Genomic DNA, 144,179 nt, shown 5'->3' with positions numbered 1-144,179 from the left:
TCACAGGTGTGAATGGTGCCTAACTCTCAGGGACTAAGCAGGTCATTAAAAAGGGATTGGTTGAGGCTAACCATATATCAGTGAAGAACCCATGAAGACGATGGCAAATCCAATCACTGGGACTTTGACGTGTAGCAACCAACAACCATAGATTGCTCTACCACTCTGCAGGAAGCTGAGCAGTAGTTCCTGATCTGGAGAATAAAGAACTGGGAGGTGGGAGCTAAGGGTGTGTGGGCTGCATGAAGCATTCGGGACTCACCTGGGAGTCTGATGAAGGAGGTCACATGGACAGAGACACGGAGCTTGAATAATGGGGTTCACTACAGCTTGGCTGGGCTCTGAGCTAACCAGAATGGACTATGCTTTAACTTTTGGTCTTCTGTGCTAACCTAAAGACTTGCTATGCTGTGTTCCAGATGACTAATAAACCCTGCCATTTTGACAACACTTTGAGAGTGTCACTGCAAAGGCTTGGAGAGGTGCACTGATCAGTAAAAAGTGTACGAGTCTCCACTGGGGCCTGTCTCAGTTGGACTCACTGAACAGAGCTAATGGTGTGAAGCAGGAGCACTGCAAGGCCAGAGGTCCAGTCTAAGGAGGTGGTGAAGCCAGCTGGCTTATCCTGGAGGGAGAGCAAGACCCCCAGAGAGTCTGGCACACTGAAGGGGTCCCTCCTAGAGACCATTCCAAAGCTGGGGCCATAGCACTGATCCTGTGAATCTGGGACAAGCTCTTTCAAAGACACAAAAAGGAACATGCAAAATTTCCGAATGAACCTTGAATAAGTGGCCTAATGACTCCCTAGAGTACACTGAAGAAATTACTCATTAATTATTACTTGCTCATAATATATTAAGTAAAATAGATTTGTGGTAGGCGGAGAAAGGTAGCGTTCTACATTGTTCAACAGAATCACATCAGGATTATCCTAAAATTCATAAATGACCAAAACAAAAAGCATCCATTTACAAACTGGATAAGGCTTTAGCAACAAGGCTTACCTGTAGCAGTCAAGGTTGCATGTAGTTATAGTTATAATGCCAATAATTCTACCTTCATATCCCTGGAAGGGTAGCAGATAAGAGTGACTTGATTGCAGGTCTATAAGTACCTACCCAGGGAATAAATATTTAATAATGCACTCTTCAATCTAGCAGAGGAAGGTATAACATGATCCAATGGCTGGCAGTTGAAGCTAGGCAAATTCAGACTGGAAATAAGTTGTAGATTTTTTAACAGTGAGGGTAATTAAAAGTTGAAACCATTTACTAAGGGTCATAGTAGATTCTCCATTACTGACAATTTTTAAAATCAAGATTGGATATTTTTCTAAAAAATATGCTCTAGGAATTATTTTGGGGGAGTTCAATGGCCCTTGTTATACAGGAGGTGAGACTAAATGTTCACAATGGTCCCTTCTGGCCACTGAATCTATGAATGTATCCATTTTTATTACATGTATTATGGTAGTACCTACAACCCAGGGTCCATTGTACTAGACACTGTACAATCACATAACAAAGAGACAGTCCCTGCTCTAAAGAGCTTACAAAACAGAGTGTACAACTGAAATTCAACTGTTGCATCTAAATACTGAATTAATTGTGTATGTTAAATATCTTCTAGGTATTAACGTACCTCATAGATGGGGTAACAGTTTTGAAAGTGCAAATACCATTCAATACAAAACAATGTTTAGTCAGCTTTTAAAAACATGCATAACTCTCTCTTCTCTCCAGTCCATCCAATACAGATGCCAACTCCTTTCCTTTCCCAACACTGGCCATTGCAATCCTTTATCAACAAACTTCTCTATACCTGGAAGGCACCACTCAGCATCTCCTACCTACACTTCAACACTCATCTTTTTCCTCTACCCAACCTCAGTATTTACCACACTGTCTCCTCTGTTTATTCCTGGCTGTGGCTTCTTCCATGCTACTGCATACACCTGAAGCAATCCCCTAACTAATATGTGAAAAATTACTTAAAATGACCAGCTGCTTGTGGGTTTTTGTACTTTACTGAACTGACTGCTTCTGTCCCAGATCATGCCCATTAATGGTTAGTCCTCCAGGGAACCTACTACAAGACTGGCATGGTTTCCCTACTGAATAGTGCTTGTAGCACTTCATGAATAAGAAACAAAAAGAGTACATGATAAATACCAATGATGCCACTCTCAGTGCCATGTTCATATTCTCCTATTACCATCTTCATACTTTTTTATTTTTCCCAGCCCCAACCCTGAACCTTTCAAGAATACAATCAACATCTTGATTTGCCAAGTCACAGCCTACTCAACATTCAAATCCATCCCTACGACTAATTAGCTCCACAAGAAGTAAACATTCACACACGCAAACATATCAATCAGAGTTAATCCTTCCATCTTCTCCTGCCATCATTTTTAGATCTTCAGTTCTCTGGAATAGGGACTGTCTGCAATTTGTATCTTGTACAGAATTGAGCACGTTGTTATCACCTAAATAAGAAATGATAATGCCAAGAATAGCATGTGCCATCGAAGTATCTGCTAAATTCTGTACTGGGACATTACGTTTAAAATGTTCATTTCTGCAAAGCAGATTGTTATTGTTTCCCCTCAATGACCCACCAATATAATTTTATGATTTAACATTCTGCAGGGATTACGTAGGGCTAAGAGAGTAGCTCATTGTTTATACTCACGCAAGCCTCTCCTCTCTGTGGAGATTACTAATGATCGTTAACTACAGTATTCCAATTTTAGTAATACTTTGGTGTTACCAGCAAGGCAAGAAAGTTGCAACTTTAGGAATCTGTTACATTTGGAACTTATGGAGCAAAAAGTTGTGTAGGAATCTTTCTGAAACATCACGGTTTCATAGATGCACTGAGCCACATTGGTCAGGAAAAGTTTCTCTTCCACTAACCAACCACCCGACACACTTCCAAACTGAAAACCTAAGCCCTGACCCTGCAATGAACTCCACGTAGGAAATCCTCTGCATCCACATGGAACCACACTGGAACCAGTGGGTTCATCCACGTGTTCTTAGTATATTATGACTTTGAAATAGAGTGTAAATATCTGGCTAAAGCCGATCAGTAATGTCTTTAGTGGGTATTTAATTGCTGAAGAATATTCAAATTAAAAGCTATTGATCATGTATAAAGTAATTTAGCACATTTATTTGAAACTCAATGAGCTTTGATACACCAAGATTAAGTGTACAGAATACTTTCCCCTAAACGATGTGTAATATTGGATACCATTCAGAAATGATACCCTCTGTTTGACAGCTTGTGCTGTTGTAGATCATTTCTATAAAACACATTAAAGATGGGGAAAAAAGTCTAATCTGGTTGTTGCAATCATGTCTAGGTTTTCATCTTTGCACTATACATCAAAACAGCTGTGTGAGCTATCTTAGCATGCAGAAACTAAGGGCTTGAAGTTATTTAAGTATTCTAAATAGACGACTACTTAAGCAAAATTAACTTTAGCCAGGTAGTATCTCTAAGGTGCTCTTAGTACACCTGAAACAAAGACACACAACAATACATACCACAATGATTGCCAGTTTTTAATGGCAGAAGATAGTCACCTGTTTGACAAAGATCACCTGAACTTTTCTAGAAGCAAAAGAAGCCGGTCACCTTTGTTGAGGTGTCAGATTAATAAAGAGGACTAAGAAGAATTTAGGCAAGGAAAGGTCATCTCAGTTTCACTGAAGAATGCCAATTTTTGCCTCATCAGCCTGTTGGCATTTAATTTCCATTACTGTAGACAGGACTAAAAATAACTAGTTTGTTTTAAGTGTATTGTCAGACATTGAAATAATCTGGTTGCATTTACTATTTTATTAGGAACGAGTATTTCTCAAATTATGTTATAAAAACCAATAGAATTCAGTTCTTATGATTGTCTATCCTGAAATAGTATTAGAGCAAGTCACCATTCAGGGGTTATTTAACATAAAACTGTATTTCAATATGTCAGAGACTGTTGTAAAGTTTCTTGCAAACTTCTGTATAAAGAATAAATAAAATAATTGTGTTGGAATTTATACATACATACATATATACACACACACGCGCGCGCGCTTACAGTGCATTTTGGGTCACATTCATCCCTGCTGTAGGGTTCCAACAGGAGTGAATTTTGTCCACAATGTGGCGAGAGAAAATACAACTAGTAATTAGGCTGTAAGAGATGGAGTTACATAAGTGTCAAACTGGAATGAGGATGGTGAACTGGGTCCAATAAAAGCAGGTCACTAGGGAAAAATAGCTACAGGATTTTTAATAGCTTTGTTCAACAATCATTGGAAGATACAACTCAGCACAATACAGCATCCCGATGCTCAGTCATGGTACAAACAAAGAGTTTGCAGAACACAGAAAAACAAGGATTTAAAGAGGGATTTGGGGATTATGGTCTTTAGGGTCAAGTATCTACATTTTAATCATATATATATATATATATATATATATTATATATATATATATATATATATAAACAAATCTCTCTTTAAAGCATACCCCTTCCAAGATGATCACAAGAAATAGCTCAATAAGAATTAATAAACCAATTACTTTTGACTCAGCCATCAAGTTGTGCACATATCCAAAGTGAAGAACACCGTGAAGTTGCTGCTACTGCACTTCTCCCCTTTATCTAGGTACTTCTATGAGTCCACTCCATTACCACAGTAATGGCCTAGAGCTTCAAAGAGATTTAGGTGCCACACTCCCATTGATTTAGATGGAAGTTAAGCACCTAAATATTTTTGAGACTCTGGACATTAGTACCTCCCAAGTATTTATGAATTTCTCCTCACCACACATCTGTGAGGTACGGCAATGTTATCCCCATTTTAAAGATGGGCCATGGAAACACAGAAAGATTGGGGCTCAACTGAATTGCATTGATGGTGAATCAAGGATTTTATAGATAAATATTTAAATGAGTTTTTGGAGCATTTAGTTTTTGTGATAAACACAATCCTTGAAGAGAGAGTCAATTTATCTTCATTTCCTGTATCTTATCTAAACTATAAGACCACAGTAGGTTAACTAATAAATATAGCCCCAATCCTGGAAACACTTAAGCACATGCTAAACTTTACTACCAGAAGTAGTACCACTGAAATCAATGGAACTACTCACATTAAATTCATGCGTAAGCATTTGCAGAATTGAAGGTTGTGCAATTAGCAGGTAACTATCCAATTCTTACAACACTTGTGTTGTCTGGCCTTTCTGGCACCCAGCAGACTGAGATTTTAGTTCAGTTATGTTAAAGTTGAAAATAGATGCTCACTGTAAGACCAGATTTACATCTGCTTAGTACATTGCAGTCTGCTGGCCTGTCTCTCTACCCAAGGAAAGCTATACACCACCCCCAGAGTCTTGGTCAGGCCCTTTTTCCTCAGGGCTTCAACTTCATTTTCTCCAAATAACATAAATTCAGCACATGAGTCATCTTTTCCCCCACAAACCCACAGTCTTCTGCAGGGGTCTATCTAGCCCCTACATTCCCACTCAGCCACTTGAATCACCTGCTTTCTGTTGCTCAATTTCCCTGCAGTTCTCTACCCATAACTGAGCCACTGGCTGTCTTTTATAATCCCCTAATCTCCATCTGATCAGTCCCAGATGTGATGGATCAACTACGTCCCAGGTCAGACTGGAACCGACTCCCCTTAAAGAGCCAGCCGCCCTGTGACATGCACAAAAATAAAGATGATGCTCACGCTGAAGTAGATCGGGTATCACAGTCCAGTTTAACTGCTCTAATTCTAAAACATAGGTCTCCAGGCCCTCCTGCTCCTGCAGGGAATGTAACTAAGAGGTATAATTCATTAATAGCGGTCATACTTGTCAATACTGACTTCTTCCATTGGTGGAGCTACTGACTCCTGTCACTGACCCTTGTTATCAGCAGTGGTTGTAAGGTGGCTTCTTCTCACATTGAAGTCAAAAGCAAACTCAGATTGATTTAACTGAGGAAGGAGCTGGCTCCCAGGGCCAGATCAACAAAAGTATTTAGGGATTTCAGCACCTAAGCCCTAGGTGCCCTGCCACCTGATTGAATCCTCAGACCCAAGGTAGGCATCCAGGTTCCCCAGGCATTGTCAGGAAGAGGTAAGTGCCTAAGAAAGGGTTACTCAGAAGCCAGACACCTAAGCAGGGAGCTGCAAGTAGTCTGCCAGCAGGACACTATTCTGTGGATGACCTGGGTTCAAGTCTTCGTTCCAAATCAGATAGAACAGCGATCTGAACTTGGGTTCCCACATCCCAGCTGACTGCCCGAACAGCTAGGTCAGGTCACACTCACTCTCAGATTGTTCATCCCTGGTTGGCCGTTGTGACAAATATCAGGTCTTAGGATGCTCACAACACACCGGGAGCATCGGACCCCGCTGGTGAGATGGGCAGGAGAATGCCTAGTTTCCTGCTTCAGCGAGGGCTCTGAGCAGATTCTTAGTTGTGGGGTGATGTCAGCACTTAGGCATTTGCAAAGCTACCTATCGGCAGAAACGTAGATGCCTACCAGGTTAGGTGGCAGCAGAGTGGTCGTTTTGAGAATGTCAGGGGCAGCTCAACGGTCGACTTAGGTGCCGGAATACCGGTGCGGATCTGGCCCTTACTGACTGCATGTTACACTCTCTCCTTGCTCTTGACCTCACAACTCCTGCTCTTGTACAATCTATTTCCCTAGAACCTGTAACTGCTAAAATTAAACTCCCAAGATGAAGGGTTGAAAATTAACTTGGGATTCCATGACTCAGTCCATCACCATAGAGGCTCATTTGGAGCCATTATAGTCTACAGCAGTGGTTCTCAACCAGCGGTCCGGGGCCTCCTAGAGGGCTGCGGTCTCCTGGAGGGCCGCAAGCTGGTTTCTGGGGGTCCGCCAAGCATGGCTGGCATTAGACTCACTAGGGCCCAGGGCAGAAAGCTGAAGCCCCACCATGCAGGACTGCAGCCCTGAGCTTCAGCACTGGGGCTGAAGCCTGAGCAATTTAGTTTCATGGTGCCCCTTGTGGTGTGAGCCCCAGGGGCAATTGCCCTGCTTCCTACCCCTTAATGCCAGCCATAGCTTTTATAAGGAGAAAAACAATTGTTGTGGTACAGGTGGGCCGTGGAGTTTTTATAGCACGTTGGGAGGGCCTCAGAAAGAAAAAGGTAGAGAACCCCTAGTCTACAGAATAATCTGTATCTCATAAAAACTACTATTGTAGTATAAATTTAACTGGGAAAGGATATGAAACCGTGTGCTTCAGGGCTTGAGCCAATCTCTGTTAAAGACCAGAATGAGAACTATTTGGGGAACAGATTACCCTACACTGGCCTACTGAAAGGTTCTTATAGCCTCCTCTGGAGTATCTGGTTGTGGCCACTGATACCAGATTAGATGAACCCAGTAGGGCAATTCCAAAGTTTCATATTCAGCTATCAGCCAAGGAATTTATATGCGCTATTTAAAGATGTTTCACTTAAACTACACGGGGTCTATTCTTGTTCCTTTTTATAATCTTAATAGATAAATACTGAATCAGTCAATAAATCTGACTTAGGTAGCTAACATGATGCCGTTGGGTATAACGGTCTGTGCCACAGTCTTCAATGCTGAGACAACTTGGATTGTCACACCTGTAGGAACCAATATGACAGCAATCTGGCATGCTTCTGGTTAAACCTTTCCATTTCGATAGAAACTAGAAGAAACTTATAGAAAACAAACTTTTCAGCATAATTATTACATTTCCAAAAAAGATCAGTTGATTCCTGTAAAATATCGTGTGCAATGTAATTGTTGCATCCCCTCTTTATCCTAGATAATAAATTCAGCCTTTCCTTAAGAAGTACCTCAACTGAAGCTTTTAATTGTTATAACAGTACAATTGATTTAATCATACATCTGGTTAGTATTCCTTTTCTTTGGCAATTTTAATCAGTGTAATTATCTCTTTGACAGTTAGTTAGACGGGGAAAGACCTTGACAAGATGTAACTTCCATGCCAATTAATCTTTCCCACAACTTTGTACAATCTAGCAGATTGATCAAACTCAATGCGAGCATTCGACCAAAGGCTATAAACCAACCATGACATGTTTTATTTTAGGCAGTAGCCTGAGAAGTTAATATTGTTTCACAAAGTCAGGCAAAGGAATTACAAATCCTATGATTGTAATAGTACCTGTTTCTTATAAACTTACCTACTGTATCAGGAGTGTTAACGGTACACAGTTCTTATCCATGACAAAGAAAAGATGGCACCACAGGGTGCTGCTTCTTCAGCTAGCCAGGGGGCAGCGCAGTCTAGCCTGTTTTCATGGTCTCTCAGTGACGCACACACCCAGGCTGTTTCTCTTTCACCATCTGTACATTAATTCTTTAGTTCCCAAGCAAAACAGAACATGACACGACACATGTATACAGCAGAAGAAGACTTAGGGTATGTCCACACTTAAAGCGCTGCAGCACTTCAGCATAGCTACTCACAGTAGTGACAGGGGTTCTCCCATCGCTGTAGTTAATCTACATCCCCAGGAAGCAGTAGCTAGGCTGACAGAAGAATTCTTCCAGGGAACTAGCGCTGTCAACACCAGGGGTTAGGCTGGCCCAGCAACATCTCTCCGGGGTGTGGATTTTTCACACACGCGTGAGAGACCTGGCTATGCCAATGTAAGTTTTCAGTGTACACCAGCCCTTACACACAGCCTTCTCTCCTCCCTCCTCTCACCACTCTGAGCTCCCCTGTTTCCTGTTCCTCCCAGGTACTGAGCCAGTTGTCTCATTAGCCCAGCAATTACCAACCAACCATCAGCAATCACCCCCCAACAGAAACTGCTTAATTGCTTCCAGTTCAACCCACAAACCGCTCTGTGCCACAGCAACCTCAGTGATCAGGGTGCTACAGCCCGCACTCTGTCACAGGTTAAAACATTAACTCTATTCAATCATTTTATTTTATTCACGTGGAGAACAATTTTGCTGCTATATTACACCTTTATGCTCATTAATGTTAATGCAGATATGTGTGGAGTCTCCGAAAAGGCAGACACAGCAGATAACATACAACATCACTGCATTGTTTTTTTAACTGATTTCCTGATGATATAATTTCCATTACCACTGAACTCTCAAGAGATTCAGAGTCATAACAAGAACTACTGTGTAGACACACTATTACTTGGGCTGTCAAGAGATTAAAAAAATTAATCACGATTAATCGTGCTGTTAAACAATAATAGAATTCCATTTATTTAAATATTTTTGGATGCTGTCTACATATTCAAATATATTGATTTCAGTTACAACACAGGATACAAAGTGTACAGTGCTCACTTTATATTTATTTTTATTACAAATATTTGCACTGTAAAAAACAAAAGAAATAGTATTCTTCAATTCACCTAAAACAAGTATTGTACTCCAATCTCTTTAACATGAAAGTTGAACTTACAAATATAGAATTATATAAAAAAACCTGCATTCAGGAATAAAACAATGCAAAACTTTAGAGGCTAAAAGTCCACTCAGTCTTACTTCAGTCAATCGCTCAGACAAACAAGTGTGGTTACAATTTGCAGAAGACAATGCTGCCCACTTCTTGATTACAATGTCACCTAAAAGTGAGATCAGGCGTTCGTATGGCACTGTTGTAGACGGCGTTGCAAGATATTTATGTGCCAGATGCACTAAAGATTCATTTGTCCCTTGATGCTTCAACCACCATTCGAGAGGACATGCGTCCATGCTGATGATGGGTTCTGCTCGATAACGATCCAAAGCAGAGTGGACCGACGCATGTTCATTTTCATCATCTGAGTCAGACGCCACAAGCAGAAGGTTGATTTTCTTTTTTCTTTGGGTTCTGTAGTTTCTGCATCGGAGTGCTGCTCTGAAAGCATGTTCCCTCCTGATCAGATTTTGGATAGCATTTCGGATTCTCAAACCTTGGGTCAAGCGCTGTACCTATTTTTAGAAATCTCACATTGATACCCTCTTTGTGTTTTCTCAAATCTGCTGTGAAAGTTCTTAAAACCAATATGTGCTGGGTCATCATCCAAGACTGCTATCACATGAAATATATGGCAGGATGAAGGTAAAACACAAAGCAGGAGACATACAATTCTACCCCCAAGGAGTAGAGTCACAAATTTAATTAATGCAATATTTTTTTAATGAGCATCATAAGTATGGAAGCATGTCCTCTGGAATGGTGGCCAAAGCATGAAGGGGCATACAAATGTTTAGCATATCTGGCAAGTAAATACCTTGCAAAACTGTACATGCGAATGCCTGGCTACAAAAGTGCTATGTGAACGCCTGTTCTCACTTTCAGGTGACATCGTAAACAAGAAGCAGGCAGCATTATCTCCCGTAAATTTGAGCAAAGTTGTTTTCTTAGCGATTGGCTGAACAAGAAGTAGAATGTCATCGACTTGTAGGCTCTACTGTTTTACATTGTTTTGTTTTTGAATGCATTTATGTAACAAAAAAAATCTACATTTGTAAGTTGCACTTTCACGATAAAAAGAGATTGCACTACCATACTTGTATGAAGTGAATTTAAAAATATTATTTCTTTTGTTATTTTTACAGTGCAAATATTTGTAATCAAAAATAACCATATCAAGCAAGCTATTCTGTGTTGTAATAGAAATCAATATATTTGAAACTGTAGAAAAACATCCAAAAATATTTAATAAATTTTAATTGGTATTCTATTTTTAACAGTGCGATTAATCGCGATTAATTTTTTTGAGTTAATTGCGTGAGTTAACTGCAATTAATCGACTGTCCTTACTATTACTGTAGTTGATATAGCACAAAAAGGTGCTTTGTGCTTTGTTGACAAAAGGACATGGTTCCTCGTCTAAAGAGCTCTTGGTTTAGATCCAAATGGACACAGATCTGAAAGCCTTCAGAAGAAAATGTAAACCCACTTCTTCAGCTCAACCTCTCCTCAGTAACCAAAATATATGCCAAAAAAATCTCTACAGAATAAGAAAAAGATAGAGATACAAGGATCTTGCGCTCAGAGCTCACATTAGTAAACAGGTACGGATTTCATAAAAGCTCAGATGCCAGTGATGGGTGTGGTATAAGTAGTCAGATAGACAAAATATCAGTGGAGGGTAGATGAACGGGTGAGAGAAGCAAAGGAAAGGCTATGTAGGTGGAGCAGAAGTACATAGCACGTTTTGTAAATTCCAGTTTAAAAAATAAATCTCTTTGTAAACCCACCCCTTTGCCCTGTGTCGTCAAGTTAATTTTCTAGTGTTGTTCTAAGTGACAAGATGTGAAATCCATTGTATTAATTTAATCTAGGCCCAGTTGAGAGCTACCAGGTCTCCCCAGCTGGAAATTCTCCTGATGTGGGGGAGACCCAAGTGGGCATATGGCCCCAGTAGCCAGCTCCTGTGCCTGCAGACACCAGCACAGGGGCATGTCAGCATAGGTAGCGGGTGTAGCTGGAGTGTTACAGAAGTCAGGTGGCCCTTTGGAGACCATAGCCTGTCGGTATATTTTACAGCAGCCTTCAGGCTGTTCTAATCGGTGCTGGGGCTGGAGCAGTGGAGACCCAGCCTCCAAATCAGGGAGCTGCAACAGTTGCACTATGGTCTCTGGGTCCAGGATGGATTTGGCACCTAGTATTTTATTAGGTAGAAGGTTAAAATATCTCATTGCAGAATTAATACAACAAAATTTTAAGTGCCTAATTGTTCTCAGAAAATTGCATTTTGATTATCTTTTAAACAAGCAGGAATTAATGCGGGGAAGTCCTAGGGCCTGGGTTATACTGAAGGTCAGACTAAATGATCACAGTCATCCCTTCCGGCATTAGAATCTACGCAAATAAATTTCTCTGCTGATTTTTAGCTTTCGACTGTGCTAATGTAGCAATATGGTTTTAATTTCAGATGAGCTATATCTGAGTGACAGCAGCTCATACTCCTCCCTAAACCACCATCAGCAAAAGAGACCAGTTGGGAAGCAAGCCCTACAGGAAAATTTAGTCACTGGATGTGAGATCTTGTTTCTTTCTGGGCATGGTTCTGTTCCCATACAAGTCGATAGGAGTTTTGCCTTTGGCTTCAGTGAGAGCAGGCTCGCTGCAATGCAATCCAGTCTGCTCAGTGTGGAACTGGGGGGAGCAATTCATTTCATTATTTCCCCTTGTTAATTTGTACGTTTCCATCTCTCTCTGAGTAAGCATCCCCCTTAAAGCTGACATGAGGCTCAGGAGGGAATAGAGCTGCTCCAAAGCATATTAAGACTTCAGTAGGTTATTGAAGCCAATATTTAAAGACATTTAAACTTAGCTGTGATTTTAAAAAAAGAAAAAAATACTTTATTCCCTTCTGAGCCGTATGCCTGCTTCAAAGGGGCTGCCAGTGTAGAAAGGAGAACTTGCACTACAAGGTCATAAAGCCAATGGTGTACCAAAGATTATTTAAAATAAAATAAAAATTAGATTAATACCAGGTGGAAAGGGGCAACGAGGCCTGGGAGAGATGATGGAGCATTAGGGATTTTTTCTGCAGTTATTTTTGGCTTTTCATTATGGTATTCTAATTTTTTTCCCTTTAATGATGCTGCTATGACTAACAAATTCTAAGCTTAAATATTGCTGACTATGGGCAGCTTCACATGCTTGTCAGATAATCAGAGTGGTTAATTTTTCCAGTCCTTTTATTTAATAGTGCTGGGCAACTATAGCAAAATGTATTTGCAAAGATTCTCTTGCCAATTATTTCTTCTGCCGATTCATTTCACTGGTATTCACCACCATTTGTTTCTTTAGGCCTTGATCCTGCAGGCACATACACATGAGCTTACCATTGCTCATATGAAGTCCATGGGACTATCCACAGGTTTAAAGTAAACATATGTGTAAGTGTTTGCAGGGTCAAGGCATTATTGCCCCACCATTTGTGTTAGCAAAATTTTATTTGCAAGGTTTGTGGAGAGCAATGCGAAATACATTTGTAAGAATACTCAAAGCCAAAGTGTTCTACATGTCCCTAGTAAAGAACTCCTACGATGGCACAGAGTAGATTTGAACTGTTCCACACGTTCTCAGACAATCTGCAAGCAGAGAATGGGACTGCCTATGTTTAAAGTTTAAATCTTCCAACTAGGGAACAAAAAGAACAACCTGCAACTCAGGTGACCAATCAGTTAGCCTGCCTAACAAATAGATATTTGCGGCAACTGATTTGTGGCAGGCAATAGGCTAAAATGAGTATGCACAAATTACTGGTTGAACAGTTAGGGAAGATGGACACATCCAGAAAAAAAACTGTTCATGAACACTGCATAATGAGCCCATCAGATATGTCTTAACAGGAAAAAGATACGTTTGAGTTGTGTTAATTCAATCAAGGTAGCTCAGCATGATTGAAAAGCCATGTTAAGAGGCAGCCTAATGTGTCTGAAGCCATGTTAGTGGGCCATATCATAGCTGAGGCTCTCTTCTAGACTGTAGCATATAAAAACACCATTAGAAAATAAATTATTAATTTCCTTGTGAGTTTTTCTATGGTACTCATCACTATAGTATCTGCGTGCATGATAAACGCTAATTAATATATTTTCACAACACCCTATAAGAGTATTTGCACCCTCTTAGCTCCTGGTCTAGCTGAATTACCAGACTATTGCCAGTCCCAGTTCACCCCCTCCCAACACTCTGGCTGATCTCAGTTGCTCCCTCTCTCCCACACAAACCAGTTAGTTCTCAGTCCAAACCATGAAAAGGGCAAAAACCATATTTTTACCTAATCTCATTCTTGGAAATGGCTGAACAATTTTTTGCTGCAACTTTCCCAAGAAAATCAGCCTGAGGTAACTATTCAGCATAGAAACATTTAGCCCAAATGGTTAAACTTTGCTAAGTTACAAGGAACTGAAAACATGGTCTTATAATGGAAAGTGTCAGGCAACCTTAGGAACAGGAAATATTACAACCTCTGCCTATAATATTATGTAAGAACATGCTATCCTCTAAGGACCAAGAAATTGAAAACTGGAAGAAAACAGATCAAGGTTTAGAAGTACTTACCTGCTGGAAGATAGGAAGCTGTAGCAAGCAACAGTCAGCTGCAAAATGGCTACTTTAGGGTTACTTTAGGGTTGCAAAATGGCTGCTTCACTGAGCAAAGCTTAAAAGGGCAATCCCCAGTAAAACATTCTGGGGGAACAAAATCCTATCAAAGGTCAATCCAGCAGTATGGACTACTAGTAAGGCTCGGACAATTACAAAGGAAAGCACTTGTAGTGAAAGAGGTGGCTTCCGTGTATTTTATCTAATAATTATTTCATGCTACCATTATTTCTGCTATAACCTGCATTTGCAGGATAACAATTTTTCATAAGATTAAAATGATATAATAAGAGTAGCAGCTAGTGGTGCTATCAAAAGCTATATTACCTAGTGAATCAAGAACTAGACTGGGACTCAGGGGCCCTGAGTTCCATTCATCACTCAGCCTCTGGCCTGCTGCATGACCATGGAGAAGTCATTGCCTGCTCTATGCCTCAGTTTCACTATCTGTAAAATGGGAAAAATGATACTTAACTCCTTTGAAATCTACTGATGAAAAGCACTATAGAAGAGCTGGAGTTTTGTGCATGGATCAAGGGCAGCAAATGGCTTTATTCATACTATTACAAAGTTATATATCAAATATGCACATGAACTGAGATTTGATAACAGTCTTTTGTTACTCACAATCAAAATTCAGATTTTATATTGATTAAGAGGCATTAATAGAGAATAACTCTGTTACTGCCTAAGTCTAATCATTACTGTGTATTCAGGAATTTCAGGTCACCTTAGACAATCCCGACAGTATGTAAGCTTATTTGAAGTATATACCACCCATTTCAAATCCTGTCACCTGTGTTCTTCATACCTTGAATCACATAGATGGCCAAAGCTTACACATCTGGGTTAGCTTTCTTTTAATACAATTTGGCCCATTGTCTTCACTGGGTATGTCTCCCTAGCCCACAGCAGCAAGCCTCCTAGCCCCAATGGACAGCTTCAGACCAGGGTTGCTGCACTAACAATAGCTGTGTAGATGTTGCGGCTTAGGCTGCAGCTTCAGAGCAAAACCTCCAGTCCCACCTGCAACATCAGAGCTCTGTCTACACTGTTATTTTTATCCTGGTCGTGTGAGCCTGGCGAGCCCAAGTCTGTCGACCCGGGTGGGAGTCTTGCTGCCACAGGCTGTGTAGACGTAACCATTGGGACGACTCCAAGGAGTAAAGTTAAGCTTTTGTGTAATTGTGTTCAAGATCAATTTCAGTGGACCTGTTCACAGTAGTAAAATTAAGCATGTGTGTGTGATATTGGGACCTAAGTAGTTTCATTGAAGTTTGACATGGTCTCCCCTCCTGTCAAAAGATAGTGAGACTATATAGAAGTACTGGACTTCAATGTTTTAAAATCAGCTTTCCCAATTTCAGATGACGTAGAAAACCACTAAAGGTGTGAAGCACATGTAGGAAAAAGTGCAGGTTTCACAGATCAAAGTATTATTTATTTTCCTCCATCAATTTTCTTCCTTTGCTAAAAGGACATCCAACATTATTCATAGCAGATCCTCCAAGATACTGTGAGCAACCTCAGTTCTCATAGACCACAGCAGCAGCAGAGGGCACTCTGCCCCCTCAAGAAGAGCCCAGCACCTGGCAAGGCAGATAACCCATTCACTTCAGGCAGTTAAATGTCCTAAGAAATGATATTATCCAAAAAAGTGACCATTTCCTTTTGTAGTACACAGACAACAAAATAACAGGCCTGGGTTTACTTCATCTAAGAACATCAAATCCGAGTGCCTTTTCACAACATTTATTCAGCTGGTCTGGATAAAAAGTAATGTCCAAAATATTTTGAAGTGTCTTCATATATAAAACTCTCTTACAAATTAAAAGGTCAATGGTTTTGCTCATGTAAATGGCAACGAATCAGTAATAGAGGGCAGAAGTCCAGCTTTTTATTAATTCCATCTCCCAACTCTATTAAATTAAGTAGCAGATTAAGTGCTGTACAGCTACATGGAGAAGTCCTTAGTCCTTCAAATATGTGTTGTTATTAATAATTTGAGTCTGTTTTGATGGTCTTACCAGCTCCACATTTTTGCCACTGTAAAATGCAGTGGTTTCAGTGGTGTTAAATTATTGTAAAACAGATCTGCTGTTACTGCAGAGGAGAACAGCAAACTACACTATGCTCTGAGCAATCATCAGGGGTCTTTTTATTGCACGCTTGGAAGTCAATGGTGAATAAAATTCCATTTCCAAATGAATGATTAATCAGCTGTGACAAGTAGCCAGATAATGGACCCAGTAATGAAGCATTTTTATTATTATCTTTATTTGTATTACAGTAGCAACTACAGCCTCCAACCAAGATGTGGGCCCCGTTGTCCTCGGCAGTGTATCAACAGAGCAAGAGACAATCACTGTCCCAAAGAGCTTACAATCTAAACAGAGAAGACAGACCATGGATGGGAGGGGAAACAGACACACAGAGGTGAAGTGACTTGCCCAAGGTCACAAAAAGGTCGGTAGCAGAGCTTGAAATAGAACCCAACACTCCTATCAACTGGTCGTGCTGACTCTCTTTGTGGATAAAGATTATTATTACACAATATGTGACAACACTTACATTAGTCACTGGTGGTCTGCCTGGCTGGTGCCCTCAACTTCAGAAGGGGCAGCATTTCAGTAGAGTGAAGAGATTCCTGCAGTTTATTGATAGTTTTTAAAGTGCCTTGGCATCTGTGCAGTGCTAGGTCAGATGATGCTGTCAAATCTGCAGCTCACAAGGACCCACCTTTTCCTGCCCACTAGGGAGAGGTGGGAACGCCAGCTCACCGGCTACTATACATGCCCCAGTGCCATATGCTATGGAGCACAAAATCCTTCCTGGTGAATTTAACTTCTGTGATGTTAATACCCTGAGATCCATGAGAAATCAGAATGCCTCCCTCAGCCTTCACCTTGGGTGGGTCACATTACAGGTTATACTGTGCTTCCATTTAATGGAGAACCGTGCTCCCTCCCGCTCCCAATCTCTGAAAATAACCCCACACCATCTGTTCACAAGGAAGGATCCACATGTGCTTGGACTAGCCCTGACAAATGGCACAACAGACCATAAATGTGCGTTATTTTTAGTATAAAGCATAACATCAGCTCAGTGCCTCTTAATAGGCACTGAATGGGGTTCTAATTTCTAGATCCTGGACCAATATCAGAGCTGGGTATATGTAAGTGTAACTTCATTGGCTTCAATAAATTCACACCCATTTGTGTCAGGTGCACATTTTTCTCAGAGAAGAGCCTTCCTGGTGGGTGAGAGGAAGTGCATGTGACAAGTTCTAATTCAGCTCAGAGGAAGTGCATTGGCATTAAACTGCACTTCCTTCCTCCAATGCACCATCGTCGTCAAATGGAGCAAAAAGAGAAAAGCCAGCTGTTGCCTGGAACACATTGCTAACTGTCTGTGCATTATGGCAACTTTTCCATGAGGGGCTGACAGGACGGAACGGGAATGCCTCCCATAAAGCTGGGAGCTGCTGACATTGAGCGATGTGAAGGGAAGGGGACCTGTGCTGATCATCGGGGGAGGGTATGGAGTGTTCACAGGATGACTTGCCGGGGTCACCATCTGGAGTTAGGATAAAGGTGAGGTTGGATGTTCAGGATGGATGAGGGAACAGGGATGGGGTGGGGGAGTGCATGTATGGGAAGATAGAAAGCAGGCACTTTGTCCTACAGGGGAATTTGATTAGGTAAGGGAGTTGGGGAATATATACGGTAACAAGCTGTACATAATAACTAAATAACTGTGTAACCTATTTTTTGTAACCTTGGTTTATCCATCCTCCCGTTTATCTTCTTCCTCTTGTAGTTCTCCATTGTGGCCCTATTTACCAATAGGATGCAAGGTCTTTGGGCCAGAATTTTGCTCTCCTTTATGTTTACCGTGCTTTTTGGAGCTATATTATGAGTAAAACTAAAATAAAAAAAAATATATGCCAGAATATATATTGATTGGGGTTCCTACTGTGTTTAAGTCATAATAGGTCTCAATACAGCCTACAGGGAGTTACATCAGCATGATAAAAACCTAGAGTACTTACCAATAACTGAAGATTTGAGTGCATTATAACGGGTCCCAGAGGCATTTTACCAGCTGTGCAGACCTTGGAACCATTCACAGCAGGTATGCCTGGCTTGAAGCTGCATGACAGATACATGCATTCAATAGTATTGAAATATTAGGACTGTTAGCAATTGAGATATTGCCAAAACAGTGCGGGTGAAAGGACCTACTCAGCCTCTCTACCATTCCCAATACCATGAATGCTTATTTTTGTGAGTAATACAATTTTCCAAATGTAATCCAAGCAAGGAAAAGAACATCAGGCTCAGTCATGTACTGAAGTGACTTTGTATGCAATAGGTTTTTGTAATTCCCAGAGATGAGTTGGCCTGGGAAAGACCAGAGTTCCAACCTTTGGTTTTGCCCTTGGTTGGCAGAGGCTTTGGACCCGAGTAGAAATTTGTACTCAAGCCCCTGTGTTTATGAGCAAGAAAAGGCTGGAGTGCTACTTGACCACAGCTCCTGTGGCTGACTGAGGAGTAGGGCTGCTAGGCTCCACTCATGCTAGTGAATGGCATCCTGTATTTGCCAGAAAGATGATAGCGGCAATGCGGTACCTAGAAAGAAATTCAAGACCTCAGAGCTCAAAAGCTCTACTGACTCCAGTTTGAAGACCAAAAAAAACCTTTATTTTGGCCAGAATGATCAAATCTGGTTTTGTGTAGTGTGGTGAGGAAAGTACAGGACTAACAGTGTATCATTGGCTATAGCCAGGCACAGTGGACTAGAGCCTCCAAGATATTTAGGCACCTAACTCAGTGATTTCATTGGAAGTTTGATGACCTTTGAGGATCTGGGCCAGAGTTCATCCAGATGCTGTGCAACCCTCCCCATGCTGCTTTGCAAAGCCACTCAGTCATCGCTCTGAAGTGACATGGTCCAGACCACAAAGATGTATGGAAGACATCTGGGAAGTGCAACAGAAATAATTAAAAAATAATGGTCCTAAGTAACTTCATTTATTTTAATCTACCTGTCTGTGTCTCAGCAAAATTAAAATGTACCTACCGAGGTGTGTCTATGGCTCCCACTGCCACCGTATCTAAGTTGGGGGTTCTCAAACTGGCGGTCAGGACCCCTGAAGGAGTTGTGAGGTTATTACATGGGGGGGTCACAAGCTGTCAGCCTCCACCCCAAACCCGGCTTTCCCTCCAGCATTTATAATGGTGTTAAATGTATTAAAAAAGTGTTTTTAATGTATGGGGGGGGTCGCACTTAAAGGCTTGCTGTGTGAAAGGGGTCACCAGTACAAGAGTTTGAGAACCACTGATCTAAGTGCTACGCAAATCAGAATGGACGACTTCTGACCCAGGCCCAGGCAGGTAAGGAAGTGCTGTATTACAATCCTCCTTGCAGATGGGGTCCTGACACACAGACAAGGTTAGTGACTTGTTTAAAACAACACAGGAAGTCTGTGGCAGAGCTAGTAGCTGAAATCACCTCTCCTGAGTCCTAGTCTCCAAAAGACCAATTTTCCCCTCTCCTGACTCTAAAACGTTTACTCTGAACCTATCACAATAATACCTCACTCTTTATATTTGAAATACCAATCTGCCCAGTACAATTCTACATAATCTTTAAAACATGGGTATTACACCCTGATTTCAGATGATTAGCAGTAGTAAGACTGGTTAGTACTTTCATTTGTTTTAAAAAAGAGAGTTAGAAAATCTATTTTCAGTGAACAGATACTTTGCACTTTACCGGTAGTTTGCCAAAGTCAGTCAAGCCACTCCATGTGTGGGGCTAATCAAAATGGCTATGGTTTTATAAGGTGAGAAGGGCCTGTGCGGAGACGCTGAGGGAAGGATCTGGACTCAAGTTTCCTCAAAGCTGGAGGTGGGTCGGTTGCAGTGGTCTGGTTAAAACCCTGTTCTACTCATGAGCCAAGCTTTAATGGTAAACATTTACAAGGCTCTTGGCTCTGCTCCAGCTCTGGTAAAGGGGCCCCAGTGCTGGAAATCTCTCTACGAGAAATACAATGTACAATCCGCAAAACATGGCATCAGCACGTCAATTAATATTCAGTAACTCTCCTTTTACTTTCTGATTTCTTTGCAATTCAGTTCCCTGTGAGAGATCCAAACTTAGATGGCATCTAGTGGTTTTGTTTAAATCCAGCAAAAACACTGGTGCTTCTAAGAGGTTGTTCCTAGCCCTCTGCAGACCACTGGGAGGTTAGTTCCCGTGTGTTGAATTTGACAGAGAGGAATTTGGGCTATGGTTAAAGCAGTTAGTGATTTGGGGGCTTCATTCAAGCTGAGGTTACCACAATCAAGCATATTTCTACCATTTCATAGGCATAAACATTTTGCCTGAACTTGCTCACTCATGGTGGAATATGGTTTATCTGTTACTTTTTATTTATTAGTCGTGTTAAATATTGTGATGCATCTTATGCTGGTTCCCAGTACCACTCGCCAGCAGATCCAAACTGTACATGGTAGTTAAATAACTTATTAAGACCAGCATCTGAAAGCATATTAAATCAGGTTTTGTTCTGTGCCACCAGCTCCCTCTCTAGAATTAAAATTCTTATCTATTGACACAACTTGGCCGCATACCTGCTGTTCCAGGCCTATATATAGGATCCTACCAAATTCACGGTCCATTTTGGTAAATTCCACTGTCATAGGATTTTAAATATCATAAATTTAATGATTTCAGCTATTAAAATCTGAAATTTCACGGTAGTATAATTGTAGGGGTCCTGACCCTAAAAGGATTTGTGGGGGGTCACCAGGTTTTTGTAGGGGGGGTTGCGACTGCGACCCTTACTTCTGCTCTGCTGCTGGTGGCAGCGCTGCCTTCAGAGCGGGGCAGCTGGAGAGCAGCACTGCTGGCTGGGAGCCCCCCTCTGAAGGCAGAGCCACCACCAGCAGCAGTGCAGAAGGAAGGAGGACATGGTATGGTAGTGCTACCCTTACTTCTGCGCTGCTGCCTGCAGAGCTAGGCCCGCAGTCAGCGGCCACCACTCTCCGGTGGCCAAGCTCTGAAGGCAGCAGCGCAGAAATAAGAAAGGCATGGCATGGTATTGCCACCCTTACTTCTGCACTGCTGTTAGTGGGGCACCGCCTTCAGAGCTGGGCACCCGGCCAACAGCCGCCGCTCTCCGGCCACTTAGCTCTGAAGGCAACGCAGAAGTAAGGGTGGCATTACTGTGACCCCCCTGCAACTCCCTGTTGAGTAAGGACCCCCAATTTGAGAAACGCTGGTCTCCCCCATGAAATCTGTATAGTATAGGGTAAAAGCACACAAGATACCAGATTTCACAGGGGGGAGACCAGATTTCACAGTCCGTGACATGTTTTTCATGCCTGTGAATTTGGTAGGGCCTTACCTATACAGATAAAACTGCTATGTGCATGATTTGAAAATGTGAACTGTAGTTTACTAAAACTGTACATCCTGCATTGCAAGTTAAATGTTCACTGAATAATGGGTCTTCTGACTGGAAACAATGCCGGGGTTGCATGGGAATGATGTCTACCCTGGGCAGCAATTCTGTCCCTGCCCCTCATCCGCAAAGGGGTTTGACCATTGAATCAATAGCCCATCCCCCAGTAGCTGATCCTGCTCATTCATACCCAGCATGATCACATGGGGATTCTGTGGTGTGAAGGGCTATCCCAGGACCAGGGCTATGGTTTATTTCATGCAGTGTGCAGATTCACAAACCTATCTGCATAATTAGCCAAACAAAACCTGTATTTTCATTTGGAAGTGTTGCCTTTTCTTTAGGTGATGGTGTTGCTAAGAAGCTCAGTTGTTTGGTTTTGGGGGGGGGAGGGAGGGAGGGGGAGGTCCACAATATTCAATGTTTTGGTGGAGCATAGCATTCCTCTTTGCAAATTGCTGCATTATGTTAAATATAATGTACAATACTGTGGCTTTCTGGTTCATGTCAGAGTTAGCAACAAAAGCAGACTGCATGAGATTTATTAGAATGAACTGCATGGGAGTTGTGCTTATTACCTATACAATTCTTGTCAGGAACGTTCCAACAGCTCCCTTTAAACTCATCGCACAAAAGGTCATGTTGTTCTTGTCTTGTGGACTTAGAAGTAAAATGGTTGATAAGAGCTGTTCATTTAAAGGAAAACTTCTGATTTTGGTAGGGGCAAGGGGATTGTATAAACCAGTTTCTTCTAACAATGATTTCTCCTGTTGCCTAGACTCCAATATTGAATTCACTTTATCAAGAACACATGGCTTCTCCCTTCCAGCTCTCTCATAGAACTGGCATAAACTGAGCACATTAGATTAAATAACTGATGTAAAAGTAGTGCAACTCCACTGACCACACTGGCATCACTTTAGATTTACACTGCTTTAATAAAGTAGAATTTTCACCATACAGTAGATAAATGAATGTAAAATTTTGTTAATGATCAATAAAAACGGTTCAGTTAAATAGAGCAAGGACTGCAGGTGGCTGAGGGTATGTCTACACTTCAAGTAGACCATCGCAACTGGCCCGTGACAGGTGAGTCCAGCTCACGGGGCTAGGGCTAAAGGGCTGTTTAATTGCAGTGTAGATGTTTGGACTAGGGCTGGAGCCTGGCCTCTAGGAAGCTGAAGGGTGGGAGGGTCCCAGAGTTCGGGGAACAGCCCGTGTCCAAATGTCTACACCACAATTAAACAGCCCCTTAGCCTGAGCCCTGCAAGCCTGAATCAGCTGTCATGGGCCAGCTGCATGGTTCTAATTGCAGCATAGACATACCCTGACGGGGCTGCGGCAGTCACTACCTTTCTGTTGCCCATTAACAAATGGACTGAAAGATAGGGATGCTGGCCTGACTTCTCTGCTCACCCCATGGAAGAGCTGGTTATGGCTCCCTGACTCTCTTGGAGGTGTTATACTTACCACAATCCTGGTGAAGCTTACAGCTATGTGTGGGGCTGCTCTAAACTCCTCTGTTTGGTAAAGGTCCTCCATGGACTAGCTGCCAGCTGAGGATTGCCAGAGTGCAGTATACTCTGGTCCGGTCACCTTCCTGTCCCTTATACCAGGGCTGTTGGAGGCTGGCTGTATGGAGATATGGGCCTTCATGGACCCTTAATAGCGCAGAAAATCACCTGTCTTCACAAGCAAATATGGCAATTTTATACCTGGACACACAGGTGCTGCAGCACCCCCTGACTATAAGTGGTTTCGATTATATACCGGGTTTACAGTTTGGTTCAATGGCTCTCATCACCCCCACTATAAAAATTGTTCCAGCACCACTGCCTGGCCAAAAGGGACCCAGTGTCATGTCTCATTCAAATGACACTGGGACAGAATTTGCTCTCAGTTACAGCAGTATAAAACAAAGTTATTGCTCTGCAGTCAATTGAGTTTCTCCAGAGTTACAACTGTATGAGTTCAGAATGTGGCTCATTACTGGAGCATCCCCTGCTGCACTTCAGTGTCAGCTCTGGGTATAATCCCAACCCCTATATGGGCCTGGTTCATTTCCTCCTGGCTCAGAGATGAGAAAGCTATCTAACTGGTCTCTATTCTGATAATTGTATTGAGACAGATCTAAATTTGACCTTCCCAAGGTGGGGGTAGAAACCAAAGAGTTTTAAAATAGGAGAATTATTAGAAACTACACTGAGAAAAACAATCTGAGCAATATCTTAGTGTTCTTTAAAATGGATTTAAAATGGTAAATGCTACACAGTCAAATTGTTGACTTTCAATTTCAGAAAGTCTGAACTGCCTGATATGACCTGTTTTGCATCTATGAATTTGTGGGTGGCAAAGCTAGGAAAGAGGTCAAGCCAAAAGGCTTCCATTTTCCTTCCTTACGTCAGTGAGTGATTCTGAGGGGATGTGCTTAGCTTTTCACTAGTTTATGCTGGATTGTGAGCTCACTCACGGTTATAAATGGGTTGTCTGTACAATTGTTACCGATTACATGAGAATTGCTGCTAAATGGCACAGGCAACCCATTTGTGCCAAACGTTGGTTTACACTTCGCTCTCTTTCCAAGACAGTGGAGAGATAAAAAAGCTATTGGATTGATGAGTGGGATGTCAACATTTCTCTAAAGTTTCCATTAAGCAGTTAAACATTGCCTCACCGTTCTTTAACAAACACTGGAATATATCCAGAAATCACACTTCGTTTTTTCCTAGATGGTGATCAAATACCTCCCCAAATCCCAGCAAGATGAACCAGTTCTTGTTTATCCTCCATGTCAGGGCTCTGATCCAGACAATACAAATGAGATTTTGATATGTTTTGCTCTATCAGTCTGGTATTCAGTTCTTAACCAATCTGTAATATACCAACTAGCTCCACACATTCCTCTCTGTGTTTCTGCTTCATTAAGGATCTGAACAACATTTGTTCCAAAAGGAGTGATCCCCACCCAGATAATAAGCAAACTTTATGACCATACAAGTGAAGCTGAAGTGTACTTCACTATTAGCAACTTCTCTATTATTCAGGATTAGATTTAAGCTACGAGGGGGGAAAGCATTTCCCATTTATCAATCCATCTTTCTGACTTTTTTTTTTTTTTTTTTTTTTTACTGTGGGTGTGGTTTTAAGCTCTGACCTAAGTCATGGGAAGCAATTTTAAGATACAGCACTAAGGCCTAAATCTTCAAAGGCATTTAGGTGCCTAGCTCCCATTGAAATCAATAGGGCTTCAAGTGCCTAAATACCTTTGAGGATCAGGGCCTAAGTTTCTAAATGAAATCCTAGCTTCACTAAAGTCAATGGCAAAGCTCCCATTGATTTCAATGGGGCCAAGATTTCTGAGTCAGCAAAGCATGCGAACATGTGCTTAACATTTCATAGGTAAGTCTTATGGACTTTGACAGAATTTAAACATAAACATGTTCAGGACTTTTACTCAAAGTTCTTTGCTGAACAGGGATGGACTAAAATACTCACACCTTTCCAATCCACTGCAATGTTTGCTTTTCAGAGCTAGTTGTGAGTCTTTAAAATTTGCTTCATTGTTTCTGTTTACTTTGCTCTTGGAAGCTTGCTAGAACTCAAAAGAGGATTAAATATGTGGGCCATGATCCTGTAAACTACTCCACATGGTTGGACCTCAGCCATGGACCACAATAAAGTTCTCTGCAGACAGAAGGATCTGCCTGCCTGGAGCAGTTCACAGCATCAAGGTTTTATGGCACAAATGTGCTACAGCCAGTTTTCACACACACAGATAGTTTCCATTATTGATTGGAATCACAGGGAAAATAGGAAAGAGAAAAAAACATCAGGTGGGCGATGACTGGTAAAAACCTGAAGGTAAAGATCTCTGCATCGAGATATTATAGATTTGAGAGCAATATGTAGCTTATTTTAAAAAGAAAAAAACATTTTCTCTAATAAATGTATAATTACTAAGAATATTTTTAAAGAGGGACTTAAAGTATTTGCTATTGATATGTTTATAAAAACAGTTATTTGTCTGGGGGGGGGCGGAGTCTTAAAAGTAAAATAAAAAAAAAATCTGGATTCCTAGCTATTTCCTCCAGAATTCAGTGCTCTAAATGTGGTATCTGAGCAAACACCAGCTCTTGACCTCAACTCTATATTCTTCTCAGAGGTTTGTGCACCAGGATAGGGGACTCTGTGTAGTGGTTAAATACAAAACAAACCTGAATTGGTACCTTCTTAGCTTTGGTTCTGGCAGGCCTCTGAAATGAGATTGCTTTCAGTCAATTGGTTATTTCAGCACTTGACATCACCCCCACACAAAACAAGGCAGGCGGCCAATTAGCTAGCTGGAAACCTTCCAGTTTAAAAATTCCCTCGGTGCCAAAATGAACGAAGATGAAGTGGGGTAGAAAAATAAGTTTAAATTGGCTGAACAGTCTGCTCTCTATGGGAAGCTGAAAATAGAAAGCAGCCCATGGAACTCAGGAGCTTCACTATCTTTTATCTGGGGAAGATCAAACTTCCAAATTTGCAAGTTAAACTGGGATACCCGAGGTATGTGGGAAATTGGTTACAAAAAGGGTTTTATATACAGCCCATGTATTGTACAAACAAAACCTAACTACACTAAATTCTAATCGCATTCTATTCATAGTAGCCGAAGCCAGAGTAAAAGCCTTGCTTCCTAGAGGTAAATAGCTAGACTGCTGTTTTAATCTCCTCATAGTTATCTGATTTCTCTTTTACAAACATGGGAAAACTTTAGATTTGCTTCTTTAGCAACACTCCAAGTTTTGATACTTTAACCATCTGATCATCTGTTGTGTTTCACACAATATAGATAGCACCACAGCTGACTTGTTCAGGCGACATAAGGGTTGCTGGACTGAGGCCATTCAGAATGCAAGAATAGCACTAGAAAATAATCCCTCTTGTTGGGAAATGATGCTACTACAGATCTGAAAAAACAGAAAATATCTAATCATAGCAACTATAAACAATTTGCATATACATAATCTGCATATAATTTGTATTACAACTTCAGTACACAAGCCTAGCATTTACAAGTTTATCATAGAAATTCATAAAATATTATGAGACAATGAAGGTAAGCATTTTAAATATGAAGTACTCTAGCTGAAAAGTCCTATTAGTTAGTAAAAAGGGGTCATTATCTTAAGGCACAGCAATTTTATCTTATGTTGATGCCAAAACAAACAATGATGTACAATTCTGGCTACATATCTTGAGATTTTTGGTTTATTGGCTTTGTTCCATTCACATCAACTTACCATTATAAGGGATAATGCATCTCTCATTTGTCTTCTTTCCAATTCCAACACAGAATTTATTCTGGCAGAACAGGGAGATGGGAGTTAAGGTTTTTATGTTTATTTTTTAAATGCACACATAAATTTGCCATACTGGATCAGACCAGTGGTCCATCCTCTTCCTTGTCATGTTTCTGACAGTGGCCACTAAAAGTGGCTTGTCAGAGAGAAACATACTTTTTTCCCCCCATTACAGCTAATTTAGACTCCAGCAATCTGTATGAGTAGCTCAAATTACTTTTTTCAGTGCATTATCTTGCATTTGTTGAGACTGAATTTCATGTGCCATTGTGCTGCCCAATCACCTAGCTTTGTTAAGTCCCTCTGAAGTTCCTCGCAATCTTCCTTCTTCTTGCCAGACTGGAGGCAATGAAAACAAAGTACTCAGTACCTTAACAGATCAAACCTTAAGCCCAGCATCAGTGGTTAAATGTATTTTAGAGTACAGGAAATTATATGTTCCCCGCTAATTGGTACAGTCCCAATACGTTGTGCTGTTTAACTTGCTATATAAAAAGTTAATATATGATATAAATTTGACAAAGTTTATACAAGCTCTTTAATACAAAAAAATCCAACATTCTGGACATAATTTTTAACATTAAGCTACAAAGGTGTGTGAGGTGTGTCCAATTCTCTCTCACTTAAGGCTTGACCCATTGTTCAGTTAAATCAGCGACAAAACTCCCATTGATTACAATGGGGCAAGATCAGGCCTATAAAGAGTTTATAAAGAAAAATCTGCTTTCCATTAATTTATACTTGACACGATTATTAATAAAAAGAATGCTGATTAAACAGAGCCAACATAAGATTGTCAAATCCTTAGTAAGTGATAAAAATGAATACAGGACTGAATTGCTGAGGAAGATAATGGAGCAAAACCTGGTGAACTTGTTCACATTTAGACAATCCAAATTAATTTTGGGGGGCTTGACCCAACACCCATTGAAGTCAAGAGAAAGATTTCCATTTCCTACAATTATCACTAATTAAGGTCCTCAGGGATAGATTTTTTTAGAAGTATTTAGGCACAGAGTGGGATTTCCAAAAGCACCTTCAAAAAAGAACATTCACTAAAATTAATTCTTTTAAAGACCTTGTGATTTCCTTAAACATTATTAACATACATTAAGATATTTCAGTTTAAAAGCTCATGTTTTTATAACTTTTTCTGACTGTCAAAGAACAGTATATTTAGAAAGAAGATTATGAAACCATCAAGCATGCTGGAACTCATAAAAAATGGTTATTAACCTTTCTGTAACTGTTCTTTGAGATGCATTGCACATGTCCATTCCATATTAGGTGTGCGCACGCCATGTGCACAGTTGCTGGAAATTTTTTCCCTCAGCGGTATCCACTGGGTCAGCTTTAGCACCCTCTGGTGCCATGCGCTCATGTGCCAGTATAAGGTATTCAGCCGACTCCGCACCATCTCAGTTCCTTCTTACCGGCCAACTTTGACAGAGGGGTAGGAGGGTGGGTCGTGGAATGGACATATGCAACACATCTTGAAGAACAACAGTTACAAAAAGTTTAGTAACCTTTTTTTCTTCTTCGAGTGCTTGCACATGTCCCTTCCATATTAGCTGTCTCCCAGGCAGTACCACAGGAGCTTGAATCAGAGTTCATGGACATGCTCACTGCAACACAACTCGACCAAACCTGGAGTTATCTTTAGCTTGCTGTGTGATGATGTAGTGGGATGAAAATGTACATACTGATGACCAAGACACTGCTCTGCAGATGTACTGGATTGGGATCTGGGCCAGGAATGCGCTGAGGAAGCTTTCACCCTCGTAAAATGATCTATCACTATAGCCGGTGACGGGACCCCTGCCTGTTCATAGCATGTGTGGATGCACTATGTGATCCAGGATGAAATCCTCTGAGCTGAATTAGGAAGGCCCTTCAGTCTCTCTGCTACTGCCACAAAGAGCTGCTTGAATCTACGGAATGGTCTTGTCCTCTCAATATAGAAAGTTAGGATGCTTCCAATGTCCAGTGTGTGGAAACATTGCTCCTCCCTGCTTGCGTGTGGTTTTGGGAAGGAAACTGGCAGGACAATAGACTAATTACTGTGAAATTGCTAAACCACTTTTGGGAGGAATGCGGGGTGAAGCTGTACCTTGTCCTTAAAGACGGCCGTGTATGGGGATTCTGACGTAAGTGCCCTGATCTCTGAGACCCTTCTGGCTGAAGTGATAGCCACTAGAAAGGCCACCTTCCAGGAAAGGTATGACAAGAAGCATGTTGCCAGTGGCTCAAATGGGAGGGCCTGTGAGTTTTGACAAGACCAGGTTTAAGTCCCATGAGGGAATGGGCTCCCATATCTGTGGGTATAATCTTTCTAGGCCCTTGAGAAAACAAATGGTCATCTCATGCAAGAAAATTGATCAGTTATCCATTGGGAATGCCAAAATCACTGCCAGGTGGACTTTAACTACTGAAATTGCCAGACCTTGCTGTTTCAGATGTAGCAAATACTCCAGAACGGTCTGTAGAGATGACCAGATGGGTGAGAGGCTTTGCTGGGAAGACCAAATGGAAAAACGCTTACTCTTGGCAAGGTATGTAGCTCTGGTAGAGGGCTTCCTACAACCTAGCAGAACCCGGTGAACTTGCTCCAAACAAGTCAACTCCTCAGGATTTAACCATGGAGTTTCCAAGCTGTCAGATGAGATTGGGGTGGAGCATTTGACTATGGTCCTGTGATATCAGGTTGGGATGAGAGGGAGTGGCATCAGAGTTGCTACCGAAAGGCCTAGCAGCATAGCAAACCAGTGCTGGCAGGGTCAGGCTGGGGCTATGGAAATGACTTCTGCTCTCTCCCGCTTGATCTTCAGCAGGACCTTTTGCACGAGAGGAATGGCAGGGGAAGGCATAGAACAGGTACCTCGTCCAAGGGAGCAGGAAAACATCTGTGAGTGAGCCCGGACTGTGGCCTTGCAGGGGGCATAATTGGTGACATTTCCTGCTCTGGCTGGTCACAAACAGATCTACCTGGGAAGTCCCCCACTGTTGGAAAACTAACCTTGTTACATCGGAGCAAAGGGACCACTAGTGCTGACTGGAGAAATACCTGCTGAGGTGATTTGCCAGCTTGTTCTGGGCTTCTGGAAGGTGAGAGGCTCAAGATGGATCAATTGCGTTATGCAGAATTCCCACAGGTGGATAGTTTCTTGGCACAGGGGGAAAGAGCAAGCCCCTCCCTGCCTATTGAAGTAAAAGATGGCTGCCATATTGTCCATGAGCACTAGCACGTTCTTGTTCACAATATGGGGTAAACACACCTGAAAGGCCAGGCAGACCGCTCTTAGCTCCCTGACATTTATATGTAGGGAGAGCTCCTCTGGGGAACCACAGGCCTTGCATCCTGAGGTGCCCAAGTTGAGCCCTCCATCCTAGATCTGACTCATCAAACTAGGGACAAAGACTGTGGCCTGGTGAAGGGGAGGCCTGAGCAGACCAAACAGAGGGCTCCGCCATAAGTCAAGGAAGGCAAAGACCAGGGCAGGAACCACAAGCACCAAGTCCAGGTGATAATAGCTCAAGTGAGTACACCGAGGCCAGCCAAGCCTGAAGTGGTCTGAGGTGTAGCCTCACATGCTGCAGTACGTAACTGCACATGGTCATGTGGCCTTACAGTCTGAGGCAGAAATGAGCTGTCATGATTGGATGGGCCTTGACTTGCACTATCAATGACCGCATTGTCTGGAAACTGACTTCTGGGAGGAAAGCTCTGGCCTGGGAAGAAACAAGCACCGCTCCGACAAACTCTATTCTCTACATGGGAATGCGGGTAGACTTCTGCTCATTTGTAAGCAGGCCCAGTGCCTGAAAAGTCAACTGTATGAGGTGGATACTGGTGTCCACTTGGGCCTGGGACCAGTCCTTGACCTGCCAATCATCAAGGTATGGCTAGACTTGTACCGCTCTTCTTCTGAGGAAGGATGCCACTCCCACCGTGCATTTCGTGAGAACCCTTCGGGCCGCCGAAAGGCCAAATGGGAGAACCATGAATTGGTGGTGAGTCTGGCTTACAATGAAGCTGAGGAACCTCCTGTGGCCTTGGAAAATTGAGACATGGAAATAAGTGTCTCTCAAGTGAGGGTGGCGTACCAGTCCCCCAGGTCCAGGGAGGGGATGATGGAGGCCAGGGAGCCCATGTGGAACTTCAGCTTTTTGAGGTAGCTGTTGAGACAGCGCAGGTCTAAAATGGGCAGACCCCACCTTCCCTTGGCCTTTGGAATTAGGAAATATTGGAAGTAAAACCTCTTCCCTCCTAAGTCTCAGGAACCCCCTCCACGGCTCCCACTTGGAGGAGGGCTTGCACCTCCTGGACCAGAAATTACTCATGAGAAGGGTCCTTGAAGAGGGATGGGGAGAGGGAGGGTGTGTGTGTGTGTGTGTGTGCGTGTGTGCGTGGCGGAGTGGAAATAAACTGAAGCGTATAACCCCTTTCCACAGTGTTCACCACCCAGTGGTCCATGGTGATAAGAGACCATGCCGAGCTGAAGTGGGATAGGCGGTCCAAAAACAAAAGGGGGGACAGGATCAGGTGGCATGGGAACTGGTAAAATGCCCAAGGGCATCCCATCAGAAGTTCTGTTTGGCTGCCCCCGGGTATCTGAGTGGGCCAGGTTGGGATGTTGAGGCAGACGAGGGCAGTTGGCTGTGTCTAAACCCTCTGCTTAGTTTCTTTAGCAGGTCCTGAGGGGGTGGTGGAGCTGAGAAATGGGTGGAGTGCTGAGGCCTGAAGTGCTTCCTCAAAGGTGCCAGAGCATAGAGACCCAGAGACTTGAGGGTGGCTCTGAAGTCTTTCAGGCCATGGAGCTTTGCATCCGCTTGCTCTGGAGAAGGGTGAAGCGCCTTCAAATGGAAAGTCCTGGATGGACTGCTGGACTTCCGTTGGCAGTCCCAAGGACTGGAGCTAAGAGCACCAGCGTATGACCAGAAGCCATGGATCTGGCCACTGAGCCTTCAGCATCCAGGGAGGCCTGAAGGGAAGCCCTGGCTGCAGACTTCCCTTCGTCCACCAGAGTGGAGAACTCCTGCCTGGACTCCTGAGAAAGTAAGTCCTTGAATTTCAACATCCATTCCCAGACATTGAAGTCATACCTCCTCATCCATGCCTGCTGCTTGGAGATGTGGAGCTGTAGACCCCCTGTAGAATAAACCTTTCTATCAAAAAGGTCTAGTCTCAGTGTCTTTCACCTTGGGGGTCACTCCTTGATGCCCTTGCCTGTCCCTCATTGGCCACGAGACCACCAGGGACCCCGGAGGAGGGTATAAATACTTGTACAACCATCCTTGAGTGGGAACAAAGTACCCACAGGGCTTTAACCGGTCCCACGATGGCCTAATTGAGATGGAGAGCCACCTTTGACAGGGCCACTTTGGTCAAAATATCAGTCAGGTTGTGGGAGGACTCTCACTACCTCCACTTCCAGCCTGAGGTTCGAGGCCACTCTTTTCAACAGCTCCTTATGAGCTCTGAAGTCATTGTAGGGAGGTGATGTGCATGCCCCTGACACTACCTCATCCAGGGAGGAGAAAGATGCCTGCATCAGCAAGGGGTCCTCCTCTTCCCCTTCTGCACTGACTGGATTCCCGCAGGTCTACGTCCTGAGGGTCTGTACTGGGTTCAGTACCAGAGTCCAGGTCAGGTGATCGTCAAAGGGATGGAGGTGCTCTCCTCTCTGAGGCCACTGAATATGAGCACCTGGAAGGGGGCCCTTGCATTGGGGAAAAACCTTATGGGTTCCAAAATGGCCACTGCATCTGCACAGGCCAATGCCCACTGTGCCAAGCATTCAGGGCTACCCTGCACCCGGATCCAAAACCAAATAGGGCTGACTAGGGTGGGAGGGTACTGGCAATGGTTTCTAGGTTGGGGATACAACTCCAGTTCCAAGTCCAACAATGAGCCTTCCTCTGGGGACCATGAAGGAGCAGTACCCGTCACTGCTGGGGACCAGTGCCGAGGTGGGAAGACCTGCATCAAGGCCAGCAGGGCCAGCTTCCCTCTAGACAGTACTGAGGGGTCGGTACTGAACAGGAGCTTGGGGCAACATTCTCCCTTCTGGTCACCGGCATGGACGACGCAGACTCTTGTACTGCTGGTGACAGTGGTACTAAAAGCACCAGCAACTCCCTAGCCACAACAAATGCCTTAGAGATAGATGGTACCGCGATCCAACTGGTGCAGCATTGTCCCTCTGGTGCCAATGGCTGGTCCAGGACCGGACTCAATGGAGCATGTACAGGTTGGAGTCAATGGTACTGCCCTCGGACCAGGGGCAGAGGAGTAGCCAGACTCAGGTCGCACGCCACTGTGCTCGGCTTTCTTTAGAGTTGGGAATGCCCCCTCTCAGCCAGCTGTTTCTTATGTTTCTTTTCCTTGGCACCGGTGAAGGGGAACAGTGCTGAGAGACTCTCACGGCAGGAGGAACACTCCACACCAATGCCGAGGTACTCAGTGCCAAGTCCAATGGCTCGACACCATCAGGAGAGATTTCAAACTTGCCTCCAGGTCCTTCTTAGTACGGGACTTGAAGTCCCGGTATAGCTGGCAGCAATCTCTGATATAAGTCTCTCCCAGGCACTTCAGATAAATGGAGTGCGGGTTGCTCACAGGCATAGGCTTGCCACAAGAGGCACAAAGATTGAAACCCAGACACCGAGGCATGCCCCAGCACCAGCACTGGACAAAAACTCCACTAACCACGGTGAAAAATGCCAACTAACTATGTATAACAAATTGACAACAGTCTAAACAAGAAATACAGAACTGGGATGAAAGAAACAAAGGGAAAAATAGTAAACTAAGATCACTGAGAAGAGTTTGCCAAAGCAGGAGGAGCAGTTCCAGCGACCATCACAGGCAGTAAGGAGGAACTAAGAGGGTACAGATTTAGCCAGACCACTTATATCGGCGCATGGGCGTGTTGCACCAGAGGGCGCTAGAGCTGAAACGGCATTTCCACTGAGGGGAAAAATGTTTGGTGACTGTGTACATGGCGCATGCACACTTAACATGGAATGGACATGTCCAAGCACTTGAAGATCAGATGATCATGAGAAACAAGGTATTAACAGTATGTTCGTGAAAAAGGCGGAATTGGCCCCAACAAAACTTTATTACAAAACAAAAAAAGCTGTAAATTTTAAATTACTCACATATTCTTAAAAGAAACACTGGCTTTTTGAATATAAAACAGATAGACATGTAAGTTTACTGATTTCTCTGACATCATGAGAGGCTGATTTAAATAAAACAATGAGCAGACCTCTTTAGTGATCAAGCTACAGAGCTATTATCAAAATAATCAGTTAACAACAGAGGACCCTATCCTGCGCCAAGTTCTGAGCAGACAGATCCCAGCACCATCATAGAGCATGTTTTTTCCCTTCGTCAAGCTCTGATTAGGGATATGCTGCTATTCAGGAAAGCACACGCTAAACTACCACTGATGTCAGTGGAAGATATTTATGTACTTTTGTATTTTTCTGAATTGGGGCCTTAGTTTAGAAAGAAGGCCCAGGGATCCATCACTTACCCTGAACTGCATGGAAGTCATGTCATGTTGAATGACAGTAAATGATATGCACTTGCATGCAGACACCTACAATGCAATCAATAACCATCTGCTTCTCCCACCACATAACCTCTGCTAAACAATTTGTTTCTATATATCCCCACAGACTCCAGATATCCTTTGACTTCTATATAGCACAGCATCCACCTCTGATTCCCCTCTGTGTGTCCTTTAATCCTCAAGAATTATCTCTGGCCTCTCTGCTCAGGCTTGTGGAACCCAGGCTATAAAGATCCCAAATGCACCCCAGAATCTTTAACACCAGCTGCTGTAGTACTTCAAAAGAGGTTACAACTAAGGATTTAGGACTGCAGCTGGAATCTGAAGGCTCAGGGTGGGGCCCCAGGGGCTGAGTGAAAAGAGCAAAGCTCATTTGTAAGGATTAAAAAGTAGACAGGTAATGGAGCTAGATGGGGTTGCTAGACTGGGCGGAGGTAGGAGAATGTGGGAGTCAATACACAATAGAGACAAATATGAGGAGGTTAAGAGGGGCAACATAAGGAAGGGAAGGGGACATGGAAAAACACAAGAGATGCACAGGGTAAGTAAATAATATACATGGACCCTAAGATGCATAAATGAGCACATTTTAGAAATATTAAAAAAGCATGTATGGAGAAAATAAAGACTAAAAAATATAAATGGAAGAGAAAACAGAATGAAGGAGAAAAACATCAACAGGAAGAAAGTACAAAAAAAGAGGATAGGGGCAGAAAGGAGGACTAAGAGACCCACAGAAAAATGCAGAACACAAGATTACTATGGGAGAGCAACTGTATCCAGCAGCAAAAGAACTTGTTCTATAAAAACACTAATGCTATGGTAAATGATGAAACAGATTTTTTCTAAATGTAAAAACTAAAGCATTTGGGTTTTTAATTAATAACTAACTTCTACATCCCTGGGCCAGGGAAGCTAATGATCCAACAAGTGGACCAAATTCGGTGATGAATCCTGGTCATGTGCCACCTGAGGCACGTTGCACATATGCTAAGAAGTAACTTGAACACAACTGGCAATGTCCCTTTCCCTGGTGAAAAGGGCCGGTAAAGGTTTGCTTTGTTATTTTAATTGTTTGGCAGCAGGGAGTGAGGGACAGTACAGAGAGAAAGAAAGGGAAAAGAGGAACAAGTGAGGAGAGGTTTTTTCCAGGTCCAGCAGTTAGAAGGGTTAGTTTTTATTTTTGATCTAATTTATACAGAAGGGAGCAAGAATACTAAGAGTTATGCAAAGTGTATTACATAAAATTTGGAGGAAGGGGGAAGAAGAATTAACATTTATATATGTTTGCTAATTAAATGCCATAAAACGGCTAGACATTTCTTTGTATTTATACGAGCAACTGAGGTGCTAAACTCCAAAGGTGAATTCAGTGTGGCCAGAAATTCACTCTTGTGCCCCTAACTAGACAAGAAAGACCCAGTTTGGAGGTCATTATTGCTATTACAAGCCATGAAAATATTAAATGTATAGAAAAATAATCACCCTTTTATGACAAATCCAACTAAGTCAATAGGTGGCTGTACCAACTTCAGGGTCTTGTAAGGCCTAGTGCAGAAAAGTAGGAACTTACCCTCAGCATCCCATTAGATTTATAAGTACAGGGGGAGAAAAAGATTACTTACCACCAGAAATTGTAGTTCTCTGAGTGTGTTGCCCCTGCATATTAACAATCCCCATCCACCCTCACATGTTCCTGGGAGTTCTAAGAACTCAAATTTAGTACAAGGGACTGAGCCAGTTGTGGCCACACAGCCCTTTTAATAAATGTGGCTAATGAATAATTGTTATTGCAACTGAGGAGGGTCATAGCGCCATTGTCCATTGCAGTTTCAAAACTTTCCAGAAAGCTTTGAAACCATTCAGAGAGGGGCATCCCAAAGGTGGGAATACGAAGAAGCCACTTTGAAATATTAATCCCAATTTACAGATAGGAAACAGCAGCACAAAATGATACATTAATTCAACAAACGAAACATCAAAAACTTGTCCAAATCCACACAGAATGTTTGTGGTAGACTGAATTAAACCCAGATCTCCTGGTTCCCAGTCTTGTGCTTCAGCCATATGACCATTCTTCATCCTTCCTTAATTGAGCAGCAAGTGATATGGAAACCCAGCAGTTATGGGGTTAGTAACTAGATAGACCATGATTTAAAACAAACTTAATATTTTTGTAAAGGAGGACAATTAAACAAAAGCTCCTTTCAGCATCCACATCATACTATGATGGTACAACCTCAAATGTACATTTGTTGGGGGAAACAGGACTGAGCTTCCCAACCTGCCCCTCTCCAGCCCAGAAAACAAACAAACAATCTCTATTCAATTTGACCCAAAATAGAGCGTGCTTATGCTGAAAATCTGCCTGTTTGGTTGTGTACTCTTTAAGATGGGGACTGGCCTCAGCTTGTTCCTGTGAAGTGCCTAGCACACTTGTGAGCACTCAGAAATAATAAATCACAGCCCTTTTTAGTTTTCTACCATCCAGTTAAAACTACCATTCACACTGCATATTGATCAGTTTCAAAATAATACAGTGAGCCCCCCCAAAAAAGCCAAAACAACAGACACACCAGACACCACATTCATGCCATTTGTAACTCTCTTTTAGAATCTCGTCTTTCACACACTGGTTGCAAAGCACTGGGATTGTCCACTCCCATTACTTGCCTCATTTCCTCTCCAATTACCTGCCCACCTCCTCTCTCATCATGTTCTCCCTGTGACAGTAAACAGGATTCCTACTGGCTTTTCCCACCTTTAGAAGGCTAAGAAAGACTCCTCTCTGCTGAAACCAAGCAGTCTGTCTTAAATCTCACCTCCTTCTTGGGCTTCCCATTCAGATGTGCACCAGAGTACACTATGTCGGAAAGAGACTCTCCAGAAATAAGTAATATTCATTGGAGCAGAGAAGAAATTTGTTGGTCACAGAGAGGATAAGACTGAGTGACTTAACTTTTTATTTGTGGCTTTTACTCTGAACTGTATTGACAAGAATTGCCGTTGAGATTGGGTCATAGGGAAAGAAAGAAGTGCCAGGCCAAACCCAATCCAGCCCATCCTGCCAAGGTGCATAACATCCCTGGGGGATTATGAACGAACTAAAAATGACTGATCCTAATTGATTCATCAACAGTTTCTAATGCGTGCTGAATACATCGCTCATCATAAACAGACCAAACTGCTGACTGAGGTTCATCCAAATTCATGAACACATACATGCGCTGCATCAAACAAAAAAAAGGACATTGATATGGTACACTAATATTCATTACTGGCATCTTGCAAGTAGCAATGGGGACAATTTGGGTCCTTTCAAAAAAAAAAAAAAAAGTATGTTCTTATTGTAGCTTTATTTGAAGGACTGTTCCTCATTAGATACAGTTTATACATTTTCGCACTATATAACAATGGAGTATCTTCCAAATTATTCCTACAGAAAATATATTACTGGTTCAAATGATAATATGACAATATCTTCTCCAAGTTACATTTTGCTGAGTGTCAGTTTAGATCACAGGAAAAAAAAGACAAAATGCCTTGGCAAAATACCTTACAGCAGTAATGCCTTTAAAACTATTTTGAATACAGGAATTCTAATCCAATTTTACCTCAACATCAGTCAGAAAGATAGTAGGGCATATGTATACATAGTTACACTGCTTTATGGGAATATAATTCAGAAAAATATATATCTTAATTTTTCAAAGTGTGTGGTCCACTGTTTGAATCTAGGCCAATAAAACAAAATGCCTGCTGCTTTTCAACACACAATGGCGTAGCAAGTTTTCGAAACCTCTAACTGCACTACAGTGATGGTCACTGTTCAAACAAAGTTCCTGGCAACCTCTAGGCCTGTTCAAGGGAAGAAAGGCTGCCAACGGTATCAATACAAAGAAAAATATGTTCACTGAATTGCACACATTGAGCTTCTAGGAGGGTTAACAGTTCTTGCCACAGGCTCTTGACTGTAGTTTACAATATCTGCCTTCACCACCCTCTGTCATAAAAGAAAACACAGTGATTATCAAGATATCAGAAGCAGACATTGTTCAAAGTGCTACTAAAAACATTTAATACGGCAATTATTTTAATGAACCCTAGAACACAGATGTGTTACTATGAAATATGTTTGTGCTAATAAAGAATCAGTACGAACAGACATACACTGTAGTACTCTTTTTCTGGAAATTATGCAGTAAGACTTGTCTAGGTGTTCATTCTCATTCTAAATATTGATTTCTTGGCACTAGATGGAAAAAGAGTGCCTTGGTTGCTAAGTTTTCATGACAATTTTGTAAGGCTGATGTACGTATTAACATAACTCACTTTAAAATCATTAAACAGTATTTTCTTTAATGAGACAAGCTTTTTGTATTAAGTGTTGATGGTGGCTAATAAAACAGTATCTGTTTAATAAGAATACTGTATGTGGTATTTTTTAATAACAGTCTATTGTTTAACTGGAAATTTGGTATATATTGTTAGAATGAAATGGAAATTTTTCACTCTCGCGGCCCGCATAGGAAATTAAAAACCAAAACAAGATTCTAAGTTAACAAAATGACATTTCAGCAAAGTTGTAATAGGCAGAAAATTTAAGGAGCAAAACAAATATAAAAGCTAGATATCTCCCATATTATGTACTCCACACATCTATTAGTGAATCTATTCATTAAGAACTTAATGAACTTTTGATGGGGGTTCTTTGGTGCATTCTGTATGTTGTGCGACCCTTGTACTTTACAAAGAATTTCTATGCGGATCTCATTCTGTATTTGTACATTAAAGATTCAAACCACAAGAGCATTTTATCCAAGATTATATCTGTACAAAATCAGTTTCAGTCTGCTATCAACATGTTTGCCATTAGTAATAACTTCTACCAAACCACTAATGAACTACCTAAAACTTTAACTTTTGAACTTCATCCCATTTTAACTGGCCCATAAGATACATTTTTGGATTACTATTGATGACATGTAACCAGTTAGGACAAACATGAAATCAGCGTACCCAGTTTTCAAATCTGGACAACAAATCTAGAGGACCCAATTCCACGTGTAGTGCTCAAATAAGGAATTCGGTGTCCATTTTGAGTTGCTGTGTGTCAAACTGAGTACGCAGCTTTGAAAATTGTCCCAAAAATATTAATACATGATATTATTACAGAGCTGTGAGGAATTAATCAGTATTTGAAATTTAATTTAATCTGTGTAAATGTTGTGAAGAGATATACAACATTGCTTCACTATTAATAGATATACAGTACAGAACATTTCAGAGTGGTATTCATTATCATACTTACTACTTCATGGAAAAGCAAAGTAATAAAAACAACATTGATTTTTACCATGATACCTGAACTATTGCACTGAACAGATTTTACTCTGACAGTTGGCAGTGCTGTAGTGTTGGTTATCTTCTTCGGGATACTTCACTAGTTCTGCCCTGACAACATGCTGTCAACCACATGTCAATATAATGGGCAAATAGCAAGGAGGAGAATGAAAAACAAAAAAGAAAATGGAGAGACAGATCAATAGCTGAAAAGAAGGAATGAATGACACAAATGACAGCACAAAAGCAAAAACAATTAACCAAAACAAAAATGCATTTCTCTCCAGGCCCCGTGCTGAATAAGAGACAGATATGCCTAGCAGAAAGTTTTATAGCAGGAGTTGGAGTAGCTTCTCAGATTCATCACCAATCATGCCCTCTCCCACAACCAACACAAAATAATCAGTTTAAGCAACCAATAAAAATGTTTTGCAGCTCAGACATGAAAAGGGATTTGAAAAAAAAAAAGGGGGGGGGAGAAAGAGGACAGACTCTTTGCCTCTAATCAATGTAAATGCTACATAGATCCACTTCTATTCACAATTATATTAAAGATATGCATGCATCATTCCCACTACAGAATTGTAGTTCAATTCCAAAATGATAAACATAAAACCTCATATCCAAATGCTTTCAGTTAGTACATGTTTTACTTGCCAGCTGTTCTTAATCACTTGCAAGTTTTGCTGAAGCAATCCTTCAGTGAAGTGACTGGGACATACAACTTGCAAAAGGAAAAGTAGAGGAGATGTGCGCATCTGCATTTTATGGTTGAATTCTAATGACTCCAAATGAAGATTTCACCCAGGCTTAATAAAAAAAATTCCTTCAATGCTCTTTGCCAAATATTTGCTTTTAGTAAAAACAATCAATCCTTTGCCCAAACCTCTCTTAACCTTTATAAAAAACTTAATTGAAAAGTCTTCAGAATAAAAAATATTTATGCTTACAGGAGAAAAATACAAAGACACAAATCAAACAGTAATGCAAAATAGCAGGGGGAATCTACGACAGCAACTATATGGACTGAGTCTACTGGTCTAATATTTCAATTCTTACATAATTAAAATATATATGTTTGTTACAAGCGAGGCACAAATGGGGGAAAACAATTTTATATTTCTAAAGGAAACATCAATTAATATGGACATGAATATATAAACATTGTTTGCTGAAGATAACCTCTGTAAATAAAGCATATATGTAAAACAAGCAATAGTAATTGAACTAGACGGTAGAGTGTTTAGATTTATTAACTGCTGAAGTACTCTGCTTAAGTTTTAATTGATCAACTTCATATCTTATCGGGTGGACAAGAGTCATGATTTACTAGACTTCTGGCCTGATGTTATCAAGGGAAGGGTTGCCAAATCCCGTGTAAGGCGCTAGTAGGGGGTTCAGCATTAAACAGTGTTATCTGACCTCGCAGGACCTAATTTCTTCATACCAAGTTCTACGCTAGACTGAAGAAAAAGGGTCCTTGCAATCAGTAAGCAATTAATTGTTCCCCCCAATGTTGGTTTAAATCCCATCATGTAAACATAGCTAGGTTAGTGACCCGTGTTTAAGTCACTTTGTGGCAGGAGACTGACTAACATAAATGACTTGGATTTTCTAAAGGAATTTCAGCTAAATAAGAAGAGAAGAAACAGCATGCAACACTTTTTCCTGCTAGCTTCACACCCATTACGCGTTTTGGGACATCTCTATATTAGATTGGAAGTATTATCCAAGGCTCCAGTTTCTATCAACAATCAGATCCACAAGTTTATTTGGTGCAGGTGCTCAGAATTCCAGACCTTGCTTAATGCCAAACACTTTATTATAGTGGGCTGGCACACTAGCACTACCACGTTAAATTGGCATTTAGTTAAAGAGAAAAACATATATCACTTAGAAAAATGTTAATTCTTGCCAATGCCCAGAAACAAAGTTGTACCTCATGCAGTTTCTATACTATGACTGGAAGTAAAAAATATTGAAAGAAAAACATTTAATCAGTAAAGGAGCCATTTCCTTAAGTTTCAACAGCCCCTTGTGTTTTAAAAGAGTTAGGAATTTGAGGGCTGAAAATAAGATGTAATGTGTAAATTTTTTGTTTTGGAACTCTTTGACTTTGAAAACATGCTCCAAGTTCCAGTCTTATCTACTTTTGTTTTATCTGGCCTTTGACTGACTATGGGTTTGATTAGGAGGCACCATATTCTAAAAGACTGTCTTGTACCAGGTAAAGTCAACAAAGGTTTTGCTGTTGACTTTAATGGGACCAAGAGCTCCCTCCATCATGGCACAAGTGTTTTATATGTCTAACCCAAGCCTTCAAAACTTGTGTGTCAAGCCCTGCAAAATCATGATGTTGGCTTAGAAACTATGATTTAAAAAAAAAACAACAATACATTTGGAGTTGCTTTTATTTACCTTCTGGATGCACTTGAGTCACATTTTGAGGTTTTTATCCATAATCATAAGGATAAGAAACTTTTTTTTTTAATGAAAGCTGAGATTCTCGTGCGTAAAATCATGGAAGTCAGCAATGTTATTTTTGTAAAGTGTACACTTAGAGTGTTAAGTAATCAGACAACTTTTCAGACCTCGCGATTCTGTTTTGGTGTGCGTTCCTCAGACACACAGATTCTTCACTTTTGGTGGTTGTCTGAGTTCAATGTTGGGCTCGATATATGCAGTTACAACAAAAAGTGGATCTATTACATTTAAAAAATAATCTCCATTTCTGTGAGAGTTAGAAGGATACTAAAGCAGCAGTTCCACTCTATTGCTTTTTTAGCAATGTACCTAAGTAGGCATTCCACTCACTGGACTAATTCCAAAGGTATCATTGCAGTATTTAAAACAATGCACATTTTTAAAAATAGAACCCAGTTCTGATCTTTGTTTAAAAATTCAAATAACTGTATTATCTGTGTTGCTATAAAGGCAACATAACTTTCACCAGATGCTCCTTGAATCTGAGTGCTTCAGAAACTTTAATGAATATATTCTCACAATGCTTTTGTGAAATACGGACGTTTCATACTCATTTTACAGATAGAGATATGCCATACAGGAGATTCAGGGACTTGCCCAAGGTCACACAGGAAATCTGTGGTAGAGCATGAAAAGAACCTATAGCTCCTGAATCCCATTCCAGTGCTTTAGCATCCAGACCATCCTTCCTCCCTGGCAAGAGCCCAATTCCATGCTTCTAGAAAATATGAAGCCACGTACTACCCCATGAGAGCTTTCCAGTACCGGGACTAGGAAATCTACAGTTTTCCTCTTATGAAATTTCCTTCCAATTCTTTTGCGAACACAAGGTTAAGACTTGTCCCTTCCCCATTCCAATCCTGTGTAGCGACCAGAGCATTTTCTCTCCTAGACCTACAGATTTCAAGATACCAGTGGGAGGCACTAGCCTCAACACAGCTCCCCAGGCTCCTCCCTTACTTTCTTCATGTGGGCCCCACTGATGCTCATCTAAGAAAACAAACATCAATGGGAGTTATATTATTAGCAGGAATTGCTGTTGACCCAATGTAGGTGGAAGCCTTGCCAGGCCCAGCAAGTGCTCTAGAGCTTTTACCCCCTCAACTCCGCTCCCAAAGTCAGAACACCACAGAGTTTGTAGTGTCTTGAAATCACGGGACAATACAGTGGAGCTGCTGCTCTATCTACTTCAGGGCTTTGCCTCCTCTCTACCTTGGGTTCATACTGGAAGTTAGTATGTGGACCATGGTCAATGTTTAACTTATAGTTAGGAGCCTCATGTAGGCTGTTACTTCTGCCATTTACCTCATTCTGCCTGACCAATCCAAGACTGACTGCTGAGCCATTTATTTTTCGAATATAATAGATAAGAAAAGTAGCTGAAATTTACATTACAAACCATCTTTGGCTGAAACTATAAGTTCCAATAAATTGGCCAGAAGAATTACGAACCATAAATATAATACTGAGGTGGGAAAAGGCCTTACGGTTGATATAGGTCCAATATAGCAAACTATGCATTCTTGGTTTTGCATTACGTACAGATCTTTAGAATATCTGATGCGCTTATTTTAGAAATCTACAAAACTTGATATAATATTTGGCTCATTTCTCATATCCTCTTTTTAATTTGCAGTGCTTTACCATCTATTTCCTAGTTCTATGCAAAGTGAATTCACACCTAGACTATCAAAAAAGAATGAATATATTGCTGCTTTTGGCACTGCTGTGTGCAGATCTGAGATAAGAACGGTGTTTCAATGCTGTACAGTTAAAGAACAACTGATTTCCAATTTAATGAATTTATACATAAATCATTATGCAACTAAGAAAAGCAAATAGCAGGCACCTTTCTTTCTCTCTCACTCTCTCGCGCTACATATTATATATAAAGACAAAAGGACATTGTTCTGATCTTTTTTATTTTTGTGTAGCATACAAACAATAGTTTTTCATAGCTGTTTTCCTTTACTTGTTAGGTGTGTACTGCACAATATATTTTGGTCTTCTATTGTTAAAAAACTTCTAGCTATATATTTCAACACAGATTGTAAATATTGCCTTGGGGAAAGACTTATTTTCTTATTATATGATTAGAAAATAGATGTATTGTATATTTAAGCAAACTAGAGAGCAGGCTGTCCATAAAAGGGTAAAACTTTAATAAACATATTTTACTGAATTTTTTTGACTTTTTAAAATAACTACTAAGTCAACAGTGGCCAAAATGCAGCCCCTTGAACTGCCAGAAGAGATTGCTTTGAGTATAATAAGTAAATTAAAAATATATGTATTATAATCTCATAACATCATGATACAATAAAAGTTAGATTCTGTATTTTAATCCTTATTTTCAGGGGTTTATGAAACTGTGTGTAAAATCCTTTTGGGTTGGATGTTTGTGCGCACAGTCAACCTGAAAGGGAAATTATTTTTAAAAAAATGGAATTTAGAAAAAATAGGAATGTTTTTAATGAGAGGATTGACATTCTTTTTAAAGTTTTTCTCCTAAACAGTTTTCTTTCATTAATGTGAACTAACTCTTTTCCTATTCTGGGGACAAAAAATTGAGAAAAATATATTTTTCTCAATTAATCCTATTATACATGTGACAAACACTGAACGACACAAAATGATCATATTTTTCAAATACAGTCATAGTCCAAAAGGGGCCTGCAGCAGCTGAACTATGTGCTCATACAGAAGTCACCATAGTCACATCCCTAGCTATCAATTTAGGAGTGTGGGCAAGGGCTTCCTTAGAAAACCAAGTTTACAACTGTTGCTGGGATCTATTTTCTCACCCTCAGTCCCTATTGAAACTAGAGGAAACAGAAGACAATCCCCCACATGTGATTGGAGAATGTCACTAAGATCAAATTGTCTGATGTGAAACACACGCAGTGTTAGTTCTTGATGGTCTTTTTTGCCACCAAGATTCTCCTGTAGTGTCCGATACACCGGCAACTAATTAATAGGATTAGCCACAAAACACAGCACTGAGGTACCTAACACACAGAGAAGCTGAATGCAATAGAGATCATTTAAAGATATTTCAGTGTTAAACTAAGATTTTTTGGGATTGGTACTTCCAGGAAGCTAATTAAAAATCAATGTCACAAACCCTTCATAAAGGAATAAGCAGCAATTTTTTCACAGCCATTTGAACATGATGGGCTTGATTCTCATCTGATATAAATCAGTGTCGCATTAATGGAACTATGATGATTTACTGAAGCCAGTAAAACTATGCTATACCTAGCACAGCACATATCCCCTGGGGTTAGGATTCAAACCTCTGAGGTACAGAAGACCAGGACACCTGGGATGATCCTAACCACATAAAATGGGACAGCTGGCAGTGTAGACTGAGCACCTTTATGGAGCTACCTCAAAAAAGGGATGATCTGGGGAAAACCTGGACAGGTGGCAACGCTACCTAGGGTGCCAGTACAACTGAGTTGCCTAATGCATTGGCATGAGAGACTCTAGAGCCAAAACTCCAACCACTCCCCATCCACCCACTGGTGTAGGGTGGGGAGTAGTTACTTTGAAGAGGCTGCTTTTCGCTCTTTGGGATGGGCAGTCAACATAGAGGCACTTCGTTGTGTGGGTACAAAGAATGAACCAAAATCTGGCCTTAACATACTGTACTATATGGATGGGTTTTTTTTCTTGACTGTGAGAACCACATGCAACATCTTTTTCCACTTTGACAAGATATTGTTTACAGTTATGTAAATGTGCAACATTTATATCCATATAGATTTATACCTACAATTCCTTTTTTGTTTTTAACCTATAACTCTCTAAAATAAATTTTATTTAAAAATGTACAGAACTACAAATAAGGACGTAAGTGCCATAAAATCATACCTAGTGTTTAATGAAAGCATATGTACATTTGACAATGTCTCTGTTTCTGTATATCTATAACTATATACCTATATCTCTAATTAAACCCTCCAAGTTTGTTCCTGCTTTTGGATTTCTCAGTGTGTTCTGACTTGTGTTTTTGAGGACTGGAAGTATACATTTGTACCATGTAAAGTACTGAGCACACTGTAAATGCAATGAGTGTGTCAGGCACCATAACTTGAAGATACAAAAAAACTATATATAGGTATATAAACACACACTTGGATGTATATAATATAGCTATGTTATTTTTTAACCGGAAAAAGCTTTTGAATTTTTTTTTTCTAATTTAGTAGGACACACATTTTGCAAAGTTTAAAATGTTTTTAAGCTACACATATAAGGAATGAATATATACGGAAGGCTGTAATAGAAGCATACAACTGACTCAAGCACAAATGGGATGCAGCTTACCTTGAAGGAAAATTTATTATTCATTTGTATTCAGATTTTTTTTAAACTCCAAGAAAATATCTAATAAAAGCAAGGTATGCAGGACAATCACCTGTGATTGTTCCATTTCTGCTTTGTTTAATTTGATGCCAAGGATGTCAGCAGTAATTCTCTGAAAACACAGGAAGACCTACATAAAAAAATAGAGCTTAAATGATTAAAAACAGACATCCTCAAGTTACTTTTAAATATATCAAACCTTTCCTGAACTGTAAACAATGAGATATGCAAAAATATGACCTGTGCAAAACAGATCTGAAAATAACTTCATCTGGTAAATTCAATGCTGTTTAAAATAATTCAGCAATGATATAAGGGAATGAACAGCATGCTGGATTGTTAGGCAGCACTTCTACTTTGTCTCCAGAGACGTAAGTTTAAACAAGTGCTTATACAAAACCCCTTTCAAATATGATGGTTAGTGTTGCAAAATATGAATAAGGGCATTCATTAATGTTTGCTCGAAAAATATTTTACTCGTGTATTGTGCAGCAGAAATGTGGGTTTCTGTACCTCGGAACAATTGGGTTTAGCACATACACCACCGGGGCCCCTATTCTGCATGTGATTAGTTCCCCACTTAAAGTTAGACACATGTGTAAGTGTTTGCAGCATAGTGTCTTAAATCCATAATGGCTTTTAAGAAATAGCATTATCTCATTAACAACATGCTGCATTTAAAATATGCGGCAGCCTGGCACTGAATCCTATACTTGGACAATAAAACAAGATGGACACATTGCATAAAACCCCTTTTAAAAAGTGAAACTTTCCCTAGACAGACATTTGGGCTGTGCCTATGCTACAAGATTACATCTTTTGTCCTTGAATTGGTTGGTGTCATAAATACAAAGGGAAGGGGGTAAGAAGCTCTGATACAGTACTATAAAATCTTCTTACCTGTAAAGGGTTAAGAAGCTCAAGTAACCTGGCTGGCACCTGACCAAAATGACCAATAAGGGGACAAGACACTTTCAAATCGGGGTGGGGGGGGAGGGGGAGGAAGGCTTTGTCTGTCTGTTTGTGTGATGCCTCTGCCGGGGACAGATTAAGAAAGCAAGCAATCCAACTCCTATAGAGTTAGTAAGTAATCTAGCTAGAAAATGCGTTAGATTTTCTTTTGTTTTTGGCTTGTGAAATTTGCTGTGCTGGAGGGAATGTGTATTCCTGTTTGTGTGTCTTTTTGTAACTTAAGGTTTTGCCTAGAGGGATTCTCTGTGTTTTGAATCTGACTGCCTGTGAGATTATCTTCCATTCTAATCTTACACAGCGTTTCTTTTATCTTTTTTTGTTCTTCTAATAAAGTTCTGTTTTTTAAGAATCTGATTGGGTTTTTAGGGTCCTAAAAACCCAAGGCTGGTCTGTGCTCATCTTGTTTATCTCAAGCCTCCCCAGGAAAGAGGGTGTGCCAGTTCTCAGCACAGCTCGCAGAGGACTGGATTCTGGGAGATTTGGAAAGTCCTCTGTTCTACTGTGGGACAGTAGCAAAAGAAAAGGAGTACTTGTGGCACCTTAGAGACTAACCAATTTACTTGAGCATAAGCTTTCGTGGGCTACAGCTCACTTCATCGGATGTATACTTTCCACAGTATGCATCCGATGAAGTGAGCTATAGCTCACGAGCTTATGCTCAAATTGGTTAGTCTCTAAGGTGCCACAAGTACTCCTTTTCTTTTTGCGAATACAGACTAACACGGCTGTTACTCTGAAACCTGTCAGTAGCAAAAGAATTAGTTAATATATTTCAGCTAGTCCATATCTACACTGGAATTAAAATGAGTAATACTGAACTCTCTACTGAATACACTCACCCGGAAGATTTAAGAATGGAGTTGAAGTTTTCACTTTAACAGTATAAGTAGCTGCTCACGAGAAGTAGATACTTCTGTGTAATGTATTCTTTTATGTTCAAGTATCCGTATGTTTCTGGCCAGCAAGTTAAAAAACTCAAAAAAATTCTATGAAACACTTCCGTAATTTGGGGATCAGTGAAAAAGAAAACTAGAAAGGCTCTTTCACAGATTTCAACATTAACTATATCAATTACAAAAAAAAGAACTGTTAATTTGCTCATCACTGACAATATATCAAATCAGTTTGAAAAGGAGATGTTGCCTATTTGAAAAAACATATTATAGAATGCGCCTACTATAGTAAGTATGACATTAAAATTGCAAAATGTTTAGTTTTGTTTGTTCGAAAACAAAAAGTTACACTTAAAAAAATTAACTAAATCTGACAACGTGATTGGAGCACAGACTTTTTTTTATACAAAATTTTATGGCCAATTTAGAAACCCCGATAATCTGTGTTCATAACAGAAATGTTAGAGGTTATTACGTGATGACTGTTATCACAAACCTATAAGATTAATTTTAGAATTTTATTATAATTTTATGTTCTTTGAATAAGGATCTTAAACCACAATATTTGAATACTCCATTTTGAAAACATAATTCGTTTTGTACATTAAAAAGTTTTTTTATTATTATTCAATTATGTAGCCAGGGTAGTAAATCATTTATTAAATATGATAGCTTCCACTAAGGAGACAGTGAGATTGTTTTTATGGCTTTTCATGCCCATTTCCATAACATCAAGATATGTAACAAAAGTTAAATACAACACCATGTTTATTTAAATTGCCTGTTATAGTTAGCACAAAAGTTCTTCCTGTCTCATCTAAGGAAACGTACTAGCTGATTATGGTTCACAGTCAAATAATTAACCAAAAATGCATTTTTAACTGTGTTCTGAAGATAAGTAAATTAAGCTTCAATGAACCACCAGAGGGAGTGTATCCATTGGCTGGGGACCCTCTACTGAAAATACTGTCTCCAGACCTCAAGACAATACTCCTAGAGACCGGACTGGCAGCAAAGAGAGATTCAGCTCATCACAGCCGTCATGCTATGCGTAGAGAAACAAAGAGGCAGTGTGCAAGTTAGCCAGATCTCAAACCATTTATAGATTAGAGCCAATATGTGGAATTTCAAAGCAGATGAGACGTCACTGTAATTAACAAAGCATAATTATAACATACATACCGATGATCTACTCCGCTAGCGAAGCAGGTGCACTCTGCAGTGACTGAAGTTCTGGACAGCTTGACAGTTGGAGTGCAGTGAAATTACCACATCACATTCCAGAGTTATAGTTTTAAAAAAAAAAATTATAATTATTTGATTGGTCTTACTTACTGAATCGCCTGTCTTGGCTGACACAAAATGGCTACTGAAACCATTTTCCTGGCAAAATCGTTGGTGTTTGTCAGTTTTCACTGTTCGCATATGCTCCAAATCAACTATAAAAAGGTTCAAAGGAAAAATTACTATAATGGAGCCCATTTATTTAGATACCTGTCTCAGCAGTTATTCCTTGAAAATGCTTACAACAGACACAATCTTTCCCTCATACAAACAACAACCTTTTGTTTTTATAATTATATGCTAAAGGAAAAATAACCCATTACTTGAAATTTCTGTGTGTACATGAAAAAATAAATTACAATAAAAATTGAACTGTGAAATGCAATAAACTCATTTAAAAATAAAGCCCAAATTCCATGTTCAGGCACATACAAGCAGCTCCCATTGTCTCTATTAGGAGCCATGTACACAAGTCTGAGGGTAAAACTAAGCCCCAAATGTTCTGCATGCAAATGTGATATACTACAAAAATTCTAATGTTATTCAAATACTGTTGCAAAATAAAGGTAAAGCTTACAGATACATGTCTGCTTCCATATAGTTTGCTTCCAAGTTAAAAATGTAAATGAGTTATAAAGAATGTTAATACAAAGCAGTGCAGCAAAAATATCCGTTACATTAAAATCCACTAAAATCACACTGAATAAATATTGACATTCATTTATTTGTAAGTGGAGTTTTCAATTCCACAAAGATATACTTCAGAAAGTTGTATTAAACAACATAAAATGCATATTTTAAGAGTGGTATGCATTATTTTCATTTTTCCCATTATATACCCATTGGAAGTAGAGCAAAGCTTTTAAACAATATGTTTCATTGAAACACATTGGGTGCTTAAAATACAACATGGAACTCAAGTCTTGTATAGGTTTTATTGTGTACATTCCAATTTCTTCAAATCTGATCCTAGGGTAACTGGAAGCTATATTGAACAGTTTCTCTTTTTATTGCATTACAGTCCCTATAAGGGTGTTGACTCAATGCCGTCAAATTATAAGGCAAATATATTCACAAGGATTTAAGGACAACTAGGCTCTTTGAGTCAATACAGGAAAAAAAAACTTAAACTGATTTCCTGAGGAAGGGACCCAACTGACTTGTAAAAACTTGTAAATTTGCAAATCTAGTAAGTCTGCATAATAGTGTCATTTGACTATCAACTGAAAAAAATGTTCTCATACTACATAAAAGGCTTTATTTAAAAATGATATTGGAGGTCTTTAATTTGTAGGCTCTGGAGATTCTTTTCTCTACAAGATTTTTGATCTTACAGGAGATTCCTATACCCCATTTATGCTGCTTACCTTGGTTAATGTGGAGCTTGTTGCCACATGTTGCTTTTCCCTACACATCACTGAGGCCTTGTTTACAAGAACAGGCCTAAAATCATCCATCTACCACAGGCATTAATTTGTGGAGGACTAAAATACTAAGCTATTAACAGGAATGTTTATAGTACTGGTTTATCATAATATTGAAGCTAGAATACTTATTTAACAAAAAAATAGAAAGAACAAATACCGTTAAGATAAGTCCCAAATGAAGTCAGTAACCAATTTAAAAAAAAAAAAAAAAAAAAAAAAAAAACCTTGCACAGCTAATATAGCAACTGCTTTTTTTTTTTTCTCTTGAAAAGAAAATCTACTACAAGAGATGGCTTGTGCCAAGAAATCTTTTAGATGGAAAATACAGAATATTTTCTTTCCCTATTTTTAGTCTTCACATTTTAGATGTAACATAGCTGTGTGGGAGGGAACTACACCACCACACCTGCTGGAGAACTATTTTGGGGTGGGGGAAAAGGTTTTGTTTTTTTTAATTCAACCTTAATGGGCCAAATTTTTAGAGAGGCCTCAGTCCAGCCTCCAATTTTATTTTATTATATTTCTTTAAATGCATTATTAAAAGTGCATATCCAAACTCTATGCACCTGTACAAATACTGAACACACAAGATAAATTTACTTAATACATTATGACTCTGCCACCGATGCCATTTAACCCTACCAGTGACTCCCAGAGGAGTGACAACCTCTCTCTCCCGCCAAAAATATTACAGAATAAAGAAGTGCCACAGCATGCTTTGACAAATTCAGGATCTGTTGGTCTAAGGGAAGAAATTCCAAAGTCAGTGGCAGCACCCTCACAAAAATTGCCCTGCAGCAGCCCTTTCTCCCTTTTAAACCAGGAGATCTCACTTCAAGCAGCTCCACTGATTGCAACTGCCAGGGTATCCACCAGAGAGAAGTTCCTTCAGGTAGCCAAGCTCAAGTCATTTAGGCCTCAGTTCAGCAATGTACTTCTATATTGGTTTTTACTTAGTTTACCTAAAGGGGTCGAAGACCTTTATCCAGCATGGTTCTTAAGCACAGGCCTAACTTTAAGCACACAAGTAGTCCCACTTCACCACTACATATATATATATATATATATATATATATATATATATATATATATATATATATATATATTTATATATATAAACTACATATCAGATTAGACAAATGAGAAAGAGGAACGCTAACAGAGGAAGAACATGGGAAAGAAGGAAAGGGGTATGCTTGTAACAGAGATAACAAATGGGAAAGCAGTGCCTACAGTGAGATCCATAACAGGAGGTCCCTAGCAACCAGTAAGCAATGTAACTGACTTAGTTTAACATAACATGTTGAAAACAAAAACAAAAGGCAGTAACTAGAACTATTATTACTCATCTTCCTTTGAATAAGATACTAACCTGCTTCTTCTGCAGATACAGAAGTGAAGGTGCAATGGAGGGTCCCAATATTTTCAAAGCAGACATATACCCAATAGTGAATTTAGTATCTTTGGTACATAGCCAAGTGTTTGAAATGTAATTATGTTTGCACAAAACTATTATGCCAACCATGAATCATGCAAAACCCAAACCATGTTATTGTCAATCTTACTCTCCCTCATCTTTCTAGCTGCTAGTTGTATTTTCGCTTGGTCTTGGAAGAGGCAACTTCAGTGGTGTTCACAGTGCGATCTATCAATGAAAATATTACCACTGAGTATATTCAGACCCATTTTGGGATATACAAGATTCGAAAAAGGCCACAGGTTCAAATCTTTCTGAGCCCTCCAGAATTCCAATGAAGCTCAGATTATCCCTGTCAAGTTGATTCTCAAAATCTTTGTTTCTCCCTCTCATGTACTGAATTTCTTTTTTTCCATTTTATGAACCTAGTGGGTAGCATGACACTATCATCCATAGCCGTAAAGATTGGCTAATCCATACATTTAATCCAGGTAGCTAAAACACAGAGTAAGTGTATCCAAAGTCACTGAAATGAAATTATTGGAGCAGGAAGAAGATAACGCCTAACTGGAACATATTCAGTGACAAGTTAAAAGACAAGATTAGATGGTGGTGGTGAGAGGAGGGGGGTGGGAAACGGATCTCTGAAGCCAGAGAAGAGTTTGCAGTAACTACCAAGGACAGTTTCAATCTCTGATACATTCCACATTGTTCATGGAGGCTTACCCATAACTAACTAACTATTTGCTCATTTACTGTCTCATTCTATACCTACCAGTCTGGAATGTACTGAAGTAGTAAGATTGTTACAACAACAACCAAAATTACATTCACTCTACAAGTGATTTGATTCCACAACCAAGTTATTTAAGAATGTATTATGGCAGTCAGTGATTCTGTAAGTAGAAATAACCTGTTCTCTCATGATATGGACAATTTTCTAGTCAATATCAGGCAAAGGATAGCCTACTGGATGGGCAGGAAAACAGCAGACATATTATATCTTTATTTTAGTAAAGCTTTTGACACTGTCCACTATGATATTCTCATAACCAAACTAGGGAAATGTGGTCTAAATGAAATTACTATAAGATGTGTGCTAGTACTCGTCAATATGTTTATTCATGACTTGGATAGTGGACTGGAGAGTACGCTTACAAAATCTGAAGATGACACCAAAGCTGGGAGGGGTTGCAAGCACTTTGGAGGACAGGTCTGGAATTCAAAATACCCTAGACAAATTGGAGAACTGGTATGAAATCAACAAGATTGCATCTGTCTTTATGGAATTTAAAGTACTATTTAAACTCATTTCATTTGCACCATTTAGAGGGCAACCCAAATATACCAAAATAAAAAAGCTTGCATCAGATCACTTACCAACTGTCTTTCATTTACATTCCAATCCACTGTAAACATGCAAAACTCTAATAATCAGAACAGTTTAATTAGCTCTAACCCACTGATTTCAATAAAATGAAACAGGGACTAATTTTACTAGCTTAGCAGAAGTTGATTTCAACAAATAAAAACCTGACACCAAGTCCCAATAGGGACATGTTTATTGTCTCAAAATAAGGCTTGGTAATAAAACATGTTTAATGTAACTTACTATATAGAGCTGTAATAAAACTAGTAACTACCGTGACAGGCCAATAAGTGCCAAAAGATATTTTATTGGGCAATCAGTAAAATGCTATATGTTATGGTAAAGATATTTCAAAAACAGTCAGTCAGTCATCTCATGGCTGATAAATGACAAGTTCTGAGAATAACAGTAACAACTCAAAAAAGTTACAAAAACAAATAATTACACATACTTTCAAATGGCTCTGTGCCACAGAGAGAGAAGCAATTATGCAGAAATACGGTTCAAAGGCCCACACAGCCGGGAAAGTAGCTACATATAGTAGTAATCTCCACTCACCAAGTGGCTGCCAGCATTCTGCATCATTACCACCCAGAAGTCCACAAGGAATAAGAGTTTGCTGGATTAGGGGCAGGGCAGGGTTACAGTTCTGCATGAATGCCACACAACAGTGGAGGGAACAGGAGCATACAGCTCACAAGGCAATCTAAAGGCAGCCCAGGAAACAGCCATGATGCTTGTGCTGGGAGCAGTGGAGAGGAGCAGCCACTATGCATATTAGGCAACACCAGTGTCTGTGTGTGTTTAATGGTTTGCAGGGGTTTCTCATGGATCTCCAGTCTATTCATCTAACCTATATGGCACCACTCCCATATAGAGAACCTGAACTATGCTTATGTCAAGGTATTGTATCTACCACTAATTGCTAAGCTATCCATTTTTTTAAAACCATGTACATTAACACATTTGATTTGCAAAGATAATTTCACAAGGGTTTCCCCAGTCTAAATCGGATACCCCTTTAAAAATGTACAGTTGTGCTAACTGTACTGCGAGGGCATCCATCATTAATAGACAGTTCTCATATTTATGCTTAAACTTTCACAAATCAATGTTACATCATTGGCATATAAGTATGCACTATATATGTGCATGCATTTACAACCATCTGATTTTATCATTAAAAATGGACAATTTCACAATTTCATATTTAACTGTAATTAAGGGTAATTTAAGTTATGAATACACATTCTTATTAATCTATAGCCCTGCTTATAAGTATATTCTTTTATAGAGTATGTTGTGGAAAATGAAATATAAATCTTTCTGAAAAGTATTTGCAGCTGTTCATACAAGTTATAAAATTACACAAAGTATAAACAATGAGCTATCACAATTAGCCCACACAGACATGACAAGTAAAATGCGCTAATAATTTATTAATTTTATTTACACGTGCTTAATATTATGTACATATTTTCTCTTCTAAAATACTCCTGGGTCATTATATAAATGGCCAGTATATAACATTTTCTCTTTTTCATCTTATTTGCTTACTATAGTGTCAGATGGCCTTTTTCACTAGACATTTTTAACTCAAGCATCTTAACTCAATCATGCAATAAACTGATTAAGTGAATTGTCTTCATACTAGTTTGTATGGGGAAACAATGTAGTTCAAACACTACAGTCATTTTAACTTCACCTCAGATACGTAAGGTTCAAGTTTTGTTGTGCTTAGGTATTGATGCACTAGGGAAAAGGAGGGGCACCACCATAGCAGAAGTGCTTTAATATATCATGCCTTAAGGCATGATGCCACTGGGGTATTAGGAGATATATGCTGGGCAACAGGATTTACTACACTTGTTTAATAGGTTTAGTGGCATGCTCTCTAGCAATGTCCTACCAGGCTGCTGACTGGCAGGGCCCAAAGTCCTGGCCAGATACAGTCACTCCCCTTGTATTTCCCAGCATCCCAAAGTTATAGCTCTCTTCTGCCTGAGTCTATTACTCTGTGTCCTACTGCTCCCCAGCTAAGTCTGCGAGCTACTAATTAGCCCTTAAATTTAACAACTATTTGGATGCGCCAAATAGAGGAGTTGTATTTTGTAAGATTTTCGGGTTGAGTACATTGTTATTTTCTGGTTAAAGATAAGTTTTCATTTAAAAAACAAAACTTATCTACGATATTTAGATAAAAGGTAAACACGACATATGCAGGAGTCATATGCATTAATCAGTCACCGAGCTGCATTATTTCAGTATTCAATCATTTCTTCTCATTACGGTTATACACTGTGTATCACCTACAGAGAGAGAGAGACTGTTTTAAAAAACTAGCTTTGACTTGACACTTGTAAATTAGCATCAGTATAATGCACTCTCCTTTACAAGGTAAACAATGGAATCTTAGTGTCAGAATGGGAACTGCAACCTTTTATACTTAAATTTCTATTAATGCCTGTAATCCTTTTCTCACACTAAAACTGTATCAGATGCCAAGAAAAGAACACACTTTCAGTGAAGTCCTGGTGAAACGTATACCACCCGTCTGACTTAAGGAAGCTGAAAGTGAAATATAAATATAGTTCCAGTACAGATTTTCTCAGTAATTTTTTAGGTTATCAAGAAAACATCTAGAGTGTTGATCTGGTTATACTCATTTCAGACAAACTACATGTCACATTAACTACCTCCAGGAAGTTATTCCAAACACAAAATAAACTGTTTATGCCCCTGCTCAGATAGATAGCATGACAGATTGTTATTAGTTGAAGACAGATGAAATACATTAATTTGATTGCAAGCATGTGTTTACTTTCTTGCTGTCATATACACTCTAATGCTGATGCTTCTTTATGAGGACATAGTAACAAATCAGATACCGTATTAGAAGAATTGTTAAGGCAGAGTAATAATAGCTAGTGCCATATTTTAGCATTTTAGAAAGCTATTACTTTTCCTCTTTCTCCCACAAAACCATGAAAATATCTAGAAATTACTTTTACAGAAAACCGGAAATTGATAGCTCAAAAACTCAGTAACCTACACAATATATTTTTAAAGCTTCATCCTCGGTAGGAAACCACAGGTATCAAAAATATGCATTTCAGAACAATTCAAGAAAAACAGCTCATTTTATAATCTTAACTCTTTTTAAACAGAGGACCAAATTCGGGCAGAATGCTAGATATAGGCACAAGAAAATTCATGTCTACTAGAGGGAATGTAAGGTGGAAATTTTTCATCACAGTCCTGGCCCCTCTAAAACCAGAAAAGGTTTACAACAGGAGCTTCAAAAGGGTATTATGAGAGCAGAGGCGAGATCTGCATGGTTTTGTGCAGACTTCCTTTTGTACATACACTTCCTGACCATGGCACCAGCATATGCATATAAAAACTATGAAGATGACTCTTGCTGCTAAAACGAGTAATGTGCACAAAGGTGTCGGATCTGTGGTGGAGCTTTTCAGAATGAAGCACACAGTAAATCAGCTCGGCAACACACGTACACATTAGGTCATCATGCAATGGGTGTTTCTATGACATGAACTAGCAAAAGCTAAACATAATGGGGCAAGTTTTCCTTTATTGTATTTTTTATGTTCATTGTAATGGTTTTAATCTAGAGATTAATCTTCTGAAAGGAAAATAATCAGATTTAATAAGGACTTTCAAGTCATATTTAAACAGATTATATATTAAAAAATGCCAGCCTTATGTTGTCGTTAAGGCTTCAACAAATATATTAGTTCTTGCAAACCGTTAGCAACAAGACAATACTGAAAAATACAGTGCTTCCAGGATTTAAAATTGGCTTCAGTCAAATAATAAGCAGATTCCAATGAGAAGCAACAAGCCAACTGTGTTAATCTCTGGAGCATATCTGCGAGCGGGCTTTAGTATGGGCATGCCAACAAGTGTGTCAAATGTTTGGTACCTCGGGAAATATTTATTTTAAGGAAATAGGTTGATATTGCTTGCAAACAACCTTCTTAGCATTTTAAGGGGATAAAATGCAAACGAAAGTTATTCTAAAAGGGGGGAAAGAATATGCTTAAATTTGTTTTCAAAACTAAAAAAAGATACAAGTTTATACAACAATTTACTTAGAAGCACTGAAAGACAGAACATTACATAGTGTAAATGAAAGATATTTTTCTCAACTGGACATTTTCCTCTTATTTCACTTTTGATACATTCTTGGCAGAAAATTTTACAGGCACCATAGAGTCATTGACTGAACAGACTAAGTCAATACAGATCATTTGAACTTGATCCCTTTTGTGTTTTGCTTTGCCTTCATGTCAGACACATCTTTAGTTCTTAATCCTACCACAAATACTTTAAGAAACAAGGATGATGTTCAAAACAGAAGACAGTATTAATTAGACAGATCAATTGAGTTAAATTGCAATATATTTTAATTTAAAACACATCACAGGAACAATGGTCTATCCTTCACTTTTCTGAGGGAGTGAGGGAGAAGGAGGCAAAAGCTGAATCTTAAAGATTTCTGCTGATTTTGGTTTGTCCCATCTCCAGCCATTGAGCCCCTCAATTCCTAGAGTGACTAAGAGCTTATTAATGCAGGGACACTCAAGAAAGTTCAGACAAATTAATTAAAGATATGAAGTTAAAGCATATTAAACTGTTGTGTGAACAATCTCATTCAGCAGTGTCACCTTTGTACGCTTTAGCTTAATCTCAAGGAGAGACTGCCACTGCGTGGTGGAGAGGATTGTTCAATCTCCATTACAATCTACCTAGATATCCAGGTACTTACATTGCCCTCATCACCAGAGTATCTGAGTGCTTCACAATTATTAACAGATTTTTTCCTCACAATATCCGTGTAAGGTAAGGAAGTGATAGCCTCATTTCACAGATTAGAAAATGAGGTATAGGTTAAATGAAGTAACTTGTTCACGGTCACACAGAAAGTCTCTCATTGAGGCAGGAACTGAATTCTGTTCTCCTGAGTCCAAGTCTGTTGCTCCATCCATCATACTATCCTTCCTGCCACTGACTCCTTGGCACCTGTGTTCAGATTCCCAACCATGGTGCCAATCAGTAAATACTGATTATTGTTATTTTGTGATGAAGACACTTGACCAATGGAAGTAAGTTGCTTAAGTTAAAACTGCTACTTCTGTCTCAAGCATCAGTATATGTATAACTAAGTTTTTTTACTTGCAGGTTATGTCTAATTCCTTTTATTGTCATAGGACCTCTAATGGAGTACCTACTATATGCGGGGAGGGAAGAAAGAAAGAAAACATGACCTGTGCTGGTGATGAAGGGAGAAAACCCAAGATTAACCTTTTTTTTGCTGGATTTGTATCATATCAATCACTCAAGATGCCACAGTGATTACCACAGTATAAATGTCAAGGTCAGTAAAACAATTTTCTATGCCATATTTAAATGAAACAAAAAACAAAACAGCAAATCCAACATACCCATCAACACATCCTATAAAATTTGGGCTCCAATCCTCCACTTAGATACAATCTAATCTATCATAGGCACACTAGACCAAATATTGGGAAATATAGCAACATCTCAGATACCATAGCGTACTAACTATATCAGACAAATGGCAATCACTGCACACAAGTAACAAGCATCACATTACAGTGTAAGGGCAATGGTGGTGATTATTTTGTGGCTCTCTGAATTTCTATTTGCACAATATTTCCTCTCCAAGTGTCTTTTCAGTGAATAAATAGAAGAGTTCAATTTGAGGACTGTCAACCTTTTACAAGCACAACAGTCACACAAAAAACATTTTTTTAAGTAAATGAACTATACAAGAGCATTTGTTTCAGTCTCCAAAACACTTAGGTTATTACACTATTTCATATCCACATTTTCTTACTCACTCTTTGAGGGATGTTGGGGGGGGGGGGGGGAGGGATTTAACTTTACAGAAATGCTGGTTTCAAAACCTTTTTAATTGATGTTTAATTCCATGATGATTGCACTTCATTCTTTCAATTTAATTAAAATTAACCTATTTGACAATAAATGCTCTATTCCAGTAAATATAAATTCAAGAAAAAGTATTTTCCTCTAGAATGAAGAGATTTAGTAGCTGTTCCCACAACTTTACTGGTCTTGCTCCCTATTTTATACCATCACCATGTGCCTTGAAACACAGCTGGCTGGCAGAAAAGATATCAGAATCGTCTCTTTAATCTACAGTGAAAATATATTTCAAATATCACAGACACAGTGGATGAGTTTAAATTAATTTGGTTTGGTTAATCTACTAATGACATACTGATAAACAATTAATAAAGACATTATTTGGTGCAAAAAGCAATGTTCCTTTGTAAGAACTGACATTAGAGGCTACTCTATACTGCATAAATTAAACAATATAATGAAATACAGAATTTACAGTTACAATAAAACCAATGCAAAAGCTAATAATGTATATTCAGTATTTAGCTATTTTATAAACAGTGTAGCTCACAAGAAGAAAAGTACATTAAGGTACTAAGGTTACTGAAACCCAAACTGAATGAATATTTTCCCGTAGAGTTCTTTCTGCTTTAGTCAAAGGCATGAAAGATGTAATGTACTAAACAATCAGAAGATGGTGCTAGTCCAATATATCTATGAGCCACGGATGGATCAGCTTCTCTTTCAACATCTCACTCTACATTTTCCCCAATTTGGATGCATCTAAAACAATATAATTGAATTTACTTGCCCAACGAATAGGTATATTCATTACAAGTTAAATGCTAGTAAGCAGCATGTCCTACTAATGAATTTTTCTTAGTAAAATTCATGAATTTTTAGTTAATCTAGAAATAACTGTCTGTATATTAGCTATATAAAGATCATTAGAATTTAATAACTTCACAGGATCTCAGGATTTTACAGAAAACTTAGAGGAAATTGTCTTTACAATAACAAAAGCACTAATTTCAACTCATAAGTGTCTAGTGGTGAAATCCTGCTTCTCCAAAATCCCCGCAGTCAATGGTAAAACTCCCACTAACTTCAACACAGGATTTCAGCCTCAGAGTTCCAGAGTGACTTTATTCAGACTCTTGGAATTATCTCACTATTAAATTAACATGAAGAATTATTTATCTTTACCAACTTAAAAGATTTAATTATTTCTGGACTAAGGTTTAGATACTGGCCTGTAAATATAGGCATATCCCAAATAGAAAAGCGTCTCCTTTGAAAGGGCTGCAGCTGCTGTAACTGTTGCTATAATGAAATACAAACATCATACCAAGTGTCTTGTGGGCATCTGTGCACAAAAGTAACGTAAAATAGGACTTAATGTGGTAGAGAAATTTTATCTTTACATACCAATTTATTTATTTATTAATATATGCCTACTTGAAATGAATGTATTAAGAGCAAATCTCAGAGTAACATATTCCATGGATTCAAACCAATCTACAAAGAAAGGTAAGTATAATTAGCCATATTATGGAGATGGGGAAACTGAGGTGCAGAGAACTGACATGACTTTCCCAAAGTAACATAGCAGGTCAGGAATAGAAGTGCAGAGAAGCAGTTCCCTCACAGACTCTGAGTCCAGTCTTTTTAGTGGCAGCTGTTGCGTCCGTCTACAACTCAGAGACTGCTTCTACAGGTATCCTTCTGTTGATCTGAGTCCAAATAGCCAAGTAAAAAAAAAATGGCTATTTTCTGGAGTGTCATTTTTTGCCAATTCTCTGAATTATTTGCTCCTGAGAGAGCCAACTTGGCTCCATAGCCTTTCATGGTTCATTCCATTGTCGCTTCCAACAGCTGTAACGAAGAGTTGGAGACACTTTTGCTTCTCCAATGCACCTCTCTAGGAGCTCTCCCACAACAACAACAACAAAAACTATAAATGAACACAAAATTATTATCTAGGGTATAAAAAGAAGCCATGTATGCTCAAAGATGAGGGCAAGGTTTTATTTTTCTTATTATAATATGCCTCCAATATTAAGTAACTGGAAACATCAATTCCTCTTCCAAAGTTTTTTAGTTTAGAGGCAAGATTGGCATGTATCTGAGAATAATTACTCAGAGAGTAACTGAGCTATAGCTGTTTAATTGTTCCTTGTACATCAAATCCTACTTAACCTAGTTTTTCTGATATCTTAAAGCTTCTGTGACTAATTATCACCAATTCGAGTTGTTATGAAATGATAGTTTTTTTAAAAAAAATACAAAACCAGGACTTCTCAGTAAAAATTACAACAAATTTTGATGGACTGCAGAGAAAGAATGTACTGGAATACAAGCACATTCAGCTAGACTACAGTGAATATACTAAATGTACAGTCTACATGTTCCTAACACTCATCTGGTAGATACACACATGGCCACATTCTGCCCTCAATTATGTGTGTGAAACCACCATGAAGGGCTGAATTTGGACTACTATGTATATGCTGAGTTTTTCTTGCCTTCAAGTGATGTGCAGTTTGTTTCTTCTCGATATTTTAATTCCTTTGGTCAATTCTCCTTCAGGATGCTAACTCTGTAATTTGAAAATTCAGTAAATTGGCAATTTTATAAATTTTATAATTATTTTATTTATTATTTATTTTATAATAATTTTATTTAAGAGTTGTATTAAATCTAAACCTGGTACCTTTTGTGTACTTGTTTGTTCTCAGCAGATTAACTGCTTCTAGTCTTCAGCCTAAGTTAAAATGCCTGAATAAAATTCACATGAATAGAAATACTTTTACATTATTGACAAATTTATCAATAGTCCAAAAAAATCTTGACCATCTGGAAAGTTGCTACATGAGGGTTACACTAGGACTCTCTCCCAACCTTAGAAGGCAAGTGATATATGAAGTGTGGAAGGATACAATCAAAGATCTTCAAAGTGTTATTTAGATATAGATATATAGGCCTGGCAGAAGAAGTTACTCACCTTCTTGTAACTGTTGTTCTTTGAGAGGTGTTGTTCATGTCCATTCCAATCAGGTGTGCATGCACGCACGTGCACGGAAGCCAGAAGATTTTTCCCATAGCAACCTCTGTCAGGTTGGCCTGAATGCCCCCGGGAGTCACCTCTTCATGGCTCTCAATACAAAGCCCTGCCAACCCACCACCCCCTCAGTTCCTTCTTGCCGGCTACTCCAACAGAGAGATGCGGGGGTGCATATTGGAATGGACATGAACACCACATCTCGCAGAATAACAGTTACAAGAAGATGAGTAACTTTTTTCTTCTTTGAGTGCTTGTTCATGTCCATTCCAAATCAGATGATTCACAAGCCCAAGTTCAGGAGGTGTCCACTGATCGGAGCACTGTTCTTCCGAAGGCCGCATCGTCTCTGGCCTGCTGGGTGATTGCATAGTGCGTGGTGAAAGTGTGTATGGAGGACCACGTTGCTGCTCTGCAGATTTCCTGGGTGGGAATATGTGGCAGGAAAGCGGCTGAAGAGGCCTGAGCCCTGACTGAGTGCACATGACTGCCATGCACTTAATAAAAACACGAGGCGCTGCTGACAGGCCGAACAGGAGGACTGAACTGGTAGTGGTTGTTCACTACAAACCTGAGGTATTTTCTATGGGATAGAGTTATTGCTATGTGAAAGTATGCGCCCTTCAAATTGAGGGTGGCATACCAGTCTCCTGGATCCAATGACGGGATGATGGAGGCCAAAGAGACCATGTGGAACTTGAGCTTCTTCATGAATGTGTTGAGTTCTCACAGGTCTAGTATGGGCCTGAGCCCGCCTTTGGATTTTGGTATTAGGAAATACTGAGAATAGAAACCCTAGCCCTTCTGCTCCTGAGGAACCTCTTCCACTGCCCCTCGCAAAAGGAGCAAGTGCACCTTCTGTATAAGGAGTTGCTCATGAGAGGGGTCCCTGAAGAGGGATAGGGAAGCAGGGGGAGAAGGGAAGGAGGGCACAGAATTGGATGGAGTATCCCCTTTCTACCATGCGGAGCACCCAAAGTAAAATGGGACCATGCACGGTAGAAAGGGGACAGTCAGGAGAAAAAGGTAAGGCAGGGTAGATCCAGTTCTTCTTCTGGTGCGTCATCCTCGACCACACCTTCAAAAGGCCAGTTTGGGGCTGGAAGGTGGCTTGGGTTGGCTGAAGCGCTGGCCTGAGGACAGGTGCGGCCTTTGTCTGCCGTTCCTATTCCTCCACAGGGAGCCATGCTGTTGGTTCTGTTTATAGAACCGCGGAGGAGGTTGAGGCCTGAAATGTTTCCATTGCATGGCGGGAGTATGTAGGCCAAAGGATTTGAGGGTGGCTCTAGAGTACTTCAGGTTATGTACCCTTTTATCTGTCTTCTCCGAAAACAGTCACACCCTCAAAAGGGGAGGTCCTGTATTATCTGCTGGACCTTGTACGGGACACCAGAGACCTGGAGCCCCCTCTCATGGCCACCCCTGTAGCCATGACTCTCGTGGCTGCAGCAGCACTGTCCAGCGCAGCCTGCAGGGAAGCTCGGGAGATTAGCTTGCCCTCCTCAACCAGCCCGAAAACTCGGCACGGGAGTCTAGAGGGGGCAGCTACACAAATTTTGCCATTGCTGCAAAAATGGCCGATTGGTTGGAAATTCGAAGCTGCAATCCACCCGTGGAAGAGACCTTCCTCCCGAAAAGGTTGAGTTTTTTAGCCTCCCTGTTTCTGAGGGAGGGGCCTTGGAAACCTTGCCGCTCACGCTGATTAGCAGCGTCGATAACAAGGGAATCAGGTTGCGGGTGGGAATAAAGATGTTCATAACAATTAGAGGGTACAAAATATTGCCCATCATTGCACTTGGCAGTGTGTGGCAATGAGGCTGAGGTCTGCCACAGGGTTTTGGTGGTGTCTGCCATAGTTTTATGAGTGGTAGGGCAATACGGGAAGGTCCAGAGGGTGCGAGGATATCCACTATGAGATCAGAGTCCTCTACTACCTCCTCTGCCTTGATGCCCAGACCCTGGGCAACCTGGCACAACAACTACTGCAACACCCGACTGTCTTTAAACGCCAGGGCTATGGTGGTGCCAGCCAGCGCCTTGTCCGGCGACAACGAGGAGGAAGTCCCAAAGAACAGTGGCTGCTCCCTGCCATTGGCTCCCAAGGGATCCCGTGACTCTCAGTGATCCTGTGCAGGTGCCAACACGGACGGTGCCATGGTTAGTGCTGGGCTGTCGGCACTGAACTCGGTGCCGGCGTCAGCATCGCCGCTGCTGGTGCTGTCGGTGTCGGTGCCACTGGTGGTGCAGGAACCGCTGTCAAAGCCGATGCCAGCAACAGTGCTGCCACCGAAGTCGATACCGGTGATGGTGCCGCAGCCGATGGTGTCGATGTCAGTGGCAATAGTTTAGTGGCTGGTCGTGCAGCCAGTGGAATAAAGGTGGCCGAAACCACTGAAGTCGACAGTGAGTGGGACCCTTGGCTCCTTCCCTGGCTCTGGTGAAAGGCTCAGTGTCAAGGTTCCTCCCCCACTCTGAACGCTAGGGTACAGATGTGGGGACCTGCATGAAAAACCTCCTAAGCTTATCTTTACCAGCTTAGGTCAAAACTTCCCCAAGGTACAAAATATTCCACACTTTGTCCTTGGATTGGCCGCTACCACCACCAAACAAATACTGGTTACTGGGGAAGAGCTGTTTGGAAATGTCTTTCCCCCCAAATACTTCCCAAAACCTTGCACCCCTGGACAAACCTTCCTGGACAAGGTTTGGTAAAAAGCCTCACCAATTTGCCAAGGTGACTACAGACCCAGACCCTGACCCTTGGATCTTAAGAACAATGAACAATCCTCCCAACACTTGCACCCCCCTCCTTTCCTGGGAAATGGATAAAAAGCCTCACCAATTTGCATAGGTGACCACAGACCCAAACCCTTGTATCTGAGAACAATGAAAAAGCATTCAGTTTTCTTACAAGACTTTTAATAGAAATAGAAGGAAATAGAAGTAAAGAAATCACCTCTGTAAAATCAGGATGGTAGATACCTTACAGGGTAATTAGATTCAAAACATAGAGAACCCCTCTAGGCAAAACCTTAAGTTACAAAAAAGATACACAGACAGAAATAGTTATTCTATTCAGCACAATTCTTTTCTCAGCCATTTAAAGAAATCATAATCTAACACATACCTAGCTAGATTACTTACTAAAAGTTCTAGGACTCCATTCCTGGTCTATCCCCGGCAGAAACAGCATTAGAGACAGACACACAGACCCTTTGTTTCTCTCCCTCCTCCCAGCTTTTGAAAGTATCTTGTCTCCTCATTGGTCATTTTGGTCAGGTGCCAGCGAGGTTACCTTTAGCTTCTTAACCCTTTACAGGTGAGAGGATTTTTCCCCTGGCCAGGAGGGATTTTAAAGGGGTTTACCCTTCCCTTTATATTTATGACACTCAGGGAGTCCAGAAGGGCCACTCAGGAGGGTTCTGCCACTGCGGCAGCCACAGCGCCAGGTAAGCCCATCTCTCCTGCCGTGACCTGGACCTCCTTCTCCTGCTCTTATTGGAGCGGTTGGAGTCTGATTCCGACTCCGAGGTCTCCAAAAAGGAAGACCACGGAGGAGCCGTGTTTTGGGGCACCGACTGGGTTCTCTTTCCAAAGGGGTCAGTGCCGGAGGGTGCCGTGGAGAAGGAGAGCGCCGGGACATCATCGCTGGCTTCTCTCTTGACTGCACCTGGGGCCGTGGTGGTGCAGACAGGGCCAGAGCCGCCTCTGTCCTAGGGGGGCAAGAATGGAGCTGTGAAGCACAGCAAGTCTCGAGCTGCCTCAAAGGCCTCCAGTGTCAAGGGGAGCAGCAGTTGCTAGCCAGTAGGTCCAGTGAGCATGGTGGGCCCAGGCTCAACTGCCTCGCCTGGGCAGGAGTCGACGCAGCCCTGCCCGGGGACCTGGTGCTGTGGCCCGACTGGGGTCTCAGAGCCATTGGCTCCTTAGATTTAGCGGGGTGGGGGGAGGGGGGCAGAACGGTCTCTCTCCAGCTGCTGCTTCTTCTGAGGCACTGGCGATTGAGCCTAGTGCCTGGCCATCAATTGGCCACAGGAGGAGCTGAGTGTCTCAGGAGTCCTTCACTTTCGGCATCGGTTCCTGGGATGACGGTGTCAGGGCACTCCGCATCAATGAGGACATGCTGGGTTTGGGGTCCCCTGACCTGGGGTCTGAGTGGGGACGAAGAGCTGCCTCCATTAGGAGAACCTTAAGCCGCTGTTCCCTTTCTTTAATAGTTCTGGGACGGAACTCAGGGTCCTTTTGCTGACCTTCCCCTAGGCACCTTAAACAAGAAGCGTGAGGGTCACTCTTTGGCATGCGCTTAGCGCAGACGTCACAGGTTTTAAATCCCAGGGACCGCAGGATACCCTGGTTCCAGGGAGTAAGAAGGGGGGGGGGGGAACCCGCAACTATCTCTAACTAATTATAACTACTACACAATACTAACTAAAGAAAAACTAGATATAAAATGGAGATAAAGGCACTTGCTAAGCAAGGGCTATGGGACGTTCCAGCTAACCATCACTGGCGGTAAGAAGGAACTGAGGCAGTGGTGGGTTGGCAGGGCTCTATATTGAGCGCCATGACGGTGCAACTCCAGGGGGAGCCCAGGCTGATCCGACAGAGGCTGCTATGGGAAAAATCTTCCAACTACCATGCACGTGCACACACCCGATTGGAATGGACATTAACAAGCACTTGAAGAATAATTCAATTTATTATTTTTCTTTTTTAATTTCGACAGATAATAGATGTTTATTTTAAGCATTTTTTTCTATTTTTATCTATTTAAATTTTCAAAGTTGCATGAAATCATGGGGGAAATCAAACAATTATTTAATGACAATAGGCACTGAGATTCAAAAAGTTAAAGCTTTGTAACCATTAACGCACAAATTGTCAGGATCACATCAAAATATACAAAATAAATATCCTTAAATTCAACTAAGAAGTTCTCAAGCTGCATTTTTCTTACTTTGACTATCTGTAAATTTCCATTATTGTAGATGGAAATGTGCCCCAGCCACCTCTATGTGAGTAGCTATTTGTTCAGCTAGCTGGAAGAATAGGGACATTGCCCTCTTTAAAGGCTCCCTTACAGTAGGTAGGGGAAAGGGTGAACCTTAGAGGGATGGACAGGAAGCAATTGTGGCCAGGTCAGGATAAGGCATCTGCATTGCCCTTCCTACTGTCCGGAAGAGTGTGGGTCGGGGGGGAATATTGAATATCCATTCAGCTTTATGCTAGTTGCCCCTTTTCCTTGGGGGGAGGGGGGCTCGGAAGAAATATTTCCCTCACCGCTAGATTGGCTGAGGTGGGGTGGATTTTTTTGCTTCCCCCAAAGCTGGTCTGGGAGCTGGTGGGGTAAAACAGGAGGATCAGGTTATAATGTCACAATTTAATATGTAAAACCTGTGGCAGATGTCCAGTGCAAGTACTCAGTATGGAAGGGATACAGTTATCAGATTGAATGGATTGGGAAAGGATTTGAAGAAAAGCATCCTTATGGGAGCTGAGTAATGGAGATTAGAGGCTCCTATGTTTTGTCAGCGGGGAGCAAACCCCCTTCTTTTCCTGACCCTCCTTTAACAGAGCTGAAGAAGGGGACTTTGGGCTCCCCCTCTGATCCAGATGTAGAACAAACTTCCCCCTGTCCTTCCTGCACTGTACAATTTGTTACTGGGTACTCCCAGATATTATAAGTGAATAAAGTTATGGCCTCATTAAACCACATCCAGAGCCTTCTGTCTTTCTTCCAGCATGGATGGATAATATTTTTTCGCTGATTTCATCAACATATACCAACATTTACCAAGTCTCTATATTTCGTAGTTGTGAGGATTAGTTTGTAAAACTTTGAAAATGTAAAACTACTAAGGTTAAGGCTAAGTTTGGACTTCTGAATCACAGAATATCAGGGTTGGAAGGGACCTCAGGAGGTTATCTAGTCCAACCCCCTGCTCAAAGCAGGACTGATCCCCAATTAAATCAAACAAGTCCCTCCTTTTCACATGCTTGATCTCAACACCAACATGATTTTTTTTATGTTTGAGAAAAATCCCTTCAGCCATTTTTGTGCTATAGGAGAATGTAAATCCTGAAAGTGTGTTTTTCTAGTGTCTTTTGTCAGCCATAATTCAAAATAGCTGAACAAACACATTCTAAACTTTGCAGTTAAGTAATCTTTAATGAGGAGAAACAGTTCCTTTGCTATGCTTGAAAAGAGAAAGGGGAGTGAATTAAAAATCAAACTTATAGGGGACTGACAAGTCCTTTCTAAATATGCTCAGGAGACCTCTCTTAAGATTTCAGTAGACCCCTAATGGCTCCTCTGTGGCCCTACAATGCATGCACTATGATGCAATCTAGCCTAGTAGGCTTAAAGGCTGCTCAGAGACAATTTGCAGGAGGATTATGCAGGTGGAATTTACAGAAGTGCTCAGCATCCACCTAAATCTAGACCCAACTAAGTTAATGCTAAAACTCCCATTGATTTCAATGGGAGCAGAACTGGGCCAACACTGAGCCACTTTTGAAAAATCCCACCGTAAAGGTTCGTCTCAACAAGGAACATATGTTAAAATAAAACTTTTTCTGTTTCATTAGGGACTTAAAACATACTTGTTAAAATGTGTTAACTAACTTTTTTTTTTTTTAAAACAAACCTCTTTCATATAATCTTGGTAAGAAGTGAAATTTTCAAAAGTTTCTTAAGGTGCTTTTGAAAACTTTATCCAAGATCGAAATGATACTATTTAAGATTTTTGGGGCAGATCCTCAGCTAGTGTAAATCAGCATAGCTCTACTGACTTCACTTAGGCCATGTCATTTTATACCAGGTGAGAATCTTTTCCCTTCTGTTGTTCTTTCCTGGTGTATCTCTTTGCTAATTCAACTTAGCAGAAAAATGTCTCCAACCTAACAACAACAACAACAACAGAGGAACGTGCTTTTCCTCTACCTAGTTCCCCTCTGTGAGATGTCCACTTCAAAGCTATTTGGAAGAATTTAAATACTAGCCTGAATGGGAAAGTTTTTCGTACCTCTTTTCATTTATTGTTTTCCTTATTATAATGTAAACAAGGAAGTTAAATGCTAAACACAGTGGTAATTCAATACATTTAATTTTCAATCTATTTAGTTTATCCAAGAGAAAGTTAAGAGGTGACTTGATCAAGGTCTACAAATATATATATGGAAGAGATTTCTGATGGTAGACAGCTCTTTAATCTAATGGAAAAGGGCATAATGAGATCAAATGGTCGAAAGATAAAGCTACACATATTCAGACTAAAAATAGGTTAAAAAAACCTGTAATATTGAAGAGAATTAACCATAGGGTCAGCTTACAAGACTGGATGTCTTTCTAAAAGATAAGCTAATGTTCAAACAGAAGTTATGGACTTGATACAGAAACTACTGGGTGAGGTCCCTGGCCACTGTTATGCAGGTTGTCAGACTAGATGATCAGATTAGAATCTATGAAAAAGCTAACATGGCAAAGTCAGGAAAGGCAAACTGTTAAAGTTCAATAGTAAAATTACTTCATACATATTGCACTTATTTTCAACTACTATTTAGGTTCTCAAAGATATACTTAAGAATATAAAGTATGTGCAATGTAGACAAGTTAATGCTAATCAGTACCTTAACTTTTTCAATTCCTGACTTTGTTTAATTATGTAAATTATACACAAAATTCTAATCCCATCATGGACAGTCAAGTTAAAAAATGTCAAGATGAAGTCATTACAACAAAAATAAATTACTTAACTGTATTTGTGTCTATTACAGTTGACTCTTCTTCCCCTCAGAGATATGAGAGTGCAGCATGGAGCTTGTTAGCGGGTTCTGATGGACTGAGTCGGGATAGGGATGAGATTTATTTACTAGAAGTGGTTGAGGGGCTTTTATTCTGGCTTTCTGATTAAATGGAGTCCTAACATCTTCATGAAAGGTATTTAAACAGACCAGGGAAGAGAGGACTATGACAAACTCTATTGCTTGTGAACAATTCACCTTACCCCCTAATTTATCTTCCCCACCTGGCTGTGGTATAACAGAGAAAAGTGTTCTGCAAATTAGAAATGCAGTGAAATTTCCTAACAGACTGTACCACGTTAGACTGCACATACAACAGTGATGCTGAGGCAAAAAGAGACTCTGGAGCCAGATTTGATAAAGGCATAGACACAAGTGCAGGGAACTCAACGGCATAACTGGGTGGTAAATACCAAGCCAGATTCTTTCAATGCCAGCACAAGAAATCCAATCTGTACTGCGCTCCTGTCTATGAAGGATTAAAAGAAAACAGTTAGCTCAAGTGCTTGCATCCATGCAAGAAAATGAAAGACTAAACTGTAGCTTTGCCAGGTGCATTGTTGTGCTCCAACAGGAACAAATCAAGAAACACAATATGACTCCTGGTTCCCCACTTGTTCTGGAGGAATGGGGAATGAGGAGCTATAATCTACAATAAGGTATCTATAACTGGCTCAGCATACATTCCCCAGTGCATCAGCATAGATATGGGGAGACATGGCCGAGGCTCCATCCATTTCCCACTCCTTCCCACCCCACATATGTTGGGAGAAGTATAGTGGGGCATAGAGGCTGCTCTCCCTCATGCATAGGTACCCAAAATACATGTACCTTCTCCAGGGAAGAAACAGTGCTTTATAGCCTCCTTCCTCTCCAGGGCAGCCTGCAAGCTGTACCACAAGTTAGTCCTATCTCAGCATAGAGATGGGCAGGATTTGGACAGAACAAGGATCATTCTGAAGTGCTCCACTCTATATGGAGTATTTAGCATCTCAAATTCTCTTTCTAGTCCCATTCAGAATTATTGGCCAAATCTGGTTTACCAGGATTCAAGAAAAACAGTTAGTTAGAAACCAGCAGTATCTTGGGAAATAAGTGGTGTTAGATGTTTCAATCATGCACACAAGTAAAATGTGTCCAAATTAGGTGTGAGGAAGCTACCTTCTTCCCTAAGGCTTCCTCTGTGACCTCGGGAGTATCACCTTCCTCCAGAACAATGATCAGGATCACCCAAGGATCAGATGGGTATGGGCCTATCCCAGGGAAAGGCACTGGGGGACCTGCATCCTCGCAACGTCTTGTATATTTCTAACAAGCAATTTCCCTAGACTCAGACAAATTTCATAAAAAGTTAAAGAGAAATGGCAAGGTGCCTCCTATTACCACCAGCCTAATAGCTTGTGCTGCTGCTTCAATAAAACACAGCTTTTTTTAATAGAAAACAACAGTTAAAAGCAGTTGACTGAAAGTGAAGAGCTATTGAAACATGCAGCCCAACTGGCAACTTCACTTTTAAAACAGTTTTAAAACTTTCTCCCCCTTTTACAAGTATTGTTTTGCTTGTGGCTTTTAACAGCTGTTCACCCACGCCTGGGCTAGATTTGAACTTCTGTTTTCCCAAAACTAAAGCTTTAAACAGCATTTGATTTAAGTTTTTTTTTTTAATTAAAAGGGGAGGTTAAAAGGGCCATGGCAATGGGTGATGCAGCTGTGCTTATGCCAGGGAAAGAAGTCCAGAACAAGAAGTGAGGTAGAGTAATTACACAAAATAGCTCCACAAAACAAAGTTTTCACCGTGCATTTCTATTTTAATTTTAGTTAATGGAAAGTTAACCCTATGTGACTTATCTCAGATGTTTTCTCAAAAGGAAGTGAAATTCATTATGATTTGGCCAAATCTTGACAAATGTGATAATCTGATCTACCGACATAGTGCTCTCCAGTCAGATCCCTTCAGAATGAATTCCTGTTTCATAGATTCCAATATTATTTTAAAAAAATCTTAATATAAAAAACAAACAAACACATCAATGACCAGATTTCAAATGTATTTAGATGCCTAAAGATGCACATAGGTTCTTAGTGGGATTTAAAAAGCATTTTACCTGCTTAGGTGCTTTTAACTCCCTAGCAGTTAGGCACCTGACCTGATTAGTAGAGTCCTACAAATCTGCAGATATCCACCTTAAATCCACGGACCATGTTTGGGGATTGGATACAAATACAAATGTTGTATCCACATAGAGCTCTACTGATTAGGTGCTTCTGAAAAAACTCACTAGGTGCCTATCTGCATTTCTAAGTGCCTTTGAAATCTGACCCTAAATACTTATTAATGCCAAAACATAGCGCTAAAGATAGGAGAAATTAAACTAAAAAGGAAGGTGGAATTAGAATTCACATTTTTACACCTATTTTTATAGGTATAAATTGAGTATAAAAGCACACAATGGTAGTGCTACATATCATCAGAGTACTTAAAGAGTCTTTGCTACTAAAGCATTTAAAAAAACATAATAGAGCATTTATTAGGCTGAATTTGATAGGATTATGAAGGGGGTTCTACATTAATTCACAAGGATTATTTACCCAGCAGAATAACAGCTCCAAAGGAAATCCTTCCTAGTGCACATATTATTTAAACCAAAGAACCATAATGGCTCATCTATCAAGTTAATTCAGCCAAAGAAACTGCTGAAAATCCTCATAAGATTTCTACTGTTCAAAAAAATTATAAAATATGTGCCTGTAGAGTAACCCACACTTCTCAAAACACAACTAGGATATTTAAAAAAAAATAAGAACAAAATAGTGGAGTCTACACTGGTCTGCTAAAGCAGTGTTCCCTGAAGATCTGAGAAGGGAAAGCAAAGTCAACAGCATTAAAAGCACTCCCTGTATACTACGTCCAACAAGGGGCTGGGTGGGAGAGAGGAGAAGAATAAAAGAAGTAAGAGAAGAGGGCTCCATGCTGGAGGAGGTCAGTGGTTAGTGCAAGGAGGCAGATGGATAGTTCTTGGGGATAGGGTAATTACATGCACACATACATGGAGGAAGGGAAGGGGCAAGTTGGGGCCAAGGACTAGGACAGAGGGGACCCAGAATGAGGAGGGAAAGCAGGATTACTTGCCTAACTGGGACCCGGAATCCAAGAGGCCCTAACCAGGGTCTCCATCAGCTTGGATACTCGCAAATGTTCTTAAATATGAAAATACAAATCCCCAGTGGGGTGGGATACAATGGTTTATGGGATGTCATGTTCAGTACTAAAACAAACTTTATGTTAAAGTAATAAACCACCTAAAATATTATTGCTATAATAAGGCTGACATATTTTCCATTATAAACCTCCAGCTAGTTAACTGTATTTTGATCTTCTATCAGAGTAGCTCTTTCTGTGATTCAAGGCTCTGTTACAAGGGAAACTCAGATCAAAGGGCAACCAGTTATATATAGAGGGACACAAATTACATCTTAGCATCTCAGTATACCAGACCTAACAAAACAATTTAATCACAGAAAAACGTCACACTAAAAAAAGGCAAATATGACTAACACACTTCCAAAGCTTCTGAGAATAAAATACCGTGTTTTGAGAACTATTTGCACAGTAGTTCACCAATGACAGCTAAAATGATACTTTGAACAATTCACACTGTGCCAACTACTGTCTGAAATAAGTCTAATACTTTGCACTGTAGGAGGTGAAATTCCACCAGATAATTAGAGTGACTATGTAAAAACATTATTTCATATAAAATAAATTAACATTTGTTATGTAGTCTTGCACACAAGTTAATTATAGAGGTATCATTCAAGGTAGAACTAACCTATCCATACCTGGCAGTCAGTGACATGGAAGCTCCTTAACACTGTGTAAGCTACCTTAAACAGCTGGCTAAGTCATCTTGAAGACAGTTGGGCTCAATGTAAATGGGACCATACAGAAGGAGTGGCTATTATACAGGATACTTTAAAAAGGGTAGCAGGTGAGGAGGAGGTGGACTGGGAATTCATTTATGCAAGATACTCCCTAAAGAGGAATTCATGAATTCTTAACTTTTCTTATGATACCCCAAAGAAGGCACGATGATCCTACAGTACAGGAAGCCACATGTCATTGCCAAAAGAAACATGGGGTAAAAAAAAAATTAAAAAGCCGGTGTACAGCCAAGATATCATTGGATTTTTTGAAGAATGTGGGATTCTATCCTCCCCCACGCCCATTTCTTCTCCTATAGATTGGGAGAGAGAGAATACATCTCCTCTCTGAAGATTGTCAGCTGGGAGCTGTCCTTTCTGCATCTGATATCTAATAGCACAGTGCTCTTTAATCTAGCAAAGCCATAACAAGACCGAATGGCCAGAAGCTGAAACACGACAAAATTCAAACTGGAAATAAGGCAAATATTTTTAACAGTAAGATTAACTAACCACTGGAATAATTTACCAAGTGATGTGTTACAGTTAGATTGTAAACTCTTCCGGACAGGGACTTGTCTTTTACTAATGTGTTCACAGTGCGTAGCACAACGGCTTCCTGGCCTATAATTTGGTCTCCTAAGTGCTAACACAATACAAACAATAAATAACAATGAGAGTAAGGGATGTGATGGATGCTTCATCACTTGAAATCTTTGGTCAAGACTGGCTGGTCTTTCAAAAAAGAAATGCTTTAAATTCAACCTAAATTACTGGCCTTGAAGTAGGAATTACAAAGTGAACTGCTATGACCTGCATTGCACAGGTCAGACTAAATGATCACAGTGGTTTATTTTGGCCTTAAAAATCTACGGGTGAAATTCTAGAGGAATGGTTTAAAAAAAAAAAAAAAAAAAAAGGGTGGTTGTTATAGAAAAATTAATACACCAGTTACATACTCAGAAAAATAGACAGAAGACAAGAAAATACTTAGATATGTAGTTACCATTTATTCAAAGTACATTCACCTGCAAAAAAAACCCAAACAAAAAAAACCCAAACGCTTCACTAGTCCAACTGTTTTTGAATATTAACATTTGATAGATATGCCTGGTTTGTTAAATGTGTCTAATCACAGATTTCACTCAGTGTAACATAATCATTAAAAATGACATGTCATGGGTAGTGTAAACATGTTCCCTCTGTAACCTAGTAACACCCTGTCAAACAGAGAGATTTGATATACGGTTTCTCTAAACTAAAGCTCAATGTTGTAATATTATTGTATTGTCTCCGATATTCACATGGAATGGATTTGTAAACCTGTTCAAACATTCTCAATAAATAAATTGTTAAAAAAAAAATCTACATGTGAAACTGTGTCTCCACTAAAGTCAATGGGACAATATGACTTAAAGGGGGCCATGATTTCACGCTAGGAATCATCTTCCTAGGTGTTAATTATGTCTCCAGAGTGAGGGAGGCCCTTTGCATGTTGAATACCTCACAGGTATCCCCCAACATTCAGAGAAGATATAGCCTCTTACTCATCCTCTGGATACAGTGAAATATTAAGTGGGCACTTAACACCATATGGCTTCTAAGAGACACTCTGCATGAGATTACAAGTAGGCCTCCAGAGTTGTAGAACATGACTGGGCTGCCCTGAAAGGCTCCATTCCATTTATGCACCAAGACAAAGGGTTTGCTCCAAACCAGAATGCAACCGGAGCACCAATAGTTTAAAAAAAAAAAAAAAAAAAAAAAAAGGTGTGTGGACATCATTAAAATATAAAAAGTTAAAAAAATTAACCTGAATAAGCATGATGTGAGAATTCACCAACAGGAATAAGATATAAAATGAGTTAATAGTAATTGTCCAAGGTAGAGTATGCCATGATTCCAAGAAAGTATAACTTATTTCTAAATATTTTCTGTTTTAAGGGACTTTGTGATTATTTAAAGACACTTATCTGTTCCCCTTGCTATCCAGTGACCTGTTTCCATTATTACTTCAGTGCTTTCGTTTAAATTTAAACATGTGAAGAAAAATTTAATGTTCATTTATTGCTTTGTATGCCAATATGACTTCTTGGAACATGTCAGGATAACTGTATACCATGGGATTATGAAGTTGCTATAGTACTTACTCTTCAGTAGAGTAATTACTCTAGCAAGTGTGTAAAGCAAAGAGGCCCAGTTGCATAGGGCTGAATAGGAGTTTTATGAACTGCATAAAAGCATGATTAGTATGGGGAGAAAACATGTTTCACACTTTTATTGTAAAGAACATGAGAATCTCATGCCAGAACAGATGTTCATAAATTGGGCCCTTAATCTAGAGCACTTTCCAGGTTTTAAGATATATCCACTGGTCTGGTAGAACATATTCCTCTCTTTTTAATATAATTCTCCTGTTTAGTTTTTTTTAATAAATAAGTTTATGAGTTAGTAGTGTTGCCAGCTGTTCAACTGATTTACTGTCAGAGTCTGCTTTAATATAGAGTGGCTTTTGTGGCTTACCCATATAGATTACATTTTAAGCTTCAAGATATCACTATAAAGCAGCTGGAAAAAGTACTGGCTGTGCTCAGAAACCTACATTATTGCCCTAGTGATCAGCCACTTGAAATATGCAACTACCCCAATAACTACTCAATCCTCTGAAAACAGTTTTGCCTGACTCTGCTCTCAAACTGGAAGTCTTCTCTAAAGCTATAGTTTATAGATTTTTACCAGAAAGACAACATAAGAAAATTAATGATTTGGTAATTGGAGTACTATCTGGCAATTCAAAGTTCGCTTTACAAAGACTATTCCTTTATTTAATTTCCTTTACAAAACAAACTTCAATTTTCTCCTCACAGTTCATCACAATGGACATCCATCAGGAATAATTATTCAAAATGGTGAATGTGGTGGAGTTCAAGTTATAGGCTCTCATAAAAGTTAAGGTTTATTATTTCAATGAGTTATTTCAAATTTTTCTCTTTTCTTTAGAAAAGTTACAACTAATAAAGTTAGGGATGGAATGAACAAGTTCTAGTAAAATCCAGATACTCTTAGACAGCATGGGGCTGCATGTGTGCAATGATATATTAAATGAATGCCCTCCTGCAGCTCCAGAAGTAGGGCTTCTAGAAATCTCTTTGCAGCACCATGACCATTTACTAAATGGTACTATGGTAAAATTATTGACAATACTTAAGAACTTGAGACAGTACCTTTATTAACACAGAATTATACAGCAGCTATGGATGTGCTGATTCCTTCTCCCTACCCCCCATCTTTATCTGCAAGTATGGGGTATTTTGATTCTGATATCTGCAACCATGGTACTATGTTTTAAATGGAACAATGGATTTAAGTCAAATGTCTCTACCATGGACACTGCCTACTCATTCTAATGTTGATTCAGTCCAACAGATGATTTAACACTGTCACACACAAGCACACATCTCCTGTATTGGTACAAAGGGCTATGAATATTCTACAGCTCATATTATCTGGTCCATTTCAATATAATTTTTTGAGGTTTTCAAGCTTTAAATATAAACTGCAATGTGCTCCCCAAAGATACTGTATGTGGTTGCAATATCTGTCACACTCTAGAGTTGGGCGGATCAGAATCTTTCTGTCAAAAAACTCTCTGAAACTGAAAATGAATTTCAACCACTGTAGAACCTCAGAGTTACGAACACCTCGGGAATTGAGGTTGTTCATAATTCTGAACAAAACGTTATGATTGTTCTTTCAAAAGTTTACAACTGACCATTGACTTAACAGAGCTTTGAAACTTTACTATGCAGAAGAAAAACGCTGCTTTTAACCATCTGAATTTAAATGAAACAAGCATGGAAGCAGTTTCCTTACCTTGTCAAATTTTTTTTAAACTTTCCCTTTTTTTTTTTTTTTTTTTTAGTAGTTTACGTTTAACACAGTACTGTACTATATTTGCCTTTTTTTTCTGTCTCTGATACTGTCTGACTGAGTACTTCCAATTCCAAAAGAAGTGTATACTTCCAATTCCAAATGAAGTCAGTTTGTAACTCTGAAGTTCTACTTAAAACAATTGGGAGGGGGAAGAAGAGGCTACTTTCTACAGAAATTTGTTTTTTTCATCAAAAAACAATGCCTGAAAATTTTTTGGTCAAAAACCAACGTTTGGTTTGGAAATGCTATCACAGTGCCTCATATCCCCATTCTCAGCTACGGGTTGGGCTCCCTCACTGGACTCCATCTCCCATAATGAACCACAGACAGCAATTCTCAGGTTGCACCATCTCCCCAACTAAGAGGGGAGACTGTGGTACCTCTTGGGAGATGTAGTCTGACCAGGGAGACCAGCCTATGGAGAAGACTGAGAGTACAAGGCACTTGAATTACAATTCCCATGAGACATTGTGGTGGCATATCCGAATCCTAAGTACTTCAGTTCATGACCAAAATATGTTGGCTTTTGATTTTCTATCAAAAAGTCAATATTTTCTGTGGGGGGGAAAGGGTTGGGGGGTAGACATTTTCTAACCAGCTGTACTTTAGAGTTTGACTAACTCCCATACATTGTAGCATTAGAGAGGGAAGAATCACAGAATCATAAAAATGTAGGGCTGGAAGGGACCTCAAAAAGTCAAAGTTCAGCTCCCTATGCTAAGACAGGACCAAGGAAACCCAGACCATTGCTGCAAGGTTTTTGTCCAACCTGTTCTGAAAAACCTCCAGTGAGGACGGAACAAGCTCTCTTGGAAGTCTATTCCAGAGCTTAACTACCTTATAGTTAGAAAGTTTTTTCCTAATACCTAACCTAAATCTCCTTTGCTGTGATTAGACTTCTTGTCTTACCTTCAGGGGACATAGAGAACTGATCACAATCCTCTTTTTAATAGTTCTTCACATATTTGAAGACTTACCAGGTGCCCCTCCAGTCTTCTTTCCTCCAGTCTAAACATGCTCAGTTTTTTAATCTTTCCTCAAAAGTCAGGTTTTCTAAACCTTTCATCATTTTTGTTGCTCTCTTCTGGACTCTCTCCAGTTTATCCACATCTTTCCTGAACACAGTACTCCAGCTGTGACCTCACCGGTGCCAAGTACAGCAAGACAACACTCCTGTTAATACACCCCAGCATGACATTACTCTTTTTCACAACTGCACCATACTGCCGCTATTCAATTTGTGATCCACTGTGGTCTTTCAGCCAGCTGTGTACCCACCTTAGAGTAATTTCATCTAGACCACATGTCCCTAGTTTGCTTATGAGAATGTCATGTGGAATTGTGTCAAAAGCCTTATTAAAATCAAGATGTATCATATCTACTGCTTCCCTCTGTCCACATTAGGCCAGTAACACTGTTAAAGAAAGACATTATGTTGGTCTGGCATGATTTTCTCTTGACTAATCCATGCTGGCTATTCCTTCCTCATTCCCTAGGGGTGCTCAACCCCAACTCTGCCACAGACCCCACCCCCACTCCAACCCTTCCCCCAAAGCCCCACCCTCACCTCTTCCCACCCTGTTCCACCCCCTCTGCATGCTGCTGAACAGCTGATTGTGGCAGGCAGGAGATGCTGGGAGGGAGGGGAAGGAGCTGATCCACAGGGCTGCCAGTGGGTGCTGAGCACTCACTTTTTTTTTTTTCCTGTGGGTGCTCCATCCCCAGAACACCCACAGAGTCAGTGCTTATGTTCTTAATAACCCTATTATGCTTCAGATGCTTACAAACTGCTCAATAATCTGTTCCACTCTCTTTCCAGGTATCTAATTTACATTGACTGATCTATAATTCCCAGGTCCTCTTTGTTGCAATTTTAAAAGATAGTAACTATGTTTGCCCTTCTCCAATCCTCTGGGACCTCACCCATCCTCCATGAGTACTCCAAGATAATTGCAAATAGTTCCAAGATTGCTTCAGCTAGTTCAGGTACCTTAGGATGAATTTCAACGGGTCCTGATAACCTGAATACATCTAACTTATCTATATATCCTTTAACTTGTTCATGCCCTATTTTGACTTGTGTTCCTTCCCCTTTGTTTTTAATAATGATGTTGAGTATCTGGTAACCATTAAGCTTTTCAGTGAAGACTGAAGCAAAATAGGCATTAAACACCTCGGCCTTCTTGAAGACATCAGTTATTAGTTTTCTTTCCCTGCTAAGCAGAAGGTCTACATTTTTCTTCATCTTTCTCTTGATGTATTTTAAAGAACCTCTTCTTAATGCCTTTTATGCCCCTTCCTAGGTATAACTCATTTAGTGTCTTAGTCTTTCTGATTTTGTGCCTACATGCTCATCCCTGGCTGGGATGATTTAGTTTGTGTTGGTCCTGCTTTGAGCAGGGGATTCAACTAGATGACCTCCTGAGGTCTCTTCCAACCCTAATTTTCTATGCAATTCTTTTGTACTCCTCCTTAACAATTCGTTTGGGTTTCCACTTTTTGTAGGATTCCTTTCTGATTTTCAGGTCATTAAAGAGCTCCTCATGGAGCCATATTGGCCTCTTACTATTCTTCCTATCTCTCCTTCTCACTGGGATAGTTGTTGTTATGACTTTAATACCATCTCTTTGAGAAACTGCCAGCTGATCTCCTTTTATCACTTAGATTTTCTTCCCATGAGACATTACCTGCCAGTTCTCTGAGTTTGTTAAAGTCTGCTTTTTTTGAAGTCCATTGTCCTTATTCTGATGCTCTCGTCTCCTTTCTTTCCTTAGAATCATAAAATCTAACATTTCATGATCACTTTCACCCAAATTGCACTCCACATTCCTTTGACTCCAATTCCTCCCTGTTGGTCAGAATCAAGTAGTTAGTGAGGATGAAGTAGTGGGGACATTTCAAAGAGCACTCTTCTGCAAGTTCTTAAAAATAGATGTTTAATAACTGATCGTCTCTGCTCTTTTCTTTTGATAAAGAATATATACAAGAGTTTTACTTTTTACACTATGTCTATATAACAGACTTAAAATGTACTTCATGCAGTTTAAAGCCAGAAGGGACCATTACATCATCTAGTCTGGCCTCCTGTATATCACAGGTCATTAAATTTCACCCAGGTACCCCTACATTGAGCCCAATGACTTGAGATAGACTAAAGCATTTCAGTCCTCAGGAGATTAAACTCTTGTGTGCCACAGCCAGAGAACAGGGGAGACTGAGGTGCCACGAATGTCCAAGGACCATGCAATGATTAGGTGGGATATCCTCAACCAATCCTAGCAGGCAATTCACACTCCATGCTGCATGGAAGGAAAAAAAACTAAGGTCCCTAACAATCTGACCTATGGGGAAATTATATCTATTACATAAAAAATATAGATATACTAAAAGAAATTTAAGGTTGCAAAATCAAGCACTCAAAAGTTAAGAAATGTGACAGTTAAGACTGTCCGAATTAAGGTTGCCCATGAAATCTTAATTCAGCCTCTTTCTGCATATGTATTATGATACAATCTTTATTTACATGGTCACATACTATTTTTCCCACAAGCAAATCTTCCACAAATCCTTTCATCTCACTGCGACTCTGTCTCCTCTCACCTTCAGCTGTCTGGTCTATTTAGATTATAAACTCTTTCAAACTGGGAAGGACTGTTACTACATGTTTATATAGCACCTAGCAGAAGAGGGCAGCGATCGTGGTTGGTGCTTCCAAGTGCTAATGTAATACAAATACAAATGTTTAGGTTGAAGAGTTAAGCACCCAAAACTCAGAAAGCAGCAATGTTAACAATAATTCTGCTCCCTTCTGTATATACATAATACAAAAGACTATTTATTGATATCACATACTATTACTGAATTTGCTATGCCTCATTCAGTGCACAGACTGCATGATGCCCAGCAAATGAGGTAGGGTTCTGAGATGCATGAGGCAAGAATCCAAAGGATCATTCTGGGCCAAATTCTGTTCACAATTACATCAGTGTAAATCTGACATAATTCAATTTAATTTGGAATAAAACCAGAGACTTAACACCTGTATAACCAAGATCAAAATTTGTCCTTCAGATTGGTGGCTCAACAAGTGTGCAGTGAATGAGATATGACTGTTTACTGTACCACAGAGTCCCTAAACAATGAATGAGGCAGGGTGGTAACTGCTCATGGATAGAATAGTATGTAGCAAGGGCGAAATTCTCTCTTGTGCAGAGGGCCAGCACAAAGCTTCTGTATCACTTACATCCTATGGGAATTTTACCATAAATGAGACAAAGTACACTTATTAAGCAGTAAAAGACAAAAATATTTTAAAGTAATATTTCCAAATGAATGGGGATATATTAACAAATTGGTAAAATATATAATGAAATTTCAGTAGAGAATATATATTGTAATACTTCTAGAAACAGGAATTTCACTATGTGAAGGGTTCCTCTTTTCTGCTTTAGTAGGTTATTTTAAATTAGAGTCAGACCTTTTCCTCATTCACTGTACACCAGAGATCAAACTGGCCCATCTTGTGGAGGTTCGGTGAAATGATAGTTATTTTTGAGAGTAGCATCATGAGCTACAGAATCTCAGCTCCTTCATTTAAAAAAAAAAAAGTTTCTAGCCCTTATGACTGGGAAAATATCCTTGAAAAATATCAAGCAACCATAACTAGTACAAGATTATCTGCCTGTAATCCTGGAACAATAGCAGAGAGGTGTGAACAGCCCCAGTCATCTCAGTGAGGTGTTAAAAAAGGAGAGGGATGATCATATTATAGAGATCAGCAAAATCTATAGAGTACTGTAGTATCTCTGTTTGTTTGACAAATGAGTAGTTCATGGAAAAATACCACCACTTAATTTTTTTCCCCTCAATCTGACCTGTGAAGTAAACAAGGCAGAAGGAAGGGGGAGTTCTCTGTTAGCATCCGAGCCTCACCTAGGAGGAATCCCACCCCACAGCACATGGAGAACTCAGTAAGGCATGAAAGTCCCACCCAAAGGGATCCAAGCTCATAAAGCCTAGGGGGACATTCAAGATCCACCGAGGAGGAGCCAAGCAAAGTTTAGAAGACCACACATGATCATATTTTGAAGTTATGTACAATCTATTGAGAGTGACATCTCATCTTAGTGTACCAGGTGGATGGAGCTATGTTTGCGAGGGGAGCCTGGAACTATACCAGTACTCACCACCACCACAACCTCCCCACTTTCCTGCAATTAGAGCCAAAGCTACACACCATCTAATCTGCACATTGAAATGAAAGGGATCAAAGATCGGATCGTAAGACATACACACAAGGAACAAAGATAAGAGGGTGCACCTCCTGAATTGAGAGCTTCACTCTACAACTCTAGGTCCTGTTCCCCAATTGGATCTGCTCAGGTTTCAATGAGACTCCGTGCAGATCCAAATTGCAAGATTGAGACCATAATGTTCGTCCATTTTGTACAGAACTGCCTACCACTTTCGAAAAGAAAAGAAAGAGAAAAAAAGAGAAAAGAAAAATATATTTACTATTTGCCTTCACAATTTGGCTATTAGCAACAGAAAGCACAAAATGAACCAGTGCATGCACAGTGAAAATGATAACATTTTAGCTGTAATTTGCCCCTTAACAATTCATGTAACTATATACACATCTATATATACACACACACACACATACATATATATGTATATGTATGTGTGTGTGTGTATGTATATATAGATGTATATATAGTTACATGAATTGTTGATATATATATCATGATTATATATATACACGAATATATAAATAAATAAAATAAAATAAAATAGAAAATCAAGCAAAATGTTGAACGGTTCAAATCATATCCTGAAAAATGTTTATTGTAAGGGTTGGTTTTCCCTCAAATCATAAGACTATTTAAAAATGTGTAGTGTACACTGGGGACAAATATCACACTGGGGCAAATAAAAGTTCTTCTAATAAATCACAATATACCTCAGTAGTGATATACATACTAGGTGATACAGAGGCTGCAATGGTAACTCTCTCTTAAAAAAGTAACCAGTTTCATATAATTCTGAATTTAAAAAACAAAAACAAAAAAACTAACACACAAGATTGAGGCTGTCCAAGGGAAACTAATTACCAACCCTTTTAACTTTTTTAATTCCCCCTCCACCTTTTCTCTCCCTCTTCCTGAATCTGAACATCTTAGTTCATGTTTTCCAGCTGACAGAAACAAATTCCAATATTTTTTTAAGATTAGCTGCCCTTCTGCTGTCTTGTGTGCCTCAAGAATCTGACAGCAAATTATATTTTACTTTGAAAAACAGTAGTGAAGTACATCAAGAAAACACGCAAAAACCTGCTACCTTAGTTTTAACTGCCACAAAATCTCCACTGATCAGAAGTACTAAAATATTTTAGTAGCCAAACTCATGTTTCAGAATCCCAAACTTCTATCAATTACCTTCAATTGCTTTTAAGCTAGGATGAAATTAATTTAAAGAACATCTCAAATAAAATTCTTAATTTTTTGAGTCGAGTCAAATCTAACTGGGAGATGTTTACATTTTCCTTGCTGAACAGGATGGTAATTCTCCCTCCTCCATCTTCCCCCCATCCTCCCCCGATCTGACCACTGCGTAGTAAACAATCATTTAGTGTATACAAATCAGATGAAGTTAGAGTGTATGCATAAACATTGTACCATTCCTTCTTTATTACAGTCTTGATTTTAACCACTGGTTAAGAAATAATTACAAAAACAATTATTTACTGAATGATATCTAGTTCTTGAATTAAAAAAAGAGTGCTATAATAGCACTTTTTTCCTACTTTGTCCAAAAGTCTGATATTAATGTCCTTTTCACACTTGAACATTGGTTATCCTCTATCATCAGCTTTCCTCACTGATAATATATGAGAATATATTTCCACAGTAGCTAATGGAGACATTCCTACAAATCAATGTGCTGCAGTGATACAGAAATAAAAGCTTATTTCACTGTAATGATGCTTCCAGACTTCCCTCAAGTCAGGTGGTTACTTGCAGTTAATGATCTGTGACATACCACACAAGTAGTCCTAAAAAGACTTATTATCCACTGCATGTGCAACAATATTTGCTTTATGGATGGCTAAATGAATGAAGACATTCAATGTAACTGTAAAAGTAAAATCAAAAGAAAACTTACAAGTAACATGTTTTCTTTGAGTAAAAGAGCTGTGAACATTTTCCATTAATACTTAACCTTTTGCTGGAGCAGTGCAACCACATATAATGCTTGAATCCATAAAGACCAAGAGCTGTTCAGGGTTAATGCTGATGCCCCCAATCAAATGCTGTAACTTTTTCATAAATGCAAGAAGTCTAATTTCCATTGGTGAAATCACACTGTATTTATGTCACATGATAGAGAAGACAAACTTTAGAAAGAATGAATGTGCATATTCTGTGCCTTTGAAAAGCTTAGTGGTTTTCTTTTAATCAAATAAAACATACAAAATTAATTTCTAGAAGTTATGTTGACGTATCTTAAATGGCATGATTACACTAACCTACGAGTAGAAACGCATTGCAAATTAATTCTAAATAAGCTACTCAGACAGCACAATATCTTCCATAGCTGTCAGACTGTGCAGACATTCACACATTTTCTGTTTATAATTTTATTTCATTTACTAGACTCAGCTTTTGTCCACCATATGTCCACTGTACATTAACTATTCCCTGAGGTACAATTAAGGGCTTTCCATTTGTTGTAAGAAGACCTAAGTATGAAGGACGCAGCCAGAAACAACATTTCTACCTAAACCAAAAACAGAAGCACATTCAGCCTGAACTATGGCTTATGCAGCATCTTTTTTTTTATTAGACATGTGTCCACATTGCTAAAGAAACGACAGCCAGAACCTGTGGCAACAGTACATGATTTCTCAACATTTTATGTGTGTATTATTATAAAAAGAGGATATGCGTATTGTTCTAACCTTTGTATTTAAATCATTTATTACCACATGTCATTTTTAATGGCATGTTCTCTAAATTTAAGCATAACTATTTACTGTACGGTAATTTTTTATTTATTGGTATTTTTGTAGCACTCACTGCAGTGGTATCTGAGCTCCCAGGTACAGTAACAGTATTCTGTTAGACTTTGAACCTGGCTGTCTAATTTCTGTTGTTCTTTGGAGGCAGGACATATGTGCACAAATAAAACAGCACCTAAAGATTTTTAACTGGGGGGAAATAAATCAAGTCTGTTGTTTTTGTCCTCATAAACAAAAGAAAGTGTAACATGGTAGTGATTTGCCAGTGGGGCTTATTTAATTCCACACTTAACTGCCTACTCTTTTCCTCTTCAATTCTGAGTGAAAGAGAAAAACAATGTACTAGCTAGAGTTTAGTGCAGACAGGCAGCGTGCAAGCTTCCTCTCACTTAACTCTGTTAATGCATCTCAGTGGTGACTTACAAAAGTTTTGTTACTCTTGTCTTGCTCCTCTCTTGCTCCCAAAATGGTCTGGTGCCCCCGGCCCCCCGATGACAACATAGGTATAGGTTTAGAAGACACTCATTTCCACTTGTAGCCTACGCAATATTACATTCCATAAATCAGATTCAGCCTGGCGTGAGTGCAAGTCCACAGTCCTGAATGGAATTATACCTATATCTCTGGAGTCCAACTAATTTATATAGCTATAAATATATACGTCAGCTTCAGCTCAGTGGCTGAAGCTTGAAGTGCAGTCCCCAGCCAGCCAAAGAGCAGGCTTACTATAGACCTATCCTACCTACTCCTGTCAGAAATGGCTTTGGACTTCACAGCCAATGCCCATAAAGATGGCAATGAGCTGACGCAGCCGCTTTTGCTACAGTACTGACAGGATGCATCCCTATGCTGCTCTGTTCCTTGCTATGGCTGCTGCCAAATCATGGGGCCTCCACAGACAAAGAACTGCCAAAACTCTGGGATCTGCCATCGTGCCCCATCATAGCTAGCTGCCCTAGAATCATCTTCAACCTTGGAAGAGACTAAAAGGAAAGTGAAATCCCTATTTAACATACTGGATGGTCTAGCAGATACAGTCTCCATTCTGGCTTCCCAGCTAACGTCAAGAAGGACTCTGGATGGGGACTATGAGTAGAACCTGGGCTCCCCCGTGAGATCAGATGCACCATGTACATTTGTCCACATAGATAAACATGTAGATATTAAGTCCAGGACCCGACTACCCTCTTGGTACCCACATCCAGGTTCTTTGATACACCCTGGGGGTCCTCTCCCGGTCATATTCCCACTTTACAGCTCATGGAGTATATCTACATAAACATTACAGAACTATACATCAATACTCCCAACTTCCTCTATCTTACACAACCTGCTGCATGCTTGGCTAGCTAATGAAGGAATGAACTTGTAGTTCAGACTTCACTTGATCCAAGCCGGGGTAACTATTACCTCTAACATATTGCAAATAGCACTCCCAAAGCTGTCCTGCCAGCAATGGCAATTTAACTGCGGTAGTCCCATGACCACAACATCTATCCCCCTTTGCTGCACCAAGTAGAACTTAGGGTCAGGACCATGCCACTGAGGCGTCCCTTCTGATGCATTTTTGGTAACGTAAGTAAAGAAGTTTGTTTTTAAAATATGGTTTTAATTTTCCATGTCCTTAACCTAATAAAGAATGTATTCATGAATTGAGCTACAAATATTTTAGAACTTTGCATAAAAGGTTGCTTTCATTGGACATTTTTTTCTTTCATTGTCTTGAATGATTCTTTAGATGTTAAAGGCCAAACTCACCACCAAAACAAAACATGCAGGGAATGTGGGGTTTTCTTAATAATCTGTGTAGGGATGATTATTTAACACAAAACATTCTATATCTACACAAACAACTTGTCAGATGGGCTATATCACAGGGTAAGCTGGACCTTTAAGGGAGTCATGGGTTCAGCCTCACCTTTGACTAGTTTCTCTCTCAGTCCAGGGGTCATATGATGAAAGCATATGAATAGGGGCTTATCTACACTATCTGTGGTTTGCTGATACATCCATACCGGTATAGTTATACGAGCAGAGCAAACGCAACATATGCCAACAAGAAGGAGTTTTATTATCAGTATACAGGTTTCAGAGTAACAGCCGTGTTAGTCTGTATCCGCAAAAAGAACAGGAGTACTTGTGGCACCTTAGATGATGATAATAATAAATAAATAATAATAATAATAGAGACTAACAAATTTATTTGAGCATAAGCCTTCGTGGGCTACAGCCCACTTCATTGGATGCATAGAATGGAACATATAATAATAAGAAAAATATATACATACAGATAAGTTGAAAGTTGCCACACAAACTGTGAGAGGCTAATTAGTTAAGATGAGCTATTATCAGCAGCAGAAAAAAAAACTTTCGTAGTGATAATCAAGATGGCCCATTTAGACAGTTGACAAGAAGGTGTGAGGATGTTTTTTGGGGAGGTAGTATAACTATACTGATAATAGGAGTACTTGTGGCACCTTAGAGACTAACTCCCAGGGTCTATTCAAACCCAAGTTAATGGACCGCTTGTGTGGATTGGTCTAGGCTGAGGTTGATGGTGGGATGGAAATTGTTGAAATCATTCAACAACCTCAGCACCATCAACCTCAGCCTAGACCAATCCACACAAGCGGTCCATTTCCTGGACACTACTGTGCTAATAAGCAATGGTCACATAAACCACCACCCTATACTAGAAACCTGCTGACCACTATACTTACCTACATGCCTCCAGCTTTCATCCAGGACATGCCACACGATCCATTGTCTACAGCCAAGCTCTAAGATACAACCGCATTTGCTCCAATCCCTCAGACAAAGACAAACACCTGCAAGATCTCTATCAAGCGTTCTTAAAACTACAATACCCACCTGCTGAAGTGAAAAAACAGACTGACAGAGCCAGAAGAGTACCCAGAAGTCACCTACTACAGGACAGGCCCAACAAAGAAAATAATAGAACGCCACTAGCTGTCACCTTCAGACCCCAACTAAAACCTCTCCAGCGCATCAAAGATCTACAACCTATCCTGAAAAACGATCTCTCACTCTCACAGACCTTGGGAGACAGACCAGTCCTCGCTTACAGACAGCGCCCCAACCTGAAGCAAATACCCTCCAGCTACCACACAACAAAAACACTAACCCAGGAACCTATCCTTGCAACAAAGCCTGATGCCAACTCAGTCCACATATTTATTCAAGTGACACCATCATAGGACCCAATCACATTAGCCACGCCATCAGGGGCTCATTAACCTGCACATCTACCAATGTGATATATGCCATCATGTGCCAGCAATGCCCCTCTGCCATGTACATTGGCCAAACTGGACAGTCTCTATGCAAAACAATAAATGGACACAAATCTGACATGAGGAATCATAACATTCAAAAACCGGTAGGAGAACACTTCAACCTCTCTGGCCACTCAGTAACAGACTTAAAGGTCGGAATTTTGCAACAGAAAAGCTTCAGAAACAGACTCCAGTGAGAAACTGCTGAGCTTGAATTAATATGCAAACTAGATACCATTAACTTGGGTTTGAACAGAGACTGTGAGTGGCTGGGTCATTACAGATATTGAATCTATTTCCCATGTTAAGTATCCTCACACCTTCTTATCAACTGTCTATCACTTTATTATCTTGATTATCACTACAAAAGATTTTTTTCTCCTGCTGATAATAGCTCATCTTAATTAATTAGCCTCTTACTCCACCTTTTCATGTTCTGTGCGTGTGTATATTATGATCTTCTTACTATATGTTCCATTCTATGCAACCGATGAAGTGGGCTGTAGCCCACGAAAGCTTATGCCCAAATAAATGTTAGTCTCTAAGGTGCCACAAGTACTCCTATTATCAGTATAGTTATACTACCTCCCCAAAAAACATTAGTTACGCCAACAGAAGCACTCTTCTGTTGCCATAGCTGCATCTACACTGGAGGGGTTTGCTGGCATAGTTCTGGCTGTCTGGGGTATGTGATTTTTTGGCACCCCAGACCCACAGAGCTAAGCTGACAAAACTTTGTCAGTGCAGATCTGGTCACTGTAGACTGGCCTAGGAACAGGCCTGCTGTGGGGTATAAGACTAGGCTGAGTTCATTCAGGAGAAACTCAAATGAGCAGGAGGATTGTGTGAACTGCTCTACACAGACACTCTCCTTAGTTCCCAGGCAGAGGATCTGCAGAGCGCAACCCTGCAGGGAGCAGGAGCCAGCTCGAAAGGTTGGTGGAAGAACTGTGTTCTTTTGAACTTTATATTAAACAAGCCAGCCTCTCAGAAAGGGAAGGTTATTGAGAAAATACTCATATTTTGAAGTTTGATTAGCTGGGAAAGAAAGGGTAACGGAGGCAATAACTGAACTCAAAGCAGACCAGGAAAGCCCTGATATAGAAAGGATTCACATGAGTGCACTCTAAAGCCAAACATTCATATGTAGACTGGAAAATGTTTCTTTTTTGTGGTCAGATAAGATAGGTAATAAGATTGTGTTTTGTGTGAATGCAAGTTAAAGGGTACACTAAAATATAACCTTTAAACTTCACAATATAACAGCACATCATTTCCTGCTCAGAGATAGCACTCCAAGATCAATTAATCATTGCTAAGGCGAACATAGAGTCAACATTCTTAATTAGTGTTGATGCACTCTCCTCTATGCCCTCATCTGTCATGAAGACTGTTTAAAAATCTGAGTTATTAGTCTTTATTGGGGAGAGGATCTGGTTAATATCTCTAAGAGTAGAAATCATTCATCCATCCACCATACACTGGTGCCTGATAATTTCTACCCCCAATATAATTTACAGATAACCACCGCCCTGAGACCATCTAGGCAGCTATAAATCAAAAAGAGAGTAGCTCCCATGCAACCTGGGTTAATTTTTGTTTACAATATATCCACAGAGAATGTTGGTTTGACACTTGAGGAGTCTGTTTATACATCAGATAGGGAAAATATAAAAGAACTAGTCATGGTAAAAAAAAAAACACCACAAATCAAATAAAATATAGTAGAACCATGCTAACTCACACTAATGACTAGAAAGCTTACAGTGAATTACTGAATTGTTAGACAGTGAACACACGAAGTTAAAAAAAAGCAAAGATCTTACTGCACAAAATGTACTTGTCTTGGCTTGTGATAATACTTAATAAACTTGTAGAATACAGTATCCTAAACGGATAAAGTCAACACACACAGGTTTTTGTTTTGAACTACTTGCTGAGAACTGGAGCTTATCTCACCATTCCCTGCTGCCTTGATTAATATTTAATACAATGTAACTTTAGTATTGTAATTGACTTTAGCAAACAAGTTCTTTACTTCTGTTATTAACATTCCTATTTTAGAAAAGCTGTATTATCACAAAAAGAAAAGGAGTACTTGTGGCACCTTAGAGACTAACCAGTTTATTTGAGCATGAGCTTTCGTGAGCTACAGCTCACTTCATCGGATGCATATGCATCCGATGAAGTGAGCTGTAGCTCACGAAAGCTCATGCTCAAATAAACTGGTTAGTCTCTAAGGTGCCACAAGTACTCCTTTTCTTTTTACGAATACAGACTAACACGGCTGTTACTCTGAAACCTGTATTATCACAGTCATCACAGATTTTACAACAAATGTGAAATTCAGTATTTAATTTTGCTGTCAGAAATGTGAAATTTTAATGTGAAATTTTAATTAGTTGCTTACTGAATAAATAAAAATAAAAGCTTGAGAAGTGCTGATGTGATTAAGCAACTTAATTAATTAAGCAATTAAGTTGATTAAGCAACTGATGTGATTAAGCAAATTAATTGATGATAGGCTGCAAATGAAGGAGGCAGATTTGGCTGGACCTTGGTTACAATCTATACTTCCGCAGTTTACATCAACCTAATTATGTCAGGGTACACACTACAGCCTTGCTTCCACCAATATAAGTGCCTTACTACATCGACATAATAACAACTCCACCTCCACGAGAAGCATAGGGCTTATGTCGGTATAGCTAGGGCGACACAGAGTCCATTTTAGACGCTGTCAGTTACTTACATCAGCTCTTGGCAGTCATTCTCATCTATCTCAGGGCTTCATGGGGGAGCCGTGAAATTGACAAGAAAGCTGCTCACAGATTGGGCTGTCACCCCGGGATGAGTGGGGGGCTCCAGCTAGAGCCCAGTTGCCCACTGGGCTCCCCGCTCGGACCCAGGCTATTGCCCTGGCTCCCCACTCGGAGCCAGGCTACCCCCAGGGTCCAGGTTCCCCACTCCTAGCCACGCCACTTCCCGAGCTCCCATACCTGGCTGCATTGAGGTGCCCAGCTCCCCACTCCCTGCTGGGAACCTGCCTGCACCCAGGCTCCAGGCATGGAACTACACACTGGGAGCCCAGGCAGCTGCTGTGTTTCAAGCAGTGAGCCGGGGGGCAGCTGGTCTCCAGGTAGGGAGCTCCTCACACTGCCTTTCAAGTCAGTGGAAGCACTCCTGGTGGGGACACTCACCACAGCTAGACGGAGGGTAGTGTGGACATGAACTACTGCAGTATTACTGAGGTAGCTGTAAGTCAACCTAACATAGGTTGACTTAAGTTTGTAGTGTAGATAGACATGCCTTCAAACTGAGCCTAACAAGACCACTGAGATATGATGTGGGAAAGTAAAGGAAGAAGAGAGGAGAAAGGAAGAAAACCCCACCATAACAGAAGACTAGGAGAAAAGAGACCATATATCCTGAAGAGAACAGTACTGTTTTCTCATAGAAGGATGGTTCCCCTAAGTTGTTGTGTTTTTTTCTGTCTCCTGCTCCTAATGATCTAATCTGCAGGGCAAATTCCTTCTTTCCTGCTGCACAGAGAAGAGATAAATACTCCAGAAGCAAGAGGAGGAAAAAAACATGAAAAACTTAAGGGACCTCAACTCATCCCAACACACCTAAGAAAGCCAGTACTAAGTTAACAAATAGTATAGTTCTCTCAAAGTAAGGTTGGTGTGAGCAGAGGGAGAGGGACAAGGAAGGCAGGGACTGTCTCCTAAATTTTGGGGTTTCTTCAGCTTCTCCTACTTCTGGGTGGTTTAATCCTCTGGAAGTTAAGCAAGGTCAGGTTACCCTGCTTGCCTAGAGGATCTGCTTCTGAAGACAAGCCTAAAAGACTTTAAAGAAACTAACTATACAGGGAACATATATCAAGGGGCTAAAGCAAATTTTTAATGAAATCTTTTCTACCTAATTTTGAACCCTGCAGTATAAAGCAGAGATAGTCCAGATAGTTATAAAAGAAAAGCTCATGTGATTGTCAACTAATAATATTGTACTGTACTGAAAAGAGAAAGCTAGATACTTCTGCAACCTGCTCCATGGAAAAAAACCACAAGACTGTGAAAGTTATCGTATTGTGATTATGCCAAACTGGAAAAGTAGCTCTTTTAAATTTGATAAAAACATTAATTAATATGGTGTTTAGTGCTCTGAATAACACAATTCTGCATCCCCACCTGGGAGGCAAAACAAACTTCTACCTGGGAAGGGGGTTCACACCAACATCTCAGTGGCTGGGTTCTGAAGGTCTACCTAAAGTCTTTGACTAGCAGACTACTAATGTAAAACAAACAGTAAAGTTACCTAAGCAGTTTTTGGCAGTTTTCTGTGTTAAAGTAACTACTACTTAATATTATGATTTCAAAGATGTTAATATTGAGGATGTGTAATGATGGAAGCCACATATGATAAAACTGCTTCCTAAGAAATGCTGAAAATACTAATGAGTCAGATATTCCTTACACAAAGGCGTTCGTGTCCACAAGAGACAAATGTGCATATATAAGTGCCACAGGAGAAAAAGCCTAACACACATGCTGCTGAATGGAGTGCATGTCATTTGTGAAGCCAATCTGCAAAACATGCCAGAGGTGTTTGGAAGAAAAACTTCAGTAAACAATCTTGTTGCAACTGTTGTATAAAAACAAACACATACACATTCATAACTACTTCTGAAAAGAAAGCCAGATACAAGCAATGCTTTACAGCTCCAGGTAAATCCTCAGTATGGATTTCCTTATCAGTATTCAGTGGATGAAACACTGGGTTTCTTCCCATTTTCTACCCTGCAGAACAGCCGAAGAATTAAGTTTTCTTTTAAAAAATGAGAGAGAGAGAGAGAGAGAGAGAGAGAGAGAGAGAGAGAGAAAGAGAGAGAGAGAGAGAGATGCATATTGTAACTTTGTCAACATACCCAAATCATCAAATGTGTCATTACAGAAACACAACACTACAGATGCATGCAGTTCATAAGTGCTTAAGAAGTACGAAGCAGGCCAAATTAAGGCTTTCTGTCCAAATGATCAAATGCTGAATACAACATCATTAGAAGTCACAAAGAAAACTTCTAATTAATGGGACTGCAATTAAACATGCAGAATAACCACTGTGGAAATAGTGTCTAATGGCAGCCTTCAGTGATGCAAGTACGGTAGTACGGTACGGTGCGCCATACCAGTAAGATATTTATAGCTGGTATGGCGTACCGGAAAGACACAGGAGGAGCCCGCCCCCAGCCTTTCCATGCAGCTGCATCTTCTGAGTCCTCCTGCATGGGGTCTGTACAGCAGCCCTGCCGGAGGAGTTGCAAGTTCTGCCCCTTTCGCCGCTGTGGTTCCTGGGATAGCCATGTGGTTCAGGACCCTCCCGAGAACTGCAGCGGTGAAAGGAGCAGAACGTCGGGCCACCGAGCAGCCCCATACCGGCAGCTCCTTTGGCATGGCTATACCGCCCCCAGCTTGGCCCCTAGCCCTTCCACGCAGCTGTGTCTCTGAGTCCTCCCCTCCCTGGGGTATGTACAGCAAAAGTCTTCGGCACAGCGGGAGGAGGACGGAACCCCGCCCCCGCCCCCCCCACCCAGGTAACGTAGGATGGATGTGGATCATGGGGAGGGGACAGGGAGAGCAAGGGGGCCCCTGGCGGGAAGGAGTCACGTGCAGGGTCATGTGGGGAAGTGACATGCCCCCCCACCTTTGTGTCCCTCCCATTAATGCAGCTTACTGGCAAGAAATGATTTCTACTTGCACCACTGGCAGTCTTCGTAATTACACTACTGCAAGGGAGAAATGCAGAAATAAACATTATTGGAATAATCTCCAAAAGCTAACTGAAAAGCAGATGAGAAAAAACACCACTCTAAGACAGGTAGCTGGAAGAAGCCATAAAAGGCTAGAAGAAATGAACAGAAAATATGTACCTAATTTAATGAACAGGAGTAATTCCACTGACTACTTGTTTAAGGGCTTTGCTAGATCAAGATTCTAAGTATCATGCTGTTAACATACCTGGATTTTACCCAAAAAAGCAGGTTTTGTTGGTAAAATTCAAACATCCACACTTGAAAATTTGGTCTTTAGAGAAATAAAAAACATTTTAAATTAGTTGAAATTAAAATCACCTTACTTGTATTTTGTGACAAGTGATACTTAGGAATCCAATAACTCCGTTTGCCATGGAAAAATGCAGAATTTGCGTTTTTACAGAGAATCTTTAGTTTTTACATTGTGTGAAAAAATAAAAACATATACAGTAGAACCCCGTTTATCTGAGTTTCCATTATCCGGCTCTTCGTATTAACCAAGCTAGGGCTGACAGCCCGAACCGGGGCGTGGGCTGTCAGCTGAAGCCCGAGCTCCACCACACACGGCTGAAAGTAAGAGCCCCACTGTACGGGGCTGAAGCTCTCTGGATTATCTGAGTTTTCGATTAACCAATGTGGCCCCGGTTCCAATTAGGTTGGATAAATGGGGTTCCAGTGTATCAGTAAAACACTGTGTTCAACTGATACCTGTGGCTAGGGAAACTAAAGTTCAGCGTCTCATTTTAATTGCGGAAAAAAATAAGATTTTTATGGGTTTTTTTTAATCAGAGAATTTGGGGGATTTTAATCACGGAAAACTAGGATCCCTGGTGATGCTATATATCTATGGACACTCTGATCATTCATGGAATTAGCAATCATTACGGTTTAGTTTCTGATGTCTTGTCTCAATGAAGGACCCCACAAGGTTGATACACCGTGGTCATGATTATGACTTTGGACGAGATCTCCACTTACACAGAACAAGACTACAACTGGCTGCTACAGAGAAGAGAGTGAAAACTATCTGAGACAAGTAATAAAAGTAATTGGAAGTAAGGATAACAAAGTACTAATAGACCTTGTTATAAGGAACTGGGGATGAAAGCCAATTGATACAAAAGTTTAATCTGCCTTTTCTGCCCATTCCAAACGATATAGTTGTAGCCATGTCTGTTCCAGGATATTAGAGAGACAAGATGAGTGAGGGAATATCTTCTATTGGACCAACTTCTGTTGTAGAGAGAAAAACAAGCTTTTGAGTCACAGAGAGCTCTCCTTCAGGTCTGGGAACAGTACTCAAAACCTCACAGCTAAATGCAAGATAGAACAGATTTGTTTAGCATAAAGTAGTTAGCACATATTGTAAGGGTGTTTTTGTCTTTTATCATTTTCCTGTGAGAGTTCATATGAGAGCATAGTGCACTAAATGCCCCAAGAGCAATTATCACCACACTCTTGAATGAACTCACTCAGGAAAATGGTGAGAGACAAAAACACCCTAAATAGGGTGACCATACATCCCATTTTGGCCGAGACAGTCCCTTTTTTTAAGCCCTGTCCTGACCATCCCGACTTTTTTGCTAAAAATGGGCATTTGTCCGATTTACACTTGCCAACTGATCAAGTCAAAAAACTGGGCTGCGGAGGAATGTGTGTGTGGGGGGGAGTGGCAATGGCACCCTCGCATAGAGGGGGCAGGGCTTTGGCAGGGGGCAGGCGGGGTTTGGGTGAGCAGTGATGCCAGCCCCAGCCTTGCATGGGGAGAGTGGGGCAGGGCAGCCCCAGCCTCATGCAGGGAGGAGCAGGGGTGGGTGTGCAGCTTGGGCCAGCCCTGCGTGGGGGGTAAAGGCTCAGGCTAGCCCCATGTGGTGTCCCATTTTCCCTTTGGGAAATATGGTCACCCTAACCTTACATCACCTGGGGGTGAACACTTCACAAAGCGATCACTCTATATCTGACCATCAGTCCTCATCCTCAAAGGAAATGTGTACAACTCTTTCAAAAGACAGGCATGGAACTTACATTCATAATTCTGCTAGATACCAAAAATCATGAACTGAACAGACACGCTGGATTTATGGTTTATTACAACAATCTGCAATCCACTAACCCCCCCCCCCTTTTGTCCTAAAACTGCAGAGATGTTAATGGGCCACTCTACCTTGAATGGTCCCTTAGAATATGTGCTACCTACTTTTGCTAAACAATCTGTTCCATCCTGCATTTAGCTGTAAGGTTCTGAGTACCTTTCCCAGACCTGAAGAAGAGCTCTGTGTGACTCAAAAGCTTGTCTCTCTCAGCAACAGAAGTTGGTCCAATAGAAGATATTACCTCACTCACCTGGTCATTCCAAAAGATGACTTTTACCAACATGTTCACTTCCAAATCATTTAGTAGTATAGCGAAAGCAGAATTTTTTAGAAAAAATAACTCTTTGCTAACAAATATGCTAACTGTCTTCTTCTATGCCTAGCAAGTATCATAAGAAGATGCAGTACACAACTATATTAACGTTCTACAATACTTGATGATAACTTGCACCATTTGAAAACAGCATTTATTTGGAAAAGGTATTTTCAACTACCTTAATGCATGTGTGTACGTAGTTCAAAGTGAAGGAGGGAAATGTAGACTTAAGATATCATCTCTTCCCCCTTCTTAAAATATTATCTAAATGAGAATTATTTCCCCACTTCAGTTAAATGCTTTCACAAGTAGACTAACTGACATCAAGAAAAGTTCCTATTCCTTCACAGGTGGTATCAATATGTGGAATAGTATGATAAATGGGAGTTTAAAGCAAAGTAACATTAAGATACTGAAAAGGAACACCAGCACCTTTAAACATATGCAAGACTTTAACCATGCATTTTTGAAAGTTAGGCTCTTAAGTCAATATTTAGTCACCTAAATAGCGGCCTGATTTTCAAAAGTACTGACTTGAATGGGAACTGCTTGGTACTCAGCATTTTTTGCAGTTTTCTAAAAAGATATGCTGTAGCTCAAACATAAATTATGGTTTTGAGACAGAAATTACTGGATGAGATTATTTACCCTGTGTTATGCAGGAGGTTAGACTAGATGATCATAATGCTCCCTTCGGGCCTTTAAATCTGTGACTCTGTATGTTCCAAATAGGTCGCAGCTCCCAACACGTTATCCTACCATCATCTACTGACTGCAGAAGCTGAGCCATTCTAAATGGAATGCATTTATTTAGACGCAGTTGTCAGTGGTGTTAGCTTTAACCCCTGTGATACATAGGCATCAAAACCATACTTCTCCTGTGAGTACTGATCTTATTATCTGCCTGCTTGTGTCACAACAGGAGCATGAATACAATAAAGTCCTCAGGACATATTGAGATAGAATCCTTCTTTGATTTCCTCTTCCTTTTGTAAAGTTTGGAAAGGTAATTAATTTCTAAATGCTTCATTCTGGTCATGGTTAAATAGCAATAAGGCACTTGGATATAAAAAAATTACTAATCTACGTAGCATTCCTTGCTCCCTTCCTCTGGAGAGATGCCATACTTCTAGAGATTTCCATAACAGCACTATACATTCTTTAGGATCACAAGAAAGTTATATTTTGCTTTATTTTCATATCCAGCTGGCCACAGAACAGACATAAATTAGAGGCTCTCCAAAACAGATAAGAGGTACCCCACTCCTTCAGCTCATACATTTATGAGCTACAGGCCCTTTTCTTGGTCAATGTCAGTCTGCTATTCAAAAATTCATACAGACCCATAAAACCAAATTCTACTTTCAGTTGTATTCAGTGAGTTCCACTAGTTTAATGAGGTTTTATGTACATAATTAAGAAAAGAATTTGACTCAAGTTATATAACAGAGATACAGTTCTCTCCTCTAACCGAAATTGAAAATCAATGTCTGATTTTCTGTCTATGATGGTGTCATTCCAGCAAAACAGCATTACTTATGTGTATCCTCTTGTAAATACTTTACAAGCTTTGCACAACTCCAGGTAGGAAGTCCAATTTCTAGGTAGAATATAAATCAATGAAAAATATTTTTCATTTGGATTTCAACAGAATCTGTATTATTGGCTCTGGTGTGCTATGGTACAACAGAGTCTATGTTATACTTTCAGAAGTGCTATTTATATATTGTAACTAAGTGTTGCTCTGTGTTCTTCCCAGAAAAACAAAAGCAGTCTTTCATAATGAACATCAGAAATAGTTTCAGCATTGCAGTTGCAACTCTAGAGTTAACGGCTAGGAATTAACGTATCTCAACTTTACTTTCATTCGCTTGTAACAGTTTCAAAAAGTTATCTTCCTGGATGAAATGTATCAGGTTTGGTCTTGACATGAACATGAATTATTTGAGAAAGACACAAAAATGTGTTTTACCCTTTGTGTTATTTAAACAAATATATGTCCATTACTAAAGATTATTAGAACTTTTCCATTGCACGGCTTTTTTTATTTTTTTAAACTGGGCATATCCTGCTCCTACTGAAGTTAATGGTAAAAAGATTAAGAGAATGGGATGAAGCCCTGTGATTTCTAATCAGGGAGTTTCTGAAGGACTGATTAAAACCAGGAGAAAATTAGGATCCAGCTGGTATTTTTATGATTGGGAAATAATTTCTTAAGAAGGGTTTTTGATGATTAGGAGTAAGAAAAGGATCAAACTATGTTCGGATGATCAAAAAGGGGTTTACGATGAATGACAAATACCAACAGAACTATGGAGAATAATCCACCTCTAAATTATAGATGGTATGCAAGAAAATAAAAATGCTCCAGGAAAAAATCTCTTTTTATGCTTAAAGCTTAATTCCATGCTTTTAAATTATGGAAGCAGATTATTTTATTAACTGATTTCCACCTAGCAAAGAAAAATAGTCACTGTTACAATATAGAATTTAGAAAGACCTAAAACATAAAACCCATTATGTTGTTCCATTGTAACTAAAGATGTGTCTTATAGTATTTCTCAATATTAAACAAACAGCCAAAGTACTTCAATTAACTAGTATTTATGCATTAATAACTTACTTTTATTGCCTACCAAGGCCACAAGTGGCTGAATTTCTGATTCTTCATTTGCTTTCTTTACCATATTATACCAGTCTTCTAAATTTTCAAAGCTCTGGTAATTGGTGATGTCATATACCAAAAGGATACCCTGAGGAGAAAAGATATATTTGAAACATTATACATTGACAAAAGTTATTCATTGCAATAAGTTACTATTAAATTCACATTAAGTTTATTTTTTAAAATTCTTCAAAAGCTGAGATGCCACTAATTGTAAATGTTTTTATTGTTATTATTATTATTATTATCCAAACTGAACAGTTAGGATTCAAGCAACTCCACTAAATAAATATTTTATGAGATAAGACACATAGCAGTACACAGACTTTATTACTCATATATTAATTGTATCACAGCTAGAGAAACACAATGGAAATTTAGCAAAGAAAAACAGCAACCAGTATATTACTCACAGTAGAATGTCACTGTCCAACATTTACATTTCTTTTAAAAACCTCAAAAGCTTTTCAAAATGAAAGTTAATATTGATTTAGTTAGGGATTGGTCCTGCTTGGAGCAGGGGGTTGGACTAGATGGCCTCCCGAAGTCCCTTCCAACCCTGATATTCTATGATTGTAAAAACTAAGTTGTAAAAGGGCTGCTACTTATCTAGTTTTCACCATAGGTTTCCAGATTTGATTTTTTTTTATTTTTTTTTAAATTGTGAATCACATATTTCTTATTGCCTGCCTGCTGCTTCTATTCTCCCAGCTGGGGCAAAAAGCCAGCTCCAGTCCTTTACTGTTGTAGAAGACAAGTATTGGCAGGCTTTTAACAAAACTCTAAGGGCCTGACCAAAAGTTCAGCATAGGTCAATGGAAAGACTCGCATTGACTTAAATGGACTTTAGGTCATGTCCTAAGTGAGAAATATTCAAAAGACAGATATTAATCAGGTGTCCCATAAAGTCCATTATTTTGTCGCGAAAGTCCATTGACTTCCCTGCAGGCTTTAGCCTACCTCTTCTCATCTTTTTTCCTCCATGGATTCAATGGTCAGCTCTCACCTTCATTCTCTTCTCAATTATTCACCCCTTTGTCCTTCTCTCCCACTGTTCCATCCAATTCAATATCCCATAGCCCAGGCTCACATCCAGAATCTGCTTCTGCTGATCCTGTTCCCATCCTTCTATATACCTCTAAAGAAAAATCACAAAGACCACGTAGCGTTCCTCCACTACAAATCCATCCTTTTCTCCTTATGTACCACCAACTTCCTTGCAAAACGGCTTTACTATTCCTTCAGAAGCCCTGCTTATAACCTACGACAACTTTGATTCCTCCCTCTCTGTACAGTATTATCAGCTTCTTCAAGGAGATGGACAAGAACTAGCATGACCTCCCTTTCACCCTCTTCCCCACGAAACACTCTTTCCTCTTTTATCTCACTCACTGAATCTAATGTCTTGCACCAACCGTTCCCTTCGAACTCTTCCATCGCCTGCCCCTTGACTCCATCCCTCCCAGTTACTGATCTCCTTACTCCTACTCTACCCATCCTTCCGAAATATTTCAACCTGGAAATATGCAGGAGGGAAGTAGCAGTTATATAGCAAAGTTACTTTTCTAACTTTGAACATCAGTTATACAGTAGGAATTGGGGGGAAGGGGTACAAAGAGACTGGGATTGGGACAAGCCATGCCCTCAAGCAAGCATGCTCATGAACAGGTCAATCAAGGTAACAGTTGACTGTGAGGACTGAAAGTGTTCACATGGAAACTCAAAATAAAGATCATTGTGAACTGGAGATGTGCCATCAAATACCAAGGAGAATGTAATAGATGCATACTGCCTACTAACCAAGTGGCTATTCTACACAAATGGATTTTTGAGCAATTTGTGGCTGTTATAAAAACAGAGTGGCAGAAAATAAAGGAGGATGGTAAGGTCTTGAAATGAAAAGATAGACGCCCTTGGCAAAGCCCCACCTTCATTCATCTTGATTTGGGCAATAAGGCAACACCCCAGTGAGGGCAGAAAGCTTAACACAATTTATCATAGCTACCTGACAGTTGGAATGCCAAAAAACTGCACTGTATCCAAATTTTTGTTTTACTAGTGGAAGCTTTGTTGTGAGCAAGACACAGTGTAGTGCCATGTCTAATGGGAATGGAAAAAGGGGAGCACAAGGGTAGGGGTTGTTTAGGTAAGGAGAATAGGAGTGAGGTTGGTGGAAAATAGAAAATGAGGAGGAGCATGTGGCATGCTCCTTCCAGCTCCAATACTGCCACCTTCCCCATTTAGTAGAAAAGCATGACAGTCCATATCTCAGATAGCTCCAGAGTTCAGAAGACACTTGGGCAACAGCAGCATGTTAAATAAAATTAATGCAGAGTAACGTATTTAAAATGTTTATACCTAACATGATGGGCTGGCTGTCTCCAGTATCTCTTCAGACCACCACTGTGCTGCTGCAGAACTTAAAGCCAAGCATAGCCTCTGCTCCCCCTTAGGAGAAAAGGAATCCCACCACAGAGGTTTCATGGAAGATACTCTTGAAGTGAGTTCTAGCAGCTGTAGCTCCACAGTATCCTTACTATTACCTTCCAGGCCATCTCCAACACTGCCTTAAAAAATGATGTACTTTCCTCAATCATTCCCTGTCTTTGAATCCTCTCACTGATTGTCCCACGCAACAAGTTTAAACTCTTGGTACTTGCTCCTAAGGTCCTGCACAATTCTGCCATGGCCGGCCTGCCTGCCCATGTGTGCACACACATACCTCTAACAATACCGACCTCTCCCTGCTGTTTCTCTTTCTCCCACTCCAATGTCTAGACTTTTTTCCAGGTTACCCCTTATGCATGAACTGGGAGATCACTCTCACTATATCCGGTCCCGCACCCTCCTCTTAATTAAACAACAGAATGCTGATGTCTGAACTCATGGAAATGATATAGGATTGACAGTGTTCACTACTCTCTCCTTTCATCTCTTGGGGCTTACTTTGATTGCAACCCAGGATATCCACAAATTGATATCCAGTATTTGAAGACAGCATTGGGCCTGTTTCCACAATGGGTTACCCAGGTTTTATATCAGTGTAACTCTATTATTTGAGACATGGGCTGGCAGGGATGCAATAGAAGACAAGGACAGACTGATTTTATGGCCTTTACACTAAATACTAATCTGTAATCTTATTTTTTGCCCCAACAAAAAGATAATGTATAATACTCTACCAATGACTTATTCTGAACTTTACAATTATGGAGGTGCTGGTCACAACTTCATATTTAAGATTTAGTTCGGTTTTCTACTGAAAGCAGAGATTCAACCTTCATTTTCTCTGGAAAAATACAGTGTATCCTCCCCAAACTTACAATACTTTAAGTACAGAGAGAACAGATATAAAATTCAATCATTGCTATTTCCCCAACGTGCACATGAAATACACTTAGAAAGGAGGCATTTTTAAAGGATAAAAAATTAGAAAGAAAAACAATTAAAATTAGCCTGGCAACACAGATGTAACACACTGCCCCACCATGAGAAAGAAAAATGTTTGAGAACTGACAGGATACCACGACGTGAACAGTATGTTAATTCTCTAGTCTCCGGCACATATTCCCTGCTTGCATAACAACATTCTGGCAATGGAGACATTATGCCTACCTTACTGAACATGTGAGTGCTTTTTGTTTCTGAATTGTAGAATATTTGCAAAAATAGTCCACTGGAAGCTGAGTGTACTGCAGAAATGATTTGCTGGTCTCTAGAGAAGGTATGGTCCGCACTACTCTTATTCTGTTAACAAGCTAATTTATGAAGTAGCATATGCCAACTCTGAAGGATACTTTACACTAGAGATATGGATATGGTCTGCAGCTATACAGCTCAGAGTTGGGAGTTGGTCTAAAACATATTTACAGCATAAAAATGCAATTCTAAATGCTTCATAACAGTATTAAATGGAATTATACAACATTTGACACTAGAAAAAACATTTAAGAAGTTTCAAATATTTACAACAGTAGTATATTAAAAAGACTAAAGAAAATGCTAATCCAATAATTTTATAGTTTAAATATTTTATTATCAATGCTTATCAAGTTATAGCCCTATCCAAATGATAGATGTGATTACGAAAGAGCTGATTAAAATTTTAATTTGAGATCATTAAATTAAATTTAATGCTCATGAAAAGCCTCAGATTAAAAGTAATAGACACTGAAATCTTCTAGCCACAGAACAGACGTAGCTCATGTAGTGGCATCTTCCCCCTACAAACATGCAGAGAGCACCCATGCTTAAAGGTAAGGTAGTTCACTGTCTATGCCTATTAATCATCAGCTTCTCTGAAGAGACTAACAAAAAGGTTGCCAAGACTGGCAAATCTGTGATGTGGCCACATTCTCACTAGGGACTAGATGCAAACTACATAGCTCTCAAAAGTACAAAAAGGAGCCAATCTACTTGCATCTTCTTTTGTAAATCTCTTAATAAGTTTTCCCATTGTTAACATAGGTACATAAAAGTTCCTTATACTGATAATTATCACAATAATACATTAAACAAAAATCTAAGTTAGCTTTTAAAGGGTGCCTTACTCTGGCTGTTTAAATAATATTTACTTAGCACCTTTCATTCAGAAAGATCCCAAAGCTCTTTACTGTCTGCTAGAATCATTTCAGCCACCACGAAATTTAGCCAGCTCTGGGGTGGAATGCAGCAACCACATCATTCTGGGCTAGCAACACTAAAACAACAACAGTTTTAGGAGGGGAAGTAAATTACTAACTTCTTCAGCTGAAAGTACATGGAAAATTAGGTAGATACATTGGAAATAGACTGAGACACCAAGGTTAATACCACTCCGATTGCGAAACGTGACATAGGAAGCCCAGAGCTCTGTTCTATGCCTCAGCCACAAGATAGCATCTCTAACAGTACCATAACCCAAAGCTCCATCCTGGAGAGCTGATTCTATTCTGAATGAGAAAGAAGGAAGCCACTAATGCCAATTTCTGCACCACCTGGAGTTTCTTTGAATACCCCTCATCCAAATACTAAGCACACCCAACAGTCTGATTATGTCGTCTGACCAGATCATAGACTAAGAGGATATAGGTACAGGATATATTGTTTACAATGACTTGTGCAGAATCTGTATCTACCATAGGCCCCAACCCAGGAAAATGATGCATATGGGTAGTAGACCTCTGCATCCACGTGGAGTCCATTTGACTTGCACAGGCATAGCAGTCCATTCACACACAAGAAGTTGCAGAATCAAAGCTTTACATGGTTAAGTTCCTTGGGGCAGGGGGCAAGTCTTCTTTTTTGCAGGCAAAGCAACAAGAAAACTACCAGCACTTAATAATTAGTTCTGTGGAAATGACACATGACATTATCTGCCTTAAGAACTGAAATTATTGCCTTTTGCACACTTAATAGAACCTTAATGAAATATTCTGGATAGATATTTATGCAGACAGTATATGGTTGCTTCAGTCATACATTCATTTCACAGCTAACAAGGCATTAAGGGCCAGACTTAAAAAAGGTATTTAGGCATGTAAAGATGCATATAGGCACCTAGTGAGATTTATAAGGCACTTATCTGCATCTTTACGTGCCTAAATACCTTTGTAAATCTGATGCCTAATGATCTGGGATTTATAAACTCACACGTAAAAGCGATTGGATGTGAAGGGGCTGACTTTTGAGGAAAGATTAAAAGAATTAATGGTAACATTTTGAAAACCACATTGATGATTTAGGCACTTAAGTCACTTATTCAAAAATAATTTTGGTACTTTGGAGACAAAATCCCATTGACTTTCAATGGGAATTAGGTATCTAACCTGCTTACTTGCTTCTGTAAATCCTATTAGACACCTACCTGCATTCTTAGGCATTTAAATACTTTTGTTAATCTGCCTCTAGTAAATGGAGACTGGAGCAGTGGCATATTTCAAGACACTAAGTAAATAGGTAATAATTCCTTACGAATTTTTTGCTTCAAGAATATCATCATATATTTTGTCTTAATTAAATATCTAGCTTTGGCTTATTATAATGATCAAATACATTATTCAATCATGGAATCATTTTATCTATGAAATAAAAGATCCAGGGCTGAAACCTTACCTTAATATTCAGTATGCATTATATTTTCACATTACTTAATTCCAAGATATACACACGGGTCCAACAAACAAAGCAACTGATCAGGATGCAGTATTTCTATTTGCACTTTTTAAAGTTAGACTTTAACATATCTTGTAGCAGGTTATCAAAGTACAAAAACCTCTTTAGGCAAAAACAAATCAAGTCAGAGTGCAAATGGATTCTCCCATTTCATCCCTCTGAACAACCTGATTGTATCTCTAAAGAGCAATTAGATTTGGGTCTGAATTAAGGTGACTTCTTATAGTCGTTGGTGACAAGGCAAGTAACACCAGCAATTTCAACTGCCTGCTGTGTTATGGAATGCAGGTGGATGCAGCTATATGTTCTGCCTATCTACTCCCTTTCTTTATACTTCACTATATTGCCTGCTCCCAAGAATTTTGTTATATACGTAGACTAGGATTCTTCCCTTCAAATTCCACATGGTGCCCTATTTCGATCTCCCCTTTTTTGTTTCCACTAAACCTTCAGATTCCCTACATTGAAGCAACTTGCAGCCTGGAAGAGAACAGACGACAGCTTCTTCCAGAACTATCCATGCTGTTTCATCTGTTCTTCACGGAGGCTGCTGGGAAGCTAATGCTAAGAAAGTGTTCAGACCAGCCCTGGGAGGACAGACATCTTGGCATAATACTTACTCGAATTAAGGAGACGGAAACTGACATTAATTTATTAGAAAGTTGCAACTAGTGTAGTTTATCAATCAAATAAAAGTAGCTTTTGCAGTTCTTAGTTATTTTAATGGAAATGTTACCAGATCACCCAATGCTGCTAAATTACAGATTACTATGATTTAAAAGAACACAATCAGCTTTATAAAAATCACACTTTGGTCTTAATTTTTTGGATCTACTATTGCTAGAAGAAACTCCTAAAATCATCAGTGAAAGTAATAAAAGAAAAAGTATTTGTGTTCATTGGGAACACTGTGAATAGTTAGTTTCCTTGTTTCACTGCAGTCACTTTCACCTGTTGCTTGATAGGTCTTTCACAGGACAGAGAAAATCTTTTTTTAAAAAAATTAAGTTAAGCGTGGCTGTAAAACCACAGACGTTACCAGGGTGACTCAGGATCAGGTGTAATAATACTTAAAACTACTTAGCCTTTTTTAGAAATTGACTAAATTTTAAGTCGACAAGGAGGTCAGATTTTTTTACCCTATCAATTTGCAAATCTTAGTCATTTTAATTAGCAGCCCCTGTTCTATATTTATTAGTGTGATGCCAAGCCTCCACTCTTGTCCAAGTCCTAGAGCCATATTCTTCCCTTTATTGTGAGAAGTAGAGACCAGAAAATAGAAGTAAAAAGAAAAAATACATGAAAACAATACATTTTATCATATACATTGTCTATTGTTCCTGTTGCAACTATTGCCAAAAATAAAAGAATGTAGTACTTAGTTTGATGTTACTAAGCCAAAAATAAAATTATGTGCTAGGGCTATCGATTAATTACCGTTAACTCACATGATTAACTCAAAAAAATCAATCATGATTAATCAGTTTTCATCGCACTGTTAAACAATAGAATACCAATTGAAATTCAATATTTTTCAATGTTTTTCTACATTTTTAAATATATTGATTTCAATTACAACGCAGTATACAAAGTTCACAGTGCTCACTTTATATTATTATTTTTATTACAAATATTTGCACTGTAAAAAATGGCAAACAGAGGAAATAGTATTTTTTAATTCACCTCATACAAATACTGTAGTGCATCAATCTCTTTATCGGGTAAGTGCAACTTACAAACGTAGATTTTTTGTGTTACATAACTGCACTCAAAAACAAAACAATGTAAAACTTTAGAACCTACAAGTCCACTCAGACCTACTTCTTGTTCAGCCAACTGCTAAGACAAACAAGTTTGTTTACATTTACGGGAGATAATGCTGGCAGCTTCTTATTCACAATGTCACCTGAAAGTGAGAACAGGCGTTCGCATGGCACTTTTGTAGCTGGCATTGCAAGGTATTTACGTGCCTATTATGCTAAACAGTCGTATGCCCCTTCATGCTTCAGCCACCATTCCAGAGGACATGCTTCCCTGCTGATGATGCCCATTAAAAAAATAATGCATTAATTAAATTTGTGACTGAACTCCTTGGGGGACAATTGTATGTCTCCTACCCTGTTTTACCTGCATTCTGCCATATATTTCATGTTATTGCAGTCTCGGATGATGACCCAGCACATGTTGTTCATTTTAAGAACACTTTCACTGCAGGTTTGACAACACACAAAGAAGGTACCAATGTGAGATTTCTAAAGATAGCTACATCACTCAACCCGAGAATTAAGAATCTGAAGTGCCTTCCAAAAGCTGAGAGGGACGAAGTGTAAAGCATGCTTTCAGAAGTCTTAAAGAGAGCAACATTCCAACGTGAAAACTGAAGAACCTGAACCACCAAAAAAGAAAATCAATCTTTCTGCTGGTGGCATCTGACTCAGATGATGAAAATGAACATGCATCAGTCTATACTGCTTTGGATAGTTATCGAGCAGAACTCATTATCAGCATGGACATATGTCCTCTGGAACGGTGGTTGAAGCATGAAGGGACATATGAATCTTTAGTGCATCTGGCACATAAATATCTTGAAACGCTGGCTACAACAGTGCCATGCAAATGCTTGTGCTCACATTCAGATGATATTGTAAACAAGAAGCGGGCAGCATTATCTCCAGCAAATGTAAACAAACTTGTTTGTCTGAGCGATTGGCTGAACAAGGAGGAGGACTGAGTGGACTTGTAGGTGCTAAAGTTTTACATTGTTTTATTTTTGAATGCAGTTATTTTTTGTACATAATTCTACATTTGTAAGTTCAACTTTTAAGATAAAGAGATTGCACTATAGTACTTTTATTAGGTGAATTGAAAAATACTATTTCTTTTGTTTTTTACAGTGCAAATACTTTTAATCAAAAATAAATATACAGCGAGCACTGTACACTTTGTATTCTGTTGTAATTGAAACCAATATATTTGAAAATGTAAAAAATATCCAAAACTATTTTAAAAAATGGTATTCTATTATTGTTTAACAGTGTGATTAATCGCCATTATTTTTTTAATCGCTGGACAGCCCTATTATGTGCACATCATTAAAAACTGCATCTCATAAATCTACATGTTGTTACAATATTTTGTTTAGTCCTAGCATTCACTTAAAGTTGTTTCATAAGCTTTTGGGGCAAAAATTAATTTTCACTATATGCAAGTTCTGCAAAAAATATTTAGCTACCTGGTTGCCTCCTTTTGTTTGCCCTCTTATAACCCCACTTGCTTGTATGAGCTTAATGGTGTAGGATTGCTCTTAATTTCCTCCTTCTACTTTTTCCCCTCAGGGGGCATCTGCTCTCAAAGCAGCCAGTATATCTACCATACCATGTGGATATCCAAACAGCCTTTACTGTTTACTGTGATTGCTTTTCTCAACCCAAGCCACAATGCATGGAAACATACATCTGTTTTTCGAGAGTTGTTAGGGATCTGCAAACTAGCACCTTTGCTGCTTTTTTTAAAGCCAGCGCAAACGTCACTATATCCAAAAATAAAACTTGCACATAAATCAATGCTAAAATAAATGTCAGATTAAGCAGATGCTTAATTTTGTGACTAAAAATGTTTCCTGAAAGAGTATGATTATGAAAACAAAGTTGATAACTTTTGTTTTGTTTTTACTGTACCTGGGCTCCATAGATATATTTATCCAACATCTTGCCTCCTATTGTTTGCCCCCCTATATCCCACACTTGAAGAGTAACATTCAAGTTTCCTGAAAAAGAAAAATATGCAGAAGCTGATTTCTTTGAAGACACTGATTTGATGAAGTTAGATGCAACTAAATTCCAAATGTAACATTAAAGCAGTTGATACAATTCCAGCATATTTGTACTTTTTACAAATATTTTCTTGTACACCTAATAAATGTTTGGTCAAAATACGGAGATGAACAAATCAACTGGGGAAAAAAGTTAATTCCTATTAAATTATACTCATTAAGATCCAGTAAAAATATAGCTAGATATGAACCACATCTCACTGTAAATGTTCTACAGAGGAAAAGAACTAGAATGGTATAAGGTACAGTTTTCCTAAGTCGAAGTTTAATAATGTATTTCAGAGAAGCAATCTGAAAAGAAGCTTAACAAAACAAATCTTTATACCACAATAGTTGCATTGTCCTTTATTTCTAGTAATATCAACCTAACCACATATTTTATCTCCCGTGCGCCTGTTCAACTGTCTTAAACATTTAAAACTAGGATGCATGCACAGAGTAACTATTTTGGTAGAGCTGTTCTCAATATTACTGTCCAGTTAGGTGACTATAATGGAAATGCTAACACAACCCTATTTTCAGGATACAAAATCCTTCCTCCTCTGCCCTCCCCCCTCCAAAGAGGCACTCAGCCACAAACCTGACTTGGCTTTCAAATTCTCAGCCTCTAAGTTATTTTTTTTTAAACCAATGACTAGACCATCCCTTTTTGGTACACAACTCAAAGTGGCTTTAAATTCAGTTTTGAAGACCATTATTCTATACTGTAGATAATGGTTTTTGTTTGTTCTATACACAACCCCTAAAAAAACCCAACAAACAGAAATACCAAAATGAATGATATGCTAAGAGGTTAAAAAAAAAATCATCTTCAGTCCATGCAGACCTGTCAAATTCACATAGTTGTTAAAGTCTATTGCATCCAAAGAACTCAATGGTCCACTGAGCCATCTTTAGATGTAATGAAACAGATGTATTTTATGAGCAAACAATCCAAATTAGCACACAAAATACATACACACACAGATCTATGCCAACCTGTAACACACACAGAGTGCATAACTTGACTGTCATCTTTTATGATCAGATACCTTCTACAGTACAAAACTGATTGTCAGGAAGCATCAGACTCTAGTACAGTAAAGTTCAATACAAATTTTCACCAATCTAACTACAATGCATACATTAATAATACTTTGTAAGTATAAAAAACTATAACTTCCAATTAATTTTTATTTCTAGACAAAAATGCAATAAAGTGACACATTCCACATAAGTCATAAAATTTACGTCTAACATTTCTTAACTCATACCAATAGTGTGGAATGTAATGGGGGAAGAAAAAGCAAAATACTATGGGTTACAGAGAGAGTTTTAGCCTTAAATTGGATATTTATTATTATATTACAAACTTTATGTTCTTGAGCAAAATGTTATCTATTTACCCATAAAGAAACAGAGCATTTACATGAAGAACTTTCATTAGCATTAAATGAGTTACACAAGTAAATATCCCACTTATTGATAAAAATTTATTCTACCGCTTTGTGACAGTAGACAGTAAGTTACAAACAGATACATGGATATACTGTGCTTGGGCTACAAAATGTAACAATTACATTTTTATAACACATTTTGTTTTACTTTGGTTAAGTGTTCAGACTTTTTAGCCAAATCTCTTAAAATTGGTACATATGTCTCAGATGTGAATATTTCATGTGCTTACTAAAAGATTCAATCGATTCAGAATACTAAAAACAAGCTTTACTTATTAATCTGTTTTTAAATTTATGAAATCCCCTTCTTAAAAACAAAGAATATTTATGGAAACAGTGTATTTATGTTCAATATTCAAAAGTAACCTTTCACCTGTAATAAGAAACATATCTGTTTTCATAAGGCATTGACAAATTATTAAATGATGCTTTTAAAACTTAGAACATAAATCTATAGTGACTACAGATAACACAGGAATAAGTCTTTCATAACACATATGTGGTTATGAACAAACTGGTGAATCAGCACTAGGAAGCAACTATGCTTCTTCAGTGGGTAACCAAATTAAATACACCCAAAAGCCCACCAAACAAGTCATTCTGTAGTGTCCTATATCTAACTTCATTGTAACAGGTTTCAGAGTAACAGCCGTGTTAGTCTGTATTCGCAAAAAGAAAAGGAGTACTTGTGGCACCTTAGAGACTAACCAATTTATTTGAGCATAAGCTTTCGTGAGCTACAGCTCACTTCATCGGATGCATACTGTGGAAAGTGTAGAAGATCTTTTTATACACACAAAGCATGAAAAAATACCTCCCACTCTGTGTGTATAAAAAGATCTTCTACACTTTCCACAGTATGCATCCGATGAAGTGAGCTGTAGCTCACGAAAGCTTATGCTCAAATAAATTGGTTAGTCTCTAAGGTGCCACAAGTACTCCTTTTCTTTTAACTTCATTGTATTCGTTCTATTGCCAATTTACCATTTAAGTCATGCTAGATATATGAAAAAATATATTAGAAATAGTGTAACTTTTAAAACAAGGAAATTTTAGAATCATAATTGTGTGTGTTAAAATGTTTCCAAATTGATTACTATCCAATGTTGGAGACAAACACAAGTTATTGGGCTCAATACAGGGGTAACTGGTTGATCTTCTCTGGCCTGTGTTACACAGGAGGTCAGACTAGATGATCTAGGTCTCTTATAGTCTTAAAAACTTATGAAGTTTTCCCCTTCTATTAATATTATAGAAAATAAAATCTTGTTTGTCTAAATAAAGCTTCATTGTTTCATTCACGTTAAGGTGACTCCTGGCTTAAATTAAACTAGAGCAGTTACTGAAATTCATATTGATTATCTAGAGTAATAAATTAGTATTAACCCTATACTGCTTCATATGTTTTTTGCAAGATTATTCCATGTTGTGTAGTATCTATTTTGTGGTCAACTTTTTAGGATAGCTATGACAGTAGAAAAAATCTGACTATGACTATTTAAAATTCAAATATCAGATATGGTAACATTAAATTTTACTTTTGGCATAAAATGTATTTATCTACTGACCAATTTAAAGGAAGTGTATATTAACTTATGAGTGGCAATAACAAAAAAGTTAACTATACATGAAGAAAAGTGTCAACAGTTTGCTTTTTACAGCTATAGTATGCTTTCTCCAAGCACCAAAATGAATGTACCAGTAAACAATTAAAGCTAAAGAATTCCAGAAAAATTGCATAGAGTCCATTGATAACAAACAAGAAAATTCAAGTGGAGTTTTTTTTTTGTTTGTTTATTCATTTGTTTTACACACACTTAGTAGAAAATGGCATGCATTGGGATGCAAAAAATGAGTAAATGAGAACATATAGGTATATAGGTTGCTTTTGGTCTGAACTGAAGCCACTAAGAGGATTCAACAGTGACCTTTGTAAAAGTATGCTTGGTGCATTGGTTAACCTTACTTAAAGCGCTACACAGTCCAGATGAAACTAAAAACACAAGTCTGCCTACTTCTTGTACTGAAGACTTAAAAAATCCTTTTCACAGTAGAACCCTGTTTAGTGAACTGTACCCACAACCTCCCTGCAAGTATTTTGACTATGGCTCTTAAGAAGCTCTATCAGCAGAACCTCTGGCTAACAGATACACTATTTAAAGCCATAAAATCTGTAGAGTGATTGCATCCAGACTTTACAGAATATTGGATCATGAAATATACTGAAATGGATCGGTATTTGGAAAATAATTACCTGGAAAAAATTTCATGGAGAACACTAAAAATCAAATTGTTCACAATTACACTAGTCAAAAATACTTGCAATGTGTATTGAGTTGTTATTTTATTTGAATCATCAACTGGTAAAATGTTATTCCACTTCTTACTGTAAAATTATATCAGTTACTAAAAAAATTGAAAAGTATAAGACTATACTGGATAAACACAACATTCCAAACCAACATTTCATTTTTATCTACTAATATTAAGTTCCTATTTGTTTTTTAAATAATTTTTTATGGGGATGGAATAATCAATATTTCTGTTTGGTTTTAAAACTATCATTTCAATTTTGAAAAATCTGCTTACATTTAAAATCAACACATAAATTAGTGCTACTCCGAAGTCAGTTATCTACCACCTGTCCTACTAAAGGATGCAAACTAGTGTATGTTTTTCTACTGATATTTGCATACTTTTGTCTAGTTATATGAATTCACCTTTAGAGAAATATTAATAACTTTGAATAAGCAAAACTAATAGTTGCAATCAATAAATTACAAGAATCCATTTACTGAGGAAGTGCATTCCATAGTTACTTTTTGAACTTTAAAATCTTTCCCCCCCCCAAAATCTGACTTTTCCATAAAAATGAGACAGAGGGACACAGTGAGAAACCAAGGGAAAAATGCATTTTTCCTGATATAAAATGTATTTCTATTTTACAAACACAGAAATAAGAAATATACATGGCAGTCACTATTCTATATGTTTGGGTGTGATTTACACCTACACTCTTATTTTGAAACATAATAATTACGGAATAAAACTATTATGAATGGGGACAAAAGTATTATACTTCTCCAAATTTTCCACCCAAAAGGAATATTTAGAAACCCAATAACGTACTAATAGCTTCTGTATGTTTAACCATTGGAAAAAACCTTGCAAAAGTACAAGTTCTCAGCATACATGCTGCATGATTTGTGTACACATTCCATTTACAAGTGCTGCTGTAAGTATTCTGCATAGTTGTATTTCTAGAAGAGCAGGCAGGACAATAAAAAATTACTCTATCCATTTTATACAGAAATAAGCACACAGAGTTGGAATTTGCATCAAGTCATACACAAAAAAAGAGTACAGTGGAATAACTAATAAAATAATCTTGAAGAACAGAATCCTTTTACGTACTCCTGCATTCTATATCACTTTGGGGGAAAATTAACATAACATTTAAAAGTTATTGGCAATATAGTTTTAACAAAATGAAGTTCAGAACACTGCATGTTTTCATGGAAGATTGCAAGTTTCTTTTCTAGTTTGCTACTTGTATGTTACCAAAATAAAGACAGAACTTGCATCAACTTTATCATACCTGACTGCAACTTAATACTTAAAAGTGCTTTTTCCAGCTTTCATTTATTAAGCTCACCAGGGTAAATTGCTTTTAATGGAATACTTTCATGCTTACAAATTGAACAGCCACAATGAATGAATGGTTCTTTTTATACCCCCAATTGTTCAGAAACAAACTTTAAGCACTAACCATTCTTTTTTTATTATTTTTTGCATTTTCCATGCAGTGTGTGCAACTGGCATCTAAATAGTTTCTTTGCCGTCGTGAACTGAAACATCTTGAATGCTCAAACTGTATTTTTATGAGTGCCGAGGGACGTTAAATTTTAGTGGTCTATTAAATGCCAGCAATTTCATGCTGCCTTGCATAAAACAGCATTCACATATTAGAGCACAGCGATTCCATAGGTACATTATACTTCTCCCCCACAACCGAAATACAAGTTCAGTGTATTTTATCTAAAAAACTAGATTTATTTCAAAATGCAAAGATATTTTCAGTTAATACATAATTATATTTGGTTTATGTTGTGTATTATACTACTATCCACTTGAAGAGGTTAATCTTAATAGGGATACCAAAAAGTAATATTTTTTAAAATGTGGCTAATAATGGTTCTAGGAAAATAACAATCTTTAAAGACATAAACTGCCAGTACACAATCCTTTTTCACTTGGTGTCTACATAATAAGAAATCCAAGAGAAACTACCCTCAATAGCCATATTAATTGTTCTATTTAAAAACTTCTGCATGAAAAGTACTAGCTTACGTTATGTATTTCATTCTCAAGACCTTGTCGCTGGAGTTTTACTATTGCCACCACTTTCAATCTAAGACTCTTTATTCTCTTACCTGGCAATGTTATTCTTTTCAAAAAGAAGTCCAGTCCTACAGTCTGTCTGTACTGTTTCCCAAAAGCTTCTTGGGCAAAACGTGTGGCTAAAGATGTCTAAAAACAGAACCATATCAAATTATTTGGTATTTTAAAGGCTGCAAACCCAATTTAAACCAGTCCTAAATCTTATAAAACAAAGGTAAGCAACTTTTTAAATCAACGCCAGCTAACAATATTCTACGATAGCAGACAAGCGTTCTGTGCAGTTTCAAAAATAATAAAAGTAGATGATAATGGCAAGTTATGTCAGCAAAAAAACAAAGAGTAAAATATTCAGCATGCTTCCTGTACATTTTAAAAATATTCTGATACTAAAAATGCAGAATTGTGTTACATTTTTAATTGAGTGCCAAATAGCGCACTCTGCTCCATACAAACATACAGTGATATGGTCTCTACCCCATAGGGCTAACAATTGTTAAAAAGAAAGTCCTGATTTCTACAACACAGGACCATGTACACAGCACTAATCACAAACCTTCAACACAGGGCAACTACTCACACACAGATCCACACTGCAGGTCTGTATGGTTGCAGGGATCCACTTCCTGCACAAAAGTTGCAGGATAAGGGCCTATCTGGGGACTAACCTAGTGCCTGATCCTGCAAACATTTATATGCCTATTGAGACTACACACATGAAGTTTTGCATATATTATGTCAAACAGTACGTTGGAAATTGTTTTCCTAGTGTTAAATTTCACAAAGTTATGTCATCATGAATGTACACGGATACATAGAGCTGCCTTTTGAAATAACAGATTTCTTAATTTTTACTAGGAACCTCAAAAAGGGCATGCTTCTAATGACTTTAATATGCAGAAATTAACAACGTATGTATTTTCTGTTTCTTCATGACCAGTTGCAATCCATTCATCAAAGGCAATAAAAATACATGATATAATGTAAAAAGGATACAAAAGAATAGAAAACACCAGTTATATGCATTCCTAGAACTGTTGAAAAAAAATAATGTGATGCCTTAAAACGTAGTGTGATGTTGCTTAAAGAATGTATCCTATATCAAATCATTGCCAGGCATTTATCAGTCTCTTGTTAACATAACATCTACAAACTGCAGAAATTAGCCATATTTCTGCCTCTATTTGTAAGGGAAAAAAATATCAGGAAACAGCTTCACAAAGCCCCTACACTGCCAGAGACTGACATCCAAAGTGAGTAAATAGGAATCTAGCCAATCTTTAAATAAACCACTAAACGACATCAAGTGTTATTAAAAATGGGTAGCAGAGGATATCCAGTTAACATACAATATATTACAATAATACAAATAGTCCTGTTACTGAAAACCAGACATGTTACACTACTAATGTATTAAAAAAAAAAAGGGGGGGGGGGAGGGGCACTGTAACGCTCGCTCTTGTTCTACAACAGCTTGTACCTTTTTTCATGAGAAGTTATTTATACACCACCACCACCAAAGGACTCCACAATTAAGGAATCAAGCATGAATAGGGAAATAGGGATCCAGAAAGTTATTTGTGAAGGAAGTAATACAAGACTTAATAGTTGCTTGATTGTATCATTCATATTCCCACCACTGTCAGAGATTAATAGGTGTCTTGAACTCAGAAGATATTTTTAGACCTGATCCAAAACCCAATTAAATTAATGAGAATCTTTTAATTTACTCTAGTGGACTCAGGCTCATAGAGAATTAGAAAATTAGAATTAGAAAACAAGCAAACTATAATTAAATAAGCATATTCATGCCATTTGTACCACACTTGACAGTGAAAAGGTTGAGGATCACAGAGGATGAGAATCCATCTGTCACCGCAAAGCTATCTGACAATTATTTTAAAGTACATATTCAAAAAAAATTCAGTAAAAATTTTGACTGGAATACCACTAACTCATTCACATTGATTTTGTAATCTAACACTGAGCATTTGATCATTTCACAAACAGTATTTAAAAAAAAAAAATCTATCACCACCTCAGATATAGGCAAGTATAAACAAAGCGCAGAAGTGCACTATATAGGCCCTCTTTTCCTGTAAACTGAATGTTTAATTACAAAATAGGAACTTTTCCCTTGTAATTTCCCCTTTCATTAGTGAATAATAACTAGCAGCTGGGATGCAGAACAAAATATAATCTGACTATATCATAGGGTTTTGGAATATATAAAATCCTAATTTAGATCCATGATAAATAAGCAAACCCTCCCCTGTTTTAAGGGTACAGTAAATATTAACTTTATCACTCTGTGACACTTGATATTCCCAAAAGGTTTCTAGGGGTGTTAATAAAAATAAACAACACATTCAATTAACAGCCAACCAATAAGAGCAACAAGTAATCAACAGCATGGCAAAGTTCTCTTAAATAGTTTTCCTCCACTCTCCTGAATGTAAAGGAATTTATAGCAGAAAGTCATTGACTAACTCCTTTTTTAATTTTTTAATGAATGTTAGCGCTCACGAAAGGTGTAGGATTGCCAGCCGTGAAGACTGGAGTTCTCTATTCATTCACAGAACAAGTATTTATCCACAAGAACACTGACAGCAGCCGTTCAAGTCCTCTACACATGGAAAAGTTGTCTCCATGCCCATTCAGGTCCATCCACAATGCAAAAGCTCCCTGCGATCCTAAAATTATTCTCTAGAGGGGTTCTTGAGAAAGGTTTTAGGTAACAATTTGGCAGCAGCCGTGGCCTGTGTGGTCAAGGTAAATTATTTTCCATTCCAATGGTTGATGAAAGCCATTCTAGCTCAAAAGAACATTTTCTGTGACTGTTTTTAACAAGGTTTTCCCCACCCAAAAAGTTTCATTAATCTGAAGAACAATTTTGTAACATAGACTGGGTCTCATTTCATGACCTCTCTACTATGACTGCCAACCAGAGTGCCCGTTGTGTTGGCAGACTCTCTATTTAGGACCCAATTCAACAAAGCATTTAAGCACTTGCCTAAATATAAGCATATGCATAAGTACTTTGCTGAATCGGGATGGCTGACTGAATCTGGGTCTTAATGCATACGACTGATATTTATTAAGCAGCCCAGTTCCTCCCCTTTCAGCTAAAGTTCTTGGGGTGTTGAATTAGCAATTCATATAATTAAATCATAAGAGTAGAAGAACAACAAAGAGCTTAAAAGCCAAAGCAGCAGTTTTAAGAATGAGTGATTTGGGGGGAGTTCCCTACAAAACAAGGATACAGTTTAATGAAAGGGGTGAAGGAGAGGAGAAGACTGCCTGCTTATATTTTTAGATCAATCACCAACTAGTTGTATCACCTGTGCTGGAAGTTGTCCATAAATTGTCCTGAAAAAGAGCTCTGCAGCTCAAAAGCTTGTCTCTTTCACAACAGAACTTGGTCTAATAAAAGAAATTACTTTGTCTCTCTCATATCCTGGGACAAACAAGGCTACACCACCACTGCAAACATTCATTTACAGACAAACAAACAAAAAAATCAGACTGACTGAAAAACAGTTACCATCTGTCAAATGTTAGATGGCAAGTCATGGTATAGGCCAGTGTTTCCCCAACTTGGGATGCCGCTTGTTCAGGGAAAGCCCCTGGCGGGCCGGGCCGGTTTGTTTACCTGCCGCGTCCACAGGTTCGGCCGATCGCAGCTCCCACTGGACAGTGACAGTTATGCTTTCCCACCAGCCATGTTGTGGGTATTTGTAGAGCAGGAGTAGGAACTTCCCAAAGGCTGCCCTACTTGCTTTTTCCTCCCTAGGAGGTAAATTTTTCAGAAGTGCTAATGGGACTCTGGCTGTTACCTCTGGATCCAACAATAAGGTCTTCCATCAAAGGTTTCCATTTTACCAAACCCATTGAGAATTCACTATCACTACCCAAAAACTAATCTGTATCCCCTCTCACCTCATCCCTTCCAGTTTATCATGTCTCTATTTATAGTAGCAATCCCCACTGGACCATATTCTGTACCAGCACCAGATTGTAAGAATCTTAGTTAGATGCACAAAATGACAGAACACTGTAGGGCACAAAATGCTTTAATTTTTGTATGGGTTATGGAGTAACTCAACTATGGATAACTTTTCACTGAAGAAAGTCTAGGTCTAGTTTATAAAAACACAGTGATCTAAAATTTTGCTTATTCCTAGTTTACAAAGCAAATAATTTTATAATTTTGATTTTTTGGCCTTCCCACTCCACTGCGACCCAACAATGAAAAACTGTCCTATAAAAGAAAAAATGGCTGATAAGTGTTTACGGACAACCTATTTATTTTCACTATCTAGGTTTGCAAGCCTGAATATGGCTCTTTGAATAGTTTCTCCATCTGCAAAATGGAGACTACGATAGTAATCTACATGATAGTGGTGGAGTGCAATTTAATTAATGTTTATAAAGCACTTTGAGATTTTCAAATGAAAGGTAGTACAAAAGTACAAAGTATTAGGTGGGTAGTGAGGCTATAAATGCTAAATACTTTTTAGTTAGAGAAGGAAATTCCAGTTCATTAATGGCTGAAAATAGTTATATGATGAGTAGACCAATATTTACAGTACTTTCTCAGAGATCAGCAATAATGAAGTCTGAAATTATGTTGATCAATGAGGTTATAGAATGTGAAAATAGAGTCTCACTACCCACAGGTCAATTCAAAATTAAAAAAAAAAAAAAGAGGAGGGGGGGAGAATAGACACATCAGAAAGATCCAGGAGCAATGCACAGTTGAGAAGCCCATCTCAAAGCTGATGTACAGGAAGAGGATTTTAGGATTCCTACCAGGGGCAGGACACAGTTAAGTTCCATCTTTTGTATCAACCTCGAGAGTAGATATCTGATAAATTGAAGACCCACACTCATCTGGCAGGGAGAGAAGGAATGTGCACTGCCCCTTATCTCCAGCCCGAAAGCCTCCTAACTTTTGGGGTGGTCCCAGCTATTCTATTCTTCCTCCAACCTCCCAGTAGGTAAGGGGATGGTGCATTTCTGCTGCTCTACCCACTCCCACGACCTTTATTTTTCCAAGAACACCTTACCCATGAATAGCTCCGGAACCTAGTTCCACAGAGAGACACAGCTTTCCCGAGCAGCAGCAGAGCAAAACTAATGTGATTTTTGTTAGTTTCACTACTGCCATGTTTCTCAACATGCAAACCAATGAGCGTGTGGAAAGATGTAGAAGCAGAATCCAGAGACTGACACCATTTTTTCAATTGATATTAATGTCACTAATTTTAAAAAAGTTTGGTTTAGTTTCTGGAGAGGAGGGTTTTGACAAAAGCTCTCGTTCCTGAATTTTGGTCCCTTTTCTCTTTCCCTCCTCTTCCTTCCTATAAAAGAAATGACTTTCTTTTATACTGCTGTGTATTTTTGCTTAACTCAATCCTCCTTTTCTGTTTCAGATTTCTTTTGCTCACCTGGTTTAATCTGTTTTCCTTATTTTTGTCTAACTCATTCCAACCCTTTTTTATCACCATTTGTCCCTCAGGTCATGCATTGTTTCCCCAATTTTTTTTCTTTTTAATATTTTCTTAGCATTTTTTAAAATTTTAATCTTTTGTTTATTTTCTCCATTTTATTATACTGTTTTTCTTCTGGCCTGTGTCTTTATACTTCTATCAGTCGCTCCTCCCTTTCTATCATGCTGTTACCCTTACGTCTCTCCTCCAGGAGCAGCACTTCCACTCCTTCCCATCAACTCCTTCCCATCAAGTCAATTTAGACTCCCCAGCTACCCTGAATCGTTCCCATTTCCCTTACCATCCTGCCATGTCGCCACTCAGGTTTAGCCCATCTATCCCTCCATCTCAATCTATGGAGTGATTGATGGGCCAAACCTGATTAGCATTGTGACATCTGACAGGTCTCAATGCCACTGCTGCGCACTGAGTGTTGGGTGGGCTCTCTCCAACCTTCCCCTCCAGGTCTCATTTTTCAGAACCCCCACTAAACTCATGTATATTTGTGTAGCAAAAAAAATACACTTAGTGACCTTTCCATGAGTGTTTTTCCCCACACACCTGTCATGAAATTTTCTCAAAAAGTGAATGGGAGTGAAGCATTGCTCCCTGCCTCATGAATAGGGCACGACTGAGGAGGAGAAATGGAAAACACTGTCCTGGACTGCAACTGCCACTGAGCTGTCTGAGCAATTTTGTTTTTAAACTACTGCCAGCAGTTCCACAGAATTTGAATCCTTCCCCCTATCTCCCAGGCATGACACCAGAAGACATGCAAGTTTGCTGCCTTCTTGTAAGCTGGCTGAATCATTGTTCCTTGAGAGGCAGGAGACCAGTGTTGCCAATGCTGGCCCGGAGGAAGAAAAGGAAAACATGAAGTTCTGGATCTCAGGAGGGAATGAGGGAATATATCTTCTGCCACTATTCCCATTCCTCTCTATTGACTGAAGATCATAGTTCCTGCAGAGAGAGGAATGTGCACAGTGAATGGGGGCTGAGAACGTGCACAAAGGAGGCTGGATGAGAAACATATACAAGAGGGAGGCTGGGTGGGGGGTAAAGAAACTTATGCTTATACACACACCATTTTAAGAACCAGGGGGAACAAGTGACAATACAAAAGAGGAACTCAAATGGTTTGGTCTTAATTGGTCTCCAAATTCACCTGAACTGGCCCCAAGGCTGTATTTTTATCCCCCTCATTCAGGCTATCAGACCTCTTTTACTTTTGCAAGATTTTTCTGCAAGGCCCAAAGTTGCAACTTCCTCTTCCTGCAACAGAGGATTCGGGATGCAACCAGGAAAAACCGTCAAAATGCACCAATGCTTGTAATTCCAGTTATGGTAAGAAGTCTTGCCATAAGGTGCTAAACAGCAGTAGTGAAAAGGACTTCTTAGTTTGATTTGTATACTGGGAAAGCTAAGAGCAAAAGACTAGAGCAATCTTGAGCATTTATAATACGCTCCTTATATTGTCACTTGGAATTATTTGTCCACTGATTCAAACATAACACTATTTTTATGGCACAAAAGGTTTTCTTTACAACCATTAGAGCTAGATACTCTTTTCTTTAAATGAAAGAGTAAAGTCTACATTTAGCCACTTGCCTTTTTCACCACAGAGAATTTTCCTACTTATCAATGGCAAGCAAATTTTCCAACACCTGCAAATTATACGAAGTCTTGGTTTTTCACCTGAATCATAAGTAAACCAGTTTTTCTGTGTCTGAACTTTTAATTTCCTACTAGAAAGTCAGTAACAAAGGAGAAATTGTACTTTTGAAATTCACTTTCATGATGCAGATTATCAGGTATGTCTTATAAACACATTCAAAATATGTGTAATAATACATACACTATGATCACTTTTTGTTGCAAGTAAAGATCAGGTCTTATTGTCTTCTTTGGTGCATAGTGACCTGTGCTTTGCCTTATTTGACTCTAGGCTGGTCACGGACCTCATGTAGTCCACAATTCTGTAACCATGTTATTTGTTAATTACGTTCCTAACCTTCACAGAAAGAAAACCTTGAAAATGTGAACCAAAATTAAAATACCACACTGGTGACTTCCCATACCCTGAAATAATAGCTCAGACAAATATAAAGTTGCCTCATTCGTGTGAGTAGTCTAGTAGTTTTTGAAACCTTAAGAACACAACTTGAATAGCAACGTTCGTAACTAGTGCACTGTTGATTATTCCAGCAGCAACATCCAGCTAGTATGTTTGTCCCCGAACCCCAGATTCCCTCCTTCTGCCTTGCCAGAACCCCAAATCCCTTCCCAATGCCTGTCCAGATGCCAAAAGCTGCAGCTTCCCCCCCCCCCCCCCCCCGACAACCTCTATGATGCAACTATGCCTTGCCAATACAAAGTGTGCAACATACCGACAATACGGGAACAATATAGGATAAATCGGTTTTAATGTCAAAATAAACACCACAAAGGCGACTGTAGTGATTGTATTAACAACTTTTACCTTTATTAAGGACTTTTATACTTGAAGTTCAGCCAGTCTAGAATTCCTAGTTTGCCGCACCAGAGCGTGGCAGGACGCAGGAGCCTTGCCCAGAGTTTGAGTGCCGGAGGGGGCGGAAGGGTCTAGGGGGCTGCTCGAGGCCACTGCTCCTTGCGCCCCACAAGACAGATGGGGCTGGCCACAGCAGCCTCCCCTCCCACTGCCTGTCTCGGGGGGCTGCGCTGACAGCGGGGAACCCTCATCGCTGCCATTCGCTGCCCCAAGAGGTCCCTGGAGACCCGGCCGGAGAGGCCGCTCGGGGCGCGATTGTTCCACCCCCACCGCCGCGCTGTGGGCCTCGCGTCCGAGGTCGTTGGTCTCCCGGGGACGGGGCTAGGGACAGCGGCCGGTCGCCTGCCAGTCACTGGCCAGATATGGCGACAACGACAGGCGCGACAGACACGAGACGCTGGTGACGGGGGCTTGGCTCTTTGAGCCACGCGAGCCGCACGCGCTGCTGGCCGCGGGGTGGGGCCGGCTGGGGAGCGAAGTAGGCGGGTCCGGTGCGAGGCCGGGGCCTGCACCCCCGGGACGCTCCGCGGCTGGAGGGGACAGAGAACATCCCGGGGAGGGCTGGGGTGCAGCCCCAGCAGCGAGGAGCGGGGGCAGACGGGCCCCGGCACTGACCTTGCCGGAGGTGCCGTCCCCCAACACCACTAGCTTGAGCTGCCGGTCCGGACTCTCCTCCTCCGAGTCCGACATGGTCCCTGCGCCCGGCGGGGTGGGGAGCGGGTGCCGCACTCACGAAGCCGCTACCGGCACAGAGGCCGAAGCCGCCATCTTCCCTTGATGCGGCCGCTGTCACTAAGGCCGAGCCTGGGCGAGACCACCGCGCGGCCGAACCGGAGGAGGGCGAGAGAGACGGGGCGGCGGCCGCTCCCCGGCCTGGGAATCAGCTCGCTGGGCCCCCCACGTCCCTGCACCCTCACAGCCTCTCCCCCCTCCCTGCGCGACAGTGGCTTGGCCCGGAATTCTGAGCGCTTCAATGGTTTAATCCCTTCGTGACGCCCGGCGTGGTAACTAAGGGCCGTGGAGTGAAAGGTCACAGGCCGGGGAGCGCCACAACTGGCTCCTCCCACTCCCTTCCCCAAGGGGGCGGGGCTTAGGGGATTTCCCGCCCTCTGCTTTGGCCCCCCAGGCAAGGCACGGGGATTATTTGCCCTCTGCTCAGGAGGTGGGGCGGCGGGGGGCGGGGCATGGGAATTTTCGCCCCCCCCCCTCGCTCAGGGGCGTGGCATTTACTCCCTTCTCCGAGCGCTGGGCGAAGGGGGTGAGCAGAGGGTTCTTTTACCCAGACCGCGTGGAGGACCCCCACCCCCCCCCTCCGCGTCGCTCGGCTCTAGGAAGCGGGGGAAGGAGCTGCCTTGGCCTGGGGAGGGGAACCGTGTCCCCAGGCTGCTGCCGTCGGGCGGGGTGCAAACGAGAGCGGGGCTGGAGCCGCCCCCAGGGGAGATCAAGCCAGCGCCACCCTCCCCCGTTCTGTGCTGCTGCCCAGGCTGGGGAGCGGGGGCTGTAAGATCGCTTCTCCCCTTCCTGCCCCAGTGATTCAGGGGCGCGGGCCCATGCACTGAAGCGCTCCCAGGGGAGGCAGGCAGCCCCCCCCCCCAAAGGAAGAAGCCCCCTCCAGGGCCTGGGCTCAGGCGGTGTGTTTCTGGCTGTAGCCATCAAGGACTAACGTGTTGGTGGCACTGCTCCCCTAAAACGCAGCTGAGAGCCTGAGCCGGATCGGACCCCTTCTTGTGTGCAGGGGCGCAGGAAGGAGTCCAAGGGGGGGAAGCCGTCAAACAGAACCAGATTTGAATGGCATGGGACCCTGTGTGCCAGGTCCCAATGCTTCTCCCTCGGGTTTGGCCCAGCCACCCCTCTGTCATGCCAGCAGGGAAGGGGCTCTACAAGTACTCCACCAGCTGTGGTCAGGGGCCAAGGGAAGGCCTGCTGGTGGGCCCCCCCCCGACCCCCATCCTGCACTTGCTGAGTAGGTTCTCAGAAGTGGGGGACGTGGCTGGCTCTGTTTTTAAAAAGGGAAAGGTGCCAAAGATCGTTTGTCTCATTCCCTCTCCTCCCCCCATTTTCTGGCAGCTGTGTGCCTTGCTCACTAAGTTCTCACTAGAGAATCTTTGATGATGATACATACACAACATGGATGAGGAAAATACTCAAAACATCCATCTTGATTCTTTTCGTTATGGAGCTGGTGAAAACACCTGTGCTGTCATATAAGTGTAAGTCAAAGTGTAAAAAAGCAAAAACCAGCTGAGAACTGAAAAATTGGATGCTAACAGACTGTGAATCCTAGTGATTATTTAACATGGTGATATTCTAAACAAAAAGAGCTCTCAGCCCTGTGTGCAGGTATTTCCATTGCTTCACACTGACTCTACAGACATTCTAGGCTTCAGAGTTACAGTCCTGGAATCTTTTTCTATAGCCTGTGGTAGTGCCCAGAGACCCACTATTTTAGGCAATGTACAAACAGAATAAAGGATGTTTCCTGTCTCTAGACCTCTGTGAGTTTGCATAGCTGGCATAGAGCTTGCATATTTGGAGTTCAAAGAGGAGGCATTCCCGTTGTGTGCATTGTAAGAAGCATATTTGTGCACTTCTTTAAAGCATTCCTTTCTGAAAACTGATGGTTAAAATGGCATCTAAGGGTCCCATTTTCCATCTCACAATGATTTCCAGTAAAAATTTGCTCAGTTTACATGAGGTTTTTTTTCTTACTGCAGCTCCTGCAGACTCAGCCTGGGTTCTGAGAGCTAATCTGGGTTCTTGTATGTTATTACCAATAACGAAGATTCAGTGGCAAGGGTGCATTGGCCCAGAATACTTGGGATGCTGACTAGCTGGCAAGTGTCCATGGCCTGGCCTGTATTTTTGCCTAGTCTACATGGTCACTTCATGGTACAATACCCTGAAAACTACCAAGGAGATAAACTAATGCTAACCCCTGCAGGAAGACTGGGAATCTAAGTTTCCTGATGTTAATACTGAGGTCTTATATAGTGCTCTTCATCAACAGACCACAAAGTGATTCATAATCTTCCATGTGTTTATCCTTATAATGCCATATGAAGTAATGATATGTCAGTCTTTTCAACTTTGGCAATTTACAACATACCAGACCTTAACATCTCATAATTCCAATTACATTCTTGCTTCTTTCTCTCAACTTCAATTCTAGCCTGATTTCTACAGCCACTATCTTGAAAACTAGTACTTGTGGCACCTTAGAGACTAACCAATTTATTTGAGCATAAGCTTTCGTGAGCTACAGCTCACTTCATCGGATGCATACTGTGGAAAATACAGAAGATGTTTTTATACACACAAACCATGAAAAAATGGGTGTTTATCACTACAAAATGTTTTCTCTCCCCCCACCCTACTCTCCTGCTGGTAATAGCTTATCTAAAGTGATCACTCTCCTTACAGTGTGTATGATAATCAAGGTGGGCCATTTCCAGAACAAATCCAGGTTTTCTCCCCCTCCTCCCCCGCCCCCCACAAACCCACTCTCCTGTTGGTAATAGCTTATCTAAAGTGATCACTCTCCTTACAATGTGTATGATAATCAAGGTGGGCCATTTCCAGCACAAATCCAGGGTTTAACAAGAATGCCTGAGGAACAGTGGGGGGGGAGGGGGGGAAGGAATAAACAAGGGGAAATAGGCTTGAATAGAGACTGGGAATGGTTGAGTTATTATAATAAGTAACCTAAGTTAATTGTATCCAATTTGCAAATTAATTCCAATTCAGCAGTCTCTCGCTGGAGTCTGGTTTTGAAGTTTTTCTGTTGTAATATCGCAACTTTCATGTCTGTAATCACGTGACCAGAGAAATTGAAGTGTTCTCCGACTGGTTTATGAATGTTATAATTCTTGACATCTGATTTGTGTCCATTTATTCTTTTACGTAGAGACTGTCCAGTTTGACCAATGTACATGGCAGAGGGGCATTGCTGGCACATGATGGCATATATCACATTGGTAGATGTGCAGGTGAACGAGCCTCTGATAGTGTGGCTGATGTTATTAGGCCCTGTGATGGTGTCCCCTGAACAGATATGTGCGCACAATTGGCAACGGGCTTTGTTGCAAGGATAGGTTCCTGGGTTAGTGGTTCTGTTGTGTGGTATGTGGTTGCTGGTGAGTATTCGCTTCAGGTTGGGGGGCTGTCTGTAGGCAAGGACTGGCCTGTCTCCCAAGATTTGTGAGTGTGTTGGGTCATCCTTCAGGATAGGTTGTAGATCCTTGATAATGCGTTGGAGGGGTTTTAGTTGGGGGCTGAAGGTGACGGCTAGTGGCGTTCTGTTATTTTCTTTGTTAGGCCTGTCCTGTAGTAGGTGACTTCTGGGAACTCTTCTGGCTCTATCAATCTGTTTCTTCACTTCCGCAGGTGGGTATTGTAGTTGTAAGAATGCTTGATAGAGATCTTGTAGGTGTTTGTCTCTGTCTGAGGGGTTGGAGCAAATGCGGTTTTATAGCAGAGCGTGGCTGTAGACAATGGATTGTGTGGTGTGGTCAGGGTGAAAGCTGGAGGCATGTAGGTAGGAATAGCAGTCAGTAGGTTTCCGGTATAGGGTGGTGTTTATGTGACCATCGTTTATTAGCACTGTAGTGTCCAGGAAGTGGATCTCTTGTGTGGACTGGACCAGGCTGAGGTTGATGGTGGGATGGAAATTGTTGAAATCATGGTGGAGTTCCTCAAGGGCTTCTTTTCCGTGGGTCCAGATGATGAAGATGTCATCAATATAGCGCAAGTAGAGTAGGGAAGTTAGGGGACGAGAGCTGAGGAAGCGTTGTTCTAAGTCAGCCATAAAAATGTTGGCATACTGTGGGGCCATGCGGGTACCCATAGCAGTGCTGCTGATTTGAAGGTATACATTGTCCCCAGATGTAAAATAGTTATGGGTAAGGACAAAGTCACAAAGTTCAGCTACCAGGTTAGTCGTGACATTATCGGGGATAGTGTTCTTGACAGCTTGTAGTCCATCTTTATGTGGAATGTTGGTGTAGAGGGCTTCTACATCCATAGTGGCCAGGATGGTGTCATCAGGAAGATCACCGATGGATTGTAGTTTCCTGAGGAAGTCAGTGGTGTCTCGAAGGTAGCTGGGAGTGCTGGTAGCGTAGGGCCTGAGGAGGGAGTCTACATAGCCAGACAATCCTGCTGTCAGGGTGCCAATGTCTGAGATGATGGGGCACCCAGGATTTCCAGGTTTATGGATCTTGGGTAGTAGATAGAATATCCCAGGTCGGGGTTCCAGGGGTGTGTCTGTGCGGATTTGATCTTGTGCTTTTTCAGGGAGTTTCTTGAGCAAATACTGTAGTTTCTTTTGGTAACTCTCAGTGGGATCAGAGAGTAATGGCTTGTAGAAAGTGGTGTTGGAGAGCTGCCGAGCAGCCTCTTGTTCATATTCCGACCTATACATGATGACAACAGCACCTCCTTTGTCAGCCTTTTTGATTATGATGTCAGAGTTGTTCCTGAGGCTGTGGATGGCATTGTGTTCTGCACGGCTGAGGTTGTGGGGCAAGCGATGCTACTTTTCCACAACTTCAGCCTGTGCACGTCGGCGGAAGCACTCTATGTAGAAGTCCAGTCTGCTGTCTCGACCTTCAGGAGGAGTCCACCTAGAATCCTTCTTTTGTCTCTAAGATGCCACAAGTACTCCTTTTCTTTGTGCCATAGCTGGTTTCCCTTGTTTGTTTGGGTGTTTCGCACAGCAACAAAGATGAGAAACGTTTTTGTTTGTTTGTTTTTTTCAAAAATAGGACAATATAGTTGTAAAACAAAAATTGGCAGAGGGACTCAAGAGAAGGTGTAGTAACTGAAACTAAACTGTTGTATTTTTTAACTGATGAGATGACAGGTTGACAGTGTCTTTTTTATAACCAAAATTTAAAAAGTCTGAATAAAAATCATTTCTTCTTTCAATCAGGCTTCACTTCCTTGGTAACTGTGGGGTCATAAAAGCTTCAATCCTCCATATACACACAATATATAACCCCAGTGAGTTCAAGGGGTCTACTCATGTTGATAAAGTTATTAATGTACTCCAGTGTTTGCAGAATCAGAGCTAATAGTAACTAGTTCTCCAATAATCCAAGGATAGACAAGACCTGAATTTCCAGTGTAAAAAGACAAGCAGAGAAAAATCTGAATTTATTTCTCATACATTAGAAAGAAGTAAAACATGGCATACCCCTACTATTTTCCTGTGTAGGTCACCTTTAACTTAATTGGGCTGTGGTGACTCTGATTAACCTATCCAACTTCTGAGAGGTCAGTATCTGAATAGGACTCAAAGAAGAAAAGAAAAGGAACTGAGACAAACATGAACTTTCTGTTATGCTTTGTGACTTTATTGAAGTTTTGAATGATTAATGCTAAATAACATTGAAAAATGAATGTACTAAGGTAGTTGACACTCACACTATAAGGCAAGTGTTTCATGACTCACCAGGACAGAGAAACACTCTGGCAGACCAATGCAAATGTTCTTGGGACCAGTAAACTTTTCTGAACACTGGTTCTGGATTAGTGATCAGAAGAAGAAAAATATACTTCCCAGAATAAGTTTACATATCCATATGGTAAGTAATTTTTTCTTATACCAGAACTGTTATTAAAGAATAGTATGGGCCTAATGTAGCAACGCTGCTTATACTGTTCATGCCCAACACAGTTTTCCAAACCTTTATTACTTTTGAAATGTTTTTCCACAAAATGATTAGTTTAATGTTTTTTCCTCCTTGAGGACTACCGTCCTACCAAGTGTGAACTTCACATGGACAGTTATGTTGTGTTCAACACACATGTGCACAGCGATTAAACTGAGACAGGTGTCTCTTTCCCCATCTTCTAAATAACTGAAAACCAGCTTAGCTTTTGTTGCTCAATGTTTCTCAAAAAGTTCACCTTTGGAGAACAGAAGGTTTGAGCCCCTAGAAAAGAGATTTCAGAAAGTATGTGAACAAATACAGGGGGCTGGAATGGAAATACTTCTCAGTCTTAACCATAATGTTTACTACCACAAGCATAATAAAGAAACATTATATGGAAGACGTTGATGGTATGACTGTCTTCTCTGCACACTGCGCCTCCTTTTGTCTGCTCATGTGCACACCAGAGCAGCTAATTTAAGATAAGCAGCTGTGAAATTGGTGAAAGCCCTCTGCAGCTGGGTAATTTCACTCCCTGCTCTCTGGTCTGTTCCTCCACTATGGAATAGGTGGAGTTAAATTAACCAACACTGAAGTGCTCCCACTAACCTGCTAACAGCTGGTTATTTTCATTTAGGTGCTTTGCTTAAATCAGGAGTAGGGAAAAAGCAGTGGAGCAGCAAGGGGAGGGGAGGGGAGGAACGGAACGGACCAGTTGGGAGGGGAGAAGGTATTCTGCCATGCCTGAGAGAAGGGTAACAGAAAGGGGAAACAAGGAGAGGAGTGAGAGAGAGGAAGGGTAGAAGCTGGGCGTGGGAGGCAACCAAAGAAGCAGAGGAAGAGGGAAAGATGCAAAAAAAAGGAAAAGCCTTGGGGGGGGGGCGGGGGGGAAGAGTATTGTAATACAATAAAAGAAATTCAGAGAAAGCTATGATGAATATTCTTGGGACAGTGTGTGTGTGTGACAGTAGGAGACAATGAGTGGGAGCAGGTGAATATGTAGATCTGGGATGGAGGAACAGACCGGGGGAAAGGGTCAATGCCAGTATTGAAAATACACACCAAAAAGTGACATAACTCTTAATACCACAATAGATAGATCTGACATGTACAATTTTCCTTTGTAGTTCATTTATTTTCTTTATGAGTTCTTTTAGTTTGAGTATATTTAAGGTATGAATACTCTTGCTCTAAGAAAGTGAACAACAGAGAGGAAAACCATGTAGCCCCAACTCTTACAACTGTCATTAATTTAACAGTGCCTTGATTACATATTTCTGATTTGCTTAATAGCTAATTAAAATATGATTAAAAATCAATATTATGCAAATGCTGGGAAAACAATATATTATTCGGTGTGTTAAAAAGCCAAAATGGTTCATTAGTAACCTGTAAAGACCTGTAGAACCTGGCAGCCAGGAGGCACACAACATGGAAACAACTAGACAACTCACATCTCAATAGCCCTATTATGATTACTAGCTATGTGAAAGTCAGTGACATGCTCAGTTCCTCATTTGGCATTTTAAAATAAGCCCATAAACTTTAAAAACAAAACAAACAAAAACCTGTGGCTCAGCAAGAGAGTATGTCGTACAACTGTCCAAGTTACCTGAGGATGTTAAAGTGGTAACAAGTTTTAACAAAATCAAAAGCTGATTCTTCATTCTGTTACACTCCTTTTACATTTTACTTTAGTGCAGTGGAGTGGAGAACCAAGCTCCAAACCCTTATGCAACTTAGTTGTTCACGTTAAGCAACCTAATTAAGTTTTGTAATGTGTGACTTATTGTTGTCAGCGTGTCCCCTCCAGGGTAACTTTGGAACTGAAATGTTTTCTTCATTTTTCACCCTTTTATCCTGTTTGTTATTTGCTATGCATCAAGAATGCTGCATAAGACACAAAGTGAAGTCAGTGTCTGCCCCAAAGAACTTGCTATTTCAAAGGTGAAAAGGAAAATACAGGGAATACTGAGAAGCACTGGAATTAACAAGCGAAGTACATTTTGTAGAAGAAGAGTGTTTTCTCATATCTGATAGGTATACCTAATCCTCATAGTCAAACTCATTTTATGCATCTTTGCGAACACTAGGGAAGAATCTCAGAAGAGAGACCTTGAATGGGGCTTTTACTTACAAGTGTATTGTTTATTGTAAAATCCAGTCTTAATTGTGATACTTGTTCCATTTTTGTTTGCTTTATTCTCTGTTTAAACTTTATTTGAATTTTCTTCTAAAAGGGCTTCATTGATAGTCCTGAAAACCTCTATTTATCCACAGAAAAGACAGAAAAAGTGTAAACTCCAAGAATGTGCCTTAGCCTTAACCTGGAGTGACCAGCTCTCCATGTGAGAAGTTAGTTTAGTCTCCATTCTCATTCAGTCTTTGGCCTATAGCTTGGTTTCCCACTATGATAATTGATTTTGCAATATGTACATTTTCTGCTAGCAATTGAATTAAGACCACCTTATTTCACAGGCCACCAAATAGCCTTTAAATCAGCAATCTCAAACATGCGGCCCGCGGAGTTATTTCCTGCGGGCCACCAAGCTCACCCCCACCTCCCCCAGCACACTACATCCCCGTTCCTCTGCCTACCTCCAGGTGCTTCCCACTGGCGCTTAGCGCTTTCCAGGAGGGAGGGGGGAGGAGGTGGAGAAGAGGAGGGGCAGGGGCAGGGATTTGGGGAAGAGGTTAGAATAGGGGGCAGAGTTGGGGTGGGGACTTTGGGGAAGGGCTTGGAATAGGGGCAGGGAAAGGGTGCGAAGAGGTGGGGTGGGGCGGGGCCTCATGGAAGGGGTGGAGTGGGGGTGGGGCCGAGGGGGGTGTCAGTGATGCAGCCCTCTGACCAATGTACTAGTCCTCATGTGGCCCTCCTGGTGATTCAAGTTTGAGATCCCTGCTTTAAATGGTAATGACTGCCAGTGACTATTGACTTGTCTGGATTTTAACTGAGGGTCCAGGGGAGGAAGAGCTAATACCAATCCTCTAAAATATCTAGTCTCCCATGTGCTAAATAAGCTACACTAAATGATTGTGGCTTGCTCAATTTAGGTCTCATTTTCAATCCTTGCTATCTATTTAGATGTGCATTTCTTCAGGAGTAAATGCATGCACTTTGCATGTGAAAACACACAACTAGGTGGTCACAAGCAAATCAAGGTTTGTGTGTGAACATGCAGTCTACAAAGGAAGCATTTTCAGTGTGCAAATACAGATATAAACAGGTATGAGCACATCCTTTATGTGGAGTGGTTGTAACAAGAATGAGTCATTTTAGATGCCCTTCCCCAAACCTCACAGCAACAAGATGGTCATCAAAGCAGAATGATACACCCGCCATGCGTGGGATAAGTCAACCACTATTAGAGAAAGTGCTAAGTAGTCATGATCTGGCTCATCATTCAAAGTAAACAAAGAGGGACTGATTCAGGGGATCAGTATTTCAGTCCTGAGCTATTTTCCCTAGTTTCTTCTGCAGAGCTAGTACACTCACCATTTCAACCAGAATCCTGCTGCTCCCTAATGATCTCTTTCACTCTGCAGCTACACACTGATTTAAAGCCCATGGAAGACACTGAGGCCACAAGTGGGCATTCAATGCAGTGTTGACAAGCGCCATTGGGAACCATATCCATTCTTCCTCTGGCAGACAGAACATTCACTACACCTGTTTCACCAATGGTATTCTCACCTTTGGGAAAAAAAATCAAAGCCCAAACAGAAAAATAGGAATACAGTTCTGTTAGAAAAGCTCTCTTAGTCCACAGATCCACTTATGGTCTTGTGATGGTCTAATCCCTTTTCTCCCTTAACTCTCATTACATTAAAGGCTTGCATATATAAAAATCTGTTTCCACTTCATCAGTTGCCATCTCTAATGTCTCTACTAAATCATCTGTGCACATTTTTGGGGGGTAATTTGATTCCTTTGATGTTAAATTGAATACTGTAACCAATAAAATTGACCTGATTGACAAATGAGTGGAAATGATAGAGAAGAATTACTTGTTACAGATGTAAAGACCATTTTCATAATGGTTAAGACAGGAGGTGGCTTTTTTCTGTACAAGACACTGAAATCTTCCATGCACCCAGCAAAACACAGCAGGTTGCTAACTAGATAATACAGGGCCAAGAGTTAGGACTGAAACAGTCATTCTAATCTGAGATACCATCAACAACCCACACTGGACACCTGCTCTACAGTAGTGTAGATAGATAAACAAGCCCAATGTCTTCTACCAATAATAAATCAATCCGAAAAAATAGTGATCCGTTTGTGAACATTTCACTAAAAGGAAAAGCAGCATAAGCAGTTGAATGAATTATTCATTACATATTATTTACCCAGCTGTCATGATAATGGGTCATAGGTTAGTCATGTTTTCTATGATCACCTTTTGCAGCTGTCACAGTTCAGGGCAACTGCATCTGTGTTCCCCTTCTGTGGTCTACCAAGGGCACTCACTTTTAGGCCTCTGGCTCCCAGCCATTACTTCTTTTGGACAGAGACCCACATCTCTCTCCCTCATGACTATTTTTCTCCCCCAGGCTGCATAGTTGCCTGCCTACACTGTGATATCCCCAGCATGCCAGATCACCTAAAAGGACAGCATCTATACTTTGATTTCTCTTCAGAAGTTATGAACAGAGTAATTGCCCACGGTTGTGTTACCACACAGCTCTTTATAAGCAAGCACATTTATTATTAAGGTGAAAGTATTACAGAGAACACATTAGAAACAATAAAAGAACCTTCTCACATGCTAAAAAGCTTAGCAGAGGTCACCCAAACTCCAATCTTGGTCTCTGGTAGATGTCACTGCTTCAAAATCCACAACTAGGTTTTCCCAATGGTTACAAGTTCATAATTGTCTCGGATTCAGAACCAGAACAAGGATAGATAGTTCAGTCTTTCCTTTATATGATTTGGGCCTTTGATCTTGGCCTCATGTAACAGCTGATCAGCAGACAATGACCCACCCCTCAGGGCATAGCTTCAAAAGGCTAGATTTGCATTCACCTCCCAGTAGATTTCCCTCAGAAAAACCACTTAAAACTTCTTGTTCCAAAAGTATATTCTTGCCTGGCACATTGTTCAAGATAGCACTTTGAACTCCTAAGTCTCACATTTGTTGCACACAGACCCTCGAGGGTTACATGCAATCCTGACCCACAAAAATACATAGACTCATAGGGTTAGAAGGGACCACAGAGGTCATCTAGTCTAACCCCATGCCAAGATACATAAACCATTAATTTAATACAATGGACCCCAAAGATACTTAATTTAATAACTCTCCTAAGGCTATGGCAGGAAATTGCTACATCTGTCACAGCAGCAACGGTAATTCTTCATAATTTCCATATCCAAAGCACTGTACAAGTATGAGCTAACTGACTCACCTAGCACCCTATCATAGTACTGTTATCCCTCTTTTACAAAGACAAAGGCCCAGATTCACAAAGGTACTTAGGCACCTAAGTCCCAATATTAGGAGCCATTATGATCCACAAAACCGCTGCTCAACTGCCACCTAACCCTATAGGTTGCCTGACCTCACTTGGTGCCTAAATTTCCACTGTAAAAGTTCCCTCAGCCCCTAAGTTTCTGCCTCTGAACATGCATGCTGCTGCCTCACTCTAGGCATCCCAGGACCTGTCTCCTACCCAAGCCCCGGTGCCATCCACAAATTGTGGAAGGATAAAGTAGCACCTATTTCACCCATGGGGTCTGAGCTGGTAGGTGTGCTCTGAAGCTGCCTACCAGACAGATTCCCATTCAAAATCCGGATGGAAGAGGTGCCACTACCCACCTTATAATTTTTAGCCCAGTGGGCAGAGTACTCACCTGGCATGTGGGAGACCCAGATTCAGTTCCCCCCTCTGCCTGATGGGGAAAAAGGATTTGAACAGTGGTCTCAGGAAAGTGCTCTAGCCATTGAGCTCTGGGGTATTCTGATGTGGGATTCATTAATCTCTTCTGTTGAAACTGTTTCACTGTGGCTACATAATTAAAGAGACATAGTAGTAAGGGAACTAGACCTTGCATCTCCCATGTGGGAGCGCCCACCACCAGCTATAGTGTCAGCCACTACCTTGCACTCTCCCAATATATAGCTAATCCATCTCTGCTGCAGAGTATGCTACCATGCTGTTGAGTTCAGTCCTGACTTGAGCCCAGTAAATCATGTATTTGCCGAGTGTTGTTAAAGTCAATACTGAAGGGCCATTCCTTACTAATTAGCTCCCCAGGCACCTCACTTTTGTTTAAATAGCCTATGTTCTGAGTCATGATCCACTGGATAAATGAACCTTTGGCCAAGCAGCTGCTTTCCTGAAGCAAATCCATGTAGTGTTGTATGCTGGGGTTGAACCCCATAGCTTATGGAAAATATCTGCTACCAGGGTCACAGCTCCTTAAATCTCTATCCTCAGGTCCCCAGAGGTGAGACGGTAATGCCCCTCTCCTCCCAAGCACTGTTGAGGCTTCATTGCTCCATCTGTTTGTCTAACTGATGCACAACAAGTTGAAACAACTCTATTGGATGCAGCATTTCCTGTCAGTCACTAAGAGGAAAAACTGCATTGAATATGGACATCATGGATCTGATTCTCTTGTGTGGTCATTTACCCTACTGAAAGGTAAATTTGAAATGGATGTGAAATCCATTCTGATTTAGTACCCTTTACTACACACTGTGAGCTGGTGTAGGGGGATGGAGGATCAGGCCCAGTGTTTCTTCCACCATCCCAAGAAACTCCATATCAGCTGGGCCGCTTCACCTTAAAATTGGTGGGAGGGATAGCTCAGTGGTTTGAGCATTGGCCTGCTAAACCCAGGGTTGTGAGTTCAATCCTTGAGGGGGCCATTTAGGGATGGGGCAAAAATTGGGGATTGGTCCTGCTTTGAGCAGGGGGTTGGACTAGATGACCTCCTGAGGTTCCTTCCAACCCTGATAATCTATGATTCTATGAAAATGCCAGCGCATAAGGCAGAGATGACAGAAGTACCAGAGAAGTCAGTGTGCGTTGTCAGGAGATGATCAGTGATAGGAGAGACATTCAATAACTAGATGCAGGTGTGTAACTTGCCATATTCCACTTTGAAATGTTACGTTGGATGGTTATTTTGTCATTGCCCAGTGTTACTAACAAGCGCATTGCATTTGATAGCATTTTCAGAACAATTCTTACTAATATTGTTAAAGCTCACCATGCAATGGGTATCGTTTCTTGGGTTGGATAGAAGAGGGCTAGAATTTCAGGCACATTTCCCATTCTTTGTCCCTGCTATATAAAAGAAACTAAAACAGGGATTATGTGTTGTTACTTCCTAAGCAAATATGATTTGCAAAATTAGATGTCTGAGTCAAAGTGTTATGAACTTTCATTGTCAAAACACAATTGAATTAAAAAGATTTAATAGCATAACTCCTACTAAGCGTTTTATTTTGGTGCTATTTTGTGTATAAAGAACCCTAATTTTCCCAGGGAAGTTTTGGATCTATTTGGAGGTAATTTAGAACTGCCAAAATTTCAGGCATTTTTGATAGAGATTGGGTTGTCTTCAATGGGCTATGTATGCAGACCTAATGTGCATCTAAGCTATCGAGGAGAGTTAGCAGCCTGATGGATGTACAGAATAAAGAGAGAGAAGAAAGAAGATACTGTTAGGAACAACACATCCTAAAATTTTAAAACAGCCTCTGTTACTTTAAAATGCATCTCTATAACTTTGATCATCATATACTTCCATAAAGGAGGATGACCTCCACTGAAATCAGTGAAATTACACCAGGGAAAGTAAAGGGAGAATCAGGCCATTGTTACTAACACCCTTGATTTTACCAGTGAAAATGGAGTTGACAATTGCAATTTTGAGGTTACATAAAAAAAAATGTTGTGACAAAATAGATCATTTATGTTAATACAATATCTAATAAATCAAAGCACTCATCACACTCTCTGGATGTTGAATAATGGGCCAAATCCCTGAAGTTTTTACTCAGTTCAAATTCAGGCAAAAGTCCCATTGACCTAGATATGGGCTTAATAAAAACTATTGGAGGAGTTCAGATTAGGTCCAGTAATATATTAAAAATAAATACATGTGTAACTAATTGACCAGTGTCAACACTAAAGTACTTTCATCTGCCATTAAACTGGTGGAATACACCTCTATAGGGTTGAGCATGAGAACTGAGATGCAAGCATAGAACTAGCTATTCTGACTCTGGAGCCTCTGATTACTTGTAATCACCAAGAGTACACATTTTTGCAAAATGTAAATATAATTTTCAATTTGACAGCGTCCCTTTAAATACACACATGTACAGCATAGTTAGACTTGGAAGGGTTCGATTTTTATCACTAAATGTCAGTAAAAACCAGCTTCACTATATGCACACAAACCAACAAAAAGGTATTTCCAACTATAATCAAAGTTTACAGGTAGGCAAAGTAAGAAAAACACTGCTTGAGGATTTATTAGAGTCCAAATCCACTTATTTAGAATTTTGAAATAGGCTTGTTACAAGTGGATTAGCAAATGAGGAGTAAAAATAGGTATGATTTGTTGATTTAAGGACACTTACTTTGTATATTTTGACATGAGGTGCTAACAATTTGTACTTTAACACTTTATAAAGCTCTAACTTTTAGAATCTCAACATCTACGGTCATTAAATAATTGTCTGGTTCCCCCATAATTTCCCACAACTTTGAAAATTTAAGAGCAATAAAAATATTTGTAAATGCTTTAAAATAAAGATTGATATTATCCATCAACATTATTTTAAAAAAAAATCTGCCAAGCATAAGCCGAGTACATGATGGGATTTCGGCCAGTACTCTGAAGCCTGTTGACATCATCATGCTTCCAGAAGTTGGAGTGCTTCTATTTCACCCACCTCTGAAATGTAGCAACTTTTCAATAGAAAAAAACTATTCAAATGCTACATAATAGTTGAGGACAGAAAGTGGCAAAGGATTCAACTGCCAATTAGAACTACAAGGAGAATTAAGACAGAAATGTAGCTACCCAAATTGGAATTGATCCAGAACACCAGGGTAACACCACTGCTCTGGCAAAAACTTCCATAGGCTTATTAGTGTCCATGCATGGGCATGACCTAGGTTTTACATCACAGCTAAAGGACTGGGTTTTTTTTCAGTAAGTTAAAATAATGGTGTGTGTATGTATAGGCATATAAACACGATACAGTTAACAGCATTTTTGCAAAAATTCTCATGTCCAAAAGATCAGCCCCTTTGCATTTTTATGAACATGGTATTTATTATGTGGTAGAAAAATTATATGTATTCAATGGTTTATAGGTTAAAAGAACAGGGAATCACTATAGTCATATCTGAATTTAGTATCTAAGGGCCAGATTTTCAAAAGAGCACAGCTCCCATGTAGGCACCTAAGGGCAGCGGCTATATTTTCATTTATCCTCAATGCCCGGCAGCTCCCATTGACAATAGTAGGATGTACTGGATACTGTGCAGTTTTGAAAATCTGGTCACTTCTTAGGTTCCAAAGTGGGAACTAAACTCCGATTTAAAACATCTGGCAAAAAATGTGTATGCACCCTTTGGGCCATTTCCTGCAGTCCTCACTCAGGCAAAACTGCCATTGCATCAAGCCCGATTGCTCACATTTGAATGTGAGCAGAGACCTGTTGTCATTTCATTCCACAAGAACTTTTCCAAAACATTTCCTGCTGTATTGTGGTATTAACTGCCATGTGCCAACATTTTCACTCAGCCTGCAACTTTCAACATCAACATCCAGCTCAGTCAATTGGTCCTTGGGCCAAATCCTGTTCACCTTACTCAAAGAAAGGAGTTCCACTGAGATCAACAGAGCCACATTTGGCTCCAGGGCAGAGTAGGCTGGACTGTGTGACATCACTGCTTGCTTTATTTTATTTTTTGACTTCCTAAAACGTTGTAAGAAAAATTATGTATAGTCTACAATATAAAAGCAACTGAAAACACAAGCCAGTCAGCCCATCAGTGACATGAGACATGCAAACCTGGGTTCTGACAAGGATATTATGTGAGAAATGTAAATAATGAAGCTCTAAAAAGCACCAGTTTAAGAATGGTGAATGGTTCAGAGCTGTGCTTATATAAACTACAATTTAAAAGGCTAGAGGCCTCATTTTGAGCCACTAAAATTCAAAGTGACAGAAACCTACAAATTTTTATTGCTGTGCATTTAATAAAATGTACATTTACAAGCTGTCAGTTTGAAATGTTAAATAACTGGTAGTTTAGAATGGTGAACAGCAGTTTGGGTTGTGTTTGAGGTTCATTACTACCTACTTACAATGTTTCTCAGATACTCAAAATAATCCTTCAACCCAAGCACTTTTGTTATCTCTATTAATTCAACACTGGCACACAAAAATCCATTGACTTTGCAGTAAGGTCAGCAAAAGGAATTTATCATGTTCCCATAAAGTAAGGCGTAATTAAGAGCTCCCCTTTTGCTTGTTTAATGTGCTAATACGAGAACATTAGGGCCAATGTCCCATCTATTGCTTCATTTCGGCAGCTGTCTGGGTTTTTGTTAATTTATGGACTCAATTATGTAGACTCTCTTAAATCCACAGCATTGGTGGGTGGTAAGGTAGATGGTTAATGAAGAAACATAGGGTAGGAAACCCCTTTAATGCCTGTTTTATGTGCATCCTGGGTAATGTTTTTTGGAGAACAAGGATCAAAGATTGTAACTTTAGGAAACTCTCAAGCCAGGAATAAAAGTACATGGTTTTAAGACACCCCTAAAAATTATGAGATGGCTAATATCCCTATGATTTTGTGGTCTTTTCTAAAACAAAACATTAAACCAACTGTTTGGCTCTGTATAATAAAAACAGATTATTTAATGGTTTCCAGGATGAAATGTGAGAAATACCTTTCATAAAGGCTTCCTAATAGTTATGTATTATAAGGACTTCCTCATTTCAGTATAAATGGAGACGCCTATAGAAACTCTATTAGATATTATTTATTCACATGCCCTCGAAGGGACTACACATGGACTTTTTTAATTAACACTATTTGCAACACTTTCCTCTTGTTTTCACTAACAATCTCCTATGTTTTGGAATCCCTACCAGAAATTTGTCATCACTTACTCTAATTACAAAGTCTTATACTACTCTAAAAAGAATACAACGAATTACAGTCTATACTTATTTTAATTAAAAACAAAACATTGTTTAAGTAACCTTGAGGTTGTAACAGCCCCACCCCAACCACCCCCACAAAACTCAACAGGAAATGTAAAATAAACATTGGTTCGCCATTCTTTACACACCACTAGGCCTTGCATTTGAGAGAAAGTGAAATTATTTAAAGATAAAGTAATGGTTTTGTAGACTTTCTGCAGTTCCCAACACATTGAGGCTCTACAGGAAAGAAGCTGCGGGGTTTGATACTTGATATTAAACATTGCTGCTCCCTCACTTCACCCAAGGTGGGTGTTGAAAATGGTTGTCATTATAGAGTAGACAGGAGTTTAGCTTTGTTATATGTGTCAAGTTCAACCTGTCCTGATCCAACTAGCGAACACTCATTTTGAGCACCAGTTTGAGAGAAGAGCAAGATGGGAGTCAGGGATAGCATGTTTTGATACTCAGGCCTTTTCTAGTGTAGACAGGACTGTATTTCTTAACATGTCTCATTAGTGCAACTTGACTGGTGGGAGCAATGTTGGCAGCTGGCATTTTAACCTGTGTTGTCCGAGTTGCTCCAGTTAGGGTAAAATGCCATTTAACCAGACAATACTAGCACTCCCCCTTTGATATGGGCAAGGGAGTCCCACTGATAGTAGCAAGGTTGGGAATTTTTATAAACTGTGAACACGGCCTTGTCCCTGCCAACAAAGAGTTTTCAAACCATGTTAGCTTCTTCCTGAATAACTCAATTTAAACATAGCTCTTGTGAAAAAGGTGCTGCTCAGAAAGCTTCAGAAATCAGTGGAGAATGGGTCCAACCATGTCATAAAGTGTTTTACAAAACCTTGTTGTAAACTACCAAACCATCACAATTAGGTCCAAAACCACAGAACTCTCAAAACTGTGTTAGTATCACCTGTATCACAGGGACAGTGTTTCAATGCAATTCTCCAGAAAAATGCTCACATTGTTTGAAAGGTCTTTGTATACAGAGCTTTCAGAGCTCTTTCCTTTTCTGAAGGCACAGCTCACTACATATCATATGAACCGCAGCAGCCGTCTATGCAAGGACACTATGTGTTTTCTCAAGTTCCTCAGTGGTAAATATTGCATCTCCAAATTCAGCACAGACTTAATGGCAAAGGGGACAGAGCTGTGCAATAGATTAGTATGAACCATTTTAAAATTCATTACACAAAGGAGACTAGATATTACATATGATTGGCTCATGAGTCATGAATGATGGTTACAGCATATAAATATGCCTGTTCTACCTGGATGTGTTGTGTCTTCATGCTTCAGACTACTTAGGAATACATTAGTGAATCCTTCACAATGACCTGGAGTCTCTTGCTGTTATTATACTATGGTCTTTAATTTTTCCCCGCAATCAAAAGTCTAATTCCATTTCACTGTGTTGCTGGCCCATTCGACAGGTTCCCCAGTGCTAAAGACTTAGCTTGGCCGTGTCTATATCAGAGCTTCCTGTAAGTTGTATAGCAGACATTGAATAGGCCTTCTGAGCCAGGATGAATGTCATCATACCATATGTTCCAACGAGACCATTAAAGTTGACATTTAAGT

The 144,179-nt window shown here is 39.9% G+C and overlaps 1 protein-coding gene across 6 annotated transcripts; it reads right to left on the bottom strand.

Annotated features, from left to right (window-relative positions):
• Window positions 1–37,850: 37,850 nt before the first annotated feature.
• RAB28 (RAB28, member RAS oncogene family) lies at window positions 37,851–125,787 on the bottom strand. 6 transcript variants are annotated; one of them, XM_037898053.2, is made up of 8 exons: window positions 125,360–125,752; window positions 116,758–116,854; window positions 110,734–110,822; window positions 100,862–100,991; window positions 49,912–50,015; window positions 46,764–46,841; window positions 39,870–39,978; window positions 37,851–38,516 (listed from the first exon to the last, which is right to left on the bottom strand). In XM_037898053.2, the coding sequence occupies exons 1-7, from the start codon at window positions 125,432–125,434 to the stop codon at window positions 39,883–39,885; spliced, it is 669 nt and encodes a 222-aa protein (XP_037753981.1). In that variant the 5' UTR covers window positions 125,435–125,752; the 3' UTR covers window positions 37,851–38,516; window positions 39,870–39,882. The 6 variants fall into 6 exon arrangements, with proteins under 6 accessions (XP_037753981.1, XP_037753979.1, XP_007055435.1 ...); XM_037898051.2 differs by having other exon boundaries at window positions 39,878–39,978; window positions 125,360–125,751; XM_007055373.4 differs by lacking the exon at window positions 39,870–39,978 and having other exon boundaries at window positions 125,360–125,787.
• Window positions 125,788–144,179: the final 18,392 nt, after the last annotated feature.

The sequence above is a fragment of the Chelonia mydas genome, chromosome 4, assembly GCF_015237465.2.
Source record: "Chelonia mydas isolate rCheMyd1 chromosome 4, rCheMyd1.pri.v2, whole genome shotgun sequence".
In the NCBI taxonomy this organism is placed as follows: Eukaryota; Metazoa; Chordata; order Testudines; family Cheloniidae; genus Chelonia; species Chelonia mydas.
The sequence above is the reverse complement of the archived record's forward strand: the minus strand, read 5'-3'. Positions and strand labels throughout refer to the sequence as shown.

Excerpts from the sequence above, each read along its gene's own strand:
- RAB28 (XM_037898053.2), bottom strand. The coding sequence starts at position 125,434 with ATGTCGGACTCGGAGGAGGAGAGTCCGGACCGGCAGCTCAAGCTAGTG. Across the intron at positions 110,823-116,757 it reads GAAAAGAATAACATTGCCAG|GAAACTTGAATGTTACTCTT; the intron begins GTAAGAGAATAA and ends TTTCTTTTTCAG. Across the intron at positions 100,992-110,733 it reads AATATATCTATGGAGCCCAG|GGTATCCTTTTGGTATATGA; the intron begins GTACAGTAAAAA and ends TTTTCTCCTCAG.